The sequence below is a fragment of the Enoplosus armatus genome, chromosome 1 (assembly GCF_043641665.1).
Source record: "Enoplosus armatus isolate fEnoArm2 chromosome 1, fEnoArm2.hap1, whole genome shotgun sequence".
NCBI classification, from domain to species: Eukaryota; Metazoa; Chordata; class Actinopteri; order Centrarchiformes; family Enoplosidae; genus Enoplosus; species Enoplosus armatus.
The window spans coordinates 14,245,483-14,384,355 of record NC_092180.1 but is presented as its reverse complement, the minus strand read 5'-3'; the positions used below and the strand labels follow the sequence as shown (position 1 = coordinate 14,384,355).

At 40.0% G+C, this 138,873-nt stretch overlaps 4 protein-coding genes across 4 annotated transcripts; 3 read left to right on the top strand and 1 right to left on the bottom strand.

Moving 5' to 3' along the window:
- Window positions 1–1,750: 1,750 nt before the first annotated feature.
- Window positions 1,751–5,901, bottom strand: dkk3a (dickkopf WNT signaling pathway inhibitor 3a). The gene is made up of 8 exons (XM_070910587.1): window positions 5,876–5,901; window positions 4,854–5,067; window positions 4,481–4,600; window positions 4,335–4,394; window positions 3,053–3,145; window positions 2,166–2,310; window positions 1,927–2,074; window positions 1,751–1,808 (listed from the first exon to the last, which is right to left on the bottom strand). Exons 1-8 carry the CDS (start codon window positions 5,899–5,901, stop codon window positions 1,751–1,753), a joined length of 864 nt encoding a protein of 287 aa, XP_070766688.1.
- A 580-nt stretch (window positions 5,902–6,481) lies between these two features.
- Window positions 6,482–37,178, top strand: mical2a (microtubule associated monooxygenase, calponin and LIM domain containing 2a). Its single transcript, XM_070901910.1, has 22 exons — window positions 6,482–6,549; window positions 14,499–14,869; window positions 19,349–19,556; window positions 19,970–20,086; window positions 21,255–21,356; window positions 22,749–22,904; window positions 23,197–23,297; window positions 23,760–24,017; window positions 24,625–24,740; window positions 24,918–25,044; window positions 25,143–25,233; window positions 26,076–26,223; window positions 29,386–29,585; window positions 30,373–30,476; window positions 30,697–30,768; window positions 30,867–31,001; window positions 31,429–31,533; window positions 32,583–32,849; window positions 34,705–34,812; window positions 36,312–36,492; window positions 36,602–36,678; window positions 36,774–37,178. Exons 2-22 carry the CDS (start codon window positions 14,609–14,611, stop codon window positions 37,176–37,178), a joined length of 3,339 nt encoding a protein of 1,112 aa, XP_070758011.1. The 5' UTR covers window positions 6,482–6,549; window positions 14,499–14,608.
- A 20,852-nt stretch (window positions 37,179–58,030) lies between these two features.
- On the top strand, window positions 58,031–102,892 carry tead1b (TEA domain family member 1b). Its single transcript, XM_070912074.1, has 14 exons — window positions 58,031–58,106; window positions 58,575–58,703; window positions 72,332–72,584; window positions 75,336–75,344; window positions 90,249–90,304; window positions 92,592–92,654; window positions 95,513–95,644; window positions 95,912–95,958; window positions 96,074–96,132; window positions 97,562–97,686; window positions 99,058–99,231; window positions 101,096–101,236; window positions 101,368–101,520; window positions 102,779–102,892. Exons 3-14 carry the CDS (start codon window positions 72,428–72,430, stop codon window positions 102,890–102,892), a joined length of 1,230 nt encoding a protein of 409 aa, XP_070768175.1. The 5' UTR covers window positions 58,031–58,106; window positions 58,575–58,703; window positions 72,332–72,427.
- Window positions 102,893–110,949: 8,057 nt separating this feature from the next.
- rassf10b (Ras association domain family member 10b) lies at window positions 110,950–112,266 on the top strand. Its single transcript, XM_070910077.1, has one exon. It carries the CDS (start codon window positions 110,950–110,952, stop codon window positions 112,264–112,266), a length of 1,317 nt encoding a protein of 438 aa, XP_070766178.1.
- The last annotated feature ends 26,607 nt before the right edge of the window (window positions 112,267–138,873 follow it).

Here is a 138,873-nt window from a genome sequence, read left to right as displayed (position 1 = left end):
CATTGCTGTACATGAAAGACACAGGGCACATTCAAGCAACATGAGATGTCGGGGACTAATTGCACGTTTTAAAAGTAATGTTTGGGACTACAGAGCTGGAGAAGCAGGTGTGGTTACGAGCTCCTCCACAAATCAAAGCTAACGCTGAAATTAAAACCACGCTGTGCCCATGATGTGACTGAACAGGCATTTGAGCTGATAAGTGATGATTAAGGAATAGTAATTCCTCTTTCTATTTAATATTATTTCCAGCTGTTTCCAACTGTTAACTCAGTTTAAGCTTCTAAAGCTGCATTTTGTTCAGTGCTGCACAACCTTCTTTCGTAGACTTTTCAGCTCAGTGGACCAAAACATTACAGTTTGAGCTTACAGTATAAAGAGTAACAATTTCAGGAGACTCGTTTTGGCTCTATAACATTCAGCAGACTGTCAACAAGATTAGTGTTGATAGCCAGCAATTACTGTAACTTAGTCCACCATCAACCATCGGACTAATCAAAAGTTATCATAATCACACTGAAGGTAGTCTGATAAGTTACTGCTTTGTGCGTACATCTGATATGTTCTTGTTGACACACTGCTGGATATGAGATACTGCTTGAAAGCCAAATAAAGTGATATAGAATAAAGAACACAAAACAAAAACATAACATAATAATCATATATACATACAAACGATATAGACAAATCACAACATGGCATGTTGGACAGAGCTTCCTCTTGTCGTGCACGTAATAACGTCCTCTCTGTGCCATAGAAATGCTGAGGACTAGCTATTGGCAAAAACAAACGGCACCTCTGTGGAACAAAGCAGCGTGAGGATCTTGGCAGCAGAGCACATATTGCTAGGATCAAGCTGCAAGGTTTGCCAAAACATATTCTCAGGAAGGAGAAACTGCAGAGGAAAAAAAAAGCTTTGTTATAAACAACTTTAGGATGATGAAGAAGCGAGAATTTGAACAGACTGTTTTATCATACATGTATATGGATGCAAATTAGCTTCCTTGATGACGACGGTTGTAGTCATTGACAGCAGCTATTTAAATGTTAACAGAGTCCTTTACCAGATGTTCTGCTGACATCTCATGGTAGTGTCGGCGCCCTGTAGATGAATATACGAATATATATGCTGAGGAATGTGATTCTTGGAAGCCCAAACATGATTTATAAGTGCCTGCTTCTGTGATGCTGTTTTTATTAATCATACAGTACATGAAGCGTGATTGTATCTGGTTTATCTTCCTTCCTAGAGCACAGTAAATGCAGTGAGGCTGCAAACTGGGTGGCTCACAGATAACGTTACTCTATTTTGGTCTCACAGTTTTAAACAGTGAGGTGAGTAGTCTACAGATATTCAGAATAAATAAAGTATTCAGTGTGTTACGGTTAATGTTATGGCTGGGAGTATCATTAGATAAGGGTTAGAGTTACAATATTATATAGAGATGCAGCAAATAGTCAAGTAGCCAAGGTTTAGTATCAACACAGGACTTTGCTGACTTTTATATCTACATTTTACTTCTACATCAATCTTTTAAGGATTGTAAACCTCAGGTCTCAATTAAAGCAAATATAATAAATATATTTTCATCAATTTTCTATGCTGAATAGCTTCAGCACTTTGGATTAAGATGGCAAACAGAAAGCGTTTGGACTCTTTGCAGCAAAGCTCTGCACCCCTGTCTGTTTACAAGGCTCAAATCAAGCTGTGTCTAAATGATATAGTCTATCTCTGAGTACAGAGTGTCTGTCAGGTCTTCTTCACTCGAGTCTTCTCCTTTAAGGCACATGGACCCCCGCCTGTCAAAAACATGTACGTAAAGCTTTAATATCTTGGATTTATTTCAACAGAATCATTCACTCGACAACAAATACAAGATTTAAGACATTCTGCGCTATTAAATGTACTGCATTCACCCCAGGTGCTGGCAGTGGAGATCTCCTGCACAGGGGCAATGTTTCCTGGGTCTCTCGTCCTGGACGTCCCAGGACAGCAGCTCTAGCAGGTGATTGGAGGCACCGAAGCAGCGCTCACGCTCAATGGGCTTGGCCGAGCAGACAGGGAAGAGCAGGGCTGAACACACAAAGAAAACACACAGATACATTTTCTGAGAGAATGTAGAGAATCACTGATCAGCTTAACTGTACTGTGTGCTGTACTGTACCCTTGTGGAAAGCACAGCACAGGTCTGGGCTGCAGTCAGTCTGGTATTGACAAGTGCTGCCAGCCTCTCCTTTTGTTGCATTTTGACTGCACTGACCCCATACGCACAGCTGTTCACCACAGCACTCCGTATCCTTAGTACAGGACTGAAAGAATAGAAGAAAATGGTTTTCAATTTCCTAACACTCGTGTCTTAAAAGTCACAACATGTCATGGCACATTCAGTTTAACAAGGCTAAAACTCATTAATGACATTAACCATTGCTCACATTGATCAGCGGGTCTCTGATAGGTGTGAGACAAGTTCCTATTCCTCCATATCCTCTATGAGTTGTTAATTTGGGGGTACAGTAAACACTGTTCTGGAGTTTTTCAATGCAGACACAAGAGACAGATCCTGTCCTCTGTGTATTTATTATCCCTGTACACAGTACCCTTGTTTGGCTGACTGCCAGTATCTTTATCCCTTTGCATTGCTTTTAACTCTGCTACATCAAGACCAATTCATGCATGAAGCCACGACAGAATCAGCAGTAATAACTGAGTCTTAAATAAAACCAATGAGTCTCTCCTGAGGAGACTCTCATTATTAATATTCTTTTTGTTCTGGGCGTCCTTTGAGAGAGCAGGGGGAAAAAGACCTCTGCTGTCCTTTCATGTGAAGCTCATAGGACAGAGTGTTCACAAACAACACACTCCAATTACACTTGTGGACACACTGCAATGCAGTCGAAGTGAAACCCCAGCTGCCCAGAAGTGACTGTGTGTGTGTGTGTGTGTGTGTGTGTGTGTGTGTGTGTTTGAAAGTGACAGACCCCAGGAATATCGCATTTTAGAGGAAACTGAATAGTGAAGGTGCTCATATGAAGGTAACTTAGTTTCACTTACCACATCGACTGCTTTGCAAGGCAGACACTTGGAGTTCTGCGTGTCATGAAGGCAATACCTTCCCTTCCCACAGTCCTCATCAGTGATGCATCCCTAAAGACAAGAGAAAGAGGAAGGACTATATCACTGTGTCTCAACTTTCTTCTAACATCAGCAATCACAGAGCTGTCCAGCTATCATGTGAAAAAAAGAATGGCATTGTTTACACGTTCAAGAACATTTGTGAGCTCCCGATGGTCTACATATATATAGAAATGTTTTTTTTGTTAAATATGTCAAACAAGTTTTAACATATCAGTCTTAGAAATCTCTGGCCACACCATTTGCATATCATGTGACCCTACATGTGATTCAACCCCAAGATAAAGAAACTCTGGATTTAACACACATTCAGGTCACAGTGTGCAAAATGAAGAATTAAATAAAATAAAGTTTTAGGCTGCATCTGTCTTTTGCAGCTAATTAGGCAGCAAGAAAACCTGCAACATATTTATGAAGAAAGAGGTGCCTCCTCCGGTTTTATTTTTACCTCTTGTAACTAGGACAGACTCTTGTCCCAGAGTTACCATGTAAACAGCCATTTGCCTCTCCTGCCTTTGTGTAATGTGTCTAACAGCACGCCATTCAATGGACTCTCTTCTGCAAATATAAAAAGTGTAAAAGTAACAAGACGACAAGACTTACAATAAACCGAAGGTGATGAGCCACATCATTATTATTCTGATATGGTAATAAGTCAGGTAAATGGTTTATCTCCTGTGTTTTACTTGCGCTGTAACACTCTAAGCCAAGTAAATGAAGTTGCTCTATGAATTGGGATTTTATACAACTATACCGTGAATAACCATGTTTATAAATCTGGGTAGCTGCATAGGAACCCCTGCAGTTAGACACTTTAATCCTGAAAGTGATTTGCTGTTACAAGCCGCAAAAGGACAAAGAACACATCATCAACAATTTTGTTATCATTATGATAAATCAGCTTTTTTTCATACATAGTCATACATAGCAATAATGACAATAATGATTAGAACTGAATGAAGACACTGAATGAATGCACACTGCACATCCTACACACACTGTTTGATTCATATGCAGACATTATGCCAAGTCAGTGGCTGTGAGGCTGCCACCAGACATGATGCAACCTTGAGGCCTTTTTATGTTGATAAATTCAAACTGAGCAGTCAAAGGTCATATGAAAAACAAGATTTCTGTTTGAATATATTTTTTTATTGGACTGTATATAATTTAAGTAAACAGGTAAACAGAATAAACTCACATGATCAATGTTGTTCCCCAGGTCAATGGACTGGACGGCTGTGGTAATGTTGTTTGTCTCCTGTGTGAAGGTGGGACATCTGTTAAGTTTTATTCACAAGGGGAAACAAACACTATCCCACTTTAGTTTACTATTTATGAGCCTACCTGGTCTCCTGAGGTGTGGACAGAGTCATTGTCGATCACTTTATCAGAAGCAGTTTCATTGTGATGGCTTGGAGGAAGGTTATTGGGATGAGGGCTGAGACTGACGCTCTCGTTGTTCCTCTAGAAGGATTGGAGAGATTATCAGAGATAGATTTCAGGGAAAGAGATGGAATTAAGAAGTCACTCCCATATTCTAGCTCCTTCCACTGATACCTCTGCCTCTTTTTATACTTTTATCCAGAGATGGAAGTGTTTTAGTCATTTTAAAATATTATCATCAATACAAGCCAATAACATCAACCAAAGGCAGTGAAATAATGCTATGTCATGTAAAAAGCTAGATGCTGACTGAGAGGTGAAACTGGCTGCCTACTTGGTGAAACGCATCCTCAGTCTTTTGCTGCGGATCCTCTGGCAGTTGCTCCACTTCCACAAACATGCGGTCCAGCTCCGTTAGTCCCGGGGCGGAATTGTCCTCCAGGATGTGACTGATACCTGAGTCCACTATCTCGGGGAGGATGCCATTGCAGACTGCTGTGAGAGCCAAAACTAGCAGGGCGACTCGCATCATGCTGCTGCTGCTGCTGCTGCACTCTGAGGAGGGTGTGGCGGTGATGCTGAGAAACACAAACAGCGTCATCACAGCTGATACTGTACGTCTCCGTCACTGAGGGGAGTTCATCATCTCACCCATGTTAATCTCCATAACACCTCCTAAACAGGTAAAAACTCACATTAGCTGGTTTCAACATAAATATATGATTACACTCGTTTCTAAATGGCTCGTAGGTGTTGGATAAACTTGTTCGGTGCACCTCAAACATAGTTCCGGTCAAGTGTAACCACCGCTCTAAATTAGTACGCGATATAAACGGCAGGTAACCATAGCAACAGTACTTTTGCTTCATGCTAGTTAGCTAGCTAACTATGAATTAGCCAACTGATGAACAAACTTAGCGGTTGACCAACCATGAGCTAACTGGCAAACCAAATTTACAAATGGACAATTCAGGCACAAAACCTACATTTTCTTTCTGTAGTAACGTTAAGTGTCAAAGGTTATATTGAACTCCCATATTGACATGTAACGTTTGCTAGCATCGACCACATCAAGACAATTTTACAAATTAGCGTTAGCTTTATCTGTTACATTAGCACTGCAAACCCTATTCCAATTGAAATTCAGTTCTACATACATGTACTGTGATTTATAGATGCTAAATATAGAAAACGTGATACCCAGTAATAACAACTACGAGCATTTTTCATTGGACCCTTTCCATAACGACCATTTTCCAATTCTGTGAGCACCACAAACGAATTTCCATTCATCTCCATTGCAAGTGAGAAAATATGTTTCATTAGCAATTAGCAGGGTGAAGCAATCCTTTGAACCAGACTGCCTGTACCTGTAGTTTCATACTCAGACCACAAGATGGCGTCATTTGCGCCGTGTGTGCCCACGTTTGCAGTGTTGGTTCAAGGCTTTTGTCCGTGTGCTGCGTGGACTACAGTTTCTGCTGACACTTTGTAAAATGTATAATGTGTTGACTAACTGTGGTCCGGGGACGTACGGCGCCACGTGGTCTCGTGCAAAACGATGATTCCACTTGAAACGCCAGTGTATTGTATCAGAATGAAGTTTCCCTTTTGAGCTAACCCTATCTTCATAGTATTTAATGATTTTGCTTTTATTACCATACAGTTTTTAGATTTGCACCCAGGTTCAATTCAACCCCGTAAATCCAACCAGTCGTGTAATTAGTGATTTCATCCTGTGGGGCAAACTTGCAGGCTAGACGGTGGGTGGTCGGTTAAGAAGTGAACTATGTCTTTGGCATGAGAAAGTCTGGATGCTGTGGATTAAACAGCAGCCACGGTAGCTGCTCAGGGATGTGTCTTGTGCCGATTTTAGAGAGCACCGCCCTCAAACACTGGACTCAGCTGCAAAGAGAAACTGCTGCCTGTCAGGCTGACTGAGGACCGACACACTTCACACACCAGCCCAGGACCTTGTTTGACCGAAGACACTGGAAGGAGGAAGAGTTTGGACTGGGTTGAGATATGAGGTTAGTGTTTTCTTGTTTTTACACCTTGTAGTGTTTCGTCTCTCCTAATTAAGTGGGTGGTATGAGGCTGAGACACCTGAGAGAAGTGCTGTTTTCCTTGTTTGAAAACCTGTATTCTAGTAGCAAGTTTGAAAAGAGTTCTGGTATGCCAAAAGGTATGGCACAGGAAATGAAAACAGACATCAAGTAGCCCACGGACCACTGTATGAGCTCAATATAAACGAGCATTAGGAAGTTGATAGTGATGTAACGCTGATCTGTTATGCTGCCTTTTGGCTGTAAGCAAGGTGTCATTGTTTTCATGGAGTTTAATGAACACGTGCTGAATCTCGTGATTTATTGTGAACGCCGTGATTGAACGCTGTCAGAGAGGAGTCAGACATCTGGGCTTGTCTCTGCTCCCTGATAACAAAAAGGTTATCTCCACTTGCGCAACCTGCATTTTTCTGATTATGCCATGAATCACTTTTGAGCATAAATCAGCGTTCAGTGTAGCTGCTCTTCAAACATGCCTCAAAGCAAACCCATTCAAACTGGACTGACAGCTTTTTTCAAGTTCAAAGACAGTTAAGACTAGAAACAGGTAAATCTAGGTTTTTTATTTAACTAAAAGCGGTCCTGTCAGTACAAGTCAATGAACTCTGCCTGGTGTTTTAACTCCAGCCTTTCTCCACCGGCTCAGCAGCTTTGGGGTTGCAATGACACAAACTGCATAATAAAGAAAGGTGTGGTAGTGACAGGTTGTCCTGTCAGGTTACTGAATGAAGCTCAGCGAGTGACAGAAACAGCCTGTAAATGTTGGTTAATGTGCAGCTACTGCTACTGATCAAATACACAGCTGAACCTTTGATAAACACTGGATTCTCCGGTCAGACTCCAAAAATTTGGATCAATGAGAAAAAAAAAAGCTGCCATAAAGAAAATGCTTTCTGCTTAATTTGTGAGGCTTTATAAACTCTTCAGTAATCTGCTTCTCCTTCCACATTTCAACATACCCCATGAGTGCTCAGTCTGGTATGATTCATATGCAAGATGATGCATGATTCGTTCAGCAACAATTTAAGGAGGGTCACCAGAGTCATACAAACAGTGGTCGTTCTTCTTCCCACTGCTGTGTGAGCAATCATTTCCTGTGTACTTTACGACTGCTGAAGATACAGCGTACCCTTCTCCATCAAACTGTAAGATCCAAAGTTTATTACAGATTGACTCTGCCAGTGAACGTGCTATCAGCTAAACTTTGTTCATGCATATATATCTGGTCTCTGGCCCAGACGCTGATGGTCCATGTGATTTATGTTCATGGAGATTAACAACCTCTTAGTGCATAAACATTCAACTGCCCACCACGTTATTCTCCTCCTGCTGGAATTTCCCTCTCAGTAGGCCATTTCTTTGAGTCATTCATGTGACCATGTTATAAAATATATGGAAATACACAGTAAACAGTGTTCAACAAATACAGTTACCTTAGATCTTAGGGAACATACAAACATCACAGGATCACAAGGCTGTATGGACAAATGCAAATAATGTCCTGGACTTAACTGTAACACAATGAGTAACCGGTGTGACAAACTAACTCAGCTAATATTTACATACAAACATCCACATTTTTGAAACTGCCCTCTGCCAAAATGTCTGGAAAAACTCTTAGCATGAGAGGCTTCAACACTGCTTCAGTCGCTCACAACTGTGAATTCTTGTGCCAGCCTTTCATTGTTAGTTTGTAATTACCAGCTTTACCGGAGTTTAACTTAACAACGGTGTGCGGAGATAAAAACAGCATCACAGAAAGCTGCACAGGTCCCTCCAATCATGCAGCCAAATGAAGGCCTACATTCTAAAAAGATTCAAGAAAAATGTAAAAATGATGTTAGCTACCTCGTCTTTTACATATCTTGACTGTAGATAACACGCCAAAGCATTTCAGACTCTTCTTGCATACAGGTAAAGATATAGTTAATATTAACATTATTTAAATATATACAATTTTAGTTTTTGAAACAACAAAAGAAAGATAAAATAAGTACATAGATCAAACAATTAGATTAATAAATGGATCAATGATCAATCAATCAGTTAATCAGATATGTGAGGATGTCATGCTGTGGGTGAAAACAATGTAAATGTGTTTCACGCAGCCCGATAAAGAGACTGTGAGTGGAAACTTGTACTCGTTATTGCCGGGGAGGTGTTGTAAACTTTCTCCTTCCTCTCTGCAATATGTTTCCTTCCTTGTTCCACAGCTTAGAAACGGACACATGCGTCCAGGCGTCAGCCACACAAAAGAGATAGGAACTCTCGGAGATAGGTGGGGCATGTTGTTCCCTGTAGCCTGCTAGTCTGTAATCGAAGAAAAAACGTTTGCTGCTGTATCGAAAAACAACTTAATTTCTGCTTTCTGAAAAGGGTTAAAATGTTGCTACATTGACAAATAAGTTGGGACACATCACCTCTAAGCCAATAGTACACTGAAAGATGGAGCCACTGATGGCGGTACAAGGAGGCTTTGCTGTGGTAAATTCACCACAGGATATCATTAACAATTTCCATCTGGCAGGGGCGGGAGCACACTGAAAAGGGTTTTTAAACATATCTTAGTCATGCTTTAAAATCACAGAAGTGGAATTTTACAGAGGCAGCTCTCCTCCAAGCTTTGATCTGGACAGGAAACGAGACACGCTCCACAGGAAGAGTTTGGATGAGAGGCGTCTGAAGGAGCTCACGCACTTTGCTGCAGCACCCAGAGCTTTTTGAAATGTAAAATAAGGCACCGTATCGCATTCTCAGTGCATCACCATGATTCAGTTTAACTACAAAAACACAGCAGCAAGCCGATATGTGTTCAAACAGTCGCTTTTAATATTTGGTGTTGCTACCAGGCCCTGCTACAGTTCAACACAGGTGAACCTGGAGCACTTGACTGGTATTGAGTTGGACTTTTTTGAGGTAATCTTGTTTACAGAGTCTCTTGTTCTAACCCTGTTGGTATCTTTTCAGGTCATGTGCTGTTTTCTTCTGCAACATGACACTTGTCTATTCTGAGTCTGGCTTTACTGATAGTTGGCTTACAGAATCTGCTATTCCTGCCAGGCGGTAATACCCCCATCTAAACCTTCACTGTGCCCCCTGTGAGGGCCACTGATCTTTCACCCTCAGTCCGTTTTCAGCTTGTCGTCGCCTTTTGGTTTATATTATATATATATTTACTACATTTGTTATTCACAAGTTAATGTTCACTAATTTGTTCTGATGAATCTGTTTTCTTTGGACACACTCACTCATAACATATTCAGTAGATAATTTACTGTTGCACATGAGAATGCGTAGTTAAAGTCAGAATAATTGTTCATGTGAATTGTTTGTGTCAGTAGCTGGGCAGGCGTAGCTCTGTGCTCAGAGTGTCCAGATAAATCATTCTCCAAAGGAGCCATGTGGTGAACACACCTCGTGGGCCAGACGGTCCCGCAGACAACAGCCCTGAAGCTTCACAAACCTGCTCCTGTTTGTGTGAATGAACAGTTTTCTGCTCTGAAGTTGACTGACATTTACTGCGTTCTGCCAGTGTTTCTACCTTGCTCACGTCAGATCTCCTTTTGTTTTGGCACAGCTGCCCGAACACGCAGCCAGATTTCAGAGAGCTGAGATAATACTGTGGAGCTCTGGGGCCTGAAGAAGGGCAGAGCCGGCGGGCTGAAGTCCACATGAGTGCAGTGTTTTCTGAGGCATGCTGCCTGCTTATCAGGCCTACAGAGGGTTCCTTCCTGGGTTTCTTCAGTCCAGTCAGTAATTACTGTTTCTGGCTGGCTGCACTACAGTATGTGCATTTCCCAGCACTCCCAATGTTTTCCTTGTGTTGTCAGCTTCCTATTGTATTCTGATAGCCTGAAGCTATGTGCTCTGCAGAGACAAATGAAGACATTGCGTCAATGGTTTGTCGCTTTCAGTTCGGTGTCTTAACAGTTTTGTCAGTGTCAAAGTTATATCGTGTTTTGAATAGGACTGGATATTGCGAGTGGCTGTAGCAAACATATGGTCACTTACTGTCATATACTGTACATGTAAATGTATTAAATTTGTTGTTTCGGGATAGAATGGCAATATTATATAGTGATTTATTGTCAACAAATCCAATGAAAGACCACAACCAACAATGAATTGAAGCTACTAACAAGTATTTCCTGTGTCGCCAAAGCCTGATATAGCTTATTCCCATGTGCCATAGAGCTCCATTGTGTTCCTTCATTACAGTAAACATAGATACTGTAGTTTATTTATTAGTATACTGTCCTGTACTGTAAATACTCAGTAGGGCACCAAATGTGTATTAATCCGTTGCTAAAAATAGTCCCCAACAAATGTACTATTTACTTCTGTTTGAGTAACTGTTGCTAAAAACTACAGTGCCCAGCTGTTTTAGGAAATGATTTAACTTTAAAATTATTTATATATTTCTGACCCATTTTTAAAGGTTTGGGTCCTCAGTAGAAAGGACACATTGTTGGTTTTGTTGTTTTCATGGGATTTGTTGACAATATGAAAAATGTAGAATGACGCCAGCTTTGTCCTATGACACTTGAAATTCACTTGGGTGTTCCTTGTCTGGCCATCCATGTTGTAGACTAGTTTTGATTTTTCTTTTTTCTTTTTGAGGTCCAGGTGTAACAGGTACATTTTTCACATTCCTAACATTCCCCCTCTATCATACTGGAAACTGATTGTTATGTCTCTCAGACACACAGCAGTCCTTTTATTTACATACCCTCAATCACAGGTCCATCGTATGGATCTGTACTACATAAAGTACAGATTCTTTTCTCTTTTTCTCTCAATCTGTCACAGTGCAGCAAAGTGATGACATAAATAATGGTAAAATGATACAAAAAGTATCACGATATTTAAGTGTTTTTATTGTTAAATAAAACTAGCAAACCACAGATATCTCAGATAGCTCTGTTTACATAGAAATTAATTAATGCACTCAATCCGATCATTTTCTAAACTGACAGTAGACTTAAAACCTGCACACCACTAAACTCTCTGATCCTCTTAAGCATTATATGGTTCGGTTGTGATGTATGATGTGTGTGTGTGTGTGTGCGCATGTGTATTCTTTCTGCTTCGTCTGTCATTAGTTGTATTTTTACAGCCTTTCTGTGGGTTTGTTCTGTCTGCCCACAAGTGACTTTCCATTCTGTCAGACTGCGATGGTGAAGTCATGGGATTCTGTCTGAGACAATGTAGTTTGAGTGTTGAGCATTTCTCTTGGCTATGAAGACAGTAAGTGGTACCTTTTCATTAGTCCTTGCAGACTCGTGCAACAGATGGTTCCAATAATTGGGCCTTTTTTACCACTTTACTTGTGTGCCGTCAACAGATCTTTATGTGAACTTTCCACCAAAGGCACGAGAGATTATTGAACACTGGCCAAAGTTTAGAGTAAAATGAACATAAAATTATTATGAACAGTTCTTGTGAAAAGACAGCCACAAACAGCAGTTATGAGAATTGAAGTTTGCTTTTGTTCAGTAGTTATCCATTTAACCTTTTTTTGGCAGACATTTACATCTCACTACCTCAAACAAACTTACTTTAAACTCAACTGTCAGAAGAAATGACTCCACAGAGGCTTTATAGAAGATATTATGTAGGCCCCAAACACTCCACATACCACATGGTAGAATACACAGCAATTTTCCCATCACAGTCTGCTGCCATGCATGAAAGATTAAAGCACCTGCATCATATATCATGCCTGTCTCAGTCATCGCTCGTCACTCATTGACAATCAGAGAGTAAATTCCCCCAAAAAACTATGGAGCTGGTCCCATGACTACCTGGCTGGTGGAGCCATAGAGAGGGCTAGCAGGGTGTTGGACTCCTGCTGATGGAGCTGTTCAGAGCTCTTGTAGCCACGTGGCAAAGGAATGTCAGCTCACTGAATTTGAGGCTGAATGTCTGCTGTGAAAGGCCTTGGGGGTCAACAGTATCTACCAACAGGACAGGGGCATTTTGAAGCTACAAAGGTGTATGAAGCAGACTGGGGGTCAGATGGGCTGATTGGTGTTCCTTTCCCTGCCTGCATCTTTCTCTGTAATGTAAAACAACAACAGCAGCATCAAAACAGGATGCAAACACACAGCCAAACAGGATCTTGTGCAAATTAATATGCTAATTTTAGCTGAGGGACAAACAATTGTTGCTTTGGGAGCAACATTCAAAATCTCACCACATTCAAATCACAGTCAAAAACAAGGTTGTGACCCGAGACCTTGAATATGGTGACTAACTTTTGCATGCGTTGGTGTATTGCCCCAGACTAAAGCTCCCAATGAACAGTTTCATGGCGCGGTCACGTTGCCACCTGAGGCCCTGGGGCGGGGAATGACAGTGATAGTGGATTACTGTGGGGGTCTGTTTGAGTCCTGCACAGCTGTCCTGACCTCTCCTCTAACCCTGCCCATCCTGCTCCACGGGACATTAAAATATCAAAGGCAGATTTCTCCCCAAACTCACAGAAGCTGTGGTCTCCACCCAAGTGAGCACACTCATGCTTAATGCAGAAAAGTTCCACATTTTGCTTTGATGTTGAGTTCTGGCACAGATTATTTTCTGGCATGATTTTCAAAATGCTTGATGGTTGATTGGACGAAAGAAAAAACTACATTTTGTTTTATTTCTGTTTGTTCAGCTCTATTCTGACACGAGTGTGTGTTTTAGTAACAGTGTCTTTCACACGCAGGCACATATGCAAGCATACTGAATACACATACCTCAGAAGAAGGTGGACTGTGAAGCATGCATACCCGATCAAAGCCAATCAATCTGGTTAGTGTGGGCTTGCATTACAATTGGTTTCAAAGACCTCTCTTTTTGCTGCTGAAAACATTGTCTGGCTTTCAGCTGCAATGAAAAATACCACAAGACAAATACTTTTCCGGTCCACTCATCCATGGTCAGTGCTGCGCTCCAGGAATGAAAGGTACTAAACGGAAATAAACAGTGGTTCTTTGAATAGCAATAATAGGAAAACCACTTGTTACCCATGTTGAAGACAATATATACAGCAGAAATGTTATTTATATAGAATTACAACATTTAGAATAGTCAGCAAGTAAAAATCTGTCTGTATGTGTACTGTTTGTAGCATGTAGCAAATGTAGCATATACAGTATATTGTTGATTCACTGGAGCCATTACATTAGCCGTCATCTGCATTAAGAAGGTTTATACTTCTATATGGAGGACTTATATATTGCCTACAATTCAACTCTACGACGCCACTACAAAAATATCCAGCTGCAGCCCATCCAAAAAATGCTACAGTTATTGGTACAGTTATTTGTCCATGGTGTACCTCCTTCTTGAAGTGTCAACAGTTTTGTTCTGTGTAAAGTTATCACTGAACCTTGAAGCTGTTGAAAAGTTTGGTTCTATGTTGAACTCTCCAGAACCACAAACAACTACTTTTATAGGTTCACATGGCCTCTATAAAGCACAAGTAGTAAATATGCTCAACAGCTGTCTGATGACGACAGACTGGCACCACATTTTTTTTACTTTCTTGCTTATGTCTCTCTCTAGTAATTATCTCACAGCCTTGTCTCTACTTGGAATGTTATCTTGTCAATGTGGGTGTAAGCTAGCTGTTTCAAAATGCATGTGTTGACTCTTAACGAGGACTGGTACTGAGTGCCCTCTTGATAATTCAGTAATGTAAGTTGGAGTCAAAAGCAGATAAAATACAGCTGTGTTGTCGACCTAACTTAAATTCACATTCTAATCTTTAAACCATTTAAATTAATTGAAATAATGTAATGAAACATTTCCAAGTGTATCAGTCTAATAATAGAATGTGGAAAAAAAATATCAGCTGCCCAAAGCCATCTGTGAGAGACTCTTTGCCATGAGATGACATCAGACTCTTATGTGTCTTGCCTCCTCAGACTGGGCATGACGGTGCGGGCCAAGCAGAGGGTGTAGCCACATCTGGCAGAGAGTGCTGAAGTAAGCAGGAGCCTTAGCTCACACCAAACCATCTACTGCAGCGGGGAAGATGGGAGAGACCGAGGAGGAGAGGGATAATGTGGGGAAGCTGTTTCAGAACTTTGTCCAAGCCTCGACCTGTAAGGGGGCCCTTCAGGCCTTCAACGTCCTCTGCAGACAGCTGGACCTTGACCCTGCAGACCACAGCACCTTCTACAGCAGTCTGAAGACGAAGGTCACCACCTGGAAGGCCAAAGCACTGTGGAGTAAGCTAGACAAGAGGATGTCCCATAAGGAGTACAAGAAAGGCCAGGCCTGTGTGGGCACCAAGGTAAGTTTATTTACATGTTTATGCCACAAAAAGGTTTGCAAATCATAAGCCAAAGCCGATAGAGATAAAGAATTTAAGGACAGTGAGCAAGATGTATGTAAACTGAAGCACCGTAGAAGTGCTTGTACTTCCTTTTTTGCCCATTAACTACAAATTATGTTTATTTTTTCATCATTGCCAGCTATTTTCCAAAGTATACCATACTTTTTTAGATTGATTTCCTACTTTCCAAGTGCCCTTGTCTTCTGTCTATTATGAAAGTCAGACATTTTCAGTATGGTTTGAGATAGGTAATTCATTTCAATGCACATGTCGTCCATTGTTGTCAAAGTTATGTTATTGTTTGATAATATACTTTCTTAAAAAGGTCTACTTGTCGGTGTATTGCAGGATCTTCCACCATCCTAGTCAACTGCCTCACAGTGACCTTATTTGCTTTATTAGTTACTTCTTAGTAAGACCATAAAACTTTACAGCAGCCAATTCAAATGGTTTTCCAAATGCTTCAAAACAGATGAACAATATTATATTGTTCATATTATTATTGTGTACTGAAATGTACAAATATGTGGCGTGCTTTGGAAAATAGCAAAGTGTATGTAAATTGTAGTTGGTGAGCTGAAACATATATGGCTCGCTGAAGGTCACATTTGTATTTTCTCCATGTTGCTCATACATCATTAGAGCTGATGTTTTATGATTAAGGAAGTGTGTTTGTGACTTAACCTCATGTGGTTCCTACTTTTTTTTTTTTAAACAATCTGCGCTTTGTTCCTCCTCAGGACTGTTAAAGTACACTGCAGAGTACCATAGCAAAGGCAATGTCATGGTTATCATTGTAACCTCTACCTGCCCGGACACAGACCATCAACCATAGTAACACTCACTCTTTCAGTGCAACAGCTCCCAACCTACAGGACAGGAAATTAAACAGATATATGTTGCTTTCGCTCTGAGACAGGTGCTGCGTGACAAAGCCGTACAGAAATACAAACATCATGTAAGAAATGCATCGCTGAACCATCAGTGCACTCACCATATGTATATGTATCTAGCCATAAACAGTAAAAATACTATAAAATCACAGCCAAGAAACATACACACTGTACATTAAACACAACAAGCAACAGATGTGCACATCATCATATGCAACCTGACACAAATTACACAAAAACAGCCAGTTGCATTCAGAGAGCAAATAACAGACAAAGAGGAAATTCCATAAACACATGTAAGAAGAGAGCTACTGAAGAGCTATTCTTGAGTCGAATTATGAAGAGACGGCTGCCATGGGGACAAAGAGATCATGTTAGAGTGTGTGGTGGAGGTGCACTTGGCAGTAAAGGTGATGAGGGAAAGTAGGAAAACCTGGAGGAGTGTGATTACCTTTCAGGCATCAGCTGCCCCCAGCATGAAAGAGTGTTTTTATTGTGCAGAGAAACAAGACAGCATCACTCAGCAACTATGATTATTTGGCCCCAGTTATACTGAGGGTGTGTTCTGCTCTTTATGGGTTCTTCCTAAAAGGTTGGAGCCAGGCCCAGGTTGTTATTAAAGAGTGTTTTTAAATACTTCAGCGTGAGCTAGTTTTACAGGTTCTGTCTAATTTAAGCCAACACCAAAATAGCTAAGAAGAAAGAAGGCCAGCGTTTGAAGAAAGTGTGACTCTCCGAAACTTCATGGCCAAAAGTTTTAGGTAATTCTCAGGGTTGTGTTGTAAAATAAAAAGTGGTACTGTGTACCAAAGTAGTAAAGCAGAAGTACAAACAGTAGATTGTGTTCATTATTGAAACACTAACTTATTGTGAATTTATGAGACTGCCCTTTTCTACTAAAAGCCTGAGATTTAATGAGTTACTTATTAATTGCCACATATGTACAGCACAAGTGTGGTATGAAGCCTGTTTTAATCACTCACAGGAGAGACAATCTGCTTTTACTTGACTACTAATTTCTCCTCTCCCTGGGAGCATCACAAGGTGGCGACTTGTGTTTTTATGGCGACTCAGCTCTTTAAACAGTGACAGATGTGAAATCACTCAGCACCTCGTCTTCATATTCCCGCTGCAGCAGCAATCTTTAAAGGATGTGATGTCACCCGTGTTTTATGGCCTGACACAGCTGGCGGCAGTGACACTGACATGTAACCACAGTGCCTTTCTTCCTCATAGAGTTTTACTGGGCACAAACAAATTGATTTTTTTTTAATAATCCATGATATGATGTTGTGAATCATTCTTGGCACACTTCATCAGAGCTTCGTGACACTTTTAACCCTGAGACTGTAACACACACATACCTTTAGACTTAATTTCAAGGGAAGACAACTTCACCTCCATCAGATCTATGTGAAGCCCCAGATTCAGTGTGCTGTACACAGATGACAACCTTAAGTAAGATATTGTCACGCTCTGGTTAGACCAGACTGTTTGACAGTTGTGTTTAAGTTTACATAGATATTGTTTGTGTGCTGTAAAGCTGAAATGATTAGTCAATTTATCAATTAGTCGATTGGCAGAAAATGTGTCCTCAACGATTTAAAAATTTCAATAATAATTGATTAATCATTTAAATAATGTTTCAAGCAAAAGTGCTTCTCAAATGTGAGTATTTGCTGCTTTTGTTTGTCAAATATGATAGTAAACTAAACAATTTGGGTAATAGTTTTTGACTGTTGAACAAAACAAGCATGATGATGTCACCTTGCGCTCCGGCAAATTGATATTTTTCACTATATTCTGACAATTCACGAACCAGACAATTGAGTAAATAATCATTAGTTGCAGCTCTAGCTTCCTAACATTTAAATCAAGATGCTGTGATAGTAAAGAGCTCCTTGTTTTGGCCACACTGTACCGAGATGAAAAAGTTATACTCTGACTGATAGGGTTCATTTATGAGGCGGGGGGACAAATGTGACCAGGGCGAGCGAGGTGGAGCTGGGATAAGAGCGAGGTCACAGGTGGAAAGCTGAAAGGAAGCGTGTGTGTCCTGACTCAACAGATGAGGAGCAAGCCGTCAGGAAAAGCCTCATATCTGGAATAATATATCAGCGAGTGGACACGGGCTAAAACAAACAGCCTGTAATGGCTGATAGACAGACGAAAACTGTTCCATGAGTTTAGATAGAAAAAGAGCACATTGTGAACGTACATCTGAACAAAGTGAGTCAGTACTCTGCACATAAATTATGACATTTTCAACATCCTTCCATCTCTGGCTGCTTAAATACACTCGCTCACCCTTTGTTTAGAAAGAAAAAGAAAAACATGGCCACCAGGCAGGCTTGTCCAGGCAGCATCTCCACCACCTGTATGTGCTTCACACCTGAGATTACCTCATCCTGATAACCTCAGGCAACACATGATGACACATGGTGTTCCTCATCACCCACATCCCCTGTGAAGCCACGCCAGAGTTCAACCACACACTCAGACAGGGAGAATATGGAATGACTAAAGCCTCAATCATCTTGTTTTTTGGTGCAGGAGCAGAGCGCCATTTAGGGTATGATGTGGGATTTTAGTCAGTTTTTCACCCAGTCACCCAGAGACAGTGTCTCACAGAACTGATATGGATGGGTGGCACCTCCTCGCACTATCCTCACTTTGTGTTACCCTGGTGGTGGACACACAAGTGGCAAGTCTGCATACTGGTGGGATTTAGAGGTCGGGCGGAGTGGTGGCTCTTTGTGCCACGAAATTCAAGTCTATCCTGGGAAGGTGAAAGAAAAGACATTTTCAGCACTCATTTTTGTGAGGCTATCGAGACAGGAGACTATCCACCTTGTTGAGCACAGCAGGGGCAATCCTCAGAAGTGGTCTCGTTCTGGATTAAAGAATAAAGACACACACAGATTTCCTCTCTACACAATTCTCTATAGTGCCTCTTAACATGTTTAGAAGGAAAGACGATACAGTTTCCCAGCACACATGCGCCAGTTCTTTCATCTATCATTCAAGAGGATGATGTCATGTTTGAGCAACACATTCTCAGACAGACGCTGTAACCTCAACGAACTGACTTCATGCAGCTTTGGTTGAGGCCGATGCATGAATAACACCTTAGATATGCAACGGTTGTAATAATGGTTTATGTTGATGGAAGACGCTTGCAAACATTCCCCAATGCCAATGATGCCATCCTGATTAATGCACTGCTTTCCTCATGTTTCATGTGTTTTACTAACAATCCTTACACACACAAGGTGGCCTGGGGAAGTCATCTTAAGACTGGAACAATCCTCAAAGTCTGTGTCTATCCTGCTGAAGTGTCCTCGAGTGGGACACTTCACCTCTAAATGCTCCAGTGGTGCAGTAAAGTGCTGCTCCCTCTTGTGATCTGTGTAGACGTTGTAACGCTCTCTGGTATGTTAATAAACAAGTAGGATGTAAACCATTTTTCATCTCAGCCTCTCCTGCAGGAAATGTCTCAGCCTTCTGCGATAATAAAGGCAATTTGTCAATCTTTCTTATTTAGTGCCTCATCATCGGAGGGGGCCCCTGTGGCCTGCGGACAGCCATTGAGCTGGCTTTGATGGGTGCCAAAGTTGTGGTGATCGAGAAGAGGGACTCCTTCTCCAGGAACAATGTGCTGCACCTTTGGCCCTACACCATTCACGACCTGCGGGGCCTCGGAGCCAAAAAGTTTTACGGGAAATTCTGCGCCGGGGCCATAGACCACATCAGTGAGTGTCTGACTTTTCAGAAACAAAACATCGTTCATACCTACCTACCATAGGTAACACTGTATTTTCTCTTTGGGATCTCTTATCTATCCATCTTGTCTTTAAATGTTACAATTTCCCTTTAAATATCTTAACATTTTGAACACTGAACAACAAGATGGTCTGTATCTCCTTTCTTCAACCCTTTAATGAACCTGTATGCAATATTCAAACTTTTGATGTATGATTGTATATATGTGCACCATTGCGTACTCATTTTGTTTGTACTTGTGTATATTTCTGTACAATTGTTATGTCCTGTGGAGTTCAGGCCTTGCTCTCAACACTGTCAAGACAACATAACACAAAACACAACGTTTGGCAGCGTTTTACATCTGTTTGCAAACACTAATGTGTGTGTCTGCTTCTAATAGGCATTCAGCAGCTGCAGCTGATCCTACTGAAGATCGCCCTGATTGTTGCAGTGGAGTTTCACATCAATGTGGAGTTTGTCAAGCTGCTGGAACCTCCAGAAGACCAGGAAAATGAAGGTATCCGTCCACACGTTTGCTTCAGTTACATGTCCAAATAGATTAACAGTGCTTTTATATTCACCCACTGACAGTTGTTTTATGATCTGCGAGCTTTGGGGAAGATGAGGAGATTTAAGCAGCTGGAAACAATACAGCTGGGACATGAAGTAGGATGAGGTTGAGAAGTTTAATAATGTGTGAAGCTAGATATAGACATCATGCTGCATTTGTCAGTTTGTTAGACAGATACTGTGTAGCTTCCAGGAGGATCTGTATCTTCTCATCCTGCAATATTTAATTTCCTTGACAGCCACCAATAAACAGGAGACAAACATTGGCACTGATCTAGTTTTTCATCATAAATAGATGAGGTTAGCGGAGGTCAAGGATACTGCCTGACTTCCCTGTTATTGCTCAAATGTATGCCTGCTGTATACAGAACCTACTTATCACATAATACCAGTGAATGAACTGAATTGTTTCCTTTGTGTGTCAGCACAACACACAGCTGCCTTAAGATGTTTTGTTTTGTAACACCGCTCTGTAGATGACTGCTTGACCCTCTTCATCCCACATTGGACTATAAACTCACGCTGTTGTCAGGTGTTGTCTCTTCAACTGTAATATCAATACACTGATAACAACAAGAGCCTTGCCTAAATTTAGACACAGACTTTATCCCTCCTGCTCTACTGTGACGGACTTAGCTGTGGCCTTGACATCATGGAATGCATTTTCCACATGGTGATGTTACAAAACAAACTGCCAAGCTGTTACTGTGCTGGTCTCACACTCCTGCAAGTGTTTTGTTTGTTAGGCCAGATCCAGTGGCCTTTGCAGATATGGAGCATCTCTACAGTGCATGGACATACTAAGATCCATCATTATTTCCTTTGCTTTCTCTTCATGAAGCATTCCTTCCTGCTATTTTTCTCTATACATCTATACTGACACATTCAGACGTGTTCAAGCATAGCAGTGGTCCAGGAAGGAGAGATGTTTTGCCTGAGGCACTGTTCAAGTGTCCTTGAGCAAAAACACCACTCTTTATCAGCTGACATTCTCCGTGCTAAGTGCTGATTGTTGTGTGGACGGGTACAGCACAAAAGGGAATATATCCTAGGATATATATTGTGTGTTTTTTAATCCCTCTCACTCTTTCTCTGTCTTTGTTTCCGTCTCTCAGGGCTTGGGTGGAGGGCTGCAATCCGACCTGCAGATCACCCCGTGGCTAACTTTGAGTTTGATGTCGTGGTGGGGGCTGACGGACGCAGGAATACTCTGGAAGGTGAGAAGACAGCAAACAAAAGGGGTGAACAGTATAGATGCCTCAAGGATGTACTTCACTTTGCCCACAAAGTACGATATAAAGTTACCTGTGTCTAATCAAGGAAGGAACAATCCGTGACCCAAATGTAGATTTTCCCACCAACAACACAAATTGTCAAGAAAATACTGCATGTAGCAGCTTGTATTTTTCAGCTGTTTCTGTTACAGATAAGCAACATGTTTACTAGATACTTTCAGTCTCCAAAGTTGTTTTACTTTGAAATTCATGTGTTGACATTATTGTGAAAATCTCTGAAGCATCATGTGGAACAAAAAGTCATGTTTTAGTGTTGACTTATCATTAAAGATAATGATAGTCCAAGTCCACAGGATTGTTTCTGGACTCTCACTTTGAATAACTTGTTTTGCATTATTTCTGTTGTGAAACTCGTCTTTTGTAAACGTATACTAGTACGAAGCCATTGATCTCTCCCAGTGGGAAAGGATATACATGGGACCCTGAAACACTGTACATAAATAGAGCAGAGCTGGGGCTCAGTGCAGCAGCTGATGTATGCATGCTGGACTCTCTCCATCTCTCTGTCCACTGTTTCGGTCTCTCGCTTAAAAATGCTGTCATCTAACAACCAATTCACATCAGATGCTTATTCCTAAAAAGGGCATTTTTGGACAGGATAAGATGTTTAGCTCATTCTTCAATTATGAAGCCTGGGGGAAATGATTTTCCCCTGCAGTCAGCCTGCTTTTGAGCTACTTTTGTGGCCTAGCTACGGTAACACAGAGTTAAATACAAAAGGTCCTCCATTATTTTTAATAGTGACAGTATGGAGGAGTTGAGTTCAGATACTTTACTTCTGCCCCCAGAAAGTGCTGTCACTGTCTCATACATCACTTTGTAGTAAGCAACCAATCCATTTTCTTTTCAGTGAGTTCTTGTTGGTTTGAAAAGGTTATTTGAAGATCTACCAGTAAAATGTTGAACCTTAATTTCAGTCTTAATTTTCAGTCTATTTGATGAACATATGAATAAAATAACATTTAAAACACTTGTTTAACTCTTAAACCATGATGTAAATTGTTAATAAAATGACTTTTTTATTGATTAAAGTTTTACAAGTCGCCCTTTACTGCTACACTCTCAGCTGAAGGTTAATTAGGCAAGAGGCTTTTGGTAGTAGCATTTAATTCCTGGTGCTTCTATAATTCATGGCTTTTGTTCCCTTGCTATATAAAGGCTCACCTTGGTAAGCTGCCTCTCATCTGAAAATAACTGCCTTGTAATTATGGTTTGAAGCTAACAGACAAGCTGGTTAGGAGCTGATAGGACTGTTTGCTTGGGAAGATCAACATCTCTTCTTTTTTTCCCCTCACTGTCTTTTTTCTCTCTCAGGTTTCAAAAGGAAGGAGTTCAGGGGGAAGCTGGCGATCGCCATTACAGCCAACTTCATCAACAGGAACACCACTGCCGAGGCCAAAGTAGAAGAGATCAGCGGCGTGGCCTTCATCTTCAACCAGAAGTTCTTTCTCGACCTCAAAGAGGAGACAGGTGAGAAGAGAGAAGCACAGTCAGACTGCCTCACTATGAATGTACAGGGATATCCTACAGAGTGCGCTTAACACAGAGGAAATACCTTTAACTTTGGCTTTTGCTCTGGTTGTAATCAGTGACCACTGATGACACAATGTCCAGAACAAACACATTTGGATGCGACAATATGTTTGTAGAATTAAACATTGATGAGTTTGAGTCACTTTAAATGTCCTCTACAAATATTTGACGCCTTGTTGGTGCTTTTTCTTAAATTGTATCCACTCTCAAACTATATCATTTATTGCAGGCGTGGATCTGGAGAACATTGTGTACTACAGGGACAACACGCATTACTTTGTCATGACTGCCAAGAAACAGAGCCTGCTGGACAAGGGAGTCGTCATTAATGTAAGTTGAACATGCTTGGGTCAGTTGTCCTGAGGTGTGAAAATGTCCAGCTTTCAGCATAGTTTTTTCATTTTATCATAATAACAAGGAATCAATATCATGAACTACTGTACAATATAATGCAATCAAATGCAGCAGACCTTCAACAAATACTAACTCTTTAGAGCTTTTCTTTATTTTTGCTAGGACTTTGTCAGAGAGGTGTTGAATTGATTTTGACAATAATACTGCATTGTGTACTAGCCTGATAATCAGCCTGAATGGCCATTTTGTTTCATTTCATTATTCAATTTAAATATCCAAAATTGTTGGAGATGTGGGCAGCACTTCATCAGGCTAGTTGTACACATTTCAGCATATCATGTCCACTTATCATTTTTTAATTAATCTTTTTTGCAATTAATCTTAAAAATGCTAAGCTCTACTCTGTGAGAACTTCTCCTCACTGTCATGTCTCAACAGGATTACATAGAAACCCAGATGCTGCTGAGCAGTGAAAATGTCAACCAGGAAGCTCTTCTGTGCTACGCCCGAGAGGCTGCTGACTTTGGCACCAACTACCAACTTCCCACGCTGGATTTTGCCATGAACCATTGCGGGCAGCCAGATGTAGCAATGTTTGACTTCACAAGCATGCACGCCTCGGAGAATGCTGCTCTGGTCAGGGAGAGATTTGGACACCAGCTGCTGGTAGCGCTGGTTGGCGACAGTCTGCTAGAGGTAAGGAAGGGCAAGACGTGTGAAGCAAAGTCAAGTGAGCTCAGTTCAGGTGAGTGTACGGAGGCGGCAGGGTGTTGAGGAGCCTAACTGCCTGGGAAAAGAAGATGTCACACGATCTGGCAGTCATGGCTTGGATGCTCAGGTTGCTCTGGTCCGATGCTGTAGGGTGAAGAGTCTGTGAGAGGGGAGACAGGGGTCCTTTGCAATGCTGGCAACTATTGTTGATGCTCCTGCTCCACGTCTTCTCTGTATACAGACTCATCCTTGGTGATGATGTTGCCAACAGTCATTGAGGCAGTTGGATTTTTCAGCGCTGGGATGATTGTCGTCCTGAAGCACACAGGGACAATCATCTTTGTAATGTAATGCTTGTCTCACTCTATGTATATTATGTAATGTCTGTCTCTGTTAGATCCCCTGTAATGTTTTCAATCTCAAAATCATGACAGCACATGCTGCTATACTGCTAATTGGTTTTCATTCTAATCACAATACTTGCAATGGTGAATTTGTTACCTTAAAGTAATGAAGTGTTGATGTTGTTTTGTCTCCTCGTGTACACTGACACACAATTACATTCATACATTTGTTATGTGTTACCGTGCAGCCCTTCTGGCCCATGGGGACGGGTTGCGCCAGAGGCTTCCTGGCTGCGTTTGACACGGCCTGGATGGTGAAGAGCTGGGCTGAGGGTCGCACGGTCCTGGAAGTACTGGCAGAGAGGTACACACACACACATTTATTATGTTTGAGAAATACACAAGTGTGTGTTTACATATTTACGTCATTCAATACTATTAAGTTTTGTGTCTTAAGACTCTCACAGTCTGAATAAACACTGCCACGCTAAAGTGATATAAATAACACCATGTATTTTTCACTTTTTTTGTGTTTATATAGGGAGAGTATTTACAGGCTACTTCCACAGATGACACCTGAAAACATTGCCAAAAACTTTGAACAGTACACCATAGACCCTGGGACTCGATACCCCAACCTCAACTCCTCTTGTGTCAGGCCACACCAGGTGAGAGGGAGTACTCACTTTGACCATATCAGATTCTTACCATCTGTCATTAGGTATTTGCTCCATTTTTAACAAATATACATAACTTCCTGTTTCAGGTGCGTCACTTGTACATTAGCGGAGAGCTGAATCCCTGCTCTCTGGAGCGTGCTGCTACCATACGTCGGCCTGTCAATCTCAGCAGACGAGGTACATTAAACAGGAATTGGCAGATTCCCGTGTGTTGTTTTTATGAGTGAATCTGTAGTCTTTAGATTATTTAGGGTAGTAATCTGACTGATTGATAAGATTCTCTCTTCATTTTTAAAGGATGCTCACATGAACACTTTGGCGTGTAGCTTTTCTTTTCCTTTTCTAACTAAGAGAAGAATTCATCTTCGTTTCAGGAGTAAGATCACGATCTGAGGATTGTTTATACATGTGGGTTCAGTGGGAGGAGGAAGCTTTGACAGAAGAGCCGCCGGGTTGTGGAAAGAGCAGTCAAACACACATATCTCACTCTCCTAGTTCAGCCTTACTTTATGTTCTCGTTTAAAATGACTCTTTGTTTACACTCAAGAAAACATTCACTTCAATCATTTTGAAACAGTGTGCATGCGTCCTGATAAAATGTACGTTAGGCCAAAAAGTAAACATTTGTGCTCCTTTGTAACATTATTTAGCGATAGCGCTGCAGAGTTCAGAATCGGACATATATGTACTGGGATCAGTAAAGACGGAAGCTCTACATGCTGAACTGATCCGTATGTTCGACTGAAGTAACTCGAGTCATTCATTCACCAAAGGCAGCGAGAAAAGTACATGTCCAGACAAAGATGACAAAGATGCGTGCATACCTCATCACCCGCTCCCAGCATGTCTGTCATGACCTTGTTTTCTGGCACGCCATGTGTTGGTCTTTGCGTGTGACATCATATCCTCCTCAGCCTAAACTTCCTGGCAGTCTAACACAGCCTGCATCGCTGTGATAAGTTAGTTGAGAAACTGCATTGTTTAATTGAAAGATGTGACTCTCTGTGTTTGTTTTTCAGATTCAGAGATCAGACCAGCGAGGCTTCTTACCTGGTGCCAGAAACAGACAGACGGCTACAGGAATGTGATGATCACAGACTTGACGTCTTCTTGGAAAAGTGGCAACGCCCTCTGTGCCCTCATCCACAGGTTCAAACCACAGCTGATGTACGTAAAACACATCCGATTACATCAGTACCAGCCTGCAGCGCTGCATCTTTCCATCTAAAACCAGTGACATTAACATCATCTCTTTAGAGTATTAAATGCAGTCACATGAACAAACCTGTTTCTTTGGAAAATGAACTCTGCACACTCTTCACAGCAACTGGCTGTGAGGAAATCCATTTCTTATGGGTGTGTTAAATATGCTCGGCATGAGAGTAACTCTTTTATCTATGTGTGTTTTCTGCTGCACTCTCTACCTCCTCACAACTTGTAAAACACTTGACCCTTTTTAGAGTGCTGGTAGATGTGAAAAAGACTTCATACAAAGGTGTCCTATACTTAAAGCTAGCTGGTAGTAGAGGATGTAACAGAGGAGTTTTCAGAGTGCAGCTTGTGTACATTTCACACATTTTTATCAAGGGCAGTTTGTCAGTGAACTCAACTGAACTAACCAGTACCTGTATTAATGTGGATCCTCCATTCTCAATTTTAAGTAATGGCCCTTTCCGTCTGTTGATCTGGAGCCGTGGAGAAAAACAACTCATGTAGGACTTTGTGTACTTTGGTACCCACTTATAGGACAAAATCCTCCCTTATAAAAACAAACTGTACCTTAGTTTCCACTTTTTAGGGTTAGACTGCCTTGCACAGCATGGAATTTGTCAGTGCAACTGTAGATTAGTACATTTACAAATCTAATTATATCCTCTCACTCTTTAATTATTGCCTTCATACCTCGCCACATGCCACTACAATTTCATGTGGTCCTGTAAGTTTCCAGGAACCACTGGCATTTTTCCCCTTCCCTCCTCCATATGCATGCCTGTCAGCAGACTGCAGAGAGGGGAGCAGGTTCGTAGAAAAGAAAGAAAGAAAGGAAGAAAGAGTGAGCCTCAGTACTTACAGAATAACACCAACGTTTGTGTGTGCTGCTGCTAGGTTACTGCTCTCTTCTTTACATTATTTCTCATGGCGTCTGCACTCCGTCAGTGTAGGTGGAGACGTCAGAGCTGTGTTTTTTCTCCCATTAGAAGTCATTTGCCATAGTCATTGCAATACAAGAAACACGTGCTTCTACAGTAAGATAAGTTTCTGCGTGAAGTCATTCCATTGTGCTTACGTTAACTGTTTTTGTATCAGTGAGTGTATTATCTTACGCTCACTGTCACCTGACACCTGCATGTGGACATGAAATAAGTTACAAGTTCAGTTACAAACCGTACGGTTACTTTCCTGTCTCATTATTCAGGGCATCTTTAATAGTTATGATACTGGAAAACAATAAGAAGTCTAATAAAAAAATCTCATCACGTATGCAGTGCAGAGTGATCAAGAGAAATGTAAACCAGAAACAGACAGACTGGTCTGTGACAACTCAGGATAAATCACAAAGGAAACTGAAAGCCTACCATAAGCTGACACAGTAACTATATACTTTTCCCAGCTGCTTTGTAATGACATACGTAGCCTGAATCGCTTTACAGTGCATCCGGAAAGTATTCACAGCGCTTCACTTTTTCCACATTTTGTTATGTTGCAGCCTTATACCAAAATGGATTAAATTCATTTTTTTCCTCAAAATTCTACACACAACACCCCATAATGACAACGTGAAAAAAGTTTTTTTGAGATTTTTGCAAATTTATTAAAAATAAAAAACCTGAGAAATCACATGTACATAAGTATTCACAGCCTTTGCTCAATACTTTGTTGATGCACCTTTGGCAGCAATTACAGCCTCAAGTCTTTTTGAATATGATGCCACAAGCTTGGCACACCTATCTTTGGGCAGTTTCACCCATTCCTCTTTGCAGCACCTCTCAAGTTCCATCAGATTGGATGGGAAGCGTCGGTGCACAGCCATTTTCAGATCTCTCCAGAGATGTTCAATCGGATTCAAGTCTGGGCTCTGGCTGGGCCACTCAAGGACATTCACAGAGTTGTCCTGAAGCCACTCCTTTGATATCTTGGCTGTGTGCTTAGGGTCGTTGTCCTGCTGAAAGATAAACCGTCGCCCCAGTCTGAGGTCAAGAGCGCTCTGGAGCAGGTTTTCATCCAGGATGTCTCTGTACTTTGCTGCATTCATCTTTCCCTCTATCCTGACTAGTCTCCCAGTTCCTGCCGCTGAAAAACATCCCCACAGCATGATGCTGCCACCACCATGCTTCACTGTAGGGATGGTATTGGCCTGGTGATGAGCGGTGCCTGGTTTCCTCCAAACGTGACGCCTGGCATTCACACCAAAGAGTTCAATCTTTGTCTCATCAGACCAGAGAATTTTGTTTCTCATGGTCTGAGAGTCCTTCAGGTGCCTTTTGGCAAACTCCAGGCGGGCTGCTATGTGCCTTTTACTAAGGAGTGGCTTCCGTCTGGCCACTCTACCATACAGGCCTGATTGGTGGATTGCTGCAGAGATGGTTGTCCTTCTGGAAGGTTCTCCTCTCTCCACAGAGGAACTCTGGAGCTCTGACAGAGTGACCATCGGGTTCTTGGTCACCTCCCTGACTAAGGCCCTTCTCCCCCGATTACTCAGTTTAGATGGCCGGCCAGCTCTAGGAAGAGTCCTGGTGGTTCCGAACTTCTTCCACTTACGGATGATGGAGGCCACTGTGCTCATTGGGACCTTCAAAGCAGCAGAAATTTTTCTGTAACCTTCCCCAGATTTGTGCCTCGAGACAATCCTGTCTCGGAGGTCTACAGACAATTCCTTTGACTTCATGCTTGGTTTGTGCTCTGACATGCACTGTCAACTGTGGGACCTTGTATAGACAGGTGTGTGCCTTTCCAAATCATGTCCAATCAACTGAATTTACCACAGGTGGACTCCAATTAAGCTGCAGAAACATCTCAAGGATGATCAGTGGAAACAGGATGCACCTGAGCTCAATTTTGAGCTTCATGGCAAAGGCTGTGAATACTTATGTACATGTGATTTCTTAGTTTTTTATTTTTAATAAATTTGCAAAAATTTCAAAAAAACTTTTTTCACATTGTCATTATGGGGTGTTGTGTGTAGAATTTTGAGGAAAAAAATTAATTTAATCCATTTTGGAATAAGGGTGTAACATAACAAAATGTGGAAAAAGTGAAGCGCCGTGAATACTTTCCGGATGCACTGTACCTTCCTCTTACTCAGGCCATCATACTCTCTTTTTCCATTAGAGATTTTGACTCATTAAATGAAGAAGACCATGCTGCAAACCTCCAGCTGGCTTTTGACGTCAGTGAGCGAGAATTTGGGATCCGATCGTTCACATCTGTGAAGGAGCTGAGTGCCGATCAGGAGCTGGACAAGACCACGATGATCAGCTACCTGTCCAAGTTCTATGAGCTCTTCCGTGGTACACCTCTACCTGCCTCAGGTAGTTTACTCTACTGTGTTCTATTCTACTCTACTCTGCTCTACTGTACTCTACCCTGCTCTTCTGGATTCTACTCTACTAGATACAACTCAGCTCTACTGTATTGGACTCTATTGTACTCTACTCTGCTTGACTGTATTCTACTGTATCTACGGTACTTTACTGTACTCGACTTTGCTTGACTGCTTGACTCGGCTCGACTGTACTCCATTCGACTCGACTTGATTCGAATCTACTTGACTCTGTTTCGTTAGTTTTAGACACTGTTGCCTGTTGTTAATTTACTGTTTTTGTCCTCTACTTTGTTTCTGGTCTTCATCTTCTTTTATTTTTTTTGTTGTATGACTAAAATATGTACAAACAACGACAAAATTCCAGTGAAAGAGAGGGTATTAAGTTTCATTTGGCTTCCTGTTAAAAAATGTATGTGCTTTGCAGTCCTTTTAGTCAAGTAAAGAGGCATGAGAGGAATGTGTGTCTGTACCAGAGCTGAGATCCTTGACAACATGAAGACAGCTGCCTGTCTCCACTGAAGGGCTATTTAATTCTTACCCATTTCTTATTTAACCTCAGCCAACCATTTATCTTCCTCTGACATGCAGCTGAGGGATTCAGAAAGGCTTTTATTTGTGGAACATTTCTCTACACAAATACCGTAACTCTCTTTTTTTCCAGACCACTTGTATAACTTTCCTAATCTATATGGTCTGTTGGTATATTATCTGACATTTATAGCCGTGCACTGTGGAAACAATGAAAACTCTAATGCAGTCGTGTTATACGGCAGGTTCCAGAGGAGTGGATGAAAACAATGAAGATTATCCATCGAAGGAAGTCAGAAGTAATAATAATGTGCTCAATCTTGCACTGCCCCGGAAACGGGTACCAAAGGTAACTCCAGCATTGACATGTTTAAATCTGAAGTGCTAGATACGACAAGTTGACTGTCTCTGACTTCTATTATCTTTATTTCTAGTTCCAGTTTATTTTTATACACATACAGTATATGTGTGATTGTTAAATTAGTTTTAAAGGGCAATATATTCAATAACCATATGGGATTTTTAATTTTTATTTTTATTTTTTTTATTTCTTTGTGCTGTGCTTTCAGGATGAAAAGAAGTCAGACGATACAGATCCAATTTACAAAAGGAGGCGGAAATTCTGCAGTTATTTGGAGGAGGTTTGTTGCTAAGTTACCTGCTTGTAATTTCAAATGTATCCACTATAAAAAAAAAAAAAGGTTGATATAGTAGGATCTTGTCTGTTGTCTCTTGTTAGGCCACCAATCTGTCCAGTAATGGCCCCTCAGTGCGAGAGGGCCGAGAGCCCAGGGAAAACAAAGTGCGCTCAATGGCTACTCAGTTGCAGGCAAAGTTTGAAAGCACACCCAACTACTCTGTCCGGAAAACACAGGTAAAAATCTCAACAATGTGTTTATAGATTTAACTTTATTTAGGACGACATTTTCCATTGTTGTCATTTAAGGTGGTAATATAAGTGGTAATATAATATATAAGTATATATGTATGAATATACTGTATGTAAGTATCCCTCTATCTGTTTATCTACAGACAACTACTTTGTACATCTTTCAAGTCTGCATGTAGTTAAAAATGGCTATTTGACCCCTTTTCATGGATCATGAATATGTTTTAAATTCCCCCTGTTGTGAGCTGGAGCTCTGACAGTGATCTGTGGTTTTAATCTGACAAAACTTTCCTTTTCCTAATGCTACAAAGTCCTCTCGTGCCTGTTATTTCCAGCATTTAATCTTTTAAGCCTTTTCTATTTCTGTGCCTTATTTATTAACGGTCTTCCTAACTTTTCTGCAAAATCTCAGTCAGACTGTGAGAAGTCCTCCCCGCTGCAAACTCTTGACCTGACTGAGAGTCTGCACATTAAACTCAGGCCTCCGGTCCCACCTAAACCTCCACCTGAGATACAGGTAGTCTGGAACTGCCAGACAACAGTTCAGACACGCAAGCAGTAGCCAAAGGCATCAGGACTAGTGACAGTCTGTAAAGCTTCACATAAAGAAGGTTGTTTGAATACTAATTCTGTCCTGCTGTCTCAAGACATATGTATGGTACATGAAAACACTCAATCAGACACACACACAAATATTTAAATTACCATACTGGTGGTTTTATAGTCGTTAGCACTGACTGATCTTAATGTCAAGTGTGATTCCCTCGTGTTATTGTAATTATATGTGGATCTAGAAACCACGTCAGACTAGCACAAAATTAGATTGAAAGCTCAAAAGATAAAACACAAGTAAGAATACACAGTTACAGTTTTTACTTAATCCCAAAGAGGATTTTGTCTTATATTTTTTTAGTAAAGAGCATTCTTAAATTTCTGGTAATTAGAAACTAATACAGTTTATACTTATATAATGTTTGCCCATTAATCTTAACCAACCACACAAAACAGTTTTGCAGTTGCTGAAGTCAAAGCATTATATCCATGCGCTAAGCTTCTGGAAAATCATACCAACGAGGCAAACAAAGCAAACATAAGTGTCAAGAAAAGGAAAATGTAAGCGTTTCTTGCATTTAAATGTAGCTGTTGGCTGTTGACTCTCGAATCTCAGATGTCAGACTGGCGCTTCAGTTCTTGACTGCCCCTTCAGAAGAACGCTTTTAAAAAACAGTTTCTGCTCGCAACTGCATTACCATGTGATGATTAAATAACTCTGGCAAAACATAAAGCAGACAGAATATTCTAATGGATGCAAGTTGATTTTCATGCTGTGCTGGCATGAGTAGCGCCTCAAAAAACTTACGCTATGCTTTGAAAATGGTTGGCAGCACTGTTAGGTATTTGTGTAGTTAATGGGCTGAAACATATAAAACCACCTGTAAGGTTCTTTAAATGCTTCCAGCCTCTAAGTGAATGACAAATAAGAAATAAATTCATGCTTTCACTGTTTGGTTGCATGACGAGGAGGCAACAGCTCACTTGTGCACTCCTGTATATTATCCCTTTCAGTTTGAAGTCAGTATCAGAAAAGCAGCAGAACACTTAGTCCGCCTGCCTCCAAAGACTCTGCCCAAACCCCAGCTCCAGCCTCAGTCCCAGCATCCATTTTCTGTAGTGAAGCTCAGACATGTTGATCAAACGTTTGCTGAGACGAAACCCCAGCCTCAGCCTGAGAGTGCAGACCCCCCTGCTTCTTCTCCCTCCTGCCACTCAGCAATCCATTTCATGTCAAGAGTCCTCCAGCGCCTCAGGGAGGTGGATGAACACATCTCTGAGGTGATCACTATCTCCTCCTTCATATCTTTTACTTCTGTCTTCTGTTTTACTCTCTGTTAACCCTTGTGATTGCGGCATGTTCCGATCCCCAAAAGTGCCCCAGAGTGAATGTTGAGTATATATTATGCCCTGATTATACATTTAGGCTTGTGTAATGTGTAGTCAGATGGTGAAGTCAGCCCCTAAATTATCCAGCCTGAAGAAAATGGCAAGAGCAGGCCTACAGGCCTGGCACGAGCTGAGACACACACAAGGATTATTGGGCAGTCTGAGTCCGTGTGGAGCAGGTCAGCCAGGGCCAGACTGCAGGCACTGGCTTACGTCTGCAAATAAGCTCTTTCGATTATTCAGATTTGCCAAAAGCCTCCCTGCGTTGGCTCAGATCAAAACTGTTACTGTGTACAACTGTGTTGAGAAAAATGGCGATGTGTGATTTTAGTTTCTAATGCAGTTTCACCTGAATTTTCCTAAAATACAGGGGGCAGACAAAATATTTTAAACACTCACACACACACAAAATAACTTTCAACTAAAAACATATTGCAAAAACTGCTGTATTGTTTGGTTATTTTACTGTTATTGGTCAACCGCAGTTGTGTGTCTTTTATTGGTTAGTTTTAAATTGTGACCACTGTTTCTCACTGTCGTGATTTATGGGACTTCTTCTCCTTACTTATTTTATTTTTTCTTGCAACTCTCTAGGTGTTGATTGCCAGACCACTTTTGTAGCTGGCAAAACGCTGCTAACTGACATATACTGTATGATGTAGGCTAACAGTGTTTTTAATTATCATTAGTTAGATTAGAGAAGATTAATACAACTCTCATATCTGTGTGTTGAGTCCAGAGCTGGAGCCAGGAGATGGTTAGCTTAGCTTAGCATAAATACTTGAAGCAAGGGGAAACATACCGTGGATACCGTGGCTTTCTATAAAGTTTAAAAAAAGTACTAATTAACACAACCTGTCTCATTTTTTTAATCCATATGACAAACGACACTTTGAGGGAGAGTTACGTGTTGTAAGTATGTTTTGGCTAACAACAGCTGGGTGCAGTGATTTCCTAGAGTCTTGTCACTGTGAGGTTGCCACACAACCAGCACAGACGCTGCACAGAAGTGCTGGGTGGTTGGATAAACTGTTGACTTTAGAAGTGCCCCTGCCTCCACTCTTTATGCTAAGTTAGGCTAACCTCCTTCTGGCTTTAGCTTCATACTTAACGTACGGACTTGAGTTTTGTCTTGATCCTTTAACTCCCCTAACTCTCAAATAACAAAGTGAATAAGTTAACTACTCTTTTAAGTTGCTGTCTTCATTATTTTGTCTACCCCTGTATCATCAATGTGTAGATAAACCAAATTTGCGCTTAGTATTCTTTTAAAATAATCTTACATTTAAAATCATCCTTTTAGTTAATGTGCTTTGAAATTTGACTTTGACTCACTTAAGCCTTAAAGACTCGATACTTAACGTTGGTATTTTTTTGGGCTGATCCGACTACTTGCCTCTGATTTGTCTGCCAGGTCTGTGTGGCTTTCCCAGTTTTCTGTTCCAATACAGTATGACTAACCACATCAAGTGGGGTGTGAAATTAATGTAATAAGGCGGCCTTCGTTCCACACAGCAACGTTATTGTTCTCCTCCCGACAATACACACTTAGCTGTCAAATCCTGCTTCTTATTGGGGAAAATAGAACAGAAAGGTCTTTCATCATTTAGCTGTGTAGTGCGTATTAAATGGTTATTAGTCGACTAATTATGTCTACACACAGTTGGTGGGAAAATGTGTCTCGCCGTACCGAGGAGGTGAGACTGACGGCTTCTCTTTTGTTTCTGTGCTCCGTGTCATCCTGCAGAAAAAAGCTCAGACACAACAGGCTAGAGAGTTTCACACAAAGAGTATAAAGGAAAAAGCCGTTCACCTTAGTGGGTTGTTCTCAGGTGATAGCTCTGCTGAACTCAAGGTGACTATCTCAAGCTTGATCCGTGACCCCACCCTGGCCTTGTGTTTTGCACCACCTGCCCCTCACAAGTGTGTTTATTTGCATATGGAAACACGTCATGTTTGGGATCACAAGTGTTGCATGCAGCCAATTTTTGTACTGCATAGATTTTTCTGACACTAGATTTAAAGCAGTTATAATATATTGTACGATGTATAAAATAAGAATGTGACAATGTGAAAGGGGTCACTTGCAGTGATTAACCTACAAAAAATTATCACCTGAATTTTTATATTTCAGACTCACAAGAGGGTCAATAGCGATAAAGGCAAAAAGGCAAAGACCTAAAACAGAGCTAAAAGAGACAAGCATCTTAGCCCCAGATTTACATTGTTGTCATGTAGCTTCGTGATTATAACAGACAGATTTATTCAAAAGGCCTGCTGCTGTGCATGAGAGCTTTGCTTTTAACTGCTGTTTTTAATTACCAGCTGTCCTCACAGAGGAGAAGTGTGTGTTCTTGTGGTGGCACTTTGTGGGTTTCTCTTCTCCACCCATCCCAAACAGCCGGCTCAGCCAGATGTTATTGCAGGACTTACACTAGTATAATAATATAAAGCAACAACTCCCGGTACACATTATGATCCATGTTTGTTTTTTTTGTATCAAATTTGATTTCTGGAGAGCAATTGGGAAACTTTTTAGACATGCTAAACTTTCTCACTGTGTGTATATCCATATAACCATGTGATTATCTCCTTTCTATAATTATCTTACTTGCTTTCGTTAAAAACTACATTTTCCTCTTGAATGTTAGTGAGCAGTTGCAGTTGAGTCTGAGTGGTTGTCGGCGTTAAAGTAAAGACAGTGGTCACCCTTTATAGAACTGTCACTCAAAATATCCCCAAGATGATATCTGAACAATAAGACATCCAGGAAGTGACATTAACAAGAAAAGCCTTGATCTGGGTGGAAAACATAAATGAACATGGCTGCGTGTTCCTTATCGTGCACTCAGCCTCTCACATTGTCACTCTTACTGCATGTGATACCCACCTCTGTTTCAACCGAGCATGCCGACAAGAGTAACACACTAAACACAGAGTTTAAATGTCTCACAAAAAGTAATGTGACCCGACCAATTTCCATTCTTAAGTTTCATGTTGCAAAGTCATAACTATAACAGCCAATACATTTCTGATTGTAAAATTTTTTTTTGCTAATGTTATTACATAGGCTATTAATTAACATGTTTTATTAATATCCTCAAAGATGGTAAAAATATTGAGCGTGAAAGTTTATTCTTGACTTTGGAATAACGAACTAATAGCAAAAATGAAGAGATTTCTTTATGAAAGAATTCTTCTAGAAAAATAGTTTGCATATTGTATGATTTTAGGTGTTCAATTCAATTCAACTCAGTGTTTCAGCTTTTGTTAGGGCAGGGTGACATTAGTGCTCGTCTTCATCTGCTGTCATGATTTCACTCATCATCACTCTGCCTGTTCTCTGTTTCCCAGGGCGGCTCAGTACGAAGGGCGTTCCCCCCGTCGGGCGACAAGTGCCACTCATGCGAGAGGCGTGTTTATATGGTGGAGAGGGTCTGTGCCGAGGGGCTCTACTTCCACAGGGAGTGTTTTCGCTGTTCTACCTGCAGCTCTGCCCTGCGACAGGGAGCACATGCCTTCGACTCTGAAGATGGTGCGTATCGTCAAACGTCAGCCGTCGTCCATATTGGATCTACATATTACTAAAAAAAGTTCACTATTCAGTTGGCTGCTTTGTGCTGATGTTTACTGTAATCTTACAGGGAAGTTGTACTGCAAACTTCATTTTGATCAACGCAACAATGGGACAAACCTACGGAGGAGTTTCTCTCTGCGCTCAGTGAGTACTAAGCTTTTCTAACAATATCCATCCTATTCTAGCAATATTTACCATAAAATATCCAACTTCTCTGTCCGTCACATCCTCTGTCTTAGAGTCGTTATGGAGCTGGAGCTCAGGAGCAATGTGCCGATGATGGACCGAGCTCCGAGTCCAGCAGCACGGCAGACCTGCAGAGTCAAGCCTCAGCAGGTACCTTCAGCTCGCTCATAAGGAAACACCTGAGCTGGCCCCTGAGTGTGACTCGCGCTGTGTGTAACGCCCCCTGGTATCTGTCCCACCGTGTGCGTAGTACAGCTCGGGCCCTCGCCGGCCACCTGAGGGACAATGCCCAGGACTATGCGTTCCTGTATGAGCTACTGAGCATGAGCTTGCCCTTCCTGCTTGTTTTACAAGAGGTACTGCTGCAGATGTACACAGAGGCTGCACCCGATGGGCCCAGCTCCATACAGCCTGTACTGCTGTGGCTGCAGGAGCATATAGGGCACAGGCTCATGTAGATGCTCAGCAGCTGTTAATATTTGACCCTGAACATGACTCCAAACGCCATTAAATCTGTGGCCCAGGTGCGGATCAGCTGGAGTGTTCTTGTCATACTTTCATTTGTAGCTGTGCACAAGCACCTTTTCTAATGTTTACTTGCCTTTCATGGTGATGCTGTAGGTAGGTTTGCTCTCAGTGTGTTGGATGTACTTGTGCATCAGCCAAAGAAGAGACACTGTAGGTTGCTCTTGCAACTTCTTTTGCAATTTACTACAGCGGGTTGTCAAAAAATGAAAGCTGCACCAAATCATTTTGCATTGGTTCGATGTGGAAACTGTACAGTACTTGTAGGGTTAAAATACGTTAAACAAATAGATTTAAGGTTGTTAAAATGCAAACAAAATAAAACAGACCACAGTCAGCGTTAAAACCTTGAGACTGCTGAAATGTCCTCTCATCATTGCTGTAAAATTCAACCTTTTACAAACTGTCATGGAAAATGGATCCTGCAGTTAAAATAGCTTAATTCAGGTTCTGACTGACTAACTTGATGCACTTTATGTTTGAGAGCTGCTTGTCGACGGAGCAGTAAACTGTCACATTAGATAAAAGCCTGGTCTCATGTCAACGTCAGCCACCAGGCAGGTTTTCTTTTGACTATGCATATGTGCTCCAGCCATATGTTTTTATGCATATGTATATATATTTTTATATATATATACATATATGTGTGTGTGTGTGTATATATATATATATATATATATATATGTATATGTATATATATATGTGTGTATATATATATAGGTATGTGTGTTTTACATGCACACAACAATTTGCTCATGATCTTTTTATAGTTTGACAACTCAGTTTACTTTTTGTAAATTGATTTTTCTCACAAAGAGTCTCTCTGGTCCAGTGAGTTTCCTTCTCAGTATTTAGTTCTACTTTGCTGCCATCTACTGTTGAATCTCAGAAAAACCATGAAGGCAAGACGCGACACCTCGCCCCCTGCCTTTTTTTTTTTTTTTTTAAAACCTCTCCCTGTATAACTTTATAGACAATTACATTTTAAATGATTGATTTATGAAATATTTTCAGATTTACTGTAGACAACAGAAGCTGGTGAGCGTTCTGTGATGTGTTTGAATGTGCTTACCACTCTTGCCATAATGTTAAAGCATGTTGGAAGATCAACTGCAAACCTCCTGACTGGAAGCCACGCAGTCGCTTCCTATTCAGACATCCAATGACGCCTATGAGGCACTTCAGAGTATTTTTGTTTTTTTTATATAATATTTGAAAATGATATTTGCAAAAACTTCAGCAATTATTTTACGTGTTTATGGCATGATGTGCTGGATATGCAATATGATGTTTGTGTTTTGTCATCTGCTACCTAATATTTCATGTTGAATTACTGAATCTGCTGCATGTGATATGAGGTAATTATCTGGTTTACAGTGCAGTCAAAGCAGTGGAAAATACCAAAGAACTGTTCTCATACACATTGACTGTAACATTTATTTCATACATCTGTACAATAAGACTGTAACATGTACAATGGTGCCAGCAGACAAACATCGTCTTCTTTATGAATGTCAGTATTTTGTTTTGTTTTCATAAACATTTTCTACTTTTGTGCTTTCAGCTGTTGTTATTTATGTCTTCCTTTTATGCTCTCAGTGTTTCAGATAATTTTTTCTCTTTTCTTCTTGTTCAGCTGAAGCCTTTTATGAAGGGTTTGAGCCCGCTGGATGGTTAGGAGAAATGACATTTTGAAGGTGATCACCTGCATGGTCACACGGTCACATGGCCGTGTGTTGTAACTGTGATGTGGCTTAACAACATTTACAGTGCTGAAGTAATTAAAGAAGTTCCTTTGAAGTGAAGTTTTGACTAAACTCACGACTAATGAACGGCTTCAGTGTTTGTCATTGATCTTCCGGCTGTTTTTGGAATGAGCTAGTACTAACTAAGCCTGCGTGAAGATCTCTGAATCACTGTCTGAATAATGAATAATGAAGTAGAACGAAATTGCAGGTCAGTCTGATTATTGGGTTTGTGCAAACTAGTAAAGAGAAGAAACCAGGGAAACGTCCGATCAGATCAGACTGTGGTTGCAGCTTCCAGGCGTGAATGTAACTGTGGAAACTTGATTTCACCCCTTGTGATAATTCCCTGGATACATAAAGGTTTAAAAAATGTTTATATTGGTGCAGTTACATTTCCATGATGATCTGACAACAGTGGCAAAGAACCACTTAACATTTTCATAGAAGTGTCATGTATATAGCACCATTTAGAGAAACGTTCTCTTTCAGCATTGACCTCTGTCAACTTTGTATTGGCATTGCACAGCAGGACTAATACCCGGTTAATAAAACACATTACTGGCATATCTCTGCCTCCTCTTAAGTAACTTAAAATGAAAACATACTTCTATGCTGTGCTGGGAACTGTTCAGGAATGCACTCAGAGCTCCATTGAATGCTGTGTTACATGATTCTACTTGAAAAAGTCCTTGACTATTCGACGCTGGTTCATATTCTGCACTTCCTTCGCTTTGAGAGTAAATATTAATGGTTGATTACACTTTGAAAAGGTGATGTCCACCATTAAACATTCCCACTGGCACCTCCATGTAACTAAACTAATACTACTATGACCTCTACCTCTACTACTGTATAATAACAATGATGATGATAATACATTTCACTGCTATCTTCGTAAGCGGTGCGATCTAAACATTAAATGGAATAAAGGCATGATTTACGAATGGATGAGTGATAAACTGTAAGTCTTGGATGAGGACATGTGGGAGCATATTATGACTAAATTTGAACTGTAATGTTTAGTAGAAAATTGAAACCAGAAGTTGCTGTTCATGTACCAACAACTTCTTAATGCTCCATGACAGCCAACAAGCGGATTCATGCTAATTAATTATTTCCTCCTTGCTGTGTTGTTCCTCTGACGGCTCCAGACTTTCACAAATACTTTGGTGCATCTCTAAAAAATGTGTTTAATCAGCAAAAAATGTGACAGAAGCTAATTTTCCTATCATTTAATATGAGTAAACGTGTATATCACAGTGAATCTCTTCATACTACATTTTCAAATCTGTCTTGTTACACATTAAAGTAGATGAACTACACAGAAAGATACTCCAATTATTAAAACTATATTCAATATATCTTACGCACTGAAAACTGAGATAAAGCGCTCATCAGGTGCCGGAACAAGTTCGTGTTATTTCCTCTTTGTTCTCAACTTTTTCATGAATTTATAACATTGTTAGTGTGAGACGTCACACCTCAAAGATCCTTAAATGATGTGAATGAGCTTTCTAAATGAATATCTCTCTTTCAGTCAGTAGGGAGCAGTCAAGAGTGTGCATGTCCACAGTGATGTGCAGATTCCTTGATCTCCTTTTCCAATGTTTGTTTCCTTTTGTTTTTCATTCAGAAGCTGCCGCGCAAATGAGGTATTTCTTCACCCACTGAGGCCCGAGAATCACAGAATAATGATAATCCCTCATAACGTCATTGTGTATAACTTTTTAATTAATGGTGACTTTTTTTTCAAGTGTGTGAGAAATGTTTTCTTGATTTTTTGAGCGATTCCTGGAATGCTTTTTGTGCTGCTGTATTGCTTTTCAATCACAAAATGTGTATGTTGTCACTGACTTTGTTTATCAGATACAAAAGACTTGCTGGTTCAGTTTTATTGCCGTACCTTGACAGTACGAGGGAACGGATCAGAAAACGCTCATAGTGGTTGTTTTTGGAACCCTTTAAATAGAAAACTATAATCTACAATGTAATTATATATAAAAAGTCACGTAGGGCTGAAATCAATGTATCAAACTGGTTTCTGTCTGGTTAATTACATTAATCTTTAAAAGAAAAGATCCCATATCTTTATTATTGAGCTTTAGCAACACAACTCAAACAAAACCATCAAAAGCTACTGTGTTGTACATGGCAAAGTGCCTGACATGGTTGTTAAAGCTGTTAAATGTTCACAACTACAACCTACAAACTGAAGTGTTATTTATCCACAAAGGTCGGAAGGTAGTGAAGAGCCGCTGATTGTTTCTGTCCAAAGGTTCATGACGGCACCGTTTAGCTCATGAATGTCCTCAGAAGTACAGTACAATCTGTTTCAGTGAGCAGATACTGACCTCTGCATCTCTGTGTCATACCGTGAAAAACTGGACTAAAATCTTGTCAATAAAGTAGATAATGAAAAAGAATGTACCCGTGTCCTCTTTAGTCTTAAAAGTCTAAACTCTTAACAGGAAAACACTCTCATGTGTTGTGGTAGAGACTGTTGAGGAATGCACTTAGAGCTCAGAGGGCTGGGCCTCCATTCACTGACGCTCGGTACAAAACAACATTACTGTTAAAATAAGTGTGAAGTCCTTGGCTCTACAAAGCCAGTTCATGTTCTGAATGAAAGTCTTTATTGCCTGACTTGGTTAATTAAACTTTCACATTTTTGAGTATCAAAGAGCAGAAAGACCAAAAGCCCTTTTTGAATTTAAGGAGAGAAGATTTAGTTGAGTAGTCTGGATGTTACTTCCCCATTCATTAATGGGTGATTTGGAGTATTTTGAATATTTATGTGATATCTTGCTGATGCTGAGATATTTGAAGGCGTTAACCTTTATTACTTTATTTAAGTAATGTTTTGGGGCTGTCATCATCATATAAAACCTACAAAAACAGCTTTGTGGATACAAAGTATATTAATAACATGATGGACAGACATTCAATTTCAATACAAAGCTGGTGCTCTGACTAATTTCAGACAAAATGTCATGGAGCTTTAGCTTTAGCTTTAGTTTTACTCCATGGAGCTGTAATAAAACACAGTCCTGCAGACGTCCCTGCACTTTGTTGTGTGTGCATCTCTTGCGGAGTGCCATCTGTTTACTGACCCTCTCGTAACTATTTCATTTCTTTTTTATTATCATTATTTTAAATGACATTTCCTTAAATGCAAAAAGCGCAGAATAGAAAACAAGTTATACAGTAACAATGATTAGCATTCAAGCAACAGAGCAATCAGAGCCTGAAATTGCATTAAAATTACAGAAGCTGTGAAAGTTGATGGGGGAAAAAAGGAAAGCTGGGACGAGATGAATCTAAAAATATAATGTCATTATTTTACGCAAATCATCCTTTTAAACAGTCAAACACAAATCTCCAAAAAGGGAGGAGACGCTCGCCGGGCTGCTGGAGTAAATAGTCTATATTCTGTTTGAACATTTATATTTACATTTCCTCTGAGGAGAGAATTATCCTCATCACAACAGAAAGTAGAATAAATAGAATAAACAGCTGGCATTTAAGGTGACCCCCCCCCCCCCCACACACACACACACAAACACACAAACACAAACACACACAAACACACACTTACAACATTTTGCAGTAAGGCTATTAAGAAGGCATTCTAAGGTAATATTCAAACATAATAAGTAAATTGAACCACTACTGCCACAGTATATGACATAAAAGCAAACATGGTAAAAAAAAAAAATGCCAGTAGAAACAGGCCCACACATAACAGAGGAACTGATGCGCTGATAAACAAGCTCCCTGTTTCATATTGACAAATGTAAGAAACGGACTAATGGCAGCCGATGTGATTCTATAACTTATCAGCCTCATATAAAAAACCACTCAAAGCGTATCTGACTATCTCATACAACATAACAGAACACAGAGAAATACATTTAAGGCCCTGCTGGACAGACGAAGGAAACTGCCGAACAATGAAGTTGTCTTTGTTCATTGAGGCTCCTCTCTGTCTGCAGCGAGCGCCTGCTTCAGTCTGTTTCACCAGACAGCAACCACATAGGAAGTGTCTTCTTTTTTTCTTTTCTTTTTTTCCCCAAAGTCTTTTATCATAATAACGGGCAGGAAAGGTCCTGTTGTGCAGGTTGTTGCTCACTGTGTGAAATCTCATGCATGCAACAGTCTGAGAGACGCTTCTCATACCACCACGAGACTGTAAATAACTGAAATTAACTTTAAAAAATCACTAAAAAGAACATAAACTCACTGGTGGAAAGTTACTAGTATTACCATATACTTTATACTTCTACTCCACTTCATTACAGAGGGAAATGTTGTATTTTTTACTCCACAACAGCTTTTACAGCTTTAGTTACTTTACAAATGAAGATCTTACACATAAAACACACGATGAGCTTATAAAATATGATGCATTGTTAAAAAAAATTACACTACACAACAGTATGCAAATAAGTTAATGTTAGCATCAGTTGGGCATCAGTAATAATAATCTAATAATAAACTATGTAACAGTACAACACTCACAGGAACCTTTTTCCTGCATTAGGAGCACTTTTACTATTATGCTAATAATATTTATTACATAATATTCACAGCAAATATATGTCTGTGTATGTCATTTTTTTTTGGGGGGGGGGGGCAACAGGGAATAGATAAATGACTAAATGTGTGCTAAGAAAACTAAGGAGCTGAAAAGACTAAAGGAGCTAATGAAAGACAAATAGAAGAGTCGTTTTTATGTTTTTGTTATGTTTATGTATATTCAGTGCACATGGATTAACATGAGAATGTTCCAGATTTAGCCATACAGGCTAATTTTCATCTGCAGTCCCTGAAATGATTTTATTGATGTTAGATTTTAGATTTTTCTGCTAATCTTTTGCTGCCTTTTGTCATTTTTGGTTGCTCCAGAAATTCTTTCTTTCATATTTCCAACTTCATCCCTCTGAATGTACAAGGATGCCCCAAAGTATTCAGCAATCATGTCTTAAATCAGCGGTGTATTAACTGAACGCATTGACTGAAAGAATGTGGTTGAAGATCCTTGAACAAATCACATGCTGCCTCTTCTGAATTTAACTGATGCTCTGAGCATAATACAAACATTTGTAATTTAAACTTTTTTTTAAAGCAAATTGAACAGTTCAAACACGACATCCTTCAACACCACAATCCTTCAAATTCTTTCTTTTATCTGAATCCCAACAACCTGCTCAAAATATGCTGCTAATTTGATCTGATGTTTTGACGTTGCCTCAGATCGTCAGCTGCAGGCTTTAAAGAATTTTTGGAATGATTACTTTCATGTGTCAGGGATTTTTTATTGTGTTAGATAATTTCCTCTGTTCATGTTTTAGTTACAATATTTTACTTTTACATGCATGAATTCAATTCATCTGCATTATAATGGGGTGAAATCTAAGAGGCATATCTTACATCTCTGGGGAGTAAAAACCAAAACTATCTTCATGGCCTGATACTATGTGAGTGATATAGATTCTTTAGTGATTTGGGTGAACTGAAGCTTGCCATTGACAATTCTCTTTGGTTCAATTCAAAACAAGCCAGATAATTTCATTCAGATATCTCAGAGTGACAGTGAGTTTGGCCAGACCTCCCTCCAATATCATGAAGAGATACTGTATGAACTGCAAGTCTGGCAATGTCAGACTATTTGAATATCTGGGAACCAAACTAACTAACTTCTGTGACGCAGAGCCATGAAAATTCTCTTCTTGTTGCGCACATTTGCTATTTCCAGATTTATTCCTGGAGCATGTAACTGTGAATAGAAAAGCTGTACGTAACACAATCACATGTCAAAGCTCAAAGCTTAAATCACTATTCAAGTAAATCATTTGGAAAAAGAGAAATTGTTAATCAAATGAAGAGTTCCACGTGAACAGAGCTGATGATAGTATTTCTGAGTATGAGGGCGAGAAATATGGGGGACTGCTGCAGACAGGGAGGCAATAGCGCACGTGGGAGAAGTTTCCTTTCTTTTCCTTTCCTTTCTGGCAGAAAGGCTTTCTAACACATGGTTGATGTCTATTTTAACCCAAACCATGATCTTTTGCTAAACCTAACCAGTTAGTTCTGCAGCCTAAACCTAATGACTGAAAACTAAGAATGAAAAAAGAGAACCAAACTATTTTTAAAATAATAGTTGATAAATGATATGAATAATAGTTAATTGACTTTCACACAGTGAGTGACTGTTGGGTGAAAGTCCTGTGTACGACCCATTCATCCGCCACAACTTCCTCCCTGCATGGGCTTTGTTGCTATTTGTACTACATCACCTGACGTCCTAAGGGCTTTCTTGCAGCTGACTTCTCCAAATACCGGGAATAACAGCAGCCTCTGAAATGATAGGCAGTGACAGGCAAAGAAACTGCTACGTAGACATTTTAACATGTCAAAGCAGGAAAATAATTTATGCCTTTTAATTCAGGCGAGACAGCTCTCACTGGCTGCTGGCTTGGTGTTACACCTGTGCAAGTCAAAATATCTGCCGTGAAAAAGGTCTGTTATAGATGACTAGAAAGTACAGTGTTGAACTCAGAGTAATGATATATAATGTGACTGTAGAGTCACATTTATACCTGATTACTCCCCAGTTACTTCTCATTGCTCCATATTTACCTCACTCATCCTCTTTGATCGGCAACTCCCTGATTTTCCTGCCTGGTGATCCTGTTACCTGCCTGCTAGTGGTGTGCCAGTATCCTACCTCAGCCCACCAGTTTACTGCCTACACCCATCAGCCTCCTCCTGTGGCCCTCCACCAGCCAGTGCCCACTATAGCCTTCAGTCCCAGCAGTCAAACAGTCTCTTCAAGTCTCCTGTCTGACCTTCACCTGTTGAGTGTTCAGTTTGCTTCAGATGGACTGGAGGTATGATGTGTGGTCTGACCAACTCCAAAGGAAAAAGTGTTTTTAAACCTGTAACAAATCGGGTAAGGCAAAAAGCCTGGCGCCACAACCTCCACCTGGCTGCATAACTCTGCCTCCCTGAATTCTCTAAGAAGTCTTTTGTGAGCTTTATACTCTCAAAGCGATGAACTGCACAAATGGGGGATAATGGCGCACACTTTTAGACAGTCTGTCCTCGAAGGCATTCATGGTGTTGCACCAAGAGAGCTACATGTATTAACAAGCAGTCGGACTCACGGTTGACAGTTTGAATCAAAGGATCAAAATCGATGCAGCAGAACGAGAGATATCGTCTTTTTTTTCTTTTTTTATTTCATTCATTCTTCCTTCCTCTTAGTTTTAGTTGAGGATGCTACTATAAATTGAGCCCTGCATTTCTTGCCTGCCTTATCCTCTGACATTTAAGCTAGGATAGTGACAATGCATTTCAATAGCCCATTGTTCTGAACCACTATCATCAGTAAAGCCCGGGACCTGGCAGCTGTGCTTTTTCACCAAAAAGGAGAAAATGATCACCCATAATCAGACATCATACGCCAAGATGTCTTGAACAGGAGCATTTCCAGCCATTAGGTGTAATTACACTTCTGTATCTGCCTTTATATGCCACTGTATTCATATCAAACAAGCCTCTCCGCACATGTTAAGACCATAGTCCTGTCTGTCCTTTTATACAACAGCAGTTCTGGCAGCAGTTAAGAAAAACACCCAGGAAAAGGTAAGGTTGGCAGGACAGACACCGAGGATGAGTAGTTTATGTCTATTAGAGGTTCAGGAACTCGTGTGTGTTTGTTATTGATTTGTGCTTCAGAACAGGAGAATCTATCAAATGTTGTCCATGTTCTCCACTTTTATCACTGCTCCTTCTGCACTTGAACACGCACGTGTGTGGTTTGTAATGTTCTTCTTTTTTTGAAATTACATCCAGATTGTAAGATCAAGTACATATGGAAGAGAAACAAATTGCCATCTTTTCAACAGACATCAAGCCAAACCCAAAATTATAAGTCAAACACAATTCCTCAAGCATTCATAGCAAACATAATTTTTCTTTTATTCTTCATACAAATAGAAATAAACTCTTGATAAACATAAATCCTTGTCTGAATGACCTTCCTAAGTTATATAGTTATCCATTCTGCACTATCACACACTGAATTCCAAGAAAATAGGGTATTAAAATACAATGATTCTTTTTGATGATGTGACATAAAAGGACCAGACACAGATAAGGGTTCAGCTTTATTGTCATTATACAGTACAGGATGGCTCAATGACGCAATGAAGTGCAGTAGTAGCCCCTTCATGCTACATACACAGAAAATGTATAAACAAATATTTAAATTAGAATAGAATAAGACAATAAAATAGCACAAAGTGTATAAAAGTAGCACGAAAGGAAGGAATAAAAAAGGAAAACTAAATTATATTTACAAGGAATATATGAAGTTACATATGTTAATACACATACTGTATATAATAAACATATTTACAACATGTGTAATATTCAAGTTATAGTGCAGAGACTTGAGGTAGTAGTGGGAATGAGGGTAGTGCAAAGGTAATGTGCATAAGAAGAGTAAATCAGAATCAGAATCAGAATCAGAAATACTTTATTGATCCCCGGGGGGAAATTAGACAGTTACAGGTGCTCCCATTCAAGAATAGAAGAAGTAGCATAGAGGTAGAAATGAGAATTATGTAAAAATATAAGATATACAAAATAAAAAAACCTAAAAAAATAAAAATGAAAATATATACATTTGCAGCATTTAAGTGAATATATAGTATGAGTATATACAATAACAATGTATATGTATGTTTGTATATATATATATATTGCACTGGTGAATTATTGCACAGATTATTGTAATTTTAGTCAGTCAGTAGCACACAGTTCAAGTATAAATATAAATACAGAATAAGTAATGAGGTAGTAGTTGCTGACCGAGGGGAAATTAGTCCAGAATCAGTCTGTTTCTTCTGAGTGTCGACACTCAGAAGGAGGAGTTGAACAGTTTGATGGCCACAGGCAGGAATGATTTCCTGTGGTGCTCAGTTGTACATTTGGGAGGAATGAGTCTCTTACTGAAGGTGCTCTTGTGCCTGACCACCACATCATGGAGAGGATGTGAGACATGGTCGAAGATGACCCGTAGCTTGGACAGCATCCTCCTCTCTGCCACCACCGTCAGAGAGTCCAGCTCCACCCCCACAATGTCACTGGCCTTGCGGATCAGTTTGTTGAGTCTGTTGGAGTCCGCCACCCTCAGCCTGCTGCCCCAGCATAAAGTTCAATGTAAATTTCACAGATGCAGTGCAGCGTATAGACCAAGTGTGCTATCTAGAACATGTCTAACATATAGAGCTGACTCATTTATTCACAGTCTTGTGCAGATGATGTGGTGGAGTTGCTCTGTTGTCCGGTGGTCCGGCAGCAGACAATTCTGTATCACTTGCCAGGCGGCAGCAGGGTGAACAGGCTGTGGCTGGTGGGTGTTGTCTTTTAGTATCCTTTGGGTTCTGTGCAGACGCCTCACCTACTGACTGTTACTGATGCTCATTAGATGGGTACCAATGATGTTCTGGGAGGTTTTAATCACCCGCTACAGAACCCTCTTGTCCTGGGTCATGCACATCCCAGACCAGTTTGTTATGTGTCCAGTCTTATTGCTCCTCTGTAAAAGTTCCTGATCCTGGCATAAAGCTCTGGTCTAAAAACATGCATTTGTGTGATATCACAAAATCCTCTGCCTCCGATACAATCAGCGTACACATCTGGTTATAATCACATTATAAACATTGGTTATGCATCTGTCCTGCTGGCAGAACCTTCTATTGAATAGACAGCAGAGCTGCCACAGAGATAAAGAGATTTGTAGGCGACTAGCAGGTATGCAAACAGTTTAAAGCAGTGATAAAAAAAAGAAGAAAAAACGGCTGCAGCCGCATATTGAAACCTTTGAAACTGCATTTGTGTGGATTTTGTTAGAACTTCATTTCATCAAGTGACACATTCTCTCACATATTGTCCTTTATAACCTCCACAGACAATAACCTCCACATACAGCACCCTAGAGTGTGAATGTAGTTTATGTGAATGTCTATGTGTTTGTAACAGTATGTACAGTATTTTCTTTGGTACTTCTCAGAATTTTTAAAAATAACCTATTGCATACTGTCTGCATGAGTGGTGTGATAGGATTCTGCAGCTAGACCATCTTAGTACAAAATACCGTATGTTTGTATGTTTTAGGTAGTAGATTGTGTCATGCGTGTCGCAGCAACAGGAGTTGTCTGTTTGAACTAGCTCACATTCAAGCTTCACTCCAGTTAAATTTTAAGTACTAAATCCTAAATGTATTCACTAATGAACAGTAGCTTCAATTACACATGATGTTGATTATTAAAAAGAAAAGAAAATGATACAATGCACTTTTGTACCCCAAAAGCTTCTCATGGCATCAGCAGACAACATTTTACAGCAACACAAAGTAAAATGAGTTAGCAGGGTCAAATATATAGAACATAAAAAGACAGCTAGAGTCTAAATTTCACATTTAAAAAAAGATCCCTCATCGGTGGAAGATAGCATATATTTTGACTCTTTAACTGTATGTGGAAAAAGAAATGGATTACTAACATCTGGGTTCCACTTCTATGGAAAACAGGAATCTGTCATTTCATAGGCTGCAATGAACCAATCGCCACCGTACATTTCTGCACAATACAACAGTCATTTTGATTCGTTAGGCCTGCTGATGGTCAACTACAGGCCCACCTGCTATTTAATGGAGCTCTGTTTGATGACCAGAGTGGCGGTTCAGCTGGGCCTACTAGACATAAAATAAATCATCATGGGCAGGAGAGTGACGTTGTCAGTCTGAAAGCACGGCACCCTGCCGACAGGCTTTGTGTCTGTTAGCTCACTTTTAGCTACAGGCCTGTTTATTACTCTCCACTTTGAGTCATTTTGTCTTCATTAGGACCATGAAGGAATGGCCACTTACCATTTCTGGAGTTGACTGATTAGGAGGTGGGCTGTTTATATGTTTTATGCTTATCTGATCTTTGTAACCTGGTACAAGGACAGCATCGGTTACCATGGTGACCAAAGTGAAGCAGCATCATGAGACCAGGAAAGGAGTTGATGTTTTTATTGCCATTTCAACAGAGATGATAAGGATTTGGTTTGATCAGCTCACATCAAAACAAAAACATCACATCACATACAGCAACCACCTTGACAGGAATAATAACAGCACATTAGCACATTCCCACTTTCAACAAGAGGAGATTGTTAGACCCGTGAATTTGTAGATCTCCACCTGTTGAATTTCTGTTGGCTGCACCACAGTCCACCAGGGATGAAACCTCATTTCTGTAAGCTGTTTCATTAAGGTTAAACATTAGTCCTACCAATGTGATATCATCTGCAAACTTGTGGGACTTGTTGGAAATACTCTCATATGTGTATGCATGCATCCCTGTGGGGTCCCAGTGTCAATAACCAGAGACTCGGAGAACATGTTGTTGATCTGACTACCTGCTCGGAGATGTTTGGACTCTCAGATGGAGACGTTTATTTTCCAACCTGGATGGTAGAATTGTTTTAAATGCTGAGTAATCAACAAACAGAAGCACCACAAAAGCGTTGAAGAAAAGAGTGCAAACATAAATACACTGCATTATTGACAGGTCTATTTGCCCTATATGCAAAGTGGTAAGGTTCAAGAGCAACGCTGGACAAGTGAAAACCTTCATTGTGACAGATGTTAAGTCGACAGCTCTATAATCATGCGGGCAGTTGAGGTTAGGAACAATAACAGCAGACTTAAAACATGCTGGGACCCTCTGCTCTGAAAGAGATTGGTTCAACATCTGAGTTAAAATAGAGGCGATGCCATCTGCACACCATTTCACAGTGGCGGCTGAGATTAAGCCGCCACTGTGCTGCTGCCTTTCTACTGTTTTGCCTACGCAGGAGGTTTCTTACCTCATGTTCACTAATAAAAGATAGAGGCACAGCAGGCTCTGATGGCAAAGGAGATTGAGTGCACTCCAAAACCTTGAAAAAGTTCAATTAGTGTTTGAACTTTCAGAAACAGTCTCTCAGAAAGCCTGCCTCCTAACCAATCAGCTCTCTGGTTATAATTTCAACAGGATCTTGTTACGGGCAGACATGCTGACTTCATATTAAATGTCCAACAGGTGACTGTGGTCACAGACCTTTGGAATAACTTTACTCTCCTGCTTGTCTTATTACAACGTACAATGAATGTTTGCACAAAGCACCAACTAAACACTGCCATGTAATTGGTTGACAATAGTTTTTGTACTGAACTCAAATTCCTGCAGCATAATGATTTAATTTCTTTCATTGGACAACAATTGGTTCAATTTGGTGTAATCATATTTTATTAGAGGTGTCCCTGGGAAACATGATGAGACAACTGTGGGAACAGAAAATCTTTATAAAACCCAATCAGATGGCATGATATCATAATATGCCTACAGTCTTAAAGACTGTGACGAGTCTTTCAATCCAAAATAATTTAAATAATCTGCTCATTGGAATTAGATGTGAAGCGCAGACCAAATAAGAAAAGTTTCGAAAGTATCAATGTGTAAATTTGGATTTTATACACTAACACTGTGCAGTCCAGGCTACAGTTGTACTTGTGACTGTATTAATGTTCTGATTGTTCCATTTGTGATTCATAACATCTTCTTCCTCACGAGGCAGGGGCACCAATCTTGGCCTATTCATCATCTTCTGTTCATTTTTACGAGCTTCTGTAGGTGTATGTTGGCTATACAGGTGAAATTGCACAATGTCTACTGCTTTTACATGAAAGAGGCTGTACACACAGAATACATTCGTTTCAAGATCAGTGCTCACTCAAGCAGAGAGGGGCAATGAAAAAGGACCCTGACATGAAAAAGGTAAAGACAAGAAACAGGATGTTGTGATGCTGTGGGCCTGTTTGGAAGCCCTCTTCCCCGCTGTTTACATGATTTATTGCAAATGCTCAAACATCTTTACTCTAGTCCAGCCCCGAGGAACACAGCTGACATAATTCTGTACTTCTACATCTTAGATGTCTTTCATTCATATCTGTCATTTTTAGTTCATGCAGAAGTCAGTGAGGAAGTCTAACTTTTAAACTATGCTAATTTCTGTCGGTCAGCATGTGTTTAAAAGACAGCACCTAACAATTAATCTAAATAAATGTTTGAAATACTTATGTTATCTTTCATAAGTGGAGCAGCTTACATACCTTCTAACATGTCATATTGTATGTAATATATGATCATGTGAAAACCTTTTTGAAATCCCATAATAGTCCTCAGTTGGACCGTGGGCTGTTGACTGAAACAAAAAACAAGTTTCTAAGTTGCCACAAGGGGGCATTTCCAGTCACCTTGGATTGATTTTCATCTGTGAGCATTGAAAGCTACATTTAATTACATTTAACTGACAGCATATTTACAAACTTAGAACATACAGAACTGACGATTGTAGTGTGACTTGTGGTTTAAACATCCCAGAGATGCTTCATACCTTCCAGTGAACTCCTTGTGATATGATTTGTGACTTGTATTTTATTGTACTTAATTTTTGGCTGTTGGTGATGTCGTTGTGGAGCACTCTGCTGTTTTGTTTGGTTGTGGTTGCATTTGTCCGACAGTTGACAGAGATTCAAAGGGAATTTCCGAAAGAATAATAAACAAAACTAACTAACATCTTCCATGATACCTACTCATTCAGCACATGAACATATATTCCTCAGGGGGTCATGAATCATCATGAATCATCATGAATCATCCTGAATCAAACTAAAAACTTTTGTTTGGGTTTATTCGGACACATTTGCTCATACTAAATATATATTAGAAAACAAATACATGCAGTTAAACACAAACACAATGTATGAAATAATCAGAAGCTCTGCTGATTGGGATGTGGGCTCCCCTGCTCCTATTCATTTAACCAGTAAGTGGCTCTCTCTAGTCCTTCTCTTATCTCTGAATAAAGCGAATCAGCGCGGCTGGCTGAGCAGTCAAAGCAGAGAGCCAGGGAAGCACCTGGCCTTACACGGCTATCTGATTAGAGGAGGTTGCAGGCCAGGCTGAACCAGACCAGGCCAGGCAGTGGCAGCGGCAGGGCAGATCTGGAGTAAAATGAACAAAACCAGGCTAATTCTATTGCACCACGGCCTCCCTTAGAGGCTTAGAACAGCAGGTTCAAATCAAAACAACACTATAGTGCAGACCAACCTTATCAGCCCAGGTTTCAGGAATGAGGTGGAGAAACTATAGCTTCACTGGTTCAGAACAGCTGATTGGTGTTCTCTGAAGCATGCATTTAATGATTAAGCTGTTATTATCGACGGTGTCCCCAAGCTCCCAAATTGGCTCCGGAAAAAAAGAGTCCTCTGACTTATTTTATCTCAGCTGAAAGAAGCATGAATGTTTGAGAGTAACACAGCAGAGTGAAGGCATTAGTGAGACACACAAATAATAAAGATTACAAAAGGGTGTCAAATTAATTCTGCCTTTATCTGTTTTCATTTTTTAGGAAAAGATGATTTGCAGATGGCAAGATCCAAAAAGGATGGATCATAAATACATATACTGCATATACAGCATAGAGGTGCTTAGCATTGCACCTCCATAACCAAACTTAAAAAAGAAGCTTGGTGAGTAAGATACACGAGATATGCAAGAATTAGATTTGAAATCAGTGCAACCTACAGCATGCAACAAGTCATTTACACATCAGCAGCTACATGCAGACTACACACGGCTTACATGTTCAGATGAGGCTTGTTTAATGCACAGGTAGTCTTTGATACATTTGGAAGCAGTGACTGAACGGAGGTGAACAGAAATAAATTCTTTATGTTTTGTTAGGGAATGTAACCCAGTGTACCAGTTTGACCACCAATGAAAAAAAGAGAGGATAAACCTTTTCAGGTACAAGGTGAGAGACTGTAAAATATAAGGAGACATACATTGTGCTGTAGGCCGTCACGAGAAAGCACCAGCCTGAGTCATGACCTGGTGTTGGGTCCATCATACTCATTAGTTATTGAGAGTACGGGATACTACTAGGCCATCAAATTGGTACAGAGGCAGCTGAAAACAGAAGGCTGTTGTGTGGACAGAAAGTGTTTGTTATTACAGTGTTATTCTGTGTGGCTGTTTCATGACTGGGCCACTTCCATTAGACTGTTTTTATTCAGTTTGGGGGGAAAAATTACATTTTTAGGCAAAGTGTACACACAGTGCAGCATAAGTGCAATACAGGAGAGGGTAGGTCTGAGTAATGCAGGAGTAGTCTGAGTGTGCATGACCTAGGTTTCACTTATTTTTCAGTTTTTCAGTTTGATTTTTATTTTTTTCTTGTTTCCTTCTTTTTCTAATGGGAAGCAAAGTATTACTTGGATTTTTTTTTACTTTACAGGTTCATGAGGACTGTGTGAACAACGTTGAGTGGATGTTTGTCAGGTTCTGTGGAGGACACGGCGCAGGTGATGAACGCAGGTCCTTGGGTCAGTCTTTCCAAGGCTGGATTAGCATCTGGACAAAGTGGGTGATTTCCCCAAGGCCCCCTGAAAGCACCAGGTTTACTGTGTGTCAACTGTTTTGTTTTAAATTATAATTTAATTGACAATTTCTTTCAAAATATGCACTAGTAAAGCACAGCAAGGGCCTTGAAGTGCATCACCAGTGTTAAAATCTAGTTTTAAGGCCTTCTTTATCTCAGTTTTGTACTTACATTTTGGATATTCCTAAATGAATTTGTTTCAACAAATTGCTACACAGTAAATCAAGGACTAGCTACTATTCTTGCATAGAAACGCAGTGTTTCTAGTAGCGCAGAGGGTGGGAAGAATTCTGTTAAATCTTACTGTTGTTTGATGTCATCATCAAGCTAATTTGCAAACAAATAGGCTTGCAAGAGTTCTTGCTGAGTGTCTTGTGCACAAACAGCGTTGTCACAGGTTGGGCTTGGTGGGTGAGCTTTTTGTTTTTGTAAAACAGTTTGGTGGCTTTTGATACAATGCAATAGCTGCACAGTGAACACGGGGATAAGAACATCAGGAATTCATAAATCCATAATTTAACTGTAATCATTTGGCTCAGTAACCTACAAACTACATGGAGCACTGACACTGAAGACTTCTCGTGTGAGAGCTCTCAGGATACACCAAGATTATTTTTAACATGTAGCTTTCAAACACTGTCAGCTGATGGATTGCCACTGTTGCATCTGAGCTCCAGGAGTTACATACTGCTGCATTCATCTTTGGGAGGTAAAAAAAAAAGCAGGGGTTTCTCATTAAAGACGTCCCGGATACAGCTTGCCTTTCAATGATTAATAATTTGTTATTGAGGGAACAGCCAACACCCAGGACAATAGAGAAAGTGGTGTGACTGCTAACTGCTTTGAGTGGCTACTGCTAAGCTGTAACGTCAATTGCATTTTCCACAGATAATGGAATAAAAAAGGCAGACAGTAAAAATGCATTTAAAGACAGTCCTGTATGAAGAACATTTAAATCCCACACCTCCCTGTGTGTCTCTCCCAGCTCAACGTGCACAGACAGGCGTTAAAAGGTGTTGATGGATGTCCTCAGAGGGGCAGTCGTTCATCTTTATAGATCCTTTTCTTTTGAAGGATTGGTGTCAAAACACTGGCTTCTAATGGATGACTTGTTCAGACAGGACCGCAGTTGTGTCTTTGACTGGGTTTTCTGTTTATAACTGTTTGAACTTGCACTCGCGCTTACCTTATGGCAGGTCTGTGAGCAAAGTGAAATGCATTTCTTTTAGCTGGGCTCGGTTATGTTGTGGAGGGTAAACTAAACAACCTTTTGTTTCAGGAATATAGTTTTAATAGACTTTAAGATGTCACATGAGATAGAATTTGCCATTTCTTCACAACATGGTGCGTAATGAATATATCACAGTACTGACAAGACAGACTTATTAAGGTAAAAATACATAAAATAATGCATTTCAAATAATTTAAAATCTGTTTACATCTGCATGCTTACAATGATACCCAGCTGGAGGCCACAGTTTGTTTAGGCTGGTGATTATAGCTTCACAAAGTTTCTCAACACCCAATCTGCATGATGGCCTGCTTTCAACATTCCCCTCCTCTCTCCTGTTTTAATTTGGCCAGTGTTGTGAAGTCAGCTGCTGCCTTTAAGTCCTGTAGGAAATATTGCTGCCCTGAACTGAGCAATAAAGGAATGAACTAAAGATGTGATTATGAAGTGTGAGAAGTGTGTCTGACAGACGACACAGAAACCATGACAGCAAATCACATTGTTTGGTATATTTCCTGAAATCACATTATTCGCTCTGCTATTTTCTCATTGTCAGCAATCTTTTACAAAATCACAAACAGATCAAAACATCAACCACAAGCCTTATGCAGCACAATATGCTGTGTTCATGTCATATAGAAGAGATACTTTTTAATATTCAAGTGATGATTACGGCTGGGGAGCAAGTAATCCCGCTTCACTATATATGTCAGAGTTGGTACTACATACAACAGTTAGCAAACAAAACAAATATAAATGCAATGCTAAACATTCAAGGTAATTAAAGTTAAATGCACACAAATGTTTCATACAACCGCAGCTCTATGATAGCTCATTCATGGAATCATGGAAATCTGGAAATTGAAATTACTATTGATTAACACACCTCAGTGTTTTTTTTTCCTGTTATTATGACCAGAAAGTACTTAGATAACAATTTTGGGTAAAAATGATGATTGTTTGTGCACTGTGCTTGGCCGACCAAAACAGATGGTTACCTTTAGAGTCGAGGAGGTTGTTTTCTGTCCTATTTGTTTGTTCGTTGTAACAAAAACACATCAAATTAATTTTGATATTTAAAATATGATATTTCAAGGGTGACATGTCTGAAAACAACATGTGTCTGTATGTGAATTTATCACAAAGTAACAAGTCATTTTAGACAATTCACACATGGAAAATGTCTTGTAGAATAAAACTTTAATATCCCAAAGGGGCAACTTGGCAAACAGCAGTCAATAATAGTAAATATTAAATACAAGAATTAATAAAAAATGGCCACCCATACAATATATTGATACATACAGTACACACTCAAAGTACACAGGTTAACTCATTGTCACTGGTCACCAAAACCATCAGAAGGAGCAGCGAGAATAAATATGTTAAACATGTTAAACATTTAAGTGAATTCATCACATTTGACATACATTTCACATGTGAGAAATTGCTTTTTTTTTCGTTAAGCGAGTACAATTTTATGCTACATTATACTTCATCTCCACTACATTTTGAAGGCATATAGTGTACTTTTTACTCCACGACATTTAGTTAGTTACTTTGAAGATATAGATTATTAATACAAAATATAAATGAACTAATAAATTATGATATATTATTATAGGTTAAGCTAACCAGCAGTGCATAAAGTAATTAAAATTAGCCCCTCCTTTACAGTACCAGCTGCAACATGAAAAGCGATGTGCATGTGTACTTATATTTACTTATAATGCTACATTTTGAATGTGTGACTTTTTATTACTTGTGACAGAGTATTCCTACACAGTGGTATTACTACTTTTACTTAAGTAAAAGGCCTGTGTTCTTCTTCCACCACTGCTCAATGGCCCAGAAACAACACAGACTATTATCAAAACAACAAAACTCTCCTCTTGTACCACCTAATATAGAGGTGATCCGAGGGGGACTTTGCTCTGTATTGATAACTGTAGTTGGGATCAATAGTGTTATAAGTGGAGCTCGGAGCTCCGTGGTGTCCCTGAAGGCGTCAGTTCTCGGGATGTTTTGTACCCTCCCTGCCCCTGCCGCCGCCGCCGCCGCCGCTGCTGCTGCTGCCTGCTGCCCAGGCTGTGCTGCTGGGGCTCGGGATGACGCCACCTCTCGCTCCGCCCCGGCGCAAACTCGCTCTTTGCGTTCATTTCATTCCTCTTCTCATTCCGAGCATTCTTCGCATCTCTGTCAGTGCGCGAAGCGATTCACCTACACCTTCCTGGCTGGCCCAGAAACACCAGAATAACTTGACATAGTATTAAAAAATACCCCGTAACATCCCATTACCAAAAGAAAGGGACATTTTTATATGAGATATCAATAACGAGGTAAGTTTCAATGGTAGTTGCAGGTATCCAAACTGGTTGTGGACTTCTGTTCGTGGGGGTTTAGTTGACGTCTTTGGAAATATTGGACAATTTATTAAAAATGTTGGCTTATGTGGGTGTTTACTATGTATCCCATGTCGTGAATTAACGTTAGGTCGTCTGTTTTCATCGCTGAGATAGATAGATGGCCGATTCTGGTCGCTGTTGCAACAGGGTGCTCACTTTGAACACTCACTGTTGTAGCCTATGGCTTTGACATAGCAGCGAAAATCTTTGACATTTTTCACATATTTTTGAAAAGAAGCCCGATCATACGCCCCTATAAAAAGCCCTCAGATGCCGTTTGCCCTTTTGTCAGATCCTCAGAAACTCCCAGCGGGATTCGGGATGAACTAAAAAACATACTGCACGAATAACAATTTTTGGACAAGATGACGGTTGAAAACGTTGCTGTTTTCCTCTCCGTAGTTGGCTCAGCCGGGAGTTGTTGGAGATTTCACTGGAGCATTTTCGGACCACCTCGAAGAAAACACAGTGGAGAGACTTGTTGCTTCAACACGTTTGACGGTGCTTTTTTAATCGCCATCGAAGTTTTGTGTAAGTAGATGTTTTTTTTTATATACATTTGTTTGTTACTTCTCTGACCAGGTCTGTGTGCCGCTCTCCATGTTGTTACTGTAACTCTTAAGGAAACCGAGTGAACCGGAGGGAGAGGTTAGCTTAAAACTCCTTTATTGTTTCATGTTGTGGGGTGGATTAAAGCTCCCCTGTGCCCCCTTCATGTCCAAAAAACTACCACCGTGACAAAAACAATGTAGTAAATAGCTTTTTGTGTGGGTTCTTGTGTTACTTTTGGGGTTTAAAATAACATTAAAAGGTCCTAACGTGATCCTGTGTAAGCTAAAGTCTTCGGTTATCGTTTAGGATGAACGTTAGCTTAAATTGATGCTTATGGAGCTTTTATTTAGGATTTCCTTCATTGTTTTATTTCCCTTCCTCTACTTTGGGAAATGCCTGCTCAGCTAAAACTGAACCCCCCCCCCCTTAAACTGTAGGCCAGCTGTGTGTGTGTCACCAAGTTTTACTCCTTACAAGGATTTCATCCCTGTAACTTTCTGTGGACTCTGGGAAAATTACACAGGCTATTCTGCAAAGGGAGGGATGAGAATAAGGCCAAAAGCTTTCATTAGCAACAGTAAAGTTGGCTGGTGTACACCCTGTTGCACCAAACACTGAAAGATCTCCCCTTTGTGCCAGATTTGGTTAGTCTCCACTACCCCCCCCCCCCCCCCCCCCCCACCCACACACACACACACACACACACACACACACACACACACTCACACACTTCACTGAATATTTTCTGCTTTAAATTGTCGGATTTAGTTTGCTTTGAACAAACAGCCCAGTCAGGTCACCAGGCCACGGTTTACACACCTTAGATATGCTGCTGTGATTCAATCAAGGAGTCTTTATACTTCATTAATTTAACTGCAAATTATAGAATAAATCTTGATGTAACCTCATTCTTTCTCTTGCGATCTCTCCAGTTGTGCTTTTCAGTATCTCAGTCAGCTGTCTAGTCACACTGGGCTTGACATCTTGTGGCACAAATTGTGTTTCATCATTGGCTTGAGGAAATTGCCTCTCTAAAACATGAATTTTGTGAAAGTTGCTGTTTTGTATAATAATAAGCTTAACAGAAGAAATGACACAGCTGAGAGTGAAAAAAGGACCCGTACAAGCTTTAAAAGGAGCTTCTTGAACAGAATCCACTTTCCGTCCCCACTACTACTGCTACTACAAGTTTTTGGCTGCAGCACCTACAGCTTCCCACCTATCTCTGTTTTTAATGTGAAAGCAGCTGGTTATGACGAGTGCACAAGTTCTCTACATTTGTCATGTAAAAGATGCTTTTTCTTACGGTTGACATGGAAGAGACTCAATATCTTTCATTAAATTCATGTAAAAGGGCTGTTATCATTTCCAGGAAACAGTTTGAATGCAGTCAGGTGTAACCCCAGACAAGTCAGTGTAAATCTGCTTGCTTGGAAGAAAAAAACGGGGGTAGAAATAGATGCCTTGTTTTCAGCTTATGCAACCAGTGGACCTGTTGGACGGAAGCCTGCATAACATTTGTGCAAGAATAGGATGTTGTCTTTGTTTGATCGAATAAGACTTTACCACTGAAACTAGGAGTTTCCAAACTCTCTCTGCTTTTTGATGGAGCGTAACGCATCGCATTAAGCATTACCTGTAGTTTGTTAGATGCTATGATGACCCTGAGCCTGTGTCTTTCTGTATATTATTATTAGTCTATACTTTTAAAATAATTTGGAATTAGCCAGGAGCAAAACAAAGTCGTTTTCACTGACTTACAAAGTTATTTTTTAAAACTGTGTCATTGTAATATGCTCTGCACAAGTGAAATTAAAGCAGATGAAGATAAATATCTGAATGAGAAAGGGTCATGCTATTGTGCATATATTGCTTCATAGGCTACGCAGGCGATGTGTAACTTTAATGCATTGTTGGTTCAGGTTTTGTTCCCTCACACTGCCTTGTTGAGGTCTGAGGGCAGGACTACAGAGAGTGTAGTCTATCTGTTGTGAAGTGTGGACAGAATAATGTGCTTTTGTGAAGCACAGAGTGGACTGTGTTACTTCTTGGAGCAACGTGAGTTTCAGTTGTCCATACTGGATATTGTTCGAGGGTTATCGACTTTCAGAGAATCAAACGTGGAAAATATAAATTCTTTCTTTTCTTTCTACAAAGCAAAGATTTAATTTCTTCTGCCAGGGACGGCTTCTTGTGAGCCTGGCGTCACATATCAGTCTCCTTACCATATCCATTTGCCGTGTTTGTGCAATGGCAGGTAATTTCTTGCAGTATTTGCATACAATAGTGACAGAATATGACCATGTTTACGTATGACACTTGGAAAATACTTACCAGATATAACCACAGTTACCCAGACTGACAAGGATACATGGATACTCTCCGTGATGCTAAAGCTTCAGAATGAAGACTCTTCTTACCAAAGAAGGTATCAAAACTGCCCCTTTAGCCACTCATTATCATTATTTGCTTGAATTTTAGAACAACCTGAAATGGTTCCTCACTGTTTTGATTAAGAGGACATTAAAAGATACAGCTCATGACTGACTGCTCGAAAGAAGCACCTGTGTGGTCCGTGCTCCATGCAACAGGTGCCATAGAGCAGTGATGTGTTTATTTTCTCAGGATAGTATCTCATTTAACAAAATAGCATTGTAATTCCACTAGTATTAGTTTAAGTTTTGATTATTTTTGGGTCCTACTGGAGTGCTGATGTAAACAGATCAAATCATAAATTTGTGCATAAGGTTTAGGCCACATTTATATATAATTTTATACAAAAGATTCTATAAATAAATAGTCACAAACTTAATTTGAAGTGATGACAACGACTTTGACACTATAATGCTGAGCAGTCTTTTGTTTTCTGCACTAGAATGCAGTTTTAACTTTTGTAGTCGTTTGTGTTTACAAGTGTTTGTGTGCACAGATGTGGAGACATGTTAAGCAGTTTCAAAAGGGAAAAAAAGTCTTTCTCTATCTTTGTTTGTCAGGTTTCCATCTCTTTGACAAGATGTTTTCATGACTCAGATTATATTATTGTATTTGTTACTGTCAACAGTTGAAAGCTTTGGTAGTTGTCAGTTTTTACATTGTTTTTGGACAGTAATCCATATCGTAGATGCATGAACAGGACATGTTGTCATGTTGGAAAAAAAGGCTTTACCTGACTGAAAATACAAATGTACGTGCAACGAGGCATGTTTTCTATTTGTAGTAAGGGCCTGTGAAATTCCTCATGGGAACGTGAACACATTACGTGTCCCACATTTTAATTGAAATTATAATACACACTATTATTTTTGTTATGAAAATTCCAGGCTAGAAAAAGATCTGTGATCTGTAATTGAATCTGGACACAAAGTCATTAATTGTGTAATTAGATGTGATGTGTGGCAGGGGTAGAATCACATCAAAACATCAGTGTTCTCCCCGGTCAAAGCACGCTTTAAAAAGAGGACGCTCCTGCAGGCTTCCAGACTGTGTGTGCCCTGAGGTAAACCCTGGTCTAGAAAGGGAATTTTAGAGTATGCGCTGCTGCTCAGCAGTTTGAGCAGGGCCCACTGAGGCCAGCGGAGAGTGCCACCAAAAAGAAAAAGCTGGCTCAAAGCCACTGACGTCATCTAAGTAAATCTGCTTCAGTACTGCAGCCATAAAATGACTGCCAGCTACCAAATGCACTTTGGCCCTGTCAACTACCTTAGTAAGTGCAACACAGTTTTTTCTCTCCTTGTGCATACTTATGGAAGACAGGCTGTGTTTAAGTCTACTCCCATTTTGCCCAAGTAGTAGCAGACTTTGCCTGTTCACTCAAAAGGAACAAGTCATGTTTGAGCATTTCTAGTTTTACATGAAACACCAAATGATTGAGCTTCTTTGACCCTTTGAAGTCATACCACTTTAATATTACAGCCTTATAATGTTTACCATATGGCAATCTCAGTCATGTGCGCTGGAAAAAAAGGCATTTAAACGGCATAATGTCTTAACCACTCATTATTGACGTGTAGTGCCTCAGAAGTTATTTAGACGTTGGGACATGTGCTTTTTCTTCTTCTTATTTGAATAAAAAGACAAAAGAAATGAGCTGCCTCATGATCACACACACATGAAAAGCAATATGCACTCCATGAATCATTAGATGAGTCAGTTTCTGAAACCACTATAAACATTTTGAGTTCTTAACCACAATGAAAGCAGGAAATCTCAGCTTCAACAACTTCCTTTCTCAGTGCTGGCCATAGTAGTGGTAGTAGTGTTCAGCTTCCCACTAGTGAAAGGAAACCCATGGAACAAAGGCACACAGTCACTTAATTTACTGAAACTGTGTATAATTTGTGGCTTGTATTCAAATGTGGGTTATTCAGTCTCTCTGGCACCGTATTCCCCAGTCGTTGCTTGTAATAAATTCCCACAAGACCTTTCATCAATGGTCGCTGTATTGTTATCATGGCTGACACAGATCAGGCCGGCTCTCTCTGCCCTGAAGGTGCCCTGGATTCAGCGGAGGCACAGATAGACTGGAGGGTAAGCTCCCAACATTAATATGCAGGCTGTGCCCAGTAAATTAGTTTGGAATCCGAGCCGGGACACAGCAATGGGAGAGCTGTATTGTCCAAACTGTTTTCTTTTCTCTGTTTAGTCTCTTTAATAGATCCAAATAGTAGACGTTTTCAACAAGGAGTCTTGTTGGTTTATAAATACATCATCAACACGGGTTAGCTGTGCTGTCAACAAACAGTAGCCTAAATCTCATCATTATCCTATTTTTTTTAGAGCGTATGTAGTTTTTATCAAGTTAACCAGCATGAAAAGACCAAGACCAAAACCAAACGTGCCGTTAGTCGGTCTCTCATAGTCTAACTATGTAAATCTTCTAACCACATTTTATTTTTGAAAAGGCAAAATTATTTTCTAAAGCAGCTGGAAATTGTAGTTTTTAGCAAACGTTGGAGTAAGTAGAGCATTTGTTGGGGACTATTTTCAGTTGCGGATTAATACACATTTGGTGCTCTTGTGAGTATTTACGGCAGCACGATGGTATGTGCGAGATTGACTCAATATAACAGCGCCCCTGGGGTTGGGCGATAGGATGGTATATATATCGAGCGATGGTGTCCACTGGTAGAGATTTGGCAGTACGGTTTCCACCTTGGGAGCTATCCCTTAGTGTCTCCGCTGTGTATTTGGTGCAGGCTATGTAGCAAATCAGGGCTAGATTCTCGCGTAATCTTGCGAATCCAGTTGTCTCGCAAAGGTAACATGATTTGGGCAGCAGGACTGTTTACCACGTTGTGACGTGACAGTGACAGTTGGTGGCGGTAATGCACCTCTAAGCTGGTTTGCCAACCGTCACAGAAGAAGAGAGTGACAACAAAACATGAAGCAGGAGAGTGAAATTGTAAATACAGAGCATGAAGTACGGTATGTTTTTTAAAAACGCCCATGTTCATAGTAATAAAGTATATTCTCAATGCACCCACAGTACGATCAATTCATTGTTGGTTTTAGGCTTTTCATGGGATTTGTATTGCCAAACATTCTTTAAACACTGTTAATGGTATGTTAATGTTACAGTTTCAAGCTTTCAGATCTTCAGATGAGTTTTGTTTACTTTTCAACCAGGTCTTGGTTACTGATGGACAAATGTTCAAGAAAACATGTATTAAATTGATAGTTCAGTGTTGGCTAAACTGAAGACCCACACCTGCTTAGTGTCTCTCAAAAACATCAGCCTTGGATCCTTATTTCTCATTACCCAACGAATGCTCAAAAAATTTCAATTACAGTAGGCTATACAAGTCAAGATAACTTTACTGTTTGTGTTTGGGTCCTAAGTGCACTGATCTCTAAATTGATTTTTTTTTCTGGATGAACTAGAAGAAATCATGAAAATAGAAAAGTCATTGTTACATTTTTTTTGTTACTGTTGAAGGATCGTTGTATCCTCTCGTGTGTCCTGCTTCTACGTGGAGAGCCTGCGTCTTCATACCGCTGTTGAACCAGATGTTAAACAAGATATTTTTAATTTAGCTTTAGTTTGGGTTATGATTTTGTGATCATGCCGATATCCTAGGGTAGTGAAGTTTTCGATTATTTCTTACATAGCTGGCTTTCACTGCTTAACAGCTTACATAAAAAAGTATTTTGAAGCTGTACATGGCTGAAAAGGTGAAAAAGCAAACAATCCCTAATTAAACAGTTTTAACACATAAATGTTATGCAGATATTTCTTTATTTTGTTCTTCTTTTATATTATTAATAACATCTCCCTTTGTTATTCTCTAAATACTCACATTGTTAAAAAAGTTAAAATAGTGTCTTTAGGAAGATTTATGATGTTTATTATGTGCTGTGACTGTCTACACTACATGTCAGATTTTTGTCCAGTGTGCCCTTTAGGTAAATGCTCAACTTCCCAAAGCTAGGCAATATGTTGGCATAGCATCAAATGAACAATAAATGCCTTTACTTGTTGGGTATCATATCTACATTACTAATGATGTCAATGTCAAAATATTTGTGTGTAAGTATATTCTCAATGTACCTACAGTCATCCCCAAAAGAAAGTCACATTATACAGAATTGGTAAATATTAAAAGAAAATCATGTTTGATTTTGTCAATTTCACCTGGTGCGCAACACCTCTTGGCAGCTGTTTTCATGCAGGAGCTGCTAAGAGAAAAAAGAAAGGAGAGGAGAAGATAGACGCAGAGAGACAGGAAAGAAATAAGTATATAAAGGGATAAATGATGGCTAGAGAAGAAGAAAAGAGACAAAAGTCAGTGTGAACTGGCAGAGCCGAATGCAAATGGTGGCCTTCATGCTCATCACTGTGATTTGTTTTTTCATGCCCATCCGCACGCGTCCTGAATGAGCCAGCGGCCAGCCCTCGGCCTGCTCTGCTCTCATAACTGTCAGGAGATCCTTTATCTGACGGACCTTTATTTACAGCTTTAATTTCCTGAGCTTTATGTGTTCCGCTCACACTCCACACCACTGTGACATGGGCGTACGCTGTCTGGAATGCACTGCAAATTTTTGATAGGCAAATGTCTTCTGAGCTTTCATTACATTTCATGTTTGAATGGTAAATTGTATTTTCTTTATACGTATTTTGGTATTCCTGGCAGGACAGGGATGTACCCTCAGAGGGAGAAATGTTTGTCTCTTAGATTTACAGTCAATTTTCCCTCTGTTGTTCAGAGTCGGAGACCTTTAGCTATGCCTCTTTTCTGGGCTGCCGACATATCTGATGTTGTCCAGGTCATGTTGTTGCTACCTGTTTCTCAGTCTGAGGCAGGCAGGTAGGGAGGGCTGCTTTGACAGAACCTGTAAATCAATCCCATTCTCTGGCAAACAAAGATTGATCCCACAGTGGCCTGATGGTTGCTGGGCGGTGGGATCCAGGCCTCAGATTTGAGTGGGATGATATCAGACAGATTCACGGCACCTAAGCCTGCCGGTTCAAAGAGGCATGAAATAAACACGAGGCCATTGCCAATAACAGAGGCAGCATAAGTAAGCTTTCTAGCCTCTCCAGTGGACCTTCGGAAATTGGTATTGAAAACCTTGTTTATTCATTCATCTGTACGCCAAACGTGGATATATTCATGAAACCTAAAGGAAAATCCAATACAGAATCAATACTTTTGTCCTGACATTCTTATGTACTTTAGTGACATACTGTAGTCGAATGTTGTCGACATGACTGTTGTAATTAAAATGTTCTGTGCCATTCACCCCATTTTCTTTTCTTAAATGAAATTGCAGTAGGTTAAGTGTGTGTTCCAAACATTTTTTTTAATCAAAGGCTGGGACTCGTATTCATTGATTTTGTTTTATTTAAAACACTGGCTGCAGGCCTGAACTTTACCTTGAGTGGTAAAGCTTTCTAAATAAATTAAATTCAAAGAGTATTTCCATAGAGTTTTGGTTAATTGTATTTTGCCTGTTCTCTGTAACTGAATCTCAAGGTCCTCAAAGACATGCCGTCAAAGACTTCATTCCATAAACATGCTTTTCCCGAGGTAATTAATTTGTTTTAATGACAGAAACTAAATGGAATTTCAGTATCTGTCATTGTAAATGTTCATAGTTGGTTGTGCGTTGCTCAAAATGGAATACTTTTGGCATTGCTGTTATAATTATGCAAAGGCCAGGATATGTCTTTACAACACACTGAAAATGTTGAGTTTTGAAATCACATGGTAATTATAATTTTACACACTGTGGCCTTAACTACTGTGGGCCATTATGGGGTGCACAAAAGTCATTCACAGAATCATTATTGCACCCTCTGAGATAACGGCACAAAAGAACTCCACATGGAAAATTACATTTGAGACCTCTCATCTGCTATTTCATTACCTTGCTCTGTCTGATGGGTGAAATGGGTTCTCTTAATTTAAGGAGCTGGATTCCAGCTTTGTGAGTGGTTTATGTAATCTCACGGTAAGTGTAATTTCCCATAATGCCATGTCACAGCTACTACTCTGCTTAGCTACCACATTCACTTATTGCATTGCAGGCCATCTCCACCCCACATCTCACAAATAAGACCATTTCTATGGTGTACACCCTGCAAAGACAGAACTATGCAATTATCTGAAAGCCACAAGTGTTTCTATGGGTGACATTCATACCTTCTTTTGACAGACATAATTAGTCCATAGATTCTACGGCACTAAGAGACCTTCTTCGTTGACAACTCTGCGAGGTTATTCCTGTGTTGCTCATGCCAAAAGCATCCAGTTGATGCCACTGGATGCAGAGAATCTAATTTATTGAGGGTGGGGATGACTTTTGTCCCTTGTCAGTGTTCGTATGAGGACAAGTCAAACAGCCCCGTCTTCATTTGACATGAGAAGATATAAATAACAGGTTTATCAGTGGAATAGATCAATACATAGGTTGATTTTCTGTTTACTGACACTGGTATGTAAAAGAAAAAGTCTGCACTCACTGTTTAATGTGCACACATGAATAACCCTATCCCACATCCTTTTCCTCTTTCAATGCAAACACTCATTTCCTCCTTCATTATTCCACCACATCCCACATTATATTGGTAATAATTTGACGTTTTATAAACAACATTCTAGTTTTGACAGTGAAGCTCGAGTTGAATGAATCGAAAAGGGTGGGATAGAAATTCCACAGATCATCCAAACAGTAATATATCTTAGACCCGCATACACAAAATAAGAACTGGTTCTGCAGTACAAAACACAGTGGGTCAATTGTTAATTCATAATGAAGGAATAGCATTAATCATCATGTAATGTTAACACATGTAGCTTTACATAACAGTTTGTAGGAACCCATAAAGCTCTCATCATGTTGCTAATCATTTATAATTATATATTTGTTATCAAGTAATGCTTAAATTATTTATGGATGCTAAATTGTTGCATTAGTCTGCACCCATGTTTTATTCATGTTCACATAAATGATTAGTTTGCACATTCTCCAAACATCTGTTATTTGCAGCCACCAAGCTAAAGTTCAGATTTCAGCATATCCAACACTTGAATTAGTTGCAAACATGTTTAAGTGTTTAAGAAAGGATCAGGATGAAGATACAGTAGAAGTGCAAGATGGTGACAGACAATTTGTCCACCATATTTTAATTCAAGACAGAAAGAATTACTCAGATGACAAAGACGCAGACGTAAAAAAAGCTTTTGACATATTTTTAGGCTATGTGCTGCTTGAATAAAAAAAGAAAGAACCATTTTGTGAATGTAGTGTTACAGAAAACCTCTTAAAATCACACGAAATCTATCAAGGTGGAAATGTGCATGAAGCCAGGAGGTCTGAATGACCTTAAGGGATGAGTAGATGCAAGATTATGTGCGACACACAGCTGGGTAGTTCCAAAATATAAAAGTGAGCATTTGAGAGCGTCTGTGTGGCTTGTAGGTATAACTTTTACTCCTTCACTTGTGAGTGAAACTTCAAATTTAGGGATTGTTGTCCTGCCTTGCATTGATACCCTATCAGGAGCTCCTTGTCCCCACCATGTCAGAAATTATTATCATTATTATTATTATTATTATTATTATTATTATTACACATTTGAAAGTGATACGATGCTCCACAAATCTATCAGTTGTTGCTTTAAAGAGAGTGGGATGGAAGTTGAAAGTCAGTTTATGCAGTGTTATTTGTATTGGTTGACTTGTTCACAATTTCCCTCAGATAATGATCAGAATCAGAAGACACAGTTGATCTCATATTAGAGAAAAGCCCTCTGGAGAAATATTGTTTACGGGATCATTTTTGCAGGGGTGAAGCATTAATGTTTATCTGTTGCAGAGTGATTTGAGACATGCTCAGTGGTCTAGCAACTTCTAGATGCTCTTTAACACAACTGCATGTTTATGGTGGGACACATTGATATAGCAAAATATCAGGTTATGCTCTTGCTGGAGCAAAAAGCACAGTGTTTCCATCAGAATTTAGGGGAAAGTATAAAGTAGCATGAAATGAAAGTACTCAAGTAAAGGCCAGTCACCTCAAATCAGGATTAGGCTCACCAATAATGTCTACAGACAGGAGGTTTTCCTAACCACCATACTCTATGTTTATCTTTGTTGACATATCGCACAAAATCTACATCTCTGTTAGTACCTTTTTTAACCCTTAGAGGCGTGACTTTCCTTCCTGTAAAGATGAGATCACTTAATCCTACTTACATATCCTTACATCTTTTCAGGTGTCTGTGATTAAATTAACTTGATTCTCTCTGAAACAGATTTTGGTTTTGGCAAGATCACATTGAGGTGGTGCATAGTCGTTAGAGCATTTTGTTTAATAGGCATCATATTGCATTGCGTTATTTATTACAGATGTAGTTCTTACATGAGTGAATAGGATAGTTGGTGGAATTGAGGTTTAATAATTCATAGCATGTTACTGTAACGGTGTTCATTTCCTGGTGTGACGTTGGAGGAAAGCACCTGCAGAGGAGGGAAACGTCAGTGTGTAAGAGTCAATCTGCTGTGATGGACAAAGTTATTAAAGACCGCTCAACTTTAACATGTCCTAACAAAACCCAGAACCAGTGCTCATAGAAAAAAATAGTATTTTTCGTAAGAGGTTTAGATGGACTTACAAAAAATGTTGCTGAAATATTTGTTTTTCTTGTTTTAAAGGTGTGGAATGAGTGCTTTTAAAATGCTTTAAAGAATGTTTTAGTAAACTAGACATTATAAAGCTTTATTGAAACATACTCGCAGCAACTTGTAATATCTTTACAAAGTCGTGGCATTTTTAACAGTAATTAACCTCATACAAATACCACTGTAATTCAATGTTTGGACTTGATGAGGAGAGAAACAAATATTTTCTTTCAACCCCATCTTGCTATGAAAATGGAAGCTGGAAGTCATTACGAGCACAGTTCATCATTTGGTTGGGATGAGAGGAACACATCTAGAAAGAGTCCCAGCCTTTTAGTGGTTGAAATGGGATTTTTTTCCCCCTCCCTCATCAGTTTGTGAGTTATTTCTGCAGTGTCAGCAGTCAGCACACAAAAACGGAATTCAGTAAAAGCTCCCTCTGCTCTCGGAGTTTTTTTTTCCCCCAACAGCTTGCTCCCATCCCCCCTTTCCCCCTCACGAACTGACATGCTGGAAGAAACATATGCTACTATTCCCACTTCCTGACAGCTTGTGCTGCTTGAATAGGATCTTGCTCAGGGAGGAAGCAGTTGTCTGGAAAGAGGGGAGAGATTAAGAAAAGAGAGAAACCTCAATGAATTGTTGGTAAAGGAAGTAAAACATAAAAACATTTTTGATTGGGAATTAAGGGTAGAGACAGTAACAGTTTGACAGTTGACACAAACTCTGAGATTTATGTTTGAAAGTCCAATCTGTGTCTGCGTTTGGTCTTGAGCTAGACCAGTGGTTCTCAAACTGTGGGGTGGGCCCCCCTGGTTGGCATAGAGCCACTGCAGGGGGGGTGTGGAGGACCAAAAATATATCATGAATCATTTATTTTATTTCAGTCGAATTTAACTTGGCCCCTTTTTTATTTGTTGCTCCCCCAGTATTGTTAATGATTGATAAAAATTCAATCCGTTTACGTGTGGTGTGGAAGCATGAACTTTTTTCCTCTTCTGAAGGGGGGCGTGCCAGAAAAAGTTTGAGAACCACTGAGCTAGACTATAGATTAAAAAAATCCCTAACATACAGTAGACATGCTGCTGAATGTTAGAGTGACTTTGATTGCATGTAAGCATAATGAAGGACAGTATCACTTAAATTTACACCGGAAGTGTGGTGAGCTCACCTGACACGTTATCCTCCATCAGCGTGTACATTGGATCCGTTCAGCCACAGTACTGTCGTGCACTGAAAAACGTTTGACAAAGCTCACAACCCAATATACAATGATGTACTTATTGTGTTTAGGTGAAAAAATTGATGTGAAGCCTGAAATAACACTTCAGGTCGCACAGTGTGAGTGACGCAGGAGCAGCTACAATATAGACAGCTGCTGATACAAGTTGCTGTCACCACATAATGATGCAGTCCTCAGGTTATTAGCTGCATATTAACCCAGGAGCATGTTGGTCAATAGCTGCTCGTGCGATGAGACTTTCTCCAGCTGTGTGAGCAGCTTGGTAAGATGCACAAAGGTTACTGGTTACTGGTTAGTGCTGTAGTCTGTAAACTGTAGTTTTCTTGTGATGCCTGCAGATCTACAGCTTTTTTCTTTCTAAAAACACTCCCGTGGTTTCTCTTTGTGGTTTGAGTGTCTGCTTTCTATATGCCGTCATGGTGTGACGACTGTGGCTGCCTGGTGACATGAGCTCTACAGATGAGTGGTCACAATGCTTTTTTCTACGTTCGTTTATGTGGCATAGTGGTGAATTGAACTTGGATGTTTTCTTGAAGAAGTGTCTTGTTTCAAAAACACAGAGTTACATACTTTTACACCTGGAAGCTGCCAACTACAACCACAGTCTGGAACTAAGGGCCGTTGCCCAAGGGCACCTCAGCAGTGGTGGTAATGAGAGGGAGTGGCAAATGCTGCGCTCTCATTTCCCCACCCAGATTTATCCCTCCAGGATTCAAATTAGTAACTTTAGTGTGACAATTCTGATGGAGTACTTGTTACAACTTGTAAGAAAATATATAAAGCTAAAAGCAACTGGACAGGTGCTGAATGAGGGTAGAAAAATAAATTTAGAAATACAAAAATTGAGCCAGCATAGGCTATATACAAATTTTACATAAAAGTCCAGTGTTTTGTGGACTCACCTCATCTTTCAGGCATAGGGTACATTTCCCATCATAATCTGAAGCATTTATCTGATCTATAAACAAGTTTTGAATCTAACCATTTACTCTGTCCTGTCATTTAATAAGAAGGATGTTCCACATGAGACAAAATATTCAATTGTTTAAACCCGTAACATCCATTTTAAATCAAGTCAACAACATTCTTGGTGGTGGCCAAGCTTGTTTGGCTGCTCCTGCTCCATATTGTGCTCTCAACTAACACTGTGTACTGTGTTGTTTTTTTGGAAGCAGATATCTGTTGTTCTGTTGTGGAGGATGACCGTTTGATTGTGTTTGTTTATTTGGGAATTCCAGGTCTCTCCCTAGTCTGCTCCAGGCTTCTGCTTGGAGAGCCCGACCGCCACGATTGATCCCAGCAGCTGGAGCGGCAGCGAGAGCCCTGCCGAGGACATGGAGAGGATGAGCGACTCGGCAGACAAGCCCATAGACAATGATGCCGAGGGGGTGTGGAGCCCTGATATTGAACAGAGCTTCCAGGAGGCCCTGGCCATCTATCCTCCTTGTGGACGCAGGAAGATCATCCTCTCTGATGAGGGAAAGATGTATGGTGAGTACAGATGTGTGTAAGTGTGAGTGCGAGTTTTAACCCAAGCGTTATCTGTGCAGTTGCATGTTTTTCTAGTAAGTGAGAACTGAAAGAGCTTAAAGGAATAGTCTGACATTTTGAGGAATAAGCTTATTTACTTTCTTGGTACTGACGATATTGATACCATTCTCATGTCTGTCTAGTTTAGCGTAAAGACTGGAAACAGGGGGAAACACCTAGCCTGGCTCTGTCCAAAACAAAATCCACCTAGCTCGCTAATTAACCTTTTATATCTCGTTTGTAAAAAAAAAAAAAAGTATAAAAAACGAAAAGTTGTGGTTTTACAAGTGTGGGACTATTTCTTGGCCTCTCGGAAGTAACTGGCCTGGCCAAGAAATAGATGGCTTAGGTATTTACATGGACATACATTCACTGCTGGCTGTAGTTTCTTAATGTTTACATGTAATATTTAAATGTGGCAAAAAAATTAATATGCTTATTGTCCAATATGGCGAACTATTCCTTTTAAAATGAAAAAAGAAAAAAGCATCAATATATGGCTCTGCCGAGTAATGTAATATAAGACTGTCCGTCTCAGTGATGTGCTCTGTGATGGTGACCATACAGCCACTACTCTGGTTCACAGAAGTGCAAGTTTATAAGTAAAGCAGCATGAACTATTAGTCAGTAGCAGATGGTGCTGCGGCTGCCACCAGCTGTGCCCCCTCTCCTCCCTCCATTTCCCCCATTCCTGGCTGGGTGATGTCATGGAAAGAGGGAATATTTTCTCTCTGTGGTGCTGGACCGTCTCACAGCCTGTCAGTGTCAAGTGAAAGCAGAAAGCCCCTCAGAGCATTCGCTTGCAGCTGTCATGTGACCCCTCCGGCCAAACAAAATGTAAATTCTAGGAGTTGCAGTGAAACCCCTCAGCTGCCACTACAAAGATGTGGGCTCAGACAACAGGACCCTCCCCACTGTCTCTTCTTCCTATTCCCTTGTCCCCACACAGAGCGAGGCTGCCAGAGAAGCTGTCCCTCTGCTGTGGATTAAAGTATGACAATTCGTTTTTTCTAGAGTTATAAATGACCAGTGCCTCGCTGTTACTCTGCGGACATCCTCGTTACGATGCTAATGTTCAGCTTTCTGGTCGACTGTTTTAAAATTTTAAATATTCTGTTACATATATTCTTTTTGACAAGTTATGGAGCAAGTGGAAATTGATCATACGTATTGATTTGCATTTATAAATACCAAATCGGAAGACCTTAAATGTAGGTTGTGGGTGCTTCTCTTTTAAAATCAGACAATCAAATTTGATAAACAGGTAAGAATTATTGTAACTGGGATTTAACACAAACTGAGACAACCCACTGAAATCTACATCATTGTCGTTCAAGTTTTCTTTTTCTGGACTCTAAAAAGATTGTTGCTTAAGAAAGATTCAAAACCCCAATAACAAACCCAAAGAAAGGTTTTGTTTTCGTGGTGTTGAATTTACCTTAAATTCTGTTGAAAAGACAACTGTAGTGTTGAATAGAGTTTCTTCCTGCCAGATGTTCTCTGTATCTGGTTACACACTGTCCCACCAGTAGCTGAATCATCGGGCTGTCTTTCCTACCATTACTGAGTCAGAACTGTTTGACACAATAGTAAAATGATCTTCCAGTGTGCTGAAAAGATGCAGTCGGTAAACCTAATGCATTGTTCCATGTTGAAAAATTATGACCATACTGCTGACTGCCAGTGTTCACCTGTTGTCTGTGGAGCTGTAGAAAGACAACGGAGTTACATTTTATGTTGTTTCTTTATTTTTTAGATTAAAGGTAGAATTATGGATGCAGTCCAGAGTTTGTTGGGACTTTGTAATAGAAGACAGATTGGTATCAGTCTCATGTATGGGTGCTTTTTCTGGGGACTGGGCTCGTTCAGCCCTGCAACTGTTGCTGCATCCCAGTGCCAATCCCATCATGCCACAAACTGTGACAATCCCCCAACGCTAGGAAGGCATTAAAGGTGCCATGGGTTCTTCTCGAAGAAAAAAAGCAACCACATTTTATTTTGAATAGATTTAGTCCATTTATTGTTAGAGCAGAATATACAATTAGGAACTTTAGGAAATTAGGATCAGGAACAATACAATGGATTTTAGATGCCTTATTACATGTACACACAGTCACACATGTAAATAGCCGGGCACTGTCATTTTAGTACTAGAAATGGCGACATTTAGAGGCATTGGGACAAACTAGCAGGACAGTGCTGATGCCTACAAGCCAACTGTTTAGTGGCCATATCCCATAAATAAGAGACAGTAAGGCCTTAGCTGTAGGGAGTGGCCAGTTTGATTACCTCAACCTAAGAAAAAAAACTCAGTGTGTCTTTTGAATCTTTTGAGGAATGCTTGGAATGTGACTCAATTCCTTTATTCCTTTGAAATATTTACAGTTTTTGTGAGCCAATCTTACGAAATGCTTGCTGATGATGCCTCAGTTGTCCATCTCCTTATTCCTCTTTGTGTCAAAAGAAGCAAAACATTTTCACGCCCGCTATCTGCAGGTCAATATAATGTGATGGTTCATGTTCTGTTCAATACAAATGGTTTTGTTTTTCCTATTTAACTCTAAAGTACCTCCCTGTAATGACAAAAAATGTAACGTCTTCCCCACTTTCACTGCAGCATGTGATTGATCAAATGTATGAAAATATTGTAAAAGTAAAAGTCAGTGTTTAATTGTAATATTTATTTTGTTGTGTGAAGTATTTATGATGTAGGGGAAAACTGTTTTTTAATACTCTGTCTCAGATTTAAGCATTTTGCTTCATCTGAGCCACCTTGTCTGACAGGTGAACCAATACAAATCTCACACCTATCCTGTTCACTATGGGGTGCAGGAGTATGAGATGTATTGTTGTAAGAAATGGGGAAAAAAAACAGCATAAAATGTATAAAGGCAGCTTTACTATTTGGAGTACTCAACTGGAGAAATACTTAATGAAATCCAAACCCTGGCTGCATGCTCCCTATAAAAACGAAGATGCTCTCTTTGCCATGTGAATGTGTATTCTGTGTAGGTTGCCTCAGGTTTCCATTTGTACAGTGCACCTCTTTGGAATATTATCAGAGATGATAAGTAACCAATGAAGTGGTCCTCATGCTGCTACGAGGGATGATCTGTCTAAAACATCCAGTGATTTGTCTTTCTAAGAGTGGAAGGGTTCTGCTAACCATGGTGAGGCTGATATGGCACTGTAATCCTGGTCCATAGGGTTTATAACAGCCACTGAGAGACACCAAACACAACCTCTCATGGCATCTGAGATGAAAGTTTGCTACAAGGAGACAGGTATTTTGTAGTTGAGAGACACTGGGGATGGCATAGTGTTCCATACACAGAGCTCATCACAAGAGGAGCCGCCCTGAGTGCCCTTAAGCCCTTTGTTATCCTGGGGTAGAGTGCAGTTAATTAGCAACAGTCTCTATAGCAACTGTGTTGCGGTACAAAACAATTTCTAATTTCTGCTTCTTAGCTTATTGTGGTGTTTACCTGAAGTGTTTCAGATGTGCTGAGACCAGTGTTGGTTGGCACTGTGCCCATTCTCTGAGGCAATGGAAGACACCACATCTGCACAGACTGCATCACCCGGCACCCCAGAGTTTACTTAGCAGAATATTTTAAAAAGTAAAGGGAAATAGAGGGCACTGGCCCCTAGCCAAAGGCCTAAGACTCTGCACTTGCATAATTCACCTGCTGTGCTAGGCTGCATTCATTTATCCCAGAAATAGAGTTGATAAATGAAACAACACGCTTCGCTCAAATTGTATGTTTATTCATTGAGTTATGTATTTGCACTTGGCCCACAAGCTAAATATCATTGGTGAATTTTTCTCAGTTACTCTTGAAAAAAAGCGAAGAACTGATTTTTATTCCATCTATGCACAAATAAATATGTAAATACATGCTCTACTTGTAGGATATACCACACCCACATACTGTTTTTCTTGTTTTTGCTGCTGAAGAGGCGAGGTCGCCACTTGTATTTGAAATTCTTTTCAAACACTTATGACGGAGACATATTCACCTTTCATACTTTTTATGCCTGCATCATTACATCTTGTATAAATCTGGTTCTGATAAACAGTAGCAGCAATCATACCATTGCACATTTTTATCCTAAAAATAAGAAATGCTGTCGCCAAAAAAGTAATATCCCTATATGTTGTAATATTCACCTTGTAGGTGGACTGCTGGACACTATGCCTCTGTCCACACATGTCTTTTGATGTAAAGCTTTTCCCATTACCACTCTGCTGTTTGCTCTGCCATCTCGTCAGTGATCCAGCCCAGACCCCTCCTGTGGGAACTAAGTGGCACTTGGTTTGCAGAGATGCCAAGTATGAGTTAGATATAATGAGCAGACCTGGCTTGCCCCCGATGGCCCAGCACTGTGCTCCTCTGGGGCTCGTCTCACCGGGCCGAGCATGCTCTGAGACAGAGCGAACGGACCTGATCCTCCCTGCTGGGCGGATAATGAGGAATTCTGGGATCAGCTCAGGCTCCCCGAGTCACCTACATTCACTCAGAATGGAGTGTGAGGAACGTCATTGCAAGAGAGGCATCACACACCTCCAGAATAATCCCTCATTTGTCCCCCTGCCATTGTCAGTGCAAGACTACCGTGTTTTCACACATGGTTGTGAAAAAAGTCCAATTATTTTATGTCTTCCTCAAAAGGAGTAACTGTCGAATGTGTAAATAGTATTGATGCAGGTATGATGAGGGAAGGAAGAAGTCATTTTGAATTAGGATTCAGGATTTTAGGGTTGGATTGTGACAAACTGGTTATTTATTCATCATGGGTCGCTATGGAGATGCCTTATACTTCTTTCAACCTGACACATGCGGTTGCTGAAAGGGTCAACAAGCACAAATCAACCTGGTTTTGTGACTCTTCTCAGGCACTGCTCTACTCAACAGGTGTTTCTATTGCGGATAGGAACTTTGGCTGATTTTATTGATGTTTATACAGTATTTATGTAACTGACCACCTGGCTAAACTAAAAATGAAAAGCAAGAGACCGAGAGCATGTGAGAGCTGGAAACTAAACAGAAACTGAAATCTTTATTTTTTCTGATTTTGTGTCATGTAAATCTATGTAATTCTGCCATTTAGCCGTGATGTGTATGTGATTAACCTCATATGAATGAAAGTGTTTCCGTTTGTCGTCCTGTCTCTCCAGTGGTGTGAATCACTATTTAATTTGGACTGATGCATTATTCAGGGCTCAAAGGCACACACAACAGCTGACCTGTGTAATTCAAATAGTATATGTATTTATGTGATCACGTCTCTTTAAACAAACCTTTTGCTGACAGTCCTTCTGCACCTGTTGTTTTGCACTGCAAATGAGTTGCACTCATGGGTCTAAAATGCCCAGTAGACACTAGTCAGAATATTTGGACAACAGCTGACAGAAACATCCAGATAATAGGTTATTTGAGATCTAGTTGATTTCACCGCACTTGTTTTATTTGATTCAATTCTTACATATCTTTAGACCCATGTATGTTTCTGTGGCTCTGAGAACGTGCAATTAATGAGACTCTGCCCCAAAATGGATCTACATTTAGAGCTCCCCTGTTGCTGAGCAGCAGAATTGATTTTGAAGTGCATATTATTTCATGGCAGTCTGTTCAGATTTCAGGTCTAACTCATGCCCATGTTGTGGTGACCAAGCATAACGTGTTGTGACTCGTGTGTGAGATTGTTGTTGGGGGTTCACGCCTCACAGGGCTGCTTACCATGAACAGTGGTGATGGAGGGGCTGTAGGGGATGTAAGCAGAACTGATGCTGACCAGACTGTGATGAGATGTGATTGGGAAATGAATGAATAAGAGTTGACTTTCTCAGGCATACATCCTGTATTTTTCTTTGCATATTGGATACCAGTTGGAGACCAATAGTGGAAATTGCATTCACAATCAAATGGTGTCCTGCATCACCCTAAAAATGTTGCTGAATGCGACCCAAATTAACATTTTTTATTGTGTTTGAATTTTTTTTAAATGTTGTCCTAGTAATTTTTTTTTCCGTGTATTTCTAGAACTGCCTCAGAAAGAAGCCAGACAAAATGATCAGAGTGTCTGTGATTTCCCGTCAGTCTGTGTGGAAGTGTTTACAGTGAATGGTTGGATAGCAGGCCGTGGCTCTCTGCCTGTCTGAATCAGGAGTACACGGGGTGTGTCCCTGCTCTGAGGTCTGTGTGAGGCCCTCTGAGGCGGGCTTCTGGTTTCAGGTTGCACGTTCCCAATTGGCTGCTTTTGTTTGACTAAAACACAGTGGGACTCTGGGCTTCTTAAAGATGCAGTGTCACTTTTCGTGCTCTCTACAAGAAATCATCTGTTTGATGCTGATTGCATCATATTCCATTGATGAAACACTTTTATTCTGATGAGATCATCTCGTACTGATGGCACCATTTTGTGTAATCAACATATGAATGGAATCTGAATGCCAGTGTTATTCTCTCATCCAGAGCACAGGGACTACACTCCACTGCTAACAGAGGCCGTCCTCTCTTTCTTTGCTGTTTGTGGAATAGAGAAAGGTCTCTCAACACTAAACAGCATCCCTGGAAACAAAGGAAGACTTATTATCATACTCAGTGCTCTGTTTTGGTCTGACCCTACTATCATATGTGATTATCATCCTTGTAATGTAATAGTAAGTGCATGTTTATTATGTCCTGACTATCAGGGGTATTTCCATTAACTATTTGCAACCTTGCCTCTTTCCAAACTTGGATTCAATTACAGCTTTCAGTCAAGACTCCCTCAGCTTGTGCTCATGATTACAAAAGAACGTGAGACAGAATCATGACCACAAAGTTTGACTTTTCATTTATACATATTGGTCACACCCAACATGTCTTCCTTTGTGCTCACATGCTGAATTGATCCTGAGAGATTGAAAATATTGATTTGACTCAGTGTCTTACTTTGTTGTGGAGAAGGGGGGCAGTGCACCTTCCTGACTGTTAGCGCCATGTTCACACATTGGACTTGCCACACAGCCAGTTCCTCGGGAGACTCATAATTACAGCCGTCCTTTCAGATTAGTCCAGCAGCCTGTCCAACTGTGGCTTCACTCCCTGGTCATTTATTCCATCCCTTTCCCTCTCCTGAGAGGCACACCTTAACACAATGACCAGGCCAGCCTCTACAATAATGTATGTGATGATAAACACAGTGGCTCCTAATTGATAGAGTGATTCAGACAAGGACTGCCTGTGCAAATTGGTCCCCTGTGAGTATATTGCACAGAGTTGGGAATAGCGGGTTCAGCTCTGGCCTCGTTTGAGAGGCGTAGAGCGGGAAGAGAGGAAATAGAATGGGCTGGACCTGCTGAGTGATAAAGAGCCTGTCTTTGCCTCCTCAGTCCCGTCTGAATAAAGGCACAGTTCAGCAGAGGTTGGCTGCTGTAATCCTCTCAGTGTCTCCAGGAAGGCTCAGGTTAGTGACCTGCTGCTTTGTGATGTCGTGTAAGATTTTGAGAGAACACCTCACCTTTAATCCCCCACTGTTCAACTAACACATTAGCTCAACCACTCCTGACCCAGCCCCTGCAATAAAGCCTTTTATCCAGCTCGATAAGGTCATTTGAAGTTAAGTATTGATTTCTTTTGGTGTCCAGAGAAAAAATGGATTTTTAAAGAGCTGTTAATTACAGTTGCACACTGCATTACAGAGAGAACTTAATTTTGACGTGGCTGGATTTTTAAACCCTGCGTTGCAGGTCATAGTCAGTACGTTTCCATCTACCTGTTTTTATACAGATTTTCAGTTTCGCTGGTAATTCGAAAAAGAGTAGAAGTATTGCAGAAATGTTTTTACGCTTGACTGAAGAGGAAAAGTTGGTGTATCAATAAAAGCAAAGTGCGACAAAGTGTAATGGAAACAGACTTGGTGAATAAATCATGACGTACAGGAAGAATGTGACTGAAACATCCACTGAAGCTTCTGCTCCACTGAAGAGACGAAAAATTGCGGGAGACGAAAAACCTCAGATGTGTAGAGCGAGGAGGAGACTGTAACGTCCCTCAAATTAATACATGGAACAAACATAAATGTTATATTTCCATCACATTCTCCACATCGTGTTCATTCATTTGAGGTTTGACTGGCACTGACTGGTCTATGTCATCTTGTTGCATCTTCTTCTTCTGCAGTGTTTTGATGGCACCAGACAGGAGAATCAGATAACAGTTATGAATAGATATTCACAATGACAGTAGTGGATGGGAATAACGTATTTATTTGCATTTTCTTTTACCAATTTTCTGGAATTTCAATTGATATTTTCGCTAAAGTTGGATGGAAACTTGGTCACTGAAACTAAACGATTTGATGAATGAATTGCTGATCAGATTTATGCTCTGAAGTACTGTTTTGTGTTTGAGTACTGATATAAGATGGTGCAATTGGAAAAAGCTCTCTGTTTACCAGAAACATGATCTTCTGCTTTCTTAACCAGTTCAGTACTATTAGACAAACAACAGTGGCCTTCTGTGCAAATAAAAGTACACATGACAAAGAATAAAAAACCCCAGCAGTGCAAGTTTTAAAATTACAATGTATGGCAAATGTCATATTATCAAAGGTAAAAAAATAGATTGACCCAAAACAGAAAAGCCCACTCAGCGTCTTGCCTCTATCTGTTTTCAGTTCAGAAATTCTCAGGCTTTGAAATAAATGAACTGCTCTTAATTGTAGGCTTTCTTGTTTTTATGTCCCTGCTATTCTTGTCTAAATGAGGACTGAATAGAGTTGTTTCCTGTGGATATGGGAGGAACACCCATGAGCATGTGAGGCCAGAACTGAAAGAGCCTGTGAGAATTTTATGAGACATTAAAAAGACTGCTATGTGTAAATTAGAGTGTGTTAAACAGTTACCATAATAATCAACCTTCCACTGAATCAGAAAAAGTGTGAAATTCTAATAAGTTAAAAGGCAAATATGTCAAAAATACATCGCCACACATACTACAAGAATGAAAGGTTGAATTTATGTGTGTACAGTATACTTCCTGGTTTTATTGACTTAGTTACGGACTGAATCAAATACATGATACATAAATTCAGTGCCAGTTTAATGAGAAGATATATGGGCTCTAACTTTTCCGTTTTAGCCTGCAGGCATTGGGATGGTGTGTGTGAGAGAGTGTGTAGGAGGAGGAGGGATTTCTATTGTGTCTCAGAGAATAGCTTTAGTGTTTGTGATCATCGTGGCGTCACATATCCAACGTCTGTCCTTGAAGTCTTTCTTATGGACCCACGCTTCCAGTCCGAGGGTCCGACAATACTGGAAGTTAATGCACTTTAAACAAGCAGATGGTCGACTAGAGTTGTAGATGTAGAGATTAGACATCAGCAGACATTATCTTCTGACTTCCACAAGAGATTTCACTGCTGAAGAGGCCTGAGTGCTCAGTAGCTCTGACCTGCATTATTACCCAACAGAGAGAAAAGACTTGTAAAGGCTCTAAAAATATTAGTTATTGGGGCTGCACCTCAGGAAACACCTGCAGGGTCTGGCCAGCTGCAGACATTTTCTATTTAGTTGTAATTGTTTAAGCTTACATAACTGACATGTTGTGTTCTCACCACAGCAGTTAATGGATATTTATTCCCATGAAATGGTTCATCACGCAGGAACCTAGTCGTCATCATAGTTTTTGACCTCTCTTCCAGGGCTAACATAATGCTAAACTGATGGCAAAGCATTTTCCCTCCAAAAAGGGCACTGTCAATTTTCTTTCAAGCCACATGTCACCGGTTCTCCTCCACTTGGCAAGTGGTGGTTTCCCATTGATATTGCAAGTAAAAGGCTTCCTGCCTCTGCCTGCTATTCCCAAAACCTGGGACGAATGCCTACATATTGTTGGTTTAGTCTATTGTGATGCTAATGTCTGCCTGAGACCCTTGAGTCATCTATCATGGATGACAGGAAAGCTGAGGCCATTGTGTTGGCCCACCACACACACACACACACACACACACACACACACACACACACAGACACACACACACACACACACAGAAACAAACACGTACTGGGCTGTGGTCTGCATTACTTTAAAGTGGAAGAAACCAAATAGAAAGGTTTCTACCAACACACTAACTGTTTATTAAACATTTAGAAATGATTGCAGATTCCTTGGAGTTGGAGGTGATTCAGTTAGGGCTGCAAATTGATACTTTTTTGATGAATAGTTTAATAATTTATTTATTTTTAATTTATTTATCTTTAGTCTATAAATAACAGTGAGAAATAGTGAAAAACGCCTATCACAAGTTTATCACGAGATCTTCAAATTGCTTCTTTTGTCTGCCCAACAGTCCAAAACTCAAAAATATTACATTTACAATTATATAAAAGGGAGTCTACCTACAAAAACTCATGTTTGGTATTTTTCCTTGTCAGAATTGTTAACACTTAATTTCCTGTCAGTTGACTGAATGATTATTTGATTATTTCAGCAGTATGACTCTATAGTAGGGCAGCAACTAATGATTATTTTCTCGATTAATCCCTTGGTCTATAAAATGTCAGAAAACAATGAACAATGCCCAACACAATTTGCTAGAGCCCAAGGTGACATGATCAAATGTCTTGTTTTGTCTGACCAATGTTCCAAAACCCAAAAATATTCAGTTAGAAGAAGGAAAAGCTGCAAATTCTCACATTCGAGGAGCCGAAACCATCAAATGTTTGGCATGTTTTCTCTATTGTGTAGTGTTGAAATATTTAAAGACAAACATTAGATAACTTTCTTTTCCCAAAATGGCTATGATGCATCTTAAACTATAATCTAGCAAAGAACATTATTTACATTAAATTACACAAGATACACAGATGCCATTGGCATGTAGGCATCATCTCCAGCCTGTTGCACTAAAAACATTTCCATTAAAAGCACTGTTCACAATGTAATAAGTGTCGATCAGGACATGGAGACTCGAGTGAAGGGTTAATGATAGATGTGTCCTTTACAGTCCGGGCAGCGTCACATGTGTACTCTCTGTTCTGTGAGGCTGCCCTCTCAGGCCCTGCAGAGAGAGACAGCCGAGTGGTAGAAGCCACACACATGTAGGCAATCTGCCGACTGATTCTCGGCCAGACCCAGCGCTGTCTCATGGCAGAGTGCTGGGCCAGATGTGACTGTGGTTGTGCCTGCATTAGGAAAAAAAAAAAAGTGCTGTTACAGGAAATGGATGCTTTTAAAAAGAGGAAAAGAAAAAAAGTGGAGCAGAGCAGTAAAGTATTGTTCTTGCTGCTCAAAGGACGTAACCAAGCCAGTGAAATTGTTTAATATGCCATTACTTAAATTAGCCTCAGTGTTTATGTTGCACAGGTGCATAAAGGCTTTGCTAGTGAATTCAATGAGAAGCCTTTGTGTTTGCATGCAACACTGCTTTACTTATGATTGCAACTGTACAGTTATCATGGAGATTTAGAACGATGAAAAAGACAAGTCATGTATAATGAATCAGAGATGCAGATTTGCCTGGTAATTCTCTTTTTATTTTATTCTATATGGATTTTGTAAAACTTGTTTTAACGCACAGATTAAATAGTTGGTTAAAATTCAACCTCTTTGGACTAAAACACTGCTCAAGGACTACTTGATCATTTTTAGAAATAAGGTTAAAGCTGGATTCATTTTTTCTTATTTTGTATCTGACATCTGTAAGATGAACTTGATTATCTTTATTATTAATTTGAGCACATTTTAGATGCCTAAAAGCCAAGAGATGTTTCAGAAATGTATGTCACTTGAATTGAAATTACAGGAATGTTAATCACATTCCCTCAAACCTCTCAACATGATTTGAAAAGGCTTTGCAAATATCCTTTGAAGAGTTGATTTGTTGATTATTTGATTAGTTGATCGACATAAAATTAAAACTGTTTTGATGACACTGGTGCACAGGAGTATTAAAAAAATCACAAATGCAGAATTTTCCCAAATTCTTACAAATTTGACCAAACATTGTGTGTTCATGTAGGAATGGATTGCTAATAGTAAGAGGCAGATTGAGAATATTTAAATATTTCCAACGCAGCTACAATAGAGTTTGATAACACAGCGTTTCTCAGCTATCTAAATCATCAACTGTAAAGGTCAGGTTTTGGTGAAGAACATCGACTGGGTGATGGCCAGTAGTGGCTCTAATAGCTCTTAGAGTTGAACTGACTAAGACTTGAACAGAGTTGTTCCAGAGTTTGAGGCTATAAATGCATTTTACAAGCAACTACACTGTATCACACCTTTATCAGTACAGAAGATGGTTGCACTCTTTTTCCAGCTGGATTTGGTCGAGAACTTTTGTTGTGTTTTGGATGGATGTCTTCCTTGTGGACCAACTCCATGAATGTCCAAAACGTGGTGTCATAACCACAACAGATATCATCCTTGGATTTTGCCAGGTGCTCACAATTGTGAATGATAATTGTCATAAAGTGCAGCCAAATTGTAGAAAGGCGGATGAAAGAAAGAAGGAGGAGGAAGTAAAGTCTTTGTGTTTACAACGAGACACCAGCCTTATATCTGTAGGCAGCTGCTAGCTAGTGATGGCTAACTGGCTGCACACTGTTACACCGATTTCTGTGGCTTCACTTCTTGTAACGAGATAATACTTTGTCTACAAACACAAACCAAGAGGGCAGACCATTGTGCGGTCTTTTTCCAGTCTCCTCCTCTCGTAGATGAGACTGTTCACTACCGGACAGCTAGAGTCAGCTAGCTACCTGGAGACACCACAGTACTGTAAATTGCGGCAGTTGTGTACGACTATATAGTGCGACTATTCATGTACTGTTTACCAGACTGTCGTGACTCAAGTCGGCTAATGTAGCCAGCTATTATCTATGTTACTGTTATGTATACTGTGCGTGTTGTAATAACTCGATTTTGACGACATAGACATTTCACTCATTTTCACAAATTTTAATTACTCAAATTAATTTGATTTATCGCTTAGCCCTACATTGAGTTTGAACTGTTGGTTAGCCAAAATAAATTGGCTTTAGAAAATTGCATTTGGCATTTTTCACTATTTTAAGACATTTTATAGACCTAACAATTATTTGATTAATCAAGAAAATAATTCTCAGGTTAATCGATAATGAAAATAGTTGTAAGTTGCAGCCCTACTGCAAATGGATGTTTAAATATTCCCCTTTAAATGTTTCTTCTTAGGTGGAGGGTGGGTCGGGGTGCAGGTTGGAAGATGAGGTGTGGCTGTAGGTGGCAGAGGAGAGGCAGAATAGCAGAAACAAGAAGACAGCAGCTGTACAAAAAGTATGTCTGAAGATACACTTTTAATCAACTTCTTGCTTTGTGTTGTGGAGTTTAGTTCATAAAAAAATGATCTGGACTCTGAAGGTCTTATGGGAAGTTATTTCTGGGTGTGGTATCTCTGAGGTTGGTCCACAGTGAACAGTGACAATACACCCCATTGTTATTCACAACAGAGGGAGTCTGTCCCAGGTTCCTTTGAGAAAAGATGCTGAGGGCCAAATTGGATTTCTGACTAAATGAAGAATCGGCTACTTGGGACTGTCTAGAGAAAGTTGAGCCACCATCTCTTTGTGGGGCTGCTGCTGGAGTGCCATTCATATGTCGCAGATCCTCCAGAGTCATTGAGATTCAGAGGAGGGTTCACTCTGGCCAGGTGGAGGGCTCCTCCAGCTGCTTAACAGCACAAATCTGCTCAGGGGTCACATTATAAATATTTAATCCTCTTCCTGCTGCTTTGAGTGACAGGAACACCCCATGAAGAGTTAATTTTCTCAGCCCTCTCCGGGCCTTGCTACAACTGCAGGACTTTACTTAAGAACTTATTTCAATATTCAGAAACTGACTCAGTTGTAGTCGTGTAGATCTGTCAAAACTAAAATAAGAAAACATGTTAAACAAAAAAGGGCTTTAACTTTCCAAAATTCAAAGTTTAGGTCTTCAGCTCTGCCCTGACTTTTAAATGTAAACCCTGCTGAAATCACAACAATGACATACTACATTTCAGCTGATTGGCCGTTAAAGTATAATCTGGAAGCCATTATACAAAGTGTAAAAAAGTTTAGTCACATAATGTCGGTTTTAGTTGATGCAAACAACAGTCAATTTATTGTAGTTTTAGTGCGTGAAGTGACAGATCTCAATGGTTAGGATCAACTGAGGTACTAGAATCTCCCAAAACATTCAAAAGCAGCATTTTTCACAACTGTATGTATTCTTTAATACATGTATTTGTAGAGACAGTTTTGCTGTTGGCATATTTTGGTCAAATATCAGAGGCTATGCAATCCCTCTCTATTAAGCTCAGTATTACTGATGATGTTTGTGGCTCCACTCGACTGCAGGAAAATAATCTTGATTTCTGTTGTTTAGTAGACACTGAAATCACCTGCTAATGAACAGCCAACAAACATACTGTAATATGTTAAATGAATTTCAAAAGTCAGCAGTGTCGGTGACACTTATCGAGAGCATTTTCATGAAGAACTGTTCACAACTACTGAATGTGCTACTGCTGCTGCAGAATCCAGATCTTCAAGTGCATAAGCTTTGCTTACATAAACTCAAACTGTGAGGACAAATCAAAGTTAGCAGTGTAAATTGTAAAATCTGCATATCCATAACTTCTTATGTGCCACAAAAACAAAAACAATTTGTGGAAGACAATTTCTTTATTATGTTGTTCCTCAATTTCAGGTGGGAAAAGCAGAGTTTTGTCCAAAGCAGTTTTTAGTCGTGAATGTGGACAGTCACATTTTTTCCAGCAATTGTTGTTTTGCAGTGCAAACACAGGCAGGAAAAAAAGAATGCAGGCTAGCCAGGACCCACTGAGCCTTTTCTCCAGCCTGGTGTAAAGAATGAATTATTCAACAGTAAGCAGGCTTTCAGCTGGCCATTTGTGTGCTTTGATCTAGGAATCAGGAGTTTGCATGAATGCCTGTATTGTCATGTTATGTTTTCACAGTGTGTGAATTATTGAAAATAGAGCATCTGGTAAAGTTTACACTGCAGGCGCACTGGACAGACAGGCTTGTAAATTGTAAATCCCCAGATGTTGTTTATTTGTCCTGAGAGGTCAGGTGACTGGGTTCACTCACACTGGCGTCGCCTAAATGTTCAGCGTGAAAAGAGTTTTGGGGTCAACCTTTTAACAAACTACAGCTGGATGTCAGAGCCCACCCCTCCCTCCCCCCTCCTCTCAGTACAACAACAAAATGTGTAGGTGTGCCACACAGACAGGTGCTGCAGGTGTCAAAGACAAGTTTATACCCTGCATTTTTTATTTTAAGTCACGGAGCTTTGATGGAAGATTTTACTTTTTACTGTAATCGTCAGCCTATAAAATCCTACCTCAGCCTGAAAAATCTGCTTTTCTCAAGCCAATTTTAATAACTGACTAAAATAAATGATTAAAATCTGCAAAATATAAATTAATAAAATAGAAAATAATGATAAATTGATTAGTCGATAGACAACAAATTAACAAGAAGAGAACTGCAACAATGCTTATAATCATTTCATCAATTCTTTTTAGGCAAAAATGTAAATATTTTCTGGTTTTCTTCTATGACAGAAAACTGAAATATATTTGTGTTGGTGGAACAAAACAAGACATTTGAAGTCATCATGGACTCTGTGAAGTTGTCATTTTTCAATATTTGCTGACATTTTATGGACTAAACAATAAAACGGAGCTTAATTGTTTGTTAATTTATGGACATAACAGATTTCTCGGGGTTGTAATTCAAGCTGCTATACTTATACCAACCATTTCTTTTATTTAGCACTCCTGAGCATCTCGAACATCATGAGATGAGGCTTTACGCTGGCTACCTTATGTTACCCTAACAATCAGATACAAACACATCTATCAGTGTCTTCTTGTCTATGGATTTATGCAACATGTCTCTTTACATTCTGCTCTTTTATACCTTTGAGATGTACGCTTGTGCTCTGTCACATTCTTTGATCCGCGATGAAAAAAGAAAATGCCTTTTCTTCTGATTACCTAAGATACGGCTCATTAGCATGTCGGGTACGTTGTGGTGCCATTGTGTCGTGACAAAAGTAAGGCCTTTAATTGATAATGAAGTGAATGTAGAAAAATGTTTCATTTGGTGCATTTCATAGAGGAGTAGACCAGATCCATGGTATTGGTTGGCTACAGCTGGACACATAATTAGAGTGCCTCCTTACCTATAATTTGTGTAATAGTTTTGGTTGGCGGCATGTTATTACCATATGAAAGGGCTAAGCAGGGGTCATGTGCATTTCTACAGCAATTAGAGCAGAGCTGAGGGCAGAAGAATGTTTGGAGCTGTTGTTAATTGGAAATCTCTACAAAGCTATGCTTTAATTATAATTTAGTCAGAGCTGCACTGTTTTAAACCCAATATATTCAGTTGCCATTATTTTCTATAATAGTATGAACAGCTAGGTCTGTTTCCTTTCAAAGCGTCGGGCTTTGAAGAGAATGAGATTGAATTTGATTAATTTGAAAGGCTGCGCTGCTTAGTTTTTTTTCATGCAATGTCACATGGTGTTTTCACAGGGAAACTGGATGCGATTTGTTTAGGAGACGCACATACCTTCTGATTTGCATGCACAAGAAATATGGTTTTAGACCTTATAGTTTATAGCTTCGTGTATTATTCCATAACCACCTCCTAGAAATGTTGTAATTATCAATTGTGTATAAAGCCACACATTAGTCAGCTTTAAATATTGATTATTCACAATTTAAATTAATTGAATATTAATTTATATCAGAAATGCAAAGGTATTCATTGATTTGTGGTTAAAAGAAAATCAACATAAAATTGTTTTTATAGTAACACATAATCAGGGTTTTTTTGGTAAAAAATTTGATTTGTAAACACAACATTCAAAGTTTGCCCCTCCTACCCGCCTCGTAGCTTCCTCTTGGATGCGTGCATACGATCTGGCACTGCTCAAAGGTTGATGCCCAGAAACATCGCGAACACAGCAAAATAAAAAAGTACAGGCAGAGGGCAGTTTCCCTGCAGATACAGACACCGCCACACACTTCTAGTGGGTCATAAGTGATGACTGAGAGGGATTGTTTTTGTATGAATCTATATTGATGTTTTGTTTTTTTGAAGAAAATCCTACTCATTCTGACTTAAACTATTAATTACTCCTACATTTTACATTCAGTCAGTCAAATCTTTCATGGGAAAACATAAACAACTGTTAAAATGATAAAAATGATAAAAAAAAAAACAGGTACAATAGTGACAGATTCCAGCCATAAACTCAATTATCTATTCTTTTCTTCATGGCTGATGATTAAGTTTTCTCTAATGTATTGCTCAGCATGTGCATTTAAGTTTTTATGGACATATGAGTGTTAAAAAACTAAAACCATGACCGACCGAAGTCTAAATACCAGCCGACTGCTCTGTTTTAACTGAAGAATCACAGACACACTCAGATACACGCTCAGGAGCTGAAGCGCACACAGCTACAAACCATGATGTGCTTTTTCTGTAAGTTTTCCAAATGTCTCTCTCTTGGTGGTCTAACCTTTCTTCCGAGTCCCTTGTCTTCCCGGTCCCGAAGGCTTGATGTATCTGGCTATCAGCTCTGATAGCCAGATACATCAAGCTTCGGACCGGGAAGACAAGGACTCGGAAGCAGGTGAGACAAGAGAGGAGACGTCTCTGTTGCATGAGCGTCAGAGGGCTGTCAAATCTGAATGTGTGCCGACTGTTGCCTTTGTTTTCTGCAGAAGAGAAACAAAGCCAGACAGAGAATGACACAATGCTTTGCTGTGGAGGGGACTTCTGAGGCTGAGAAGTCCCATCACTGCTGTGTTGCATGAACAGATGTCCCTGGATTATGACATTCCCAGAATTGTCACTCTTATTCACACTTATAAGCACACATATAAGAACTGCAGTTGTAGTAGGTTTGTAGGAGGAGATATTGATTCTTTCATTTCCCGGTTAATCTTCTACTTAAAATGCAGCCTTTACAATAAATATAAGAGCTGTATTGAGAGCAAGTATTCTTCCTCATGACTAAATCATGGAGGTCGTGCACTTGGCCTGTGTAGAAGCTGTTATTAATAGGAAGGTGGAAGCCTTGATAGATTGGTACCATCTCTGATCAAAGAGAGTATTTGCTGCAGTCAGAGTGCATCCTGTCTTCTGCATCACACCGTGTGCACTGCAGACACAACTCTCACCACAGAGTTGAGCTCCGATTTCTGAATAGAACTGCGATGAATTTATTAGTCTGTACTGTAATATGCCATGTAAATGTAATATAAATAATAGAGAATTTAGGGCTCTTGTATGTGTGTCTCATAGGAAGTACAGCACTAAAATGAATCAAAGGATGCAGTTGATTCTTGTATTGAAATGACCTGATAATGAACAGCTCTGATGGTGCTTCAGTAACAACAGGAAATTCCCAGTATGACCACTGACTTGAATGACAATGATAAACAAGCCGGTGTCTACAGTGACATTCGATCACTGTGTGTGAATTGATCAGTCTGGACCAGAGAGGCCGTGTGGTTTCTCTTCTCCTCGACACAGAATCACAGCTACAACAAGAGACACACGTCGGTTTCTATTGTTAATTTAAATGTATGACGTTTGTGTGTTATTTATGGTTGGGCTGCAACTATTGAGATGGTAAATCAATCCAGAATAAGTTAATCAGCAACAATTTTGATAATCAAATAATCATTTTAAGTAATATTTTAAAGCAAAATAATTCACTTGTATCAGCTTCTCAAATGCTAATTTTAACTGGAGTCTTTTATGATATGAACTCAAAATTTTTCACTTTTTGGTTTGAATATGTCAACTTGGGCTTTAGGAAATTATGGTTGACATTTTGCAGTACACACAAGGAATCAATTCATTCAAAACATAATCGTCAGTTTAATTGGAAAAAATGCCAGAAAATAGTGAAAAATGCCCAGTATCATTTCCCAGGTGTGACGTCTTTAAATGTCTTGTTTTGTCCGGCCAACAGTTCAAAACCCAAAGATATTGAATTGATAATGACAAACAAACAGGAAAAGAGAAGCTACAACCAGACAATGTTTGACATTTTGCTTGAAAAATTATGGAAATGATTGACAATAATTTCTGATTAATTTTCTATTGATCAATTAATCGACTACTCTTTCAGCTATAGTTTGTGTCAACCTGAATAGCAAGAAAAAAATGAATTTGAATAATATCCATATTTACCTGCAGAGGAAGTGCTTGATGAGGCCCTTTCTGTTATATCACCCCAATCCAGCAAGAAAACTCACCTTGGGTGTGATATGCGTGAACAGAGTCCGAGGAGAGTGTAAATCCACCCCTCAAACCGGTCATCAATACACAAATTATCTCTCTTTCAAACTGCTATTTGCACTGCTGAATGTTTCATGCGAGAATATTAAATAATTTTGAACTGTGTGAGCGTCGGAGGTAAACTTGGCCGGTGAAATGCCTCGCCCGGCTCCCGTAAGAATACTAGACTAGCCAATTCTCATTCAGCACACAGCAGATCACATCTGGGTGCTCTTAATGTGTGCTAAAGGGGCCTGCATCCTCCTTAATCAGTTCACTTAAGTGACGACAACACACAGCATAACACTTTATTGGCTGTTAGCTTGGCTTGTGGTTTGGAGATGCTTCTGTTATGCACCTTATCTCCTTCAAGTGTTTTGTTTTATTTTTAAAACAAAGAAATGTTTAATCCACTTTATGCTGTTTTTGGTTTGTCTTGTTTTTTTATTTGCCGTTTTCTCTCTTTTTTAATGGAGGTGTCTAGTCACATACAGGTCATAGCAAGAAAGAAAGTTCGAGAAATCCAAGCTGCCATTAAGGTACGTCTGGCTTTGCCCAGTTGCAGGGGGCTTTTCATTGCCATGGTTACAGGCTCTTCCTTTGTTTTCCTCCCCTCCCTTACCCCGCAGGTGTCTAGTCACATTCAGGTTCTTGCCAGAAGGAAATCTCGTGAGTTTCATTCCAAGCTAAAGGTATGCGCTTTTCTGCTTTTGGGCTTGTTGGTTGCTGTGCATCTTAACTTCCTGTTTCCCGTGGTGACAGAGTGAATGCCTGGTGCTCTGATTCAACCTAACCCAAATCCTCTACTGACTGTAGCATCCCCCACCACCCCCACCCCCACCCCCACCCACCTTCTCAGTTCATCTCTCACTCGTACTCAGGCATGCTGTCACTGTCCTGTCGACTTGGTTTCATCTACACTTACTCACTTTTCATTACAGACCTGCGCTTTGAGAGCGGCTGCTCATCATATCCATGACTTTTGCTTTTTATTTCCATTAATGAAAATAACAAAACATTAATATCAAGCATGCCAAAGCAAATGGTTCTGGTAGTTTAAATGTTTTTTTATACATTATACAAGAGCCTGACAGATACTGGATTTTTGATGCAGATACCCACATTGCGAAGTCTGATAACCATATATTTGCCAATAACACATAACGTGCAAAAATGTTGGACAGCAGTGCTTTGAGCTAAATGCTACCATCAGCATGCTAACATGCTCACAATAACAATGCTAACATGCTGATGTTTAACAGGTATAAATTTGACCATGTTCACAATCTTAGTTTAGCTTGTTAGCATGCTAACATTTTGCTAATTAGCACTAAAACACAGCTGAGGCTAACGGTAATGTCATTAGTCTTGCATGTATATGGTCATAAACCAAAGTATTTTACAAGTTGAAATCTTTTCCTGATGATGGCGCTAAATGATAAGTCGGGATCATCAAAGTATTTACAATTCATCCTGAGCAATCCATCTAAAATTTGTTGCGATATTTCGGCCTCGACCAAAGTGGTGGACTGAGCAACATTGCGATGCTGCTAGCATGGCCACAAATAAAGTAAGAAAACTTCACTTTAGCTCTCTGGTGGGAAAGACTTACAGGCTGACTCATACACCAATACTAGTCGTAATATACAAAAGCCAATATATCAGCCCAGATTATTCACTGGTCAGGCTCAAATCAGGCAACTCTTTGCATATTTGTAAAAAATTGGTGAAACCAAAATCAAAGTGCGCAAATGCCATGGTTGTCAGTCGTTCTTCTACCTCCCAGTTCAGATGTCATCATTTCAGAGTGTTCTTGTTGGTTATTTCAGCAATAGTGAAATCTGTTAAAATCACTAAGGAAAGCTTTTCAGAATGGCACATTAAAATGGGAGCAAAGCATTGTGAAAGAAGTAAACTTGAATAATACTGACCTGTAATTTAAGGTATTTTATGAAGTACTGCTTGTATATCAAAGGCCACTCCTCCCATGTGCCATTTTCTTTTTTTCTTGGGGAACCGACTATACGTTTTGACTTTCACACTTTGCTCCACTCCCAGTATTCAACACGATTTAATGACCCCTCATTAATCTGTGTGTGTGTGTGTGTGTGTGTGTGTGTCTATGTTGAGAAACAGAAAGAATCAGACAGGCAGCTAGCCACATGAATGCCTGGTCTTTCAAGGTCTCTCACAGGCGGCTGTCTGAAGAAAAACAGACAGCTTTTGTATGAATCCCTGTTTTTTCTCATTTAAAGCAAATTAGAGTTCAGGGGGAAAAGAGAAATACAAGTGTGCCCTTCATTTTAGGGGGCATCAATGAAAACCTGCTGTCTCTGGTCTTGTCTATGGCATTTCAGTGAAATTACAGTCATTACGTTACTGTTCTGTTGTTTTGTCTCGAGTGATGACTACTGATCAGATTGTGAAAATTATAGAGAGCAAGACATTCCCCCCCAGAGACTGGGGATACTTTGTAAATACAAATTTCATAATCCTTTTGTTATTGAGTGTTCATTACACATCTGTGTTGTGTTGTACTGTGTGAAGAAGGCCGGACACTCAAACTAAAGTAGAATGTTTTTTTACTGACGTTTGAGCTGTAACAGTTTAAAAATGTTGAATTACTCACAATAAATGAATCACAAATTTACAATAAAAACCCTATTTGTTTGCATTTAGGTTACAAGTATGGTAAGTATTTATTTTCTGGTTGTGATGCTGTTTCTGCTTTTATTAGAGGCTGCCTCGTCCTTCAGCTGCTAGTTTTGCATTTGTGCTCCTGCCATAGCGACACAATAGCTGCTGCCCAGTGTTTCCCCAGTTTATTGATGTCTCTTTGTGCCATCGTACTGTAGCTTTACTGTTTTCAGTCTGTTGCCAGCATGCTTACCTTTAGCTTCTGCCACCAGTGAGTCTGCATGGGTTTGCTAGTGTGTATGAGTTGCCCAAGTTTGCACTTCGCTGCAGTGTTTACACTGAATGTAGCAGGTTCAGTGTGACTTTAAATAACTTTGCTAATGCACGTGCTGTGTCCGAAACAACTTACAATGTGTAGTGCACTTCTGCAGGCTTTTATTTTTCTCTATGAGTTAGTATTCCATTAATTAAGCACAGCCAGATATATCCTGATAATTTAAAAACCTCTTGTACAAAGATGAAAGAAATGGAACGAACTGGAACTTCGGATGACTCTTCGAGAAGTTGGATTATTGTCCTTCAGTTTAAAAGCAGCCTTGATAGAAGTTCAGCTGAATGAGGTTTTTTTTTTTAAAGTATTTTAGTGGTAGATTAGTCAACAAGCAAACTTTGGTGTAAGTGCATACCACTGCTAACCATTGTACATTGGAATTCAGCTGTTATTGTTTGGCACATTCCTTAAAAAAAAGCCTACACTTAAATCGCAATGTAGATGCATCTTCTTTTAACCTGCTTGCCGTTTACTGTTGTGAGAGAGGTCAGTGGTGCTTTCAGTGTGTTGTTGCTACCTCTGCAACACACCCCACCTCTCCCTTCTGTGTGAGTGCTAAGCCTTTTGTGACTGCTGTTAAAGGACCAAGCCGTGAAGGACAAAGCCCTCCAGAGCATGGCCTCCATGTCCTCTGCTCAGATCGTCTCAGCCACGGCTATTCACAACAAGCTCGGCCTGCCAGGCATCCCGCGCCCAGCCTTCCCCGGAGCAGGGGTAAGACCCTTGTCGGCACCACACTATTGATCATTCCTGTCCGGCTTCACCCATGGCAGCCATGGGGCCAACCACGCCGACACCCGGGCCAAATCACATTACACACCACAGCTTTGCACAACTGCCCCTATCAGATAAGCACACGATCAAAAGGAGTGGTAGTCAAGATAACTACATCCACTGAACATGAAGCTAAGAGCCATTTTGATCTTGTTGCTAACAGCTGCTCCCAGTTTGATGTTCTTTGTTGTCCATCTAATTCTCTAGTTATGGCAGGGTATGATATCGACTGGCCAGCCAGGATCCTCACAAGAGTAAGTATCATATTTTGGTGTCAGAGAACTACAACTCTCTCAAAGCAATAAATTAAATATATTGTTCTATGGCAGTGTTTTTTTCTTCTAATGAGTCTCTCATTCTCTGTTCCAGTATTAAGCCTTTCACCCAGCAAGCCTATCCCATCCAGCCAGCAGTCACAGCCATTTCAAGTGAGAATTTACCTGATTCAAAAATTTTCCAAAGACAAATGACCAAAAATGTTCATCACACTTTCTACAATTATTTGCTGAATCTGAAAATTTTTCAATGCAACTTGTTTTCACATCTCCACCCCATATTTGTCCAATAGCGTGCACAACATAGTAAAATGTGTCAACTATTTACTGCATTCATTCACTCCATTCTCTACATGTGCAGTTCAAAACCTCCTTACTTGTTAAAACTGTTCCTTTAATCTTTTGTGAGAATTGGCCAATTGTCTTGCTGTAAAACAAAGATGTTGATAGAGAGTGGTCCAAAAAGCTTGAGAGATAGCTTAACAATAGAAACAGTTTCTGATACTTTGAACTCACCTACGTTTCCCCCAGAGCAACTTATCTGCATTGTAGCTCCAGGAGGGAGGAGTAAAGCAGATGTTGGGATTCAAGTATCTGGTTTGGGACTAAAATTCCAATTTTTTTTAAAAGGTAATTTTAAGCACTTAATGTTGCTCAAATATTATCAATCAGGGGGTGGCAATCAATGAAACTGCAGAAAATCCTGTCATGCAACATATGTAGCCTCATTCAGGAATGCTTTTTTTCCCTCTTAAAACTTAATACTCTTAAAAGTTGGATGAAACAAATAAGAAAACCCAACATGTAATTCACAAGACGTGCACAGACCACTGAGTTATTCTTACCCACATAAAGTTGATGTAAGTAGTGTAGTGATTGTAAATGATAGACGTTCCTGCATCAAAGTAAAAATAGAAAAATGATTTAAAAAGGAAAATCTGTTTGCTGTGGACACAGAACTCATGGAGACTTATTTTACACTATGGAATGTCATCTTACATCAAATCAATTCCAAGGCAATTTTTTGTTATGACACTAGAACACAAACGTGATGAAAAATGTTGAAAAAAACAGGTGGAATTCTTGAGAATTGGTATTTTTTTAGTCGTGTTTTTTTTTTCTTGCCTAGAACTGTCACAAACAGTATTTAGTATTTCTGCATATTGGCTTGGGTTCAGACTAGTTGTATATTTAATTCTTACCTACAAATATTTTGGGAATAAGAAAATATTGCTAAATCCCACAAATTATCAAGTTATGGGCAAATCTGTGCACACACATATTTCCTGAATGATGCCCAGTGTGTTGCATTGCTATGACGTAAACGGTTTCAAGGGCAGGTACGGCTGTAAGTGCAGTTTGTGAAATGCTGGGCATCTTTATTTGAAGTAATGAGCACTGTAGCCAGTGACAACATACACAACAAACAGACTCCCAACAGATGTTCCTGAAACCAAACAATATCTCTAATATGACATAAGGGTTTTATTTGTTATAGTGTCTTTAATATAATATATTCGTGCTGTGCTGTGAAACAACCCACAGACCGGATGGATCTCTCATTTTTCTGGTGTTACTACAGGTTACGAGCCCACAGCGCCTCCGGCTCCCACGGCACCAGCATGGCAGGGACGCTCCATCGGTACATCCAAACTCCGACTGGTGGAATTCTCCGCCTTCCTAGAGCAACAGAGAGACCCAGACTCAGTGAGTAGAGCGTTATACTAAAGCATGAAATATCACTATCTCATGGTGTTCATTCCCACCTCTTATCATCCAGTCCTTCCCTCTATGAATACACTGGGACATTTTCCCAGGCAGACAGTCGGCTGAGAGGAGGCCAAAACAAGCTGAGAGGGGAGAAGCCCGGCCTGTAGGGACACGCAGCATGAAAACCTGCAGAAATAATGAAGGACTGTATATTAATCAGTTCCATAAAAGGCATGCCAAAACTATATTTGGGCTGCAGACTTGAGCTCAGTGAGACGATCCACAGACTCGCTGAGTGTGAGTTGACAAATCAGCAGATCAAAGTCCGTGTCTCACATTTCTTGTTTGCTTTAGTACGTTTTTAATGTTTGTCCACATTTTACTGTGCGCTTTCTTTTGGTATTAATACCGCATGACAACATCCATTAATCTTACATTCAGCTTAATGCTGGAAATTGTTGCATTTGCCCTAAAGGCTGCACGCTGGAGAGTGCAGCACCACATGACAGGGTTTCATTCAGTCACGACAAGGGCAACCAACCTCTGAAAATCAAATGTTATTCTCTGATTTGCTGCTTCTCTTTCTGCTTTTTGCTATGCATCACAGGCTTGATGTCTAACAGGCTACAATTTGTAAAACCAATTCCAAATATTCTCAGCTGAAAGTAAACCTAAAGGTTATTTTTTTATAACATATCGTCAATTTGAGTTGATTGTAGTTGCTTTTGATGCATGAATAAATGGTGTATAAATATTTATTTTTATAAGTCCAAATGATGCTCATCAGCTCATCTGCTCATTAGCTTAGAAATAATTTATTATTTTCTATATAGTTTTGTCTAATTTAACACTTGAGACAGATCTATCTTGGTCAGAATTTGTGATTTCCTGCCTATAATAAAGTCAGAACTTGAGCTTATAGATTTAGTGTGAAGCAGTGTGGCATCCCTGGCTTGGTTTAATACAAATGAGGGGATCAGTTTGTTTTTGGCAGAATGACATTACCTAATTTGTACATCATAAAATACAATCAAAAGATGCAGACAGCCAAATAAAAAGCAATGTTGCATAGGGTTATTTCTTATCATAAGTGAATTGTTATCTTATTCTAGCAATCACTCGCTTATTGTGGTGGTTATTTATCAGAATAGTTAGTTTATTTCAGTAAACCTTTCTGTGTTGATGACTTTCTGGATATCGATATGTAATGCTGTTATAGATCATTTCTATTCCATTTCATGTCAGTTTTTAAGGTTAAAATTCAGACTGGATAGATTTGTGTTTTTATGTGTTTTCTAAATGATACAACCTGAAATACAACAACATCTTTCAAAGTATGTTTCTAATCCTTTTTATTTACTCTTTCAGTACAACAAGCACCTATTTGTACATATCGGCCAGACAAATCATTCCTACAGTGACGCCCTGCTGGAGTCGGTGGACATTCGTCAGATTTATGACAAATTCCCAGAAAAGAAAGGAGGACTGAAAGAGCTGTATGGAAAAGGTCCCCAGAATTCCTTCTTCCTTATAAAATTCTGGGTGAGTGTAATTTATCAGCCACATTGATAAAATTTGACTAAGCTTGATTTATGTTTTACTCACATCAGTCTCAATATCACTGTGATCTCTTGTACAATGTGAGATGTTTAATGGCAGATCCTGTTCAGTTACAGTCTGTTCAGGTTTGTCTTTAGTGATTGGGTGTAATCAGTCTACACAGAGAAGATTGCTCTCTTAATGTTTGCAGAATGCACTCTGCTAAATTTGGACTCGCATAGCAGGAGAGCTTTTGATCAAAGCACTCACTAATTCAATGTAATATCTCCAAACAATGGAGTGACCGGGATGCACTCCTAATGGCTGTTTAAACATTGCATGTATTTCCTCCCTGATGCAAAATGCTAACTAGCGGCAGCCAACAAAGTAGGACCGTATGCACTTGGACCAAGTCCCCTCAAATTCCTTTTGAAGTGACCGACCAATCTAAATTTCAAATGAAAGACAGAATCTGCACAATAATGAATGTATAACTGCTTTGCTTAATGAAGGAGGAGAATGTTGTCGGAGGACGTCTCCTCTTTTTGTATCCATAATGAACAGGATGTCGAGGGCATAGAAAGGCTGCCCTCCGGTAGCAGACCCCGTTCAAACTTGTAAATCAGTCTTTTAACGCAACTTCATTGAATCCTCTTTAGAATCTTGTTTCCAATATGGACACATTAACATGCTTATTCAAATGTGGCCGAGATCTTTAATTTGATATGCGATGTACAGGTTTAATCTCTGAGATTCTTAATGCAGAGTTTAATTTAACATTTAGATACTAATTTCTGACTTCCTTTAAGGCGAAGTACAGACGTGTGCAGTGTCTCAGTTCCTTACTAACTGTATACAGTATGTAGTATATACTAATATTTATAGTGTGTCATTTTCCATCAATATACTTTTATACTAACAGGAAAAGATACAATACCTGCACTGTGACACTTGCCAGTTGCACTTAAAGAGGCAATAATCTATATTTTTATAGTAATAATGTATGATATATATATATATATATATATATATATATATAACTTTTATTTAATCAGGTATTCTCAAAGGTGTGAAATGACAATGTGAAAACAATGTGAAAGAGGTCACTTGTAGTGATGAACCCACAAAGAATGATCACCTGAATCTGCAGCGCCCTTCCTCCCTTCAGCTTTACGGAGGTTTATAGCGAGATTCAGCTCATTGTTTATCTGTCAGGCCGCAACTTTACTGTTTCGATTCACACTCTACTCAACTAGCTGCTAAATGCTCCACTGTGTTCACCAGCTAAAGAGCCAGATGTTTCCCTGTGGAGTTGGTAGAGACCAAAAACAGAGCTAAAAGAGAGTGAATATTAGACTTCATCAGGTGGCCAGAAACACGACTCCAAATGAATGATAATGTTGCTCCATAACTGCTGGATGTGTAAATAAGTAACTGTAAAAGTTCACCATATCAACTTAAAAGGTGATGATGTGTCAATGTTGTGTTCACAACTTGTTTCTGCTGCCCCCCAGTGGCCATTGCAGCTTTAACAATGGGACTGCATTTTTTATAATCTTCTCTGTAGAATCTGTCACACACACTTCCTGTATCGGTTCAAATTAAGTTTCTGTGGACAGAATCCCTTCATTTGTTAACAAGGCTTTTATTGATGGCCATTATCAAAGGCAAACTCAATGTAGAAAGACAGGACTGGCAGTGTGAGCCGCAGCAGTTTGGTGAGGTAGCCATCACGCACGTGTAGAAGTAGCCATTGTGGCATGGCCGCAAGGTTTACCTCTTTTTACTATGTTTGTGTCTATTGTTTATTCCTGTAAATACAAATATTAATTGCCATTGAATGCTCTCTTGTTCCTCTGGCTCCCAGGCTGACTTGAACTGTAACATTCAAGACGATACTGGATCTTTCTACGGAGTCACTAGTCAGTACGAGAGCTCAGAGAACATGACCATCACATGTTCAACAAAGGTCTGCTCCTTTGGCAAGCAGGTGGTCGAGAAAGTTGAGGTATGAACGGGAAGTCTTTCCATCCTGTGGATCAGAACAATGACGAAAAGCTGTGAATTACAATCTTCACTATCTACACTTACACTACTGTGTAATTGTGTTGTTGTGTAATTTTTTCTGTTTTTCCTCAGACTGAATATGCACGGTTTGAGAATGGACGCTTTGTCTATCGGATAAGCCGGTCTCCCATGTGTGAATACATGATCAACTTCATCCATAAGCTAAAACATCTGCCAGAGAAATATATGATGAACAGCGTGCTGGAGAACTTCACGATCTTATTGGTAATCACCTCACTGACCTGAGTGGGCGAGATCCCTCTCCAGAACTCTCATTCTTCTTCTGCTCTTTGCTGTCAGGGTGTGTTGGTGGCTCCAGCTGGGGGGGCGGGGGTTGACTGGACCTCGGGATGAGTTCCTCTCGCTGGTCTTACATTGCTCTCATTCCACAGGGGATGAAACACAATGTGAGGAGCCTCATTATCTGCAGGGGATAAGAGGGGGCAGGAACCCCTGTTATTAGCCATCACATGGGGTCTTAAAGTGTCATTCACAACTACTGAGGAAGCAAAACATAAATAAAAAGACTCATACGTGGGGGTGTGCAAACACAATAGCAACCAGGGCCCAAAAGCACCTTAAGGGTAAGATGATTATAAATTCCATCTTACGAAACTGTTCAAGCTTATGAGCTGTTTCCCAAAAGCATCGTGATTTAAGATGGTTTTAGAAATGATTGTAGATGAATTAAAGTACCTCCTTCTTCTGTTTAAGAGCGTCATAAGAAGGATGATGAGAAAAATTAAAACTAAACAAAAACATTTATTAACCAATTATTGATTTGATTTTGGAGGCTGCCTTCACCCAGAAAGCAATGATCCTGATATGATGACAGTGTCAAAGTAAAAGGATCTCTACCTCTTTAGTGAATAATACATTCATCTCTTGTGGCTGAAATGGCACCTTCCTGAAGTTCAGTTTTTAGTTTTGATATCTTACAGAAATTATGACATGCATATTCTTTAATTTTATAAGACCATCACTGCTTCATTCTAGGTTTAATATGTGCTTCAGAGTAATGTCCTGAGAAGCAGCTGAATCAATCAGTTTACATTCTTAAACTTTACTTCCACCCAGTAGCTTTTATTAGGAAGCAAGCTGAAAGCTGTTGGCTGCACATGAAGCTTCATTTTCATGCTGAAGGACTCCACAAATAAAACATTTCTGTTGTGTCCTTTGCCACATTTATGCGTTGTGATTTATGTATTTTTTAGAACATAGCAAGGTCTTATAGACAGTTGAATATGCCAACCTACTTTAAAGTGTATTCAGTATTCTTCAGAACCACAGAGAGCTGACATTAAGAAACACGTGCACGTCCACTCACTGTAGAGAACTGCTTGTCTTCAAAGATTGATTGTTATCTTGAAACGGGACCCTGGTCTTCTGATTCTGTACTCCTTTTTATTCATTTAAAAAGATCAGATGAAGTTTAGTACTTCTCTACTAGAAAGTGACTGTCTCTTGTCTCTGTCTCTTGCAGGTGGTGACAAATAGAGACACCCAGGAGACGCTGCTATGTATGGCGTGTGTGTTTGAAGTTTCAAACAGCGAGCATGGCGCCCAGCATCATATCTATAGACTGGTAAAGGAATGAGAGGCTCTGAGGCCCCCAGACCCCCCCCACCCACCCTCAAATCTATCCTCTTTTCATAGACTTACCAACCTCAAAAACAAGTGGCAGTGCCTCTACCTGAAAGTCACACCTGCAATGCTTTTTGGTCATGGTATCGGGTGAAGTCAGTTGTTATAAATTTGTTTTATTATAAAGTGTTTGTTATTTGACTGCAGTTGTGAATTGCGGTACAGTTGTTTTATGTTTAAATATGGGAATTCTCGTTTAAAGATATGTCGAGTTGGTCTCCGTTGGGTATAAATGTGGCCGTTCTTAAAGAATTTACTAGCTTAATTTGGTAAATGGAAATATGTGTGTTGTTTTCTTCTGCTTTGTTATGTAGACTAAGAAAAAAAAGGATGCTGGCTTTTTCTATCAGCGGCCTGATGTGGTCTGTGTAATATGTTTGAGTGTGTGTTTTATATGTCTGTAGTTCATAATTTGTGAGCATACATACTGTCGATATACAGACGTGCACCCACAGCCAATAGACTTTCCAAAGAAACAAAAACTAACAACACTACATACAGTAGTTGGAAGCAAGAAAAATTACTGCTATTTCTTTAAAAAAAAAAAAAACCTCAGCTTTCAGAAGTATATTTATCCTTGTTGAAGCACTCCAAGTCTTAGACACTAACAACAGAATGAATGCACTGTGAAAATACTACAAACATTTTGCCTGCGTGTGCTCCATAAATGTAGGAAGTCTTACCACCTGCTAAGCATTTCTGTGCTACAAACAAGTCTTTTCTCTGTGACAACTGATGAGAGAATTTTTTGGTTTTAGACAAGTCAAAGTACGGCTTAAAATGACTCTCATCTTGTCCAAAAGCACTTTGTTCCCCTTCCTGGACGAGCCTCAGTGATGCTTACTTTTCTTTTTGTTAGAACAACACTAAATAATCATAACACTATAAATCACTTGTAGACAGCAGGCCTTGTTCAGTATGCTGTGGCTTTGCCCCCCCCCCCCCTGAAAGACTTTCAGAATATCGTCCCCCTCTGGGATCGCGGTGTAATAACTCCAAGCCAAGAGTGTTGCTGCCTTCTTGTTCACACTATGTTCACATGTTTCTGTGGCCTACACCGACCCCCAGCCTTAAACATGTTGTAGCTGTGTGAACTCCAAAAGATGCCACTAAAACTGTGATCTCTACGCGGGAAGACTCTTTCTATGTTTGCATTGTGTACGAAACTCACAATTCTATCTGCCAAAGTGTAGATGTACAGTGCCTTAGAATATACTCTAACATTACACTTTGTTTAAAGTCTAAAATCAGTTTTGTGGATGAAACAGGCAAAAATAACTCACCGGTATATTACTTGGTACATCTTCACATCGGAGACATTATGTTTCTTATAATTGGTACACTCCTAGAAATACAGTTCTGTTGTTGTTGTTAAGTGGCAGTACACTAGTGTTAAATTAAGTTATAATAATAGTAACAGTTATAATGCAGGTTATATTTTTCTCTCAAACGCTGTAACATGCTCCTAAAACATGAGCCTTTTTCAAAGAGTGTACTATAAACACAGACTGACTGCCTTTCCTGTTGTAAAAGACCAAAAATACAGAGATACAGTCACTCTTCTGTCATATCCTGCATGGTAGCAAGGAAGTGCCTTTGGTTTAAAAATTTCCAGCTTCAAAAAGATCAAAACAGAAATTAAAAATTAAATGTTGCTAGACCAAAAATGAGACATAAGTGAAACCAATCACCACATTGCCTTTTTTTAAAGGATTGTAATGACAGCAGGGGAAAGCTGGTTACTGGTAAAATAAATAAATGATATATTCATTTTTATTACATTGTAAATTGATTTAACAAATTATGTATTTGAAGAAAAGCTATTTCTTTGCTTGTGGTCAAAGACTGACAGACCTGCTGATAACGTACAGCCGCTGACTGCATGCAGGATGTCAACTCACAGAAACACTGCAGCTGTCTGCTTCGTGCACACTTGCAGGTTCAAGTGTTTTTTGTTTTTTTTTGGAAATGGTTTCCTCGTTCCCACGCTTGCACGATGTGAAAACCACATCACACTTTTAACAATGTTACGTTTGATGACGCAGACGTGGCGGGGTCCGACACAAGCTTTCATCATTTATTATCTTTCAGAACGAAAAAGTTTATTTAACAGTACAAATTTAATTTGCAACTGTTTCAATGTGGTTAAATCTGGAATTGTTTCCAAAACCTGTTTGAGATGCTGTTTCAGAAACTAAAACTAACTTTTCACAACTCCTAGTGTGGACGAGGCCGTCAAGGTTAATACTTTTAAGGACCATAGCTACTCAAACATTTACTGTTTCTTACAAAAAAATTATAATCATCTAAAGTATTTTAACCGAAGAAGCTCTAAATAAGTGCAGACAATGTCTCTGGTGGATGCAGATAAAGTTCAATCATTCAGTATTTTGCCACAGTCCTGTGGACACTGTGGAGTTTTAATAGGCTTTTTCTTATGTTTACCCTGTGTATCTGTTCACATTTATTGATTACTTAGTGAGATGTTTTCTTATTGTACTTGTATACAGTTGTACTTGGTTTCGTGATGACATTGTCTGTATATTGCAAGCCCGATAAGATGGTAATGATGTTGCTGCTGCACTGCTGGTACATTTTGACATGTCGTTTCAACACTGAAACAGCAGGACTGATGCCTTCGATGGCACGAATGTCTGGTGGACCATTAGAAGAGAAAATGGACACGTTAAAAGAAAAAAAAAATCAGCTGAGTTGAGGAATCATGCTACAAACATATCAGCAGTTTAGCTTTTGTTATTTGTAATTCTGTCGAAGAGTAGGTACTGGTACCTTTTTTTGTTTTATGACCATTTTCAGATGGTGGCTTTAAAGTGATTTTTCACACAGCTCACATATAGTTATCATACACACGTTTGGGTTTTTGTGTGCAGACTTGTTTTTGTAAAAAGGTGCTTTGTACAAAATGATATATCTTAGCTTTTCTTGGTACAGATGTGTGATATCTTTTCGTATCCATGACAGTAAAGTGTTGGAGCGAAGGAGGGAAAAGAAGCTCTGCGATGTTTCTGTGTTCTGCATATGGTCTTGTCTTTTGCTCTGTAACATTATGATGCCTTCTTGATAATAGTAGATATTTTGTAGCTTTCTAGATACTTTGTATGTATGCAATATTGGAGTTAAATAAATCTGAAAAATATTGCCTCTTTTTGTTGTCAATTAAACATTTAACAAAATTATTGTGCTGAAATTTGAGTATTCACTCACAGAGCAGTATTACAGACATACAGTCAAAATCCCTCAAATAAATTGCATTTTAATGAACACAAATGCATTGGGGACACAGCACTTTCTATTTCAAAGCAAGAAAATTGGAAAAAGTAATTGAATTTGATAATATTTTACAGAAAGTCAAGAAATATAATAACTATAACTCAAATGTACTGTATAAACTAAGAAATGCTTGAAGATTCAACTTTCCTGAGATTCATAAACTAATATTTAGTTTTATAACCACGGTTTCTGATAACTGCTTCACATCTGTGGTGCATGGAGTCGACCAACTTCTGGCACCGGTCAACAGGTATTGCAGCCCAGGACAATTGTACTACGTTACACAATTCCTCTGAATTTCTTGGTTTTGCCTCATGAACAGCATTTTTCATGTCAGCCCACAAGTTTTCTATGGGATTAAGGTCCGGGGATTGTGCTGGCCACTCCATTACTTGAATGCGGTTTGTCTGGAACCATGATTTTGCTCGCTTGCTGGTGTGTTTGGGGTCATTGTCTTGTTGAAACACCCATTTCAAGGGCATTTCCTCTTCAGCATACGGCAACATGACTTCTTCCAGTATTCTGATGTACTCAAACTGATCCATGATCCCTGGTATGCGATAAATAGGACCAACACCATAGTACGAGAAACATCCCCATATCATGATGCTTGCACCACCATGCTTCACCGTCTTCACTGTGTACTGTGGCTTGAATTCAGTGTTTGCAGGACGTCTGACAAACTGTCTGTGGCCCTTAGACCCAAAAAGAACAATCTTACTCTCATCAGTCCACAAAATATTACGCCATTTCTTTTTAGGCCAGTCAATGTGTTCTTTGGCAAATTGTAACCGCTTCAGCACGTCTTTTTTTTAACAATGGGACTTTGCGGGGGCTTCTTGCTGGTAGCTTGGCTTCACATAGGCGTCGTCTGATTGTTACAGTACGCACAGGCAACCTTAGAACTTCTTTGATCCTCCTGGAGCTGATCATTGGCTGAGCCTTTGCCATTCTGGTTATTCTCCGATCCATTTGAATAGTCGTTTTTCTTTTTCTTCCTCGCCTTTCTGGTTTTGGCTGCCATTTTAAAGCGTTTGATATCATTTTAGCTGAACAGCCTATCATTTTCTGCACTTCTTTATAGGTTTTCCCTTCTTTTATTAATTCCTTAATCAAAGAACGCTCTTCTTCTGAACAGTGTCTTGAACGACCCATTTTACTCTGTTTTTCAAGGACAAATGCACAGCCAGCATATGCAGCGTCAGTTGCCTTGATCCTTAAATGAGGGCCACCTGTTTAACACCTGTTTTTTTCACATTATCAATGACCTCACTTATTGAACTCAGCACTGCTATTTTTTTGAACACGCCCCTTTCAGTTAATGATTCAGTTTCACAGAATCAGCAGCATGCACGCCATGCCTGTTGGGTCTGTTGGTTTTCTATACCTTTACTAAACCTTCTAGAAACTTACTTGCAGTGTAGAAGTTGAAATTTTAACAAAAACAGTGATTTATCTTGCTAGTGATGTGGGACTGCTATTATTTTGAACACAACTGTAAGTGTAGTGGTATGGACCTCATGAGGCACCAGCCGTTTAACTCTTTAAATGCAAAAACCTCAGATCAACAGCAGATGGAGCCTCTCTCGCTTGCTCTATATTTAACTGCCAGTGACCCTGTTTCACATGTAAGGGGGCATATTTTAACGTACACCACTGTAGTAACAGAAACCATCACCAGAGGGAGACATTGTTCAATTAAAAGCAAATGTGTTATGATTTCCTTCCTTTTGAGTTAAACCCACTAGTAAACTGTGCAATTAAATAAATTGTGTAATTTAAAGTGCAGTCACATACAACATTTGAAAGCAACCTTTCGCACCGTGAAAAAATATTTTACTGAAAGCTGAAATAAGTAAGAGATCAAATACTATAAAGGCCCTACTGAACTACAGGTAACAGGATACTGTGTTTGTCAACTAAAATATAGATTGTTTTCCTGCTAAAACAAACCAATAACATTAGTAACCTACATTTGGTTGTTTATTTATGGCCCCTGTTACAAAACAACTGTCAGGTAGTTTGGGAATCATATCAGCTGATTCTTGTGGTTTTGAAGTGTGAAGTTGGAGGCAGTAAAGGCTCTGTGCAGATTTAAAATAGTGATTGTTGAAGTGATTATTGCGTCTGGGCTGGAGGGCACGGCATCACCATGTGGTCATTTATAAAGCACTTTACACTTTCAATAATAACTCCTGAACTGTGACGGGTACAAGCAAAGTTATTGATCCAGGATTCTTCAGCTCAAGGCCATATTTTAACGTGCACATACATGTGCTGAGCTCTGTGTGATCTTACACATTTATATTTAACCTTTAGATGGCACTACACTAACATGATGCATGTAATTGGCTATAACTCAATGGTCATGAGTATGACTTAATTGAAAAATGTATCCTTGTACGGAGCCATTATAGACCCAGGATATAATTGAAATAACAAACTTAGAGGCGTGTGCACATTGGTGGAGGGATGTGCTCTAGTTTTGTGTTTCATTCACCCGGTCTGACAAGGCTCTGTAGAGTGATGTGGTTAAAGCGAAGATAAAGGCTTTACCAACAACTAATGACTCTCTCACACAAACTAATCCACCAAGGCCTTAAGAACAAGTCCAATCATATAGTGTAACGCCACAAGATGCATGTGCAGAAACGGGCAAACTTCTTATACCACAAGTTTTGAAAAAAGTAATCGGTGTTCATTATAATGTCCTGAGTAACAAGCCTCCTGTGGGGACATAAATTGACACCCCAACAAAACTCCCGGTACAGTCTGTCTATCAGGCTTCTCTAGAAGACAGAAGTGAGCTGCAGTTTGCAATCAAAGCTCATGAGTTCGAGACTCGCCAAGGCTGAAATCTGAAAGCAGCCAGCGAGAAGAAAAAAAAGACAATGAACTAAAAGCTAGCAGGGTCAAAACAATGAACAACAGGTGAGTCCTCACAGGCAGCATTTTAAAAAGACATCACTTGCCTTTAAGTATCAAGGACAGACCAATCAAAGCACCTCAGTCTTAGCCTTCTTTAGTACTTAGCACAATGTTTCTAACCCCCCAGGTGTTCTCACCAGAAACTCTTAAATGACCTCTTCTGTATCTGAAGGTGTCATTTACACGATCCAACATCTGTGCCCACTCACTCACATCAACAAAAGCAAGTCGACCCTGAACATCACTGAACACCCAAGTGTAATCCAACAGGAGGAGAGGTCTGCTCCACTCAGTCTCTGAATGTGCTGGATTCTAAGTGTCTCTGCATGACTGAATTTATAAAATGGTTATTCATTATTTCAAAGTGCTTCACTGTTGATATTTCTAAATGTAAAGAAGCACAACCGGCGGATCATCGGATAAGAAGGTCGAGTATTTTCAGGGGTGGAGTACAGTCGCTCAGGAAGTGGCAAATCAAAATGTAAGGGTACAAAATGTCATCCTTAAATCAGAGAGACAGCTGCATGATGTGTGGTTAAGAGCCCCATTAAACAAAAGTCTTCATGTTAACACTATACCATGTCGTGTCGTCCCGCTGTGAATCAACAGCCAACTCTCTCAGGTGACATGTCTGCATTTAAAGTCAACAGAAAGACGAGAGCGGACACAAAGAGATGCCAACATTTGCTGTAGGAGGCGCGAGTTGAGGTGAAGCTGCATCAGTTGAAGATGTCATACAGCACAAAAAGCTCGGAGACAAGAGGAAGATGAAGGGGAGTCTGGAGGAAGATTACAGTGAGACCTGGATTTTCTGGTAAACTCTGGTACCAGTCTGAGCTGACACAAACACAAGTAGTGAGTGTGTTAAATCACTTTTTTTCAAAGCCCCAGTTCCACTTTGTTTTATTTGTTTATTTTCATTTGACTTTTTCCTTATTTCATTGTATTGTGGGTATTGTATTCTACTTTATTCACTGTACTTTAATTTGCTGGATTTTATTCAATTCTGGTGCTGATTTGTTTTAAATGTACTCTGTCCTGTCTGTGCATTCACTGTTTGTGGCAAATGAACACAAACAGTTGATAAAAAGCAGATATTTCTCTCAGGAGTTGTCAGACCAAACCAGAGCTGACGCCAGGAAATTAAAAATAATAATAAGAAAAATTGAATGCAGCTTAAATTTTTTCTCTCTCCATACTTTCATCTCATTTATCGCTGCTTTAGTAGTACTACGTTTAGGCTATGTTTAGTTTTGTCCACTCCTTAAATCTGAGTGAATACATTTTTTGATACTTAATATTACCATAATGTTTTAAACACTGAAGTCAGGGTTTAAACAGTGTGTCAATCATTAGACATTTACTGCAAAACCCTTTAACATGTCATCAAGGACTATTTGATACAGTCACCATCATCAACACAATAAACCTCCAACGCGTCGCAGAACTCAGCAGCTGTTGATCAATACTGTCCTGAGATCTGGTGGCTCATCAACACAAAGTCACACTCCGCAATATAAAGTAGTCTTTACAGTGATGTGATCACAGCAGAGGCAGTCTCGTGAGGGCGCAGCATAAACGCACTACAAGTGTTTCCTGGACTTGGCCTCAGGAAAGTGCACAGAGGGACACATGGACCTCCAGAGACTCCTCAGAAGAGTCTGGCACGCAGCGCGCACGCACATCGCGGGAATGAGTACAAACACGGCCGCGCTTTTCTCCGGACAAACAGATTGAAATCTATTTTAAGACTCTTTCTGATTTTTATTTGTAAGTTCGCAGACACTGACGATGGAGTCGGAGGAGAGTAAGATAGCAGTGTGGGTCTGCCGAGAGGAGAAGCTCGTCCTCGGCTTGTCAAAGCGCACAACCTGCGCTGATGTAGTCCAAGTGCTTCTGGAGGACCAGAGCTCCGCACAGCACGGCCTCTCCGCTGGAAGCTCGCAGTCTTACTGCATCGTGGAGAAGTGGAGAGGGTTCGAGAGGATTTTACCGAACAAAACCAAGATTTTGCGGCTTTGGGTCGCGTGGGGAGAGGAGCAGAGGAGCGTGAAGTTTGTGTTGGTGAAGAGCGAGGCGTCTTTGGCGAACCATGGAGCCCGGAGCGCAGAGGCGCGCGTGGTGCTCAGCAAACACAGCCCCTGTGTCACCAAAGGGACCGCGCGGTGTCCCGTGGGTGGCATCTCACCCGAGAAACAGCGTCGGATTGTCAGGAAAGCTTTCAGAAAGTTGGAGAAGATCAATAACAAAAAGAGGGCGCAGGCGGCGCACAGGGACGCGTCCTCTGCAGAGAAGATGGAGACTTTGGCTCATCTTGTGATCTCTCAGGATCACACAATCCGCCAGCAGGTTCAGAGGATCACAGAGCTGGACTCAGAGATCGAGAGGTGCGAGGCGAAGGTGCATTTAGACAGAATTAAAAGACACGGGGTTAATTATGTGCAGGAGACGTATTTAGTGGATGTTGCTGCCGCTTCCGGCCGAGAGGGAGACACACTGTCAGCTGAGACTCTTGCCAAGTTTGAGGAGTATGTCCGGCAGTGTGAGGAGGTGGTGAGACTACAGGAGGAGCTGTGGGAGCAGGAGGCCCTCATAGACATCCTCACGGTGCAGATGCAGGAGGAGCTGAACCACCGCTGGATGCAGCGGAGGAACGAGGAGCTGCGGAGCAAAGACACAGAGCCGCCGTCCCTCCACAGCGCCGAGGCAGACAACGAGCGGCTGTTGGAAGGAGAGAGGATCAGGACGCAGCTAGATGCGAGTTTATACATCGGCCTGCGCCTCAACACGGATTTAGAAGCTATTAGGAGCGATTTAGAGCTGACCCAGGAGATTTGCGGGGCGAGGGAGAAGGAGATGAGGGATTTGCTGGAGAAAGTGAACATTTTGGACATAGAGGAAGGGACAGCCCGCGAGGAGAGATGTGGCCACGCGACAGATGATGAGACGGGGATGATGAGCACTTTGGAGAGTAAAAGCGAGTGGGTGGAGCAGGCCAGGGGTCTGTCAAAAGCTCACAGTGTGAATGACGACGACTCAGACACTGGCTTAAGCTCTCTGCACAGCCAGGACTCAGACAGCCACCCTGTGTGGGAGTCACTGGTTTAGGACTTCAAGGACAATGAACTTCTACAGTCTCAGGGATTATAATCACTCATAAGTAAACAAAAAGTCAATAGTGGATTTAAACTGAATTTATCTTTGTATGACATCATAATAATCCCAATATCTTCCTATATTTTTATAACATCCTTCTCACACTGCTTTAAGAACTGTTACAGCTCTTTTTTGTTGACGTTAGTCTCACCAAGAAAAGTTGTTTTGACATAGAAATAAATGCTGTTTTTAAAGCGTGAGTTCATCTGTTCCTCCTCTCTTCACAATATAAAATACTGATCTGAAAAGTGATATTTAAAACCTTGTGGACGTTCGAGTTGCGGCTTCAGGGTGACACGAGATGAAAAGTATGAAATATGCCAAAATCACTCTTGTGGTAAAAGCAGATCATTTCCACAACCGCTGCCATGCTAATGAAGAGACAGCCGGGCGACGCAGCCGGAAAACAGAGTCAAAAGGTCTTTGGGATTAATCTGCAGATTGTGAACAGCATCTCAGCTTTCACTGTGACCCAGACACTGAGTGATAAAAAAAAAAAAAAACCTCTTTGCTGTGAATCATAAAGTCATAATAATATCTGGAGTCAAAACAGAGGCACAAAGCTCACACAGGACGTCTGCTCTACATCCTGGACGACTCGAGCAGAAACGATCTCTCACAGACAATAAGAAGAGACATTTTATACACAGACTGTCTGATAGAGACACACACAGAGTGCTTTATTCCCCAGATGATTGTGTGTCTCACTGCAGAAAGATTGCTGCTGAACAATATCAAGAGAAAATCACCAGACGGCTGAACCTCGTCAGGGTTTTTTCACGAGTCAGTCAAAGTTTGGGGAAAGCAGCACACAGCCTCCACATTTTATCTGCCAGCTGCTACAGAAAAAAATAAGAGAGGCTTCACTCTTCATTTCTCCAAATGAAAAGGAGAATACAGTGAAGGCCAGTTCAGGTCTTATGAATCCTGCACAGTCCACCTAACATTCCCTGAGTTTGACTCACTGCTAAAAGGAAGGGACGGCTTTTCTGGGGGGGCGAAAACAAAATCTTCAAATCCACAAAGAGTCAGGAACAACTCTCATGTAAAGACCATTTTTATGTCAGCTCAGAGGTTTTGGCCAGAAAACCTTCAAGAGGAAGAACTTCTTCTCTCTGGTGTCTTTTCTTTCCCTTCACTCCTGACATCCAATGAGCTCTGTGTCTTATGTCTTATGATATGTGTGGTATATTTAAAACCTCAGTTCACTCCATCTTTGGTGTGCAATAAACGGTTTCACTTTACGCTGCATGACTTTTCTGCGAGATTAATGATACATCCATGAAAACACTGTGACCTACAGATGACAAAGTTTAGATTTGTAGCCCTGAAACATCGTCCGAGGCCTTTTACATAAACAGAAAGGCTCTGTTTATATACAGCACGGTACAGAACAGTACGTGCCATCCTGTCTGTCCTCTGCAGAGACTGAAAAACACCTTCCATCAGGGGTCAAGACAGAATATATGATACCGCTGCTCATTCCTGAATTAATTTTCAGCCAGAAAAAGTTTCCAAGCTCAACGCTACAGAATAATAAAAGCCATCAAAAACAGCATTAGAAACTGTATTAAGTTTCCGCCCTTGATAAACACGCCCATGTGCAGCTTTATAACTGAATACACAGCGACACAAGACAACACAAAGGTATACATTACTACCTGCGTCCCAGGAGTTGTATACCTACTAAATAGGTGTATTGAATTATTCTAAACCACAGGAAGATGAAGAGCAAAGTCATTTCTCAGCATATACAGTGACTGAGTGACACAACAGTTGAGAAAATGACACGTAACTCTCATATGTGTGAATATTAGAGGATCATTCGGGGTGAAGTCTGTGTTCCCAGCGTACAGTGTTACACAGTGTTACACAGTGATGTGGGTTTGTCATCGTTTAGTATCACAATGATATTTTAACTCTTGTGCTCCCAGAGACTTTCTGTTCATCATTTTATATTATTGATAAGCAACTTCTTGTGAATCACCATGATGAGCAGTAATCCAGACACATGTTTCAAGTTCCTGTTCAAATTATTAGCAAAACAAAACACTAAACACGATGTGGCACAAAGTTTAAACAAGGACACAGAAGCACAGCTGAGAACTAAATTACCGCCTGTGTTTAGTTTTATACTACTTTATGTTCTTGCATACAGGATTTAAAAAAATGCTGCAGAAAATGTGTGAATGCAATCATTAAGATACATATTCATAGTAAAAGCTACTTTTAATAATGTTCACATTAATATCATGCCAAATTAAACATTAACCTCTTCCTAGTGTTTTTTCGCTTTCAGATCTCTTTGTTAAACAGTTTTTGACGTCCCAACAGAGCGCCTCACTGTGGTGTAATTACTTGTAGGAGAGTCTTGATATGATAAACCAGATGCAGAGAGAAACATCAGCCCCACTAATATCTTTCACCCTGTGTGGTACACATGGGATTTATGTGTTAAAGTATGTGTGAATGGAAAAACTGTGTCCACAAGATCTAAAGTGCGGCTAACAACACCATCCTCTCCTTTTTGTACATTGTCACTTGACGGTGTTGTGTGATGGTGCAAAATGACACTGGTTTGTATGTTATTCAAGCTAAAAGGTATTGAAATGTCATGACAACAGTCCAGACGGATAACCTGTGGCGAGGATCTGGAGCCTGGGTTGGTTTGTTTGTGACTAAGGGACAATGGAAGAAGAAAACTAGTGTAGGAATATTTGGCATTTTTGCTTAAAAAATGACTGAAACGATCCATCGATTTCTCGAAATAGTTGTGGATTAATTTGCTGCTGCGTTAACCCACTGCCAGAGCAGCAGAAACCTAACAGCTCCACGTTTTGGTCTTGCTGTACTGTCAACACAACCGAGTGAGGTTTCACACATCACCACCACACAACAGTGACTTCTGAAGTCCTATACTTGTAGGGACCCTCATTGAAACAAAGCATTCCCTTGCCTCCAACCATAAATGTTACTATTGCAACTACATGCTACAACCTAGCTGTAAGCTTAAATCTAAAAAGAAAAACTGTTTTAAAAAAGCTCTTTGAAGAAGTGACGACCAGCCAAAATATCCTGAGTTTCCCAAAATGTCCTCACTGTCAAAGTCTGAAACACAAATCAGTCCTCACAAAGATAGAAGTACAGGAACACAGACACGTACAAGCCACCTTAAGTGTCTTTGTTGTTTGAATTTAGGACAGCATCATTGTCAAACAAGGGGAAGTTACTGTATTACACACCCTGTGAATGGCAGCCTTCCTGCCTCCCGACACACTGCAGCACTCTCCTCTGGGCTCCTCTCTCTCCTGTGGCTCTTTGTTACACAGAGGAGCATAAATTAGCCTGACCTGAAAAAAAAACATTATCTCACATGCGACAAGTGCGAATGTAATACTACGTACAGTATTCTCAGAGGAAAACATGAGCACATTCCTCGTCTTTTGTTTCAGAGGTGAAGTCTGTGCAGAGGGTTTCCCACATCGCTGAATGAGGCTACATAAATGTCAGGTTTTGATTATGTGGGGTCTCGGCAGAACTCTGGAGCCACTTGAGGAGATTCAGGAATCTGAAGTCCTTCTCTGAAGCTTTTTGCTGAGCTGGCTTGATTAAAGAGACAAAAGGTTTTGAGGAATGTTAGTCATAAGTATGAATATTTTTCTCTCTGGTAGGCACTCCGAGCTTCCTGTCTGATTGGCTGTTGTCACACGAGTATGTCCAAGATTCTGTCTTTCATTACAACTTCCTGGCATGTACATAAACATGAACAACTCACATCTTTGTGCACGCTAACAAAAACATGCCAGGCCCTAACAAAGAACTTGTCACAGTCTTTGTTCTGGGGTCATCACAGGGTTCACAGGTCATATTATCAGAGGTTAAAGTTATCGCATCGCTGCCATCTGACTCTTTCTGCCGGGGGGGGGGGGGTCGTGACGGTAAACAGTAGGGGAGTAGGAGCCGAAAAAGGAAGCACACCTTAAGCAGCAGGACTCCCCAACTCTGGCTCCTCATGGACAGAGCAGAGGGTTTCATGTTGAGGTACGTCAGCAGTAGGTGACCAGAGGTCTCTGCACGGCCACTAAATCATTATGTCACCTTAGTTAACGCCATAAAGAGCTGCGAGACTCTTTCCATGCATCAACTCTGTCTAAACGAGGACATGTCCTCTACAGGAGGAGACCTTCACATCACATATCAGCAGGTGGTGTGTTTACATAAACGCTGATAATTCAGTCATAACCTGATTGGGGAGATTTTTTATTTATAACTCAAATTAAAAGGAAGCATTGTAAGAGACCTGGATTACTAGTCAGCAAGGACGAATCTGAATCTAAAGAAATAAGGATTTCTTAATGCAATCAGATGCAAAGCTGTGTCTCTATGCAAAAAACAGTGGCGTGGTTTGCAAAGGTGTCAGCAGTAAAAAAAAAAAACTTTCATTTTTGTTGGATGGACAGATTTGGTATTTCTTACACCTCTGCCATATGAATACGTATAACCGGTTCGATTCTGGGGATCTTCTTTGCATGTCACAGCCTCCTCTCTCTCTCTCTCTCCATGTTCTCTGTTTCTCTATTGTCACCATCAAAGATGGCAAAAATGCTACAAAATAAGTGCTGTAAATTCATTGATGGGACAACTAATAAACACAAAATCCCTGCATCTGCTTTCTCTTATTCTGTAGCACTAAAAGACAATTCCTGTGCGCGGTTGACTTCAAACCTTGTAAATATATAAATCAAACTTTTACCTTACTGCTGTTATTCATAGTAATCACGTTATATTCAGCATGTAAATGTGCTCACTGCAGGGGTTTACTTTGTTAACGCAAAAAAGTTGGATGTCATGTTGTATGTTTTGTATTTTATGGTCATTCAAACTGCTCTTGTCAACATTTTTATGAATTATATATTTTGTATAAACTATTCTCAAAAGATGATTGTGGTAATGTTGTTTTGTACACCTAGAAGTTATGGTGATTTATAAGTAACATGACTAACTGATTGACTATATAACCAGAAACAACCTCAGACGGCAGCAGATAGCGGCTTGGAGAAAATTTAACAGTATATCCAAAGCAAGCAAAACAAATACACATAACACTTTGTCAAAGGCATTTCCATTTTCTGCCAGTTTTATGTGAACTTTCAACTTTTAAGATGGACTCAAATGTGTTAGGCACAAAAAAGCCTCTGATATGGTGAAATGTGTCAACACTACTTCAAACTACAACATTACCTCGTCAAATTAATTACACTGAAATTTATTATGTTTCCTGTTGTCAAAGCAAATTCCTTGCATGTCAAGAAAGAAAATGAACTTCTTTTAATGGCACAACCTGCCGGAGTTCTCTAATCCCAGGAATGTGTCACTTTGTGTTCCTGGGAGCCTTTGTTCGGCCTCAGAGAGTGATCTGCCATGAAGTCACTAATGAAGGTATTGACTCGAGAGCCAGGACTTCAATACCAGCGCTGAGGTGTGAGCCACTCAGAAAGCACTTGGCCTGCTGCTAACAGACCAGGGCAGCCAGTGTGCGCTCATTAGACCTCATTGTGCCGCTGGCAGGTGTGTTAATCCTGTAAGGCCGGGCGCTGACCCCGGGACCTCGCCTGTGGGATACTGTACAACCTCTCTCCAAGAGTCTCAAGGCCTGTCACCTCCTGTAGGAGCAGACGTAGCCCAGATATGTCACCCAGAGGCTCATTACCCTCCAGTAACCTTCTTCAGAGGAGCTGAATCACAACCAGTAGAGTGACAGAGAGTGTAGGACAATCTTATTCTACTTGTTGTTTACCAGACCTCATAAAGCCACATCATAACGGGTGTCTTGGATATCTAACTGCAATCTGAGTGAGCCATGCAAAGTCATTCATAAGGAATCAGCTGTTTTCATTTCACCTGTGAAAATCACTCGAGGCAGATCAATCAAGAAGTCACACAGACATTGTCTGATCGCTCTGCAGCAGACAAACACACTCTATAAGAGCTGTTGATCTTTCACTGGTAATACTTTGTTCCTCACATGAAGCACAATGTCACTAATCTGACAGCTAGTCTATACTTTCCTTGTTACTTTAACTCATTTTTACAATAGCTTTTTTTTATGGAATCTCATTCTTTGCCTGTAAACACTATCAATACTGTTTCACAGTGAAAATCTCAAAGGCAGTCCCTTTTCTTCAACCTTTATTGGAAGTGTGTTCAGCTCGCAGCATAGCTGTGCACCTTTTTTCATGCCATGTCCATTATTCTCCCACAAAATCACAAGGGAACATAGAAAGCCATTGCTGTCTGCAGACAATGCACTGCATAACAAACAAACAAAAACACGTACAAGTAAAAGTTGAATGATTCAATGGACCAGATGCATAACGATGACAGTTGTCTAAGACTATTGACATGAATCAGTTTATTTGCAGTTTATTTTCCGTCTAACCTTTGTACAACCAGGATGGAGTGGATATTGACGTGTTAAAATTATACTTATACCCCAAATCTATGCTTTTAGAATCAAATACTTGCAGGTGACTGTAAGAAGGTGCTTTTAATGAGAGAACAGTGCCCGTGGCCAACTTGAATACATGTCAGTTATAGTGGATTCAAATGGAGAATTTAGGTTTTCACAGAAGAAAATTAGTCACTGATCAGCACTGGAATACAGTGCAAATTAACGGACATAATCCAAGCTGTGGGACATTTCTATGGTGATTTGCAGGTCAAAAGATTTCTAGACGTCTAGGTTACAGTTTTTCTTCATTGTTCAGATGCTTTTATAGAAACAAGGTATCCGGTTTTAAGAATGGGTGATACATACAACAAAACCGTGTTCCTGTCTGTAAAACAGCAAAACATGCTCAAAACTGTGTTGTGTTGTTTTCATACCATCAACAAAAATAGCATAGTGGTGTCAAAAAGTCCTCACTCAAGACTACAAATAGAAAAACCAGCCAGAGTATGTTTACTACTCCATATCCTTCCTATCATTTTCATCCACATCACACCTCTCACTCACCCGGGCCGACAGGTGAAATTTTTAAGTGACAAATTCAACCTTGGCATGCCTCTACAGTGACGTCACAGTCCATGACCTCAGTGAGTGTGATATGGACACGAGATTTGGATACATTTGTAGTCTTAGACCACAGCTAGCAGCAATGCGTCTGAACAATGGCAGAAAAGCAACATAAAGAAAAGCATCTTTAACATAAGAGACTAAGCGTCTTCAGCCATGCTAGTGACTGTGAGGCTGCACTTACGGACAGCAGTGTTTTGAGCTAAATGTTAACTTTAGTATACAAGGTCGACATCACAATGCTGATTTGGTACAGAAGTACAAAGTACAGCTGAGGCTGATGGGAATGTCTTCAGTTTGTCTGTATACTGGACAAAGTCAAATGAAAAGTCAGGGGATCAAAAAAGTCATCAAGGACCATGAATGCCTGTACAGCTGCTGAGAAATTTTAGTCTAGACCAAAGTGGTGGACCAACCCCCCGACCAACATTGCCATCTCTAGAGCCATGCAGCTAGCATGGCTAATCCAAAGCAGCTTTAACAAAAAGAGCCTGAAAAGGCCGAGAAGTCTGGTTGGTGGGTTTTCAGTTTGCTACAGGAGCTCTTGTTACAAGCTCTGTTACGAGCTCTTGGCCAAACTGTATTCAGTTTTAATTATTGTTTCAGCGTTTGGTGGAATGATACACCACATTACATCTTACAAGTGTTGAACAGCTTCAGGTTGTGTGTGGCCACACCCGTAAGTGAAGGAAAGAGAGCTGTAAGTATATTACAGCTCGTTATGTTGGCTCAGTTATCTCCTCCAACAACACAAAGACGTTCTCTTATCGTGTGTAACAGAGGATTTCATGGGTGTGCTTGGTGTATCAGTTACAGAAAAACTCGTGCAGACATCTGGGTGTTTCTGAAATTCACTGAATAATCTTGCTCTCCATAAAAGTGAATGGATTCTGCTCTAGGCAAAAATCACAAGATCTTTTCCTCCAGAACAATTGCTGTAACCCCCCCCCCCCCCCCACCCCCACCCCCTTTATCACCTAATGGGAAAGTTTGGTTTCACATACAATGGGAATGGATTCTGTTGCAGTACGTTTGTGGGTCACACCATTTCTCCTTTCGAAACACACACACACACACACACAAACACACATATAGATTAGAATGTTAATGAATCATGAAGAATTTCCATTAGAAGTATTCTAATTAGAACTTTAGGTCATCGAGAGTTCTATGACCTCACAATGCTGCAGACCGAAGTTCAGTTGAACCTCATTCTCCACCGTGACCACTACAGAGAAATTACTTGAACTAAACTACAAACATTTTACCAAGAGAGGAAAACACACTACTCTAACTGAGGCAATCTGAAGACAGAAAGGTCAGAAGACAAAATAAAGAAAGACAAAGACAAAGCAAAGTAATCCCAGCTGATCTGAAAATGTCTGAGCAGAGACAGGTAGGTAAATGCACCAGACGCTTAAGTACTTTAGTTTAGAGATCAATTTGTACAATTTAAAAACATATAAAAGAGGTGATGAAGAAGTTTTAAGTGAAGGAAATTCTGTGAAGCAGCAGCAGTGAGTGAGTTTCAGTGTAATATGGAGGACAGGTAGTGTCTGTTAATCTGTCTGTCAGTAAGACAAGATGAAACTTTACATATATATATATATATATATATATATACACACACATTTCTAGTGTATGTGTTATCCAGATGTAAAGTTTTATATATATATATATATATAGAGAGAGAGAGAGAGAGAGAGAGAGAGAGAGATGTTAATGACCTGTGGAGTCAGAAAAATGACTAATAAGGACACGTATCACACTGTAAAAAATATTAAGATCTAATGTTTAATTTAGACTAAATGGTTCCATTATTCAAATTCAACAATTATTTCCTTACTGTTGTTGTACAGTGATGTCTACACTTCACTGAATACTTGTTGAACCTGTTTAAAATTCTTAATACAAGGATGGTACTTTTACTTCTGTTTAACTAAAGAGTTTCAACTCCTTTTCTAGCACAGTTTTCTAATGTTTATGTTTCTCCACTAGATTTCTGATTCAAGTAACATGGACAAAGAAGCAGAGAACATGGATATCGAAATCTCCACCTCTTCTACATTCTCCATGAACTCAGAGATTGCTGAGATTAGAGACATCCTTGACTCCAGGATCATCAATCAGACTGCTGAGGATCTTGATGAGCTGATGTATTGTGATGACCTTTTAGATGACAAAGAGGTCACTTGCAAGGATGACATGTTGGCATATTCCTCTTCTTGGTGTTCCTTGAGCCAGGACAGCAGGACGACATACTCCTCTGGATGGTGTTCCTGCCCTGACTCAGACATCTCAGAGATGATCACATCATTTGATCAAAATGTCGATGAGGTGATTTCAGAAGCATGTCGAAGCTTCTTGTTTCCAGAGTATCTGGAGACAGAGGGAGATAAGACACTGCAGCCCACTGCCATGACACTGCGGCCCACTGAGGCTGTCATGACAGTGGAGGTCAAGACACTGCAGCCCACTGTCATGACACTGCGGCCCACTGAGGCTGTCATGACAGTGGAGGTCAATGAAGCGGTCACAACACTGCAGTCCACTGAGGCTGTCAAGACACTGGAGGTCAATGAGAAGATCAAGACACTGCAGCCCACTGTCATGACACTGCGGCCCACTGAGGCTGTCATGACAGTGGAGGTCAATCAGACTGCTGAGGATCTTGATGAGCTGATGTATTGTGATGACCTTTTAGATGACAAAGAGGTCACTTGCAAGGATGACATGTTGGCATATTCCTCTTCTTGGTGTTCCTTGAGCCAGGACAGCAGGACGACATACTCCTCTGGATGGTGTTCCTGCCCTGACTCAGACATCTCAGAGATGATCACATCATTTGATCAAAATGTCGATGAGGTGATTTCAGAAGCATGTCGAAGCTTCTTGTTTCCAGAGTATCTGGAGACAGAGGGAGATAAGACACTGCAGCCCACTGCCATGACACTGCGGCCCACTGAGGCTGTCATGGCAGTGGAGGTCAAGACACTGCAGCCCACTGTCATGACACTGCGGCCCACTGAGGCTGTCATGACAGTGGAGGTCAATGAAGCGGTCACAACACTGCAGTCCACTGAGGCTGTCAAGACACTGAAGGTCAATGAGAAGATCAAGACACTGCAGCCCACTGTCATGACACTGCAGCCCACTGAGGCTGTCATGACAGTGGAGGTCAATGAGGAGGTCAAGACACTGCAGCCCACTGTCATGACACTGCAGCCCACTGAGGCTGTCATGACAGTGGAGGACAATAAAGTGGTCACAACACTGCAGTCTCCTGAGGCTGTCAAGACACTGGAGGTCAAAGAGAAGGTCAAGACACTGCAGCCCACTGTCCTGACACTGCAGCCCACTGAGGCTGTCATGACAGCGGAGGTCAATGAGGAGGTCAAGACACTGCAGCCCACTGTCATGACACTGTGGCCCACTGAGGCTGTCATGACAGTGGAGGTCAAGACACTGCAGCCCACTGTCCTGACACTGCAGCCCACTGAGGCTGTCATGACAGTGGAGGTCAATGAGGAGGTCAAGACACTGCAGCCCACTGTCATGACACTGCAGCCCACTGAGGCTGTCATGACAGTGGAGGTCAATGAGGCAGTCAAGACACTGAAGGTCAATGAGAAGATCAAGACACTGCAGCCCACTGTCATGACACTGCAGCCCACTGAGGCTGTCATGACAGTGGAGGACAATAAAGTGGTCACAACACTGCAGTCTGCTGAGGCTGTCAAGACACTGGAGGTCAAAGAGAAGGTCAAGACACTGCAGCCCACTGTCCTGACACTGCAGCCCACTGAGGCTGTCATGACAGTGGAGGTCAATGAGGAGGTCAAGACACTGCAGCCCACTGTCATGACACTGTGGCCCACTGAGGCTGTCATGACAGTGGAGGTCAAGACACTGCAGCCCACTGTCCTGACACTGCAGCCCACTGAGGCTGTCATGACAGTGGAGGTCAATGAGGAGGTCAAGACACTGCAGCCCACTGTCATGACACTGCAGCCCACTGAGGCTGTCATGACAGTGGAGGTCAATGAGGCAGTCAAGACACTGCAGTCCGCTGAGGCTGTCAAGACCATTAAGGACAGCAAAGATGCTGGACATCTTGCAGTCACCCAGGAGGACAAAGAAGCAGCACGAGAGTGGCAACTTGTCCTGAATTCTTCCACCATCACTGCCTTAATAAGCAGATTTTTCCAGTGTCTCAGTGAAGAGTAAGTTATCCATTTCCCCATGGAAATTCTTGTGGATAATTAAATACATCTACATTTATCTGTATTATTTCTTTGTTTCATCTTTCTTTTTTTGTTCTTCCTTTTTTAGGCAATGGCGGGAAGTAAGCGAAGGCGTTTACAATCAAGATGTTAAGGAACAGCTGACATACATGTGCACATATGTGCTGAGGTTCATCTCTGAATCAGTTGCTGATAACGCCTTACAGGCCATCCTTCAAAGTCATGGTGGCATATCTGGAACCTTGACCCTGAAAAGTCCCTTGTCCTCAGCACCTCTCACTGAGTACTTGGGCATCACTGAGTACAACATGCAGAGAAGTTTGGAAAGTTTCTTCAGCCAGGTTCTCTGTGATGCTGTTGGTGTGGACATCCCTGGAAGGATTTCATACAAATTCACAGAGTCCATAGCAAGAGAGGTCATTGATGAGGTCAATTCTGTCCTATCAGTGGCCACAAAAGCCTCTCTGGATGAAGAGTCCTTCAGCACCACTGCTGCCAGCTGCCTGGTGTCAAAGCACAGAGCATCCAATGTGACTCTGGAGGGAGCCATCACAATCATGAAATCCATCCTCACAGGAAGAGGCACTGCAGTGAGGAGGAGGATTCAGACAAACAAAGGCTCATCTCATGACAGTAAAGAGGAGACAGAGTCGGGAGCACATAAAGGCAAGAGGAAGAAGTTGCAGTGGAAGAGGCGTTTCAGTGGATGGTGGTGGAAAAAGATTGAGCCAGTTCAACTCGAAAATGTGGACGAGGCCGTCGGGTCAGCCAGCACTGACTTGATATCTTGGAGCACTGGAGAGCGAAAACAGGACTCTCATAACCAAATTGGTGTTGAGGACACCAAGGCAAAAAGTAGCCTTGTCTTCCACAATATCTTCTCAAAGGTAAGGATGCATTTACATGGAAATTCAGTGAGACCACTTTAAAAGTACACAAGAATAGATTGGACAAAATCCAACCAGATAAGATGTCAGATTTTCTGTCTTCAGATTGTTTGCTGCTTTCTGTCCTTCTTTTCATTCTGTAACTAATCTGAAAGCATTCCAAAATTTCCAATTATGGGCTTCTTTGTCCCGAGGCTTCATGAGTTGGGAAGTGAACATCTCCAGTTGTTTCTGACTTGAAGACGTCTCCTGATTATCTTTTTCTTGAACTGTAGACGTTTATTTGTATTTCTGTGCTTACGTTTTTTATTACTTCCCCCAAAAGAATGAGAAGAAGATGAAGGAGGAGGAGGAGAAAAAGAAGAAGGCTTCAGCAAAGAGTCAGACCAAACAACCTTCTTTTTGGACAAGGCTGTGGTGTGGCGGGAATGTAGCTGTCGCCTGTAACGACCAGGACCAGCTTCAGCAGCTGCCTTTCTAATAACTTCTCCCAACCTCTCTTTCAACCTCTAAATGCCTTTAAATTTAACATTAATAAATCTATATTGATAGATTATACATTGAGCTGTGTTTTTTGTGTCTGTTTCTCTAAATGAATACTTGAATATCAATGGTTCTGGTAGTTTATTGGATACTTACATGATAAGCGATGTATCTATGGACAGTTGTATAACAACAAATGCAAAGAGCATCTCATATTAACATATGTAAAGAACAGGTGCAAAGTCTTTTTCAGTAAATTCTTCTTGCACTTTCACGCTGAATGGCAGTGATAAGATTTTTAACATAGGACTTTACTGCCGTCCAGCATCTTTGTGCTTCTGGTGAAGCCTTAATGCAGGAAACACACTCCGACTTTCCTGGTACTTTACAAGATTCTATGGAGGCCATTAGTGTCTTTTCCACAGTGTGGACCTCCGCAAATGACCAATTCCTCCTTTTTGAAGTTTCTAACAAAGACAGACAATGCTTGGGCCTGTGGGGACCAACACACACACACACACACACACACACGCGCACACACACACACACACACACAGTGTACAGTGGAGACTGACACAGGATCGAAACGGCAACAGCATGTGGCAAGTTTCTGATTTTATTGCACCTGTCAAGAAGTACTTATACTTGCATTGTATGCACATTTGCGCACACTATTATTCAATAGTGTTGACAGTTGTCATTACAAAAGGTTTCAAATCTCAGAAAGAGCTTGAAATATCTTTGGGTGAGATTACAACAGCATTTGTTCCAATGCAGCAGACAATCAAAAACATGCTTGTGTTTTGGTAGATAATCTGATGTGGGTTTGTTGATGGTCCAGGAGCGAGAGCTACAATGTACTGAAGTCCTTCCTTTTCATCACAGGACTGAGACAATGCTAATCAGGTGAAACCAGTGCCTATTCACTTTATAGTGCACTATATTGACTATTGATTTTATAGTGTCCATGACTAGTACACTTCTTTTTGCTAATAATCCCACAACGCAAACGTTGCAATGTGTAGATGCAAAAATTACAGTCATGCGACTGTCAGTATCCCTGTCAGTAACAATACAAAGATTATGACAATTAATAGATGAAACCTCAATATAAAGTGTCAATTGTAACAGTGAATGAGTGAAGAAGGGAAAGACACACAGTCCTGGCCTTTACAGCAACAGATTGTCTCAACTGTCTCATTTTCACAAAGCTGATTATAAAAAACTAAATGATAGGGATTGACAACAAAATTTGGAGAGAGCAGAAGTGAATCATGTCTGAAAATTACAGATTGTACAATCACATGGAAGGCTTTAGTTTAAGTGCAAAATGTTAAAATCTTACACGCTCAAAAAAGAGTGTGGCTTTATTTAACATGTAAACTTCAGCTTCACCAATCAGCATCCACAGAACACCAGCAAACAAAAGTACACCTGCTACAAACATAAACTAACAGTAATGACATGCTGTAGCAGTATTTGTGGCCCCGTCTCCTAAAAGTGATGTTAATATACTGAAAACACTCCCTGCGACATGTTGCTTTATGATTGGCTGTTGTAGGAACTTACTTTCTGTCGGACATCTCTCTATATATCAAACACTTGGCTGTTGTCAGGCAGCGTAGTAAACGACACCACCTTCGTGCTCCGTGAAAGCTCACGTCATTCCACATGTGTGGAAACTGTATTTTTTTGTTCACTCACATGACACAAACAGCAACTCTTAATCTTTACGATTTACAATGTCAGATACTGATCTGACAACAGATACAGGGATCCTGATACTGTAGTCAAACGAAAATCATTATGGAGCAACGTTGTGGACAAGGTGGTAAAATCACTGGTGAGCAGCAACCTTCCTTCGTCAGAAACTCACACAGAACAGAAAAACCCATCTCAGCAAATCTGAACCATCATTGTTTATTCCAAGTGAAACATATACACTTAAATTCAAATATACCACAAACAAGCCAAGCTGTTTATCTTACAAACATACTCACACTCTTATCCTCGCGCTTTGTTTTTATAAACCTATATTCTGTACAGAGTGCATAGTCTTATATTGTCTGATTGTTTTATTGTGTTTTTATAGTTTTTAAAGGTGCCTGCAAAAAATATTTCCACTTGTCGGACAATAAAGATAAGATTAAATGAACTATCACTCTCACCATCACAATGAACTATTATGTCTTATGATCTCAGATATATTCCAGTTTTAAATCATTATATTATTTGTTTGGGTTTCATGTAACACTCATGCCATTACAGGGACATTGTTTAGTCACGGTCAGCTCCATCAGCGCTCGTCTTTGGCGTCACTCAGGGTGGAGCGCAGGTTTCACCCAGACGCTATGGATAATCAATGAATTTACATCTCTCAGTGAAGATAATACTGTCATTAAAGTCCTGGGGAGTAGACACATTTTCACCTTCTCTTTGAGGTGGAGACATTAGACACTGCTCTGCAGAGAGGCTTGGATTCACACTCTTAACACAGTGGAGCCTTTGTCAAGTTTCCTCTAATTCATTATAGAGGATGGACGCAGTACTTGTACTTCCTGTACTTCTATCTTTGTAACTGTAATATCTGTGTTCTTTTGTTGCTGATGTGATTACGGTGTGTGGGGTGTGGCACTTGGATCCATTATCCAATAGATCTGAAATCCTGTTCAACCAATTATCAAATGACAATTGTACACCTGTTCTAGGTTATGTGTACTATGTGTTTGCCTTATGTCTTCGTCCATTTTTGACTCTGATGAAGACACAGTAGTGTTGAAATGTTAGTCTGCAAATCAATCAGTGTGCTCCAGTCCCCTTTTTTGAGAAAATGCTCATTTGTGGAGACACCAGAAAATTATATGTTTGGTCCACCTGCTCTTCTGGCATTTATTTGCAAAATCAGGCTTAAGTTCAAACATGACATTAATTATCATAGTGATGATGTAAAAACTAGAACCTAAAAAATAACTGCGTGTCTACATACTGACTATACATAATGTAAGCACTGATGAGAGGCTAAAAGCTCTGACACAGATGGTGAAAAATAACAATTCTTCCTCTGACTTGGATGGTAATGGACTGAAGCTTTTTTTTCTTGAGCTTTTTTTGAATTTCTTTTGTGCTCACTGCCTCAGCAAAGTATTAGAGGAGGCATCAATTATTATGCTGTGATTGGCGGTGCTCCACAGATGGTCTGGGCCTGAATAACATGCTGCTTAGCATTTAGAAACAGCTGACAGGAGCGGAGACAGGAGAGTTCAGTCACACAGAAAACCTCTCCGTCTTTGGAGAGGAGGGCTGAAAGCTCTTCAACAGCAGTGGGGTCACATCTAAAATGTATATTGCATGTCTGGGAGGCTGGAGGCCTCTTGTCCATTATTACTGGGTACAATGAACACATGCACACTTCCTTAGCCTCTCCTCATAATCATGGAGCTCCACCCCTCCTTGATGAACTGGCTGATTGAACATGAGAGCTGCTGGTTGCTCATTAAGAAGACATATAAGACTTGTTAAACAGAAATAACTTTTCTTTTGACACAGTGTGTGTGACAAATTTGGTCACTGGTCAGTTAGTTTGTGCTGTCACTTACTTTGTCCCAGCCTCATATCTTAAATGGTACGCATGTTGATTGATATTATTGCATTTGCAGTTTCAGAATCTAAATGTCTGGATTACTCATGCTGATCAATTAGATTATTACTTCTCATTATTATAATGTCAACTTCAACACATACCTATCTTGATTTATTTTGGTTTTTATTTTCATGAATAATTCAATGCAGCTTGATCAAGATAATTTAGAGATAATTTAGCTGACGACAGAAAATTTAAGCACTCCTTGAGCTGTGTGAGTGAGACAGGAAAATCAAGCATAGGAACAATTTTTCTAAAGTTTGCTTCTTAAATTGGACAAACGTACTTTTGGAAGCAAGTCCACTTATGTTTATTTAAATAATTTAGTTTGGAAAACTGTCATCTTAAACATGTACAAGTTGTCATGTTGGAATGTTAAACCAACAAGTTCAAACAGTAAAAATGTATTTTGTCATTTTAACTGCACAGAGGCAGGAGGAGATTTTGACACCATGTTTAATCTACTGAAGGCTGAACTTGGATAATACAGGATGTAAGCAGCAGTGAACATTCCCATTAACAGATCACATGCTAAAATAAACAAAGATGACTTCTTTTTGTAAATTTTAAGAAAGGAAAAAAGAAGCTCATGAAGATTCACTTAAGGCTGCATGAAAATTGGCAGCCCCTCATTCATTTGAATGGGACTGCAGAGGGGGTGCCGGCAAAAACGTTTTCGTCCAGCAAAAACGTTGAACCTGGTTCAACATTTGCCAGAACACAATGCAACTTCATCCGTCAAGGCGCTGTGTTGGTCAGTCAAATACATGCAAGCTGTCTAGCTATATTTCACAAGTTGCACAATTCTGTGTCATAGCATTATAAACCGTTGTGCTGTGTTTTAGTGTCTGATGAGCCTTCAAACTCATGAATCTATTACTCAAACTGTGCTTCCTGGATCGTACCTCAAACAATACGCCTCCACCAACACAGTCCTTTGCAGTGTTTTAATGCAGAGCTGTTTTCAGTTGGTGCGTTCACTTACTTACGTTTGTACATAAAATGTACTTCTGAGGTGAACATCTGGTCCCTTTTAAAAGGCACTGTAAGTAAAAAGCTAGAGCATAATGTCAATATGTAAAGCTTAAAAAGCAAAATAATCTTTAAAACCTTGTGCAGTGGCCTCTGCAGTCCAGAAAAGTCTAACACTGTGCCTTAAAGTAGTCATGGATATGGACGAGATAGATAGAGCCTTGCTGCGGATAAGACTTCAAAGTGTAACTTTCTTTCAAGGCCTCTCCTTCCTTCCTTACCTTACTTAGTTTTATGCTGTTGGACCAAAGATAGAGAAGCAAATCAGACCCACAAAAATAATTTTACTCTTTCGTAGGAGCCACACCAGCCACACAGCCATACTCGTACAGCAGTTTGGCGTTCCCATTTTAGGTCACTCAGCAAATAACTCCAGAGATGATGCTGATCAAAGACGCATCATCAAAGATCATATGTCCAGACTTTGAAGTGAGGACTCGCTCTCTGGTGAAAACTCGCTCAACAGCCAAAATACAGTTGTGAATACACAACAGCAGCCAATGTCTTAGTTTCCCTCTTTTCCTGAGGCCTTATTCTTTGTTTGAATTATGTGAAAATGACATCCTTATAGGATCACTTTCTGAGAGAAACCCTGGAAGCCGGCTCCTTATTCAGAAACAAATACTGCTACTACTCTACTAATATGTGCAGGTAGCAGAGCACTCTTGACACTCAAGCGCAAACCTCCCTAATACGATAAAAAGGGGGGCCTAATCTGAGCTGAAAAGGAGTATTGTCATGGAAACCATCTGGACATCTGTGGGAACCCAAAGACAAACTAAACTAGATTCTAAAGGTGTTGATAGGAGAAACTTTATGAGGAGAAATATTAAATTAAATTTTGCTTTTGTGTTTTCTTTCAAATTGTATTCATGTCATCTTTTGTAAGTGTACTGTAATATCACATTTATATTTGGGTCCAAAGGGTGAATTGTAGGAGGACATGTTCGGAGAAGAAGCATTGCGGCAGTTGTGGCATATTTAAACCACAGGGGTCAGACTGGGGCCAGCTGTTATTTTATGAGGGGCCAGTTGAATAAACTCTCAAACTAAGTGCTCATTCTAGCAGGTTCAGAAGCTAAGACAGGCCATCTAAAGAAATAAGGTATAAAGTAGGACAATGTATAATTTTATCAACAAAGCTGCAGTGGTACACAACAAACCACATAACATTTAAATACTTCTAATATTGATGATTTGACATTTAGAAAATAGATTATTATCTAATGGCATGCAAAAATAAGTTTGCAACTAACTATTATTTTCATCATCGATGCATCTGCAAATTATGTTCTCAAGTAATCGCGTGATGGATTTGTGAACAAAATGGTGGTTAATGCCCTTTATAATTTAACTATTGTATATGATAAAACATAGCAGCAAATCCTCACAGCACTTGAGCTACTGGAACCAGCAATGTTTGCCATTTTTGGTTGAAATCTGACTGAAACCATTAATCAATTATCAAAATAGTTGATGATTAATCCTTTCCGCTCCATACAGAAATATATACAGTAGGCCTACCACTAGTACTACTAAGCCTTTACTCAAATACAGGCACGGATCAGTACTGAATACTAAAAAGATTAAATACTAAAAACATCCACAGGCTTGAAAGCTTCCACATGTTACATATGACTCTAATGCATGTAATCTTGTCCTTTGCTGCAGCAAATTAACATATATATTATTAATACCACCTTCTACTTTTGCATGCTATTTGAACACAATTGGTTGCACACAATAGCAGACATTAATAGGAGCTTGTGATTTGTACCATCAAATCAGTCATCCTGATGAAAGTATTGGTGTTTGACTAGGTGTTAAAAGAGATTAAAACAGGCACGCATTTACTTGGATTTTTGTCACTTGTGTAGAAATACTAAAGAAATCATGCTTTGGAATACCAACATAGTACAATTTAAGTATGTTTTAAAGCTATGTTGACACATTAAATAACCTTTCATACATTTAGAAAAAGACAAAGAATCTGTCAAAAGAGTATAAAACATACTTATAAGAATAAATTAAATAAATAAATTAAAAGTGTCAGGTCAGATGATAAAAAAAGGAAATAGTGAGAAAACTACTAGCTGTGGACAAAAACATGTAGTCACAAGATTTTTGTTTTGACTAGTTTTTGATCAGATGAACCATGTGATTCAACCTCTTTAATTCAGCAGCCTCACAGTTTTCACCAGCGTGACTTGGACAGACAATAACAGAGTTTAGTCATCAACTGATCCCAGTTGCCAGAGAAAGTCTTTTTGAGCCAAATTTCTACATGAAACCCAAATGTCGCCACCCTGACATGCCCTCGACTAAGCCAAAATCTATCCTGTGGGTTTTTTGTTTTTTTGCCTCATGACTCACTCCTGACAGATGGAGTTGTTGCACCAGCGTTCATGATAATAATCAAGCAGTCTTTGAGGCTGCACAGAGAGTTTGCACCAAAGGAATATTTTGAAAGTTCAAACTAAATATTACAATTTACCTTACAAAAGCTTATACAACAGCAAATAGTACTGCAATCTATACATAGAACAAATACACTATGCTGTCTCTTCATTTTATGTAACTCAGCCTATAATCGCTTGATGACTTTGTACACAATGTACAAATTAATTTCTTTACATTTTCTCTGTGCGAGACTGAGGCAACAATTATCAGACACACATATGCCAGGCAGCTGAAATACACTGACATTATAATCACATTAACACAGTTATATTCCACTGTAGCAGAGTGTCAAGCCTGTAATTTAATGGGTGTTTGGAAATGGTGCACCCAACAGACACAACACTTTCGTGTTGTTGCCTCGTCTCTGGTTTCACATAGCTGAACAGATAAATAAAAAGCTATGTCACAGTTGTGCAAGACACCTGATTTTGTCCTTGTCATACACAAGATCAAACAAAATCTGATTGAGCTGCATACATGTTTTTACATACGTTATGTCTATAAAGATGCTCAGTCATCCAGGGGTTAGGATCTCTAAAAGCACTAGTATCAGGCAACTGAATGAGAAAAAACAAAGCCTTTTGGACGCTTCCAGTGGCTAAACATCTTGAAGAATACAGAACACAACAAATTCAGTGGCCTTTGACATACAGTAACACTTAAATATTTTTACTTATGACAATAAGTTGTTTATTTCACATTTGATTCAGATGGATACAACTCAATCACAGTGTTCACAGTGTTTCCCAAGCGTAAAGCTGCTTGGCTAAAGATGATACGTTTAACTCGATTTCAACTTTTAATGACTCTTGTTTTGTTTGACTGAGTCCAATAACATTGGATTTATTCATTAGTATTCAAGTGTTCATTATCATTGTGTCTTGTGCTTTAAAGATGATGAACAGCTGAGTGAACTTTCAAGGTTATTCTGTTTTTTCGCTCTGCTCTCATATTATTTCCACTTATGTATTATACAGCAGGAGCAAATTCTTCTTAATCCTGAAATATGAACTGTGAAATGAAAGCAAACAAAAGTGGAGCCACTACCTTGCAATTTATTGTGGGGAAACACTATAAATAACAACATGTGAGCGTTCATTTGATATGATTTTTATTTTAGGATTCAGAAAGTGCTGCATTAAAACAGGCCACTCATTTTTCATTTGATTTCACATGTGTTAATATGCGGTACTCTGACACTTTATCCCACGGAAAGAGCAGATGGTTGGACGGGGTTGGAGCTAAATAAGGTATAATGTTGCATGTTCACATGACTCTGCCTGAATTATATTAAATTAGACAACACCACAGCCTGTCCTCGCCCAGCTGTTCAAAAAGAGGTAAAAAAAAAAAAAAAGCCAAAAAGCCAAACAATTGGTTTTACAACTCACTTCTGAATCTATTGCTTTTATCCAAAACCACAGTTTTATGTATTTGCATTGTAGCTAAAAGACTGGTCGCCACCCGTTTTATACCACTGCTTGATTGTGATGATATAAATATTTACTCTTTCTTTCATAAGCACTGAGGTTTAAATCTCTCACTCATCATTTCCTTTTGTATGTCTGCCCTGGTGTATTTTTCCGTATTATCAAAAGAAAGTCCACAGTCTCAAATGCTGTTAGTATTTGGTGTGTGACGTGGGCTAATGTTATCAATTCTGTGTCCATTTGAAGGCTGATTAATGTCTCATCACTGCCATTCAGCAGGTTGCGCTGTCTGAGATCCAACACTTAATATATATCTATATATATATATCTATATATACAATATATACAATATCTTCTAAACTAAACAGGAGGGAGGGTTTGGGCAACCAAATGTGAAGTGGACCTACAGTAGATCCCATAGTTTCTGAGGGAAACCCAGCAGTAAAATGCACTGAACTCAATGACCTCTGTGTAGCAACTGGAGAGACCCTGGACTGGCTGAAGTCTGACTATGAAACTGTAACTGTGTCAGAGCCAACATCTGCTACTGCACAGAGACTCCTCGGCTCCTCCCGGCTGCTGTCAGACTTTACAATCAGCACTGCTCCCAGAAGACCACGCACACCGGAATAGACAATTCACATATTTCTGAATGTAGCAATGGTGCAATACCCACACCTCTATGTGCAATACAGTATAATCCCTTTACTTTTATTTTTTTCTTTTGTGAATTTGTAAATTTGTAACCTACAGTTGTTTTTTAGTTTTAGTAGCTTTTTATAACAGTCTTTATTGTTCTTATTTATTGTATCTTGATTTTCTACTTATGTCTGTATTGCACTATCCTGTATGCTGCTGGAAGAATGCAAATTTCCCCGCTGAGGGATCAATAAAGGATTATCTTATCTTATCTTAGTGAACTTACTACACAGCACAGGTTTAAACTTACAATGAAACATGGCCTGTCCCCTCATTGTTATCTCTGATGGGATGTAGAAGAACTGCGCAGTCGATGAGGACATTCTTGCAGCTGAAACCAGATTATAGATCTCCCCACCCAGATTCAGCCTAATCAGATCATCATTTGCATCACACATTTGAACATGTAACTAAACACTTTATTGTTGTTATGTGTATAAATCTTTGGGTGACATCACAGAATTATTGACATGTTAGTTAAGAACATATGCTCAAGTCTGTCAGCTAACACGCCAGATGTTGCTGTTCATAGTTTCATAAAATTCTGCAGAAGAATTTAGGATGAAGTTTAATTTTCAAGCTGGTGAAGCTGCAAAATTTGTCAACTTGCACCACTGACCTCAGAGGGGAAACGGACATTTATGGACATCTTATCAACGATGTTTCCAGCATCTTCTGCAGCAACGAACAATGTTATGTTAGGCCTGAAGTTTGCACCCTAGATATATTGTTACCTTAGATCTTAATAGATACCAAAACCAGTATCTCTGGAACCATTATATAATGAAACCGCATGAGAATGAATGATCTTCTAATAATACCTTACCTGTTCAAATACTAATTGTATTAGTATTGTTTCTTGTGATTTGCAAGTGTATTAACAATAATTTGATTAATGATAAAAATAGATAGACTTCGAGACACATTTTAAACCTGTTAGATGAATTGAATTTATGTTAGTTAGAGATGTTTCATCTGTTTGTTGTGCTCTGCTGCCAGCATGTGGTGAGAAGAGGTGATGGCCTGAAAGTCTCTGTTGAAGAGACAATCTCTTTTCATGAGGTCGTATAACAACAACACATGCGTTTGAAATGCAACACACGCCTTTTGATTTCTTACTGTCTTATGTAACTTTGATTATCAGGGTGCTGAATATTTGTTCTGCCTTTTCTCCCTTTTTCTTCTCACAGCAGCAGAACTACAACAACAAAAACATCATCTACTGCTGCTAGTAGGCCTACTGCTATACTACTGTTGCTGCTGCTACAAACGATATCACACAGTCAGATCGTCATGGCGGCCAGCTTTAGCCACTCTTGTTCTTATCAAACAGGGACCGCTTTCTTTTGAGATTGATTTTTCTTTTTCAAAGGCCATTTATGAAGCAATTTCCTCGAGTCCAATGAAAGCAGAGGGAGGCGGCTCATTCTTCTAGGACATTTGTTTTTCATGAATCAATACAATTTTAATAAACCTGCCTTGTGCCTCTTATCAAAAGGCAGAGTAGATGAGGTATACAAGGTATATTGACCCTAGAAACCTCTTTTTATGATGCACATGGATCACTGTCTTCATTTTGAATTGCCGTTGTTCATCCTGTAGACTCTTTCTACTTCTATGAGTAATGTTAAACTGTAGCAGCTTGTGGCGACTGTTGAAGGAAAGGACTGAGTAGACCTGAGCCTTCTCATGTGTTGCAACCTAATCACAAGTATAGCTCTCTGTTTTCCCCCATGGTCTTATTTGCACTTCTGTTAGCTGCGAGATGCAGAATTCTGTTTTGAACTAGATGTAAAAGGACCCAGTCCCATTTTGCATTGAGGGCAGTTAGATGAACATTAGGGTGTTGAATGGATGATGATATAAAGTCCCATCCCCTCTTCTAGCTCCTGTAACCCAGTGAGTTGTCTCACATTTCATCAGTCCGTCTAAAAGCCTTAAACATGTTCCCAAAGGGGTTCTGTCTGTTATTCTAGGAAAAAATGCTATCTACTTCTGCACTGGATGGTAAAACCTGAGCACCCTGTCATTTTAGAAAAGATAAAACAACAGTTACTTTGTTCAACAACCATTCAGTTTTATGTCCCCTTTTTTTAATTCTAAATCTGATGTATGTGTTCTGTAAACTTGTGAAGATGTCTTCTTGAGCGCTCTCTTCCACATAATAAATTGCAGGAATTTTAGAAATGAGTGTCCAGCTCAGTTCTGATGTGTGAAACAGTCTGCACCACAAGAAAATGTAATCATACTGACACAAACTTAAGACATTCAGATGCTGTTATATAAAAGTAAAAGTTGAAATCAGGCTAATAAAAATTATGTAATGGGACTGAAAAAAACAGGGATTATGATGTTTGGTAATACGAGGATGTTGCGTTGGAAACTGGAAGGACAAAATGATGCTTTAATCCCCAGAGCCAACTAAAAGCTCATATTACTGACTTTGATCATGTGAAAACAGGTGTGTGATTACTCCCGCCATCTGCTCAATCTGTTCAACTGTTTTTAATTTAAGTCTGACTTTGCTCCATCTCTCTATTTTAGGACTCCTCTATGACAAACCTGAAAATGTATTTTCAAAACAATTTAAAAAGCATTCAAAAGCATACCAAAAGTTTTTAGATTAATTTCCTGACAATCAATTGCAGACTTGAAACTTGGGGAACTTGTTACTTTTACGTAATTACCTCAGTTACATCAGGTTTATTATCAGATGTCATTATCAAATGTATCATATCTTATGCAAGGCTGATTTTGATCTTCAGTTAAGAAACACATACTTGTCCTCTTCAATCATGTTTTTTGAGACGGTTATTTAAGATTGCTCAGTTTAAAGGATTTTACCATATCTTGATTGAAGTTCAGTTTCCTCCTGTATATGTCATATCGGACTCGGCTACCTTGTTCAGGTGTGTGCACAGACTATCCTGCAGGTGGATGAGATGTGTCTAGAGCCTCTACCTCTACGAAATCTTCTGGGTCTCATGTGCTGTAAATTGTTGATTATGCTGCTTTAAGTTTTATATCTGAATTTCGTTCTTGTGCTCAATTGTTTTCTCACAAGACAAGTTTAAAAATGACCTTAGTGAAACCTGCAGCTCCTCCAGAACTTCTATGAGGTCGTCTCCACATTGACCTGACGGACTAAAGTATGGACGCTTCATCTACGATGAGCAGGTTCATATCCTCACAATCAAACAACCTGATCAGCAGCTCCACTGGCACAACCAGCAAGAACTTCTCTCGCAAAAGGAAAGGAAGCTCCACACTATACCTGTAAGTTGGTCTACGGACACACTCCTACCGCACGTTACACCTGCAGACTCATAAAATGTGTCGTTCCTTTCTGTACTGATGTCAAAATGTCCTCGTTTGAATAAATGTTTATCCATTGTTGGGGATTAAATATCCACCTCTTGAGGATATATGACACAGTCATTATACCTTGAGATTACATTTTTATATGTTATATCTTTTTAACATTCTTCTTGATCAGTAATGGATTTACTCACAGATGAGTGTAAGATGACATTTGGTTATAGATCTGCTGTCCGTCACACACACAAAAAGCTGCAGTGTTTTTTAAATTTAAAATGGAGATTGGGGATTATTATATGAAATTCATGCAGGTTTGTACAATAAAGCTCCCACTGAATTAACAAAAATCAATCAGATTTAAAATAAATCAGAATTAAAAGAACTTATTTATAACTGTTTACAGTATGCTTGATCTTCTACCATGTCAACAGAGACAAAGAGGTCTGTGGGTAAATTAAACTTCATTTAGTATTAATTAGCAGTGATTGGTGGTAAAGTATGACAAATAAATGAATAAATAAATAAATAAATGCAATGTGGTCCTGGGTTTAAATCTCAGCTCATTTCTTTTCTATTTGTCTGTATGTTCAGGTAACGTTCCTACTAATGACTCTAAGTTGCCCATAGGTGTGAATGTGTCTGTCTGTTAGCCTACAGTACGCTGCGGTACCCGTCTAGCAGTGTGTTTCCCTGTCGACATCGGTTATGCTTTAACATTGTTATCAGTTGTGCTGTTTCTTCTTTATGACAAAGTAAATTTAGACAAAGAGAATAAAAACATTTTGTTGCCCAAAATATTAGATAGACCTCAGAATACTATGTTTACTACATTTGTATTGAGTTTTATATTGTGATTTTATTCTTGTAAAAAGTATGTTACCTAGTGCTGCATCTGTAAGAAAGGTGCATTGAAGAATGGCATCTAATTAAATGTCTAACGAGTGTACCTTAACATCAACCTTATTTTGAGGCCTAACATGCTTTATCAATCCGTCTTTTTCCTACAGGGACTGTGGCGACCAGCAAGGCAGCAATAAGAATGCCAGGTGACCTCAGCTGCTTTTGCTCATGAACCGGGGTAGTATGGAAGCATGAAGAAAGATGATCTCTTAACTGTTTGTGTTACAGGAGGACTCACAGTCAGATAGAGAAGAGACGCAGGGATAAGATGAACAGCTTCATAGATGAGCTGGCATCGTTAGTGCCTACATGCAACGCTAAATCATGCAAACTAGACAAACTGTCAGTGCTGCGCATGGCAGTTCAACACATGAAGACGTTACAAGGTGAG

Coding starts and splice junctions, on each gene's coding strand:
- dkk3a (XM_070910587.1), bottom strand. CDS start 5,901: ATGAAACTACAGGTACAGGCAGTCTG. Junction 4,601..4,853: donor CTGAGGATGCGTTTCACCAA/GTAGGCAGCCAG, acceptor CAATCCTTCTAG/AGGAACAACGAGAGCGTCAG. Junction 3,146..4,334: donor TGGGGAACAACATTGATCAT/GTGAGTTTATTC, acceptor TCTTGTCTTTAG/GGATGCATCACTGATGAGGA.
- mical2a (XM_070901910.1), top strand. CDS start 14,609: ATGGGAGAGACCGAGGAGGAGAGGGATAATGTGGGGAAGCTGTTTCAG. Junction 31,534..32,582: donor AACCTCCACCTGAGATACAG/GTAGTCTGGAAC, acceptor TATCCCTTTCAG/TTTGAAGTCAGTATCAGAAA. Junction 36,679..36,773: donor GGAGTTTCTCTCTGCGCTCA/GTGAGTACTAAG, acceptor CCTCTGTCTTAG/AGTCGTTATGGAGCTGGAGC.
- tead1b (XM_070912074.1), top strand. CDS start 72,428: ATGGAGAGGATGAGCGACTCGGCAGACAAGCCCATAGACAATGATGCC. Junction 90,305..92,591: donor AGACAAGGACTCGGAAGCAG/GTGAGACAAGAG, acceptor CTTACCCCGCAG/GTGTCTAGTCACATTCAGGT. Junction 95,959..96,073: donor CAGCCAGGATCCTCACAAGA/GTAAGTATCATA, acceptor TCTCTGTTCCAG/TATTAAGCCTTTCACCCAGC.
- rassf10b (XM_070910077.1), top strand. CDS start 110,950: ATGGAGTCGGAGGAGAGTAAGATAGCAGTGTGGGTCTGCCGAGAGGAG.